Consider the following 136,731-nt stretch of genomic DNA (forward strand, 5'->3'; position numbering starts at 1 on the left):
TGCTTCAGTGCTGCAGGGCAAGAAAGCACCACCACAGCTTTCTTGTATGAAATCCACATTCTACATGAAGACTACAGCAGAAATCTCCAAATTTTATGCTTGTGATAGGAATAAGCCTGTTAAACAGTTTAATTTTCTTTAAGTTAAGGACTAACTTCCAACCCCAGCTGCTTTGGATGTATACCCAGCACAACCTGGCTTCAGGTTAACACTTCAACCTGATGCTTCTCACACCGAATTTGAGTTGTGGGAAAGAGGCTATCATGTCAGTACTCTTGTTTAACATTTTGACTCACATACTATGTTAGTTCCGAGACACAGTAATTGTGTTTCCATGCCTTTCCCCTCATTGAGATTAATAATTCCTTAGAGAGGCAGGTTTTCCTAGGTACTTTTGGTTGGAAACAAATAGGTCACTGTCCAAACAGGCTCCCAAGAACACCAGAAGTGTCCAGAAAACTTCACTCACATTCTTAACTCAAAGTTATCAAATAATCCTGCAGAGAAAAAGAAAACTTACATGTTGGTATTTACTTGCAAAGGGAATGCAGTCAGTCTCACTGCCAGGGGCTGTGATCCCAGTCTGCAGAGCATCAATGTACAAACTTCTGGGTACAGCTGATGGGCCAGAAATTCCCCCCACTAAAAATAGCTCTCTTTCTGTTAAGGCCCCTTTAGTCCATACCAGGTCCCTCTGCTTGCTCCCCTGCTCATGCAGGAGCTATCTTTCTTGCTCCAGTTGTTTGGTTTATTTAATAAAAGCAACTGAGGACCTTCTCATGTGCAGTCTCCACACTAAAATAACCTCCACGTTTTGGATTATAGCAATGAAAAGACATGGAGCAGCCAGGCCTTGCCTCTGTCCTCAGCTCACTCTGATGCAGTTTGGTGCCAGAGGTATCAGGGAAGTGGTTCTGCACTCCAAGCCTGTTGTCGCTCTTCCCTTCCACTCCTATGACATTAGACCATCAAAAAAAACAAACCACCAACCAACCACAGGGGGAAATTGTTCAATTTACACAGAATGCCCCAAGCGGCCACAAGCGGGACAGGCACGAGTGTACTCCTGGTACATCCCTTGCCTTTCAAATAAGTTTTCCAACTTTACAGCTTGGTGGTATAACAATATCAGCTGTGCAGCATTGTTGTGTCCCTTCTCAACCATATTCCTCCCCATCCTTGGCCCTTTCTCCAGTCCACAGAGCACCAGCTGCTGGCTGGCAGGCAGGGACAATCTCACAAATAAACAGAAATGTTTTGAGAACTTTCCTTTTTCCATAGGTTGGGGTGTGTGGGTGTGTGTGTGTGAGAGAGAGTAATATATCACATTCATACTGGTCCTATCAGGTGTTGGAGAGTCCACCCTGCACATTGGTGCCTCTATCCAAAACCCCCCAGTTCCTCTGCTGCCCTTTTTAGCGAGGGTTTCCCTCGTTATTTTTTTCTGCATAGGCTGAAAGCAGGAGGCAGAGGCAGCAGCACCCATTGACCAGAGGGAGAAAGTGCACCAACACTCCAGAAGGCACCAGAATGTTTTGGGGCTCTGCACTGCACTGTCAGTAGGGCTGCGGTACTGGGCACAAATTTACCATTATTTCCTGGATTTTTTGAGGTATTAAAAAAACTTCTGAGGAAAAACAGGCCTTTCCCTGCGCCCCAAGCACCTTCACTCCAAACTACAGGCACAAGCCTGACACCAACAAAAAGCACTGGGGAGGGAGTGAGCTATGGCTGCCCTCTCTGCAGACTGCCCGCCAAAACAAGACCTGTGCTACCGGGTAAACCCCTCCAACGTGAGGAAAGCAGGGCTGCGTAAACTGTTGGGGGATCAAAGGTGTCTTGCCGACTCCGCACCCTCCCTGAGGAGAGGCACGCACCTTCCCCTCCCGCAACTGCTTTCGGCGTCCTCACGGCCGCCTTCTCTTGCTGCTGTGAGGAAAGATTTCTCCCCAAGACCTCTCTGCATCAGAAACTGCTTGTTCGGAAGGAACAAAGAGTGGGACGTTCGTCCTCGGAGGCGGGAGATGGAGCTGCACCGTCTGGTTGACGGTTTAAAGGGAGGGCGGGAAGCGGCTTTCCTCAGGGTGTTGTGGGGGGTCAGAAGCAGCCCCTGGTACATCTGTCGCAAGCGGGAAGCGGCTTGCCTCAGGAGTTGTGGGGTAGGGGGCTGGGGGAGTGTCAGAAGCAGCCCCTGGTACATCTGTCCCAAGTTTTCCCCGTATAGTGAAATGAATACTTGATGTATTGCAGCACCATCTGCTGGTTTCTGCAAATCGGGCGCAGAGGCATCTCCCCGCAGGGCGGGAAGGAGCGGAAGGGTTTTGGAGCGGCTTCGTGGGGTGCAAGGCCCTTGTGGTTGCCCGCACACAGGCATTTCCTGAAGGGTTTCCTCTTTGTAAAAGAGTTAAGGTAACTCTAAATAAGCAGCCTAAGAAAAGCCTCCTCTTTGAGGAACAATAGACAGACATGTGCTGAGTTTTGGGATTTCACTGTGTAAGTATGATAGGCAAAAGCTAGACTTTCCCCTGTTTCTATAAAGCAGAAGCAAATTCTGCAGAGCCCTTGAGGAATGATTTTCTGAAGTGACAACTCATTCTGGCCACTTCTATTTACCTAACTCAGGCTGCCTGCCTTTAAAGGTGCTTGCATTTCAGAGCTCCTCAGCTGCTGCTTTCTGACACTGTGGTCATCTGAAGGGCTTCCATCCTGGCCACCCCCAGCCAACCATGACTTTAGTAAGACCTAGCTGACTTTCAGCAGTTCCTTATTTCAGCCAGTTTCCTTCCTAGGCTTGATTCAACCCAACAGTGAAGTCGTGTTAGTGAACTTCATTGGAACTTGCTCATTGCTGGTAATTTACAGCCTGGTGAAGGGAAAAGGAAGAGATTTGGAATTTCTTTCCCCCTCTCAATGAGTGATTTCAGATAACATAAATATTAAGAAATACCTTACTTTGAAATTATATAGAGAAAGGACACTCACCTCTCTTGCTTCCTTACAATTCAAGAGCAATACTAGCTAAACCAGTAACACTGGATGGAGACTGCCGATACACACAGGAATTACTGGGAACTGTCTTGCAATAAACATCATAACTTTCCTTTTAGCCAACCATTTATTGCCTGCAGCAGTTAAACGCAACACAACATTTATGCTGAGGATTTGTATAAAGAGAAAAGTGTAGCTAGCTTTTAGTCTCTTCTAGTTCTTTGCCCAAATAATTTAATTTACATTTCCCCTCATCTCTGTTTTTCAATAGCTGTGCAGCAGCTTTCAGGACAGAGGTCCCATTTCAAGTGCGTTTCTGGCACAGGATGAGCCTACAGACACCAACATAGCTGAGCACAATCAAGCACCACAGGTCTGTTCAATAATTAACCCTTTCCATATCTGCTATCTTAGCCTGCCTTGCAGCAGCACCTCCTCATTACCCATGCCATCCTGTAGCACTACACTGTTTGTTTCTCTCTTTTCCTAATGATGAGACTGTGTTTTTACTGTTAGTGTCATCACAGCAATGACTGAACAAAAGAAAACTGGCTAGCATTATAGTGTGTTTGATTTGAAGAAAAAAGTTTCCATTTACAGGGCCCAGCAAACATCCAAGGTTCAAACAAAGTATGAAGTGCTAACAAATAGTCTTGACAAACTTTGTTTTCCTGCACAGGGCCTCAGTGCATGATTTAATTCAGCAGCTACTGTTCAAGCATGGAAAATGTTGGTAAAGAAATCCCAGAGTTCAGACAAGCATTTTCCTAACTTAAGCTTCCCCCTCCTCTCCTCACCCCCGACATCTTTGCCTTTCGGGTGTCTGTCAGTCATAACATAAATATTATCAGCTGATATTTGCAGTAGCTGTGAAGTTATGGATGAGGCCAAATGCCTTTCCCTCCTGCCCCATGTGCAAAATGGCAGCTTCTGGTCTTAGCTCATGGACAAATGACACTTTCCCAAAGTGCACGTGCAGGCTTTTCAAATGCAGTCAGGTTTTTAATGTGCAAAGCAGAAATGCTGTCTACCTAATATTTACCATGCGATTACTGGGGAAAAAAAATACTTTGTTAGCTTTAAAATTTGAGATGCCTTGACATAACAGACAGAAGTGTTGGCAGCTCAAAATGTTGGTTGGTTTATTTCAGGGGGCATGACTGCTGCAGGTGTCCTTTCTGAATCAAATACCAGACACTTGAACCATTTGTTGGGCAGAAAAAAGAAACAGCTTTTATTCTTAATGTTTGTTTCTTAACCACCTGGGTGCTGTCAGAAGGAGCCATATGCACTGGAAAACACTTTTCATATGACTTCTTTAAGCCTATCTTAAACCCTGGATCCTGAAAAATGGAATCCCCATTGCCTGTCATACGTGCTTTTCCACTGCAGATTAGCAAGGGGTTGCTGCTTTACAAATGTTCCACTCCCACAAAGCCTGGAATTATACTCTCAAACCTACCACAGGATAGCAAGACATCTGACATAATCACACCAGCAAAGTGAAAAGCAGAGATGTCAGAGGAACAAAATGACAGTGCAGTGTCATAATGAATCTAATTCAGCTATGTGCTATTCCAGCCAAAAGAGCTGTCCTCAGACTGGGACCTTAAGCCAAAGCATTGCTATATCTTAAAGTCTTAAAAAATCCTAAATGACCAGAGTGAGTGGGAAGTTCTGATAAAGAGGCTTAGCATCATTCAGTATGAGGGAATCTCTTTGGAGTCTGAGCTGAACAAATCAATCATCCTATCCTGCCTGATTCACATAGCCTCAAGCACAAATAAGAAAACCCCCCCAAAAAAACCAGAAAGCATCAAAAGCAAAGTTATAGTCTCAATGAGTTTGAGAAATGTTGCAAACATCTAATTTGATTTTCACTATGAAAAATCCAGAACATTTCCCCCAATCTCCAATATTTTGTGGCCAGAATAGAGTACATCTTCTCAAAACCCATCTAGTTTTCATTGAAGGACTACAAAGGACAATTTACCACATCCCTTGGGAACATTCCAACACTAATAACCCTTGCTGCAAAAAACCTGAACAACCCACATTTTGTTTTTAATATCTTCTGCTTTTAGCCACCGTATCCTGCATGTCTTTGTTTTGAGATGAAAGAGCCCCAAAATCATGTTGCCAGTACCTCCAAGTTACTCTCTCCACATTCTTAATAATCAGCCATGTACATACACTTCCTGGTATGTTTAAATGCACTGTCACAAAAGGCTGTTAAAGGTGTTAGGTCGTGCATGGCTTCTATCTACAGACATAAAGCAGGTTTCATCTCTGTAAAAAAAGACCCAAGTTCACCAGCAGGTTCAGTGATTATCTCAGACAGCTTTTAGCTAACGTGTCTCAAAAACAGTAAAACCAGCAAGCCCAGAGAGATGCACATTGGCTAGAGCTTCATTGTTTAGAGCCACCCAGCTATGGACATCGATGAATTCCAAACAGTCATGATCAGGGCAGGAAAAAAATGGCAAGGCAGGTGGTGGAAGTCACCTTAGTGTGGCTTCTTTGCTTCTGAATGCAAGTAACCACATCGTGAATGCACGTCTGGGATGTATTTATACACCTAAGATCAAAAGACAGACCCTTAGCCAGACACATTTGCAAAGTTTTGTTTTGAAGACCTAAATTACCCACTGGAATTGACTTAGGATCACTTGATTTGGAAGATTTTAATTCACAAAGCAAAAATAATGTATTAGGAACTGCTACTTTTGACATTGAAGTTACATACCGAGTATTTTCTTGCAGCAAATTAGATGCAAAAATCCAATGTTCTTATTAGGTTGACAAGCCCATTTTTATCAGCTGTTTACATACTATCATGCTGCTTAAAAGTGTCTTGCTGTGGCAAAGGAATTGTCTTTGCACAGTATAAGTGAACAGTGATTAATTGACACACTTCACTGACAGCACCAGAAAATGTCAGCACTTTGCTAATGATCAAAAGCAACAAAGTTTGTGATATTCCTTCCCAGATTCCCATGTACTAATATACGTAGTAATATACATGTTACCTTTCCTGTATTAATAACAAAAAAAGATTTTGATAGAGGAAATAAAAATCCTTCAAGTTAAATTCATCCAGTCTATTAAAGGGAAGATAAATTCAGAATGGAAACTTTGTCGGTGTATGCGCTGCAGTAGCAGCTCTAGAGATCTGGCAGCAGCCCATGGTGTTGGCTTAGAGATGCTTTGCATTGCAGCCAACATCTTTGCTCATTGTATACTACTGAAGATTTCCAAACACATCAGTCATCAGTAAACAGCAACACAAATTAATAAATGAGCTGATGTACTCTACAGTTCCATGTTCTTTGAAGGCAATGTACATCCTTAGTAAAAACTGAAAATACAACTCCCACCCATTGCAGAGCAATAATGGAAAAAGGATTGAGAATCAAAATAAATACTTCTTTATCTTTTTATCTTTATGGTAAAAGAACCTTTCTGTGGCAGATCAAAAGTATGTTTTTATGCTTTCCAGGGGAGCACATACAGCCAAACCCAACACACTTGAAACTGATAAAAAGCAGAGCATGCAGATAGCTGAACTGCCTGGGTTTACTGTTTGTTAGCATGCCAGCAAATTATTTCGGTCACATGTGTTTTTATAGTGCTATGCAGCAGTTGCACACCTGTCCCTAGCTGCTTGCAAGTGATTATCCATAGACTAACATGAGAAGACACTGTTAATGAGTTTCTGTGGCACCACTGAATAACCAAAAACTAAGCTGAAATTAGATCTACCAATTATGTCTTCTAGGCCTGCTGTACAACTGAGGCACATTCCAGGTAAAGCAAGCAAAAAGCAAAGGCTGGGAGACTTAAATCTGGTTAAGGTATGGTTTATAAAGAGTAAAGTACTGAAGTCATAAGGTGCTTGCTTACTTGTACATTAAAGTGTGCATGTTATGCAACAGGGCTGTCCATTTTTCCATTCGCTTAAGATGGTCTGATACTCAGTATCAACTCTGTAACAGGGCAACTTTGGCTGGAAAATTGCAGCAGCATTAAGAAGGTAGCTGTCCAAGCCTTGCCAAACTGAGAGCACTCATCATAACCTTACTGTGGAACTTGCTGCTTTCCTACAGCTGTTGTCTTGAAATTCCTGACAAAAGTGACAATCACACCTCTCATGACAGGAAATCCCACAGATTCAATATATGGACCTGATGGGATGCACACAACTTCCAGTGAAACCAATGAAAAATTTGGTATCTCTTGGGAGGGTAGTTAGAAATGAGCCTGTAGGTTCAGATTTCCAGCCGATACAGATTGGTACAACATCACAGATTGCAACAGAGCTGTGCTAGCCCATGATTTGGCCCTAAACATTTTGGACAAAGATTGTATGAGCATCTAAACAGATGAAGTGGAAAGAATGTTGTAATGGTGGTGGGCTTCTTTATTTGCTCAGAGCAGAAGTTCTGTAACAGCAAGCCCTAACCTCTCTAGTTCCAGGACTACTTGCCCAGCAGTGTTATGTAATGCAGGGAAGAGCACTTCGAGGTCTTTGCTAGCCTCCTTTTCTTCTTTTTAACTTTTTTTTTTTTAGCATGGCTATAGGTGGTGTGTCACCTGGGAAGCAAGAACTGGGTTCCCCTGCATTAAGGAGGCACTCAGTGCTTTCTCTGTTGATGTAAAGTGCTGCTGAAGCACTGTAGGCCACCTATAGCTTACACTGAAATCTCACTTTACAAAAGTTCCCTTGTCCCATCTGGCAAACCACTTCAATTAAAGTTCAAATTTAATGCTGGGTAGGAGGCTTTTGAAAAATTAAAAAGAGATCTCACCTTTCAGTCCTTCAGCATACCCACGCCTGCCCACACTATTTCAGTTTCCAAAGGGCAAAGACTCTGCCCAGAGGTCTCAAGCATCTCTCTTATTCCAGCTTCCCTATGAGACCAAAACTAAGAACTTGGGAGCAAAGGCTGGTACAGACACAGTGGCAATGTACAGGATGAGATGTAATGCCACAACGAAGCAGAGATGGATGCTGGCACCCTCAGAACTGCAGCCATGGCTGAGACGCTCTGGAACAAATGCACCAGAAGGCAGTAAGGAACTCTTCTTCTTTATTTGCAGATATATTCTATTGTTGTGCTTTCTTAAGTCTGTGACCAAGGTTTCTTTTCTTACTATGATTTCTCTGTTTGTAGTTTTTTCAAAGAGCTTGCCAGTAGAGTTTCTTGGATGAAGAGCACTTTTTAAATTTTGCTGGGTTTATAGATAGAGATGCAAGCTTGTCAAAGGGAATTTGTTTATACCTAATTCAATAATTTTCACTGCTCTTAAATACCTGATGGGAAGACAGCAGATGTGTAGGTCTGGAGTCAGTGACAGTTTGTATTAAAATCACAACAGAGACCTCACCTACACTCCTCAATACGCTATGCTAACTTTTCTTTGCTAGCAGACCATGCATACAGACCCAAGCTTAGGTATGCAGGATGATCTTGCTGTTCAAATTCCTGTCTGTGAACATCATTCAGATCTCTTTGTTACAAAGACTGCTTATCTCACATCTATGCTAGATTTTTGGGTCTAGCAGTGGTATCTGCTGAACTTATTTGCTAACCATACTACATAGAACTGTATACCATACACATCCTAAATTTGTGTAAGAGGTAAATTTATGCCACATTGCCTTATTATAGGGTTCTTGCGCCTTCCTCTGGAGACTTCATGGCCATTCTTGAAAATTGGACAAATCTCATGTGAAATGAATCTCACTATGAGTACATGGTCTGCAGGATTTTTTAATGACAACTAAGTTTTAAATCCATTACTTTCAGTCTTCCTAACAGGAAAATCTAATTAACACAGTGTACAGAATTAAAGGGGCTAGTATACAGAGTAGGTTGGAGGAAGAAACAAGTAAAATCGTGTTATGGTGCTGAATTATAGACAACCATCAAGAAACAGGAGGTCCTCCATTTCCATACTGCAAAGCCACCACAATCAGATTTTGATTGGCAAGCTGGCAGTCCCAGTTGTATAAGGAGCTCCACCTTAGCAAGGAAAAATACAGAGGTTAAAGGCTGTGCTGTGGATCAGCTCTCCCTCTGCTCCGCAGTTCATGTGGGGACCTTCCTCATGGCTGTTGAGTATTAGTGATATGTGATGCCTGTCCCAGAGTTATCTGCCTAAGGCAGAATAACATGATTTATAATTAAAGCAGTGGAATGGACATTTAAAGGACTTAACTGGGGAGATTAGTTTGTTTCTCCCCCATTTTATATAGCGAGACTTTTTTTTCCTGTGCCTGTCAATTTACACTTCTGGCTCTGTTAGATAAAGACTACTACTTGCAGGAAAGCATCTTTGCACAATGCCATCTTGACCTTGACTGAAACCTACAGCTGCTGTTGTCATAAAATAATATTAATCATTGTCAGTCTAGTTATATGAATGTCTTTCTGGCTGAACAAAGCATTTCCACGTATCTACCAGCCTTCCATACCATAATGGTGCCACCATGCAGTAGACTATGCAGCATGGGGAGCTATACAAGCACCTCGCAACATTGTAATAAAGGAGATGCATTGATGGTCCCAAGGCATTTTTATCAGCATGTTTCTGGACGTGATCCATCCTAAATGATGACTTAAGAGGTGGAATTCCCTAAGAGGAAATCAGATCTTTGAAGTTCAGTTGGGAGAGTCTCTGGATGCCCCTTAGAGAGCTCCAGGCCCTGAAGAAATGTAAGACTGGCCCTCAAGAGCATTCTTATATTGGTGCATATCTAGCTTCAGCTTCTTTCTCTGCAAAGGAAGAAGCTGAATTACAACACACAAGCATTTTGCATCTGGAGGACATGTTCTCAAAGCAGCAAAACATCTTTGTTATGAATGTAACATATGTGGTACTCTCCCTCTGTTTGGCAGGAGATAAGAAAAACAGAAGCAAGGCAAAAATGAAAACAAAATGGAGCATATACGCATCGTGAAACAATTACAGTGCTGTGACTCGTTAGTATCTAAATCTGGGATTGCCAATCTTGTTTTAAAAACAGTTTTGTTCAACACAGTGACAGAATTTAAAAGCTGACATATTTTGCAGTATTGTGGGCCACAGTCACAGCTGGTGTAAATCAGTATAAACTAATGAAGTCAGTGGAGCTTCTCTGATTTACACTAGCTGAGGTTATGGCTCAATAATGTTAGACTTACTTTCTAGGAGTGTTCAAGGAAGCCAACTTCTGTGTGTCCTGTGATGAAGTGGTTATTTATAATGACCTTCAGTGTGGTTTGGAGCCAAATTTCCACATCAAAAGTAGCTTTATAAGAGATATCCTTACAGTGAGGTTCAGTGCAAAATCATGACTTTAGAAGCCAGCTTTGCCTGTGCTCTCAAGTATTTATTTCAGCCTGAAAACCAGTTGAGAAGCCAAAAAAAGCAGAGCCATTCCTGCCTACTTCCCCAGATCTGCTTCATCTTTAAGTCGCCTGCATATCCAACAGGCCCCAACCTACACTGCCCATTTATCAAAGTGAGTTACTCTAAGTGTTTGTTTATTTATATTCAGAAATTCACAGTAAGACAGACAAGTTTCATGTTTAACCTGAAAAATTTGGGATGGAGGAGGAGTTCTTACCAGTTCCAGAGTTATTTGTTTGACTTGGCCACTAGTAAAAATAAAACACAATAATGTGTCCCAGAGTCACAGCAAGAGGTGGAGGTCACAAGAAAACAGATCATGTCTTTCACAGCTCTTCAGCTTCAGTGCACTGAATTATGACTCCTATTATTTACCTACTGGATTCTCCACCCTGTGCACAGGCTCCAAGCATTCAAAAAGCAGCAGGTCTCTGCTTCAAAGAGCAAACAGTCTAAAGTCTGTCCCAAAGCTACACTTACCTCCTTCTCCACTTTTTATCTGAAAGGTCAGATGATCTCACAATGCTCATCTGACTTCTGCCATCTTTAGCTCACCATACTGACATGCTAGCGGTCTTGCACCCCTGTGGTATTAAACTGCCAGGCTCTTACGGCAAATAAGTTCTCAGTGCAGCCAAACCTGTCCTCCAGGCACAAACCACCCATGTGTTGTGGTTTAAGATTATCTTTCAGAGAAGCTTGTTGTTTTTACTCAGAAGAGTCCTACTCTCTGAATGTCCAGTCTCAATGTGCACTATCAGATGTCCAGTCAGTGTCACAGACGTTCACTGACCTTATCACTCCAAAACAGACTGTCTTCTTCAGAACTTCTTGCTAGAAATGGGTCTCTCAAGTCCAGTTGGTGACATCCCAAAAGAGGGCTGAAGCCTCTCCAAATCTGAGCAGTTTCAACACATCCTCTATAGAGTGCAACACTCTTCCATATTCTTCTGGATTCTGGAATCCTCTATTGGCTCACTGCAGCCAAGGAGACATCTTTGTGGGTATGATTCCAAAAAGGGAACATTCTAAACTGACATCATCAGACAAAGCCACAGGTGCGCTGAATACGAAGCATCAGTATTAGAAGCCTGTCTCACACTTAGCCTCATGGGAGGTACCACTTTCTTGTAAGAAGCAGAGGATCCTCCTCCTCTTCCATAGTCTCAGGTTTTGCTTTTCGTCTCCTCTCTCCACAAAAGATCTGATAAATATTCTCTCTCATTAAGACCTGCAATCTCCTTTCCCAGAGAATGTTTTTGAACTACTTTAGACATGGCTAGGGAGCCCTGTTCAGATACTCCTTAGTCACCAGCCTCCCACTGGGGTGGTTGGGGTTTTTTTCTAAGCACACAGCACACCAGTTGAGTACTGTCTTTCTGGGTACATAAATATTGCTCACTGTTACTCCCTTATTTGTTTTGGTTGTTGTTTTGTTTGGGGATTTTTGGTTGGTGGTTTGTTTTTTTGTTTTCTTTTTACTATTTAGACATTTTCATGGTGTCTCTGGCTTAATGTGGAGCCAAGGTAGAGTCAGAAAGTAATGACACAATTAAAACCATCAAGACACTGTGTTTGTTATTTAATAAACAGATAGCCAGATATACTAAGCATCATAAATGAAAAATACATCTTCTGTTCCACTCTGCTTCTATGCCTTGACCTGAGGACTGTGACAAATGGCTCCCAAGAGTTTGCCAGGTTCACTTGTTACATTAGAGGCAAATACTGTATTTTTCTAAATATCTCACAAAAATCTATGATTTTTTTCTGCTGTATTGCTAGATTCTCCTCAGACACACCTTCACAAACTCCAGAAAGATCTACAACCACAACCTGTTATGTGTGCTATCTTCTCAACTTCCTCAGGTGACACAGCTGTGAGGTAGATTTTTTTCCTTAGCCTGGACATTGTTCAACCTTTAAAATAGTCAAGGGCACTCAGTCTTTCTGCTTTCTAAATAAAAATCAAAACCAACCAGAGTTCCTGCCTTTTAAGAATAATTTCCAGAAGCAGTTAAGTTTGTCTCAAAATCAAGGGAAATCTTCTTCACTGTGGACTATTTCAAAAACAGAAGCCTACCAGGCTAATTAATTTAATTTCTGTTAACATCTCCTCTCAGCCTTTCAGGATTTGGTTCTAATTTTGGTTTATAATACATGTCTGTTCTTATTAAGGTTGAACTGGAAGGCAGTCAGACAGTTCTCAGATAGCAAGTAGGAAAAACCAACATAAACCCATTATCCAAGAAAAACTAGAAATAGTTAATTGCAAGTAACAGAACTGGTTTCCTCACCATCAGAACTTATCCTAGACCACATTGTTATAGAACTTTCCTTGAATCTGGCTGGGGCAAAGACAGGAAACTGCATCTTCTAAACTTTAGAAATAGATCTTAAGCATGTAAACATGAGATATGATGCCTCTGTCTTGTAAGTAACATTTATATTATCTAAAATAAACAGTCTTTCTGAAGTTAGTCCGTAATTGACATCTGACACAGTCCACATTGCAACAGATATGATAAGTGCAGTAAACAGCAGAAATTATGCTTCTCGGTGCTCTGAGAAACAGTCATATTTCCTTACACAGATAAACTTTGTTTTGTTGCTACGCAACCCTCACCAACACACTAGATTCTCCAGCAAATAAAGTACAGATTTTACAACTGAAGGGCAAGCATGTGGCCTTTTGGGTTTTCTCCCCATTTTGAGTTCCAGCCCCAGCTTCAGTTCACATTGTAATATTCCATCATTTTATTGCAAAGCTGCCTCAACAGCTCAGTAAGGGATATTTCAAACAAAGCGAAAAGGGAGGGTCTAACTGCATGAGTCCTTCTGACACTGATGGGAAACAAATGGAGCCAGTGATGTCAGTGACTGAACAATGAAATCAAGGCACTTTTTATTTTATTTTTCCTTAATCCTCCTTAAAAATGAACACCAAATTTCCACAAGATTTTCAAAACATCTCCCTGCTCCCAGTTACATTGTTATACCTGTAATAGAAGTGAGACAGATGAAGAGCCACCCTTAGTTTTCTCAAGATGAGATTAGCAGAGTCTTCCCTCCTCTGCCTGCTCTTTGGAAAATAGTCATTTTGCAGTAGGAAGTTATTCCTTTGTTCTTTACAGTCATAAAATTCCTCCTGAATTCAATTTGTATTTGGATTGTTCAGAGAACAGAGGAGCAGATGCGATAATATCTGTTTATCTTCATAAGCAGAATGAATAGCACTATAATTTACCGGTCTGAAAGGTGTTTGTGGAAAGTGAAGAGAGCCACTAGAATCTTGCCAAGTCACTAGTTAATACCTTAGCCAAATTTCTCCTTCGCACATGGCTGCAAATCCTACAAACTGCCCTAGGTAGCATCAGCCTTCAGTTGTCACTGTCCGCAAATGAAACCAAGTGAAAAGTGTGTGAGCTCTAGCAGGATACCCTCAGCACAGTGCAGCAGAGGCAACAGGGCTACAAAGATTTGTGCAGCCAAGGATCTGACCTGTACCTGATGCACTACATAATGATTACCTGGCTGCTAAGGGAGTTGTGTCACTTAAATGACAACTTCCCCAGTTTTGCTTTGCTGTTCATTTCTTTACACTAAGAGTCCTCTCAGCTATAGGCTACAAGCCCACATGCTTGTATAAAGGAGTAGCCCACATGCTTATAAAGGAGTAGCACATAGTCACTAGGAAAATTACACGATTCATAAGAGAGCATGATTTAATCTCTATGACCTACAATATAGTTCCTCTAAACAGTGAGCAAGAAGTATTTTTTAATTTTGCATTTCTGCATTTTGGTTGCTGTTTGCCATCAAAAGGAAACTATAAACAGAAACGTTTTGATAGCTGTTTGCTGTCAAAACATTTCTGTTTCTAGTTTCATTTTAACAGCTAAGTTACATCCTGGCACGTAAGCTCATACTAGCATTTGTCATGAAACACTTTGAAGTTTCTATGTTGTTCTTCTTTAAAGGCCCATCTTGAATCACAACTACCAGCAGAGCCTAGGAGAATACAGAAAATACACCTGTAAAATTTGCTTCATGTATTTTCTCCAATGAGTGATCTCCTACACCCCTTCTCAGTCAGGATTGCAGGATGAGGCCCAAAGGGTGAAGGCTTTTTGTTTGGTAGTACATTTTCTGTATGACAGACAACATGCAAGGCAATAGTCTTCAGATCTAAATCTTGGAAATCCATACTTGATCTCTTCGTATCAGTGTCCTGCCAATTTCTTCTACTTTCTTGCATCCTGGAGGAGAAGTTACATATCAGAAGAAGGTTTTGCATTTCTATCCCAGTTACAGGTTTAGGCCTGCATCCTAACCATAGAGATGATTCTTCCACAGTACCAGAAGGCATAAGGAGCTGAACAGTCCAGCCCAGTGGGTGGACACAGGAAATTATGTTATTCCATTCCCAGAATGCCTGCATCTCCCCCTTTGTAAGGGAAAAGGACGAGCTGTCCAGACCCCTTCCCTTTTCCCTGCTCCCTTCTGACTCAGGCTCCCTTGTCATTGGTGACCTGGGGGAGTAGGGCCTTGAGCATCCTTGAGCTGGCAAGCTGAATTTTAAGCTGCATCCCATGGGTTTGGTATGGGATGGGAGGTGGGTGAGGAGAGGCATTTATTTGAGGCCTGGGGTTTTGGCCTGCTTTGGAGGGAGGTTGTGGATGAAGCTTTGGCCTAAGGAGGCTCTTGGAGAACCATGGCTGAGGTGGACTGTGGATTTTGTGTATTTTACATGCTTTTGTACTGTTGTATGTAGCTATGAATTCCATTTAAACTTCCAATTCTTTCCAATCCAGTGTGGAGCGGTTTTCCTTAACTTATTTGAGACTCCTTAAACCAAGACAATCCCACTCTAAGCCTTTTCTTTTTCTATCTCGTAGAAGTCTACATTCTGTCAGATGAAAGTCACCCCTTGGTGACCAAGGATTTACCAGTACTTTTCTACAGATTTCTTGCTCTCCTTGCAAAGAATCTTTTTGCTTTCTTTCATTTAATCTCCTCTGTTCCCCATCTTTAAGACAGGGATAACAAGAAGTCCTTTTTTTCATCTCTCCATAGCCTAACCTGCTCACATTGCAAAAATTTCCATCTTCCTTCTGTAAGTTACTACAGCCTATTGCCCAGGGCAAATGAAAACTATAAGGAAATGTGAGACAGAGGTGACTGTTAATAAGAGGAAACATCGATGTCTTACCTGTCAATGCCATTGCCAGTCGAAACTCTTCCTTCAGCATCTGGAGAACCTCTTTTGCTCCTTCTTCACCCTAGGAGGTTCGAGGACAGTATGAACTGTTAGGTGTACATATAGCTCATGAATGTAAATACAGACATGTATACATGGTGCCAACAAAGTTTTGTGCATAACTCGAGTACTTGTCATAGCAAATTTTAGATTAGACAGGCTGAATCCATACAGATACCATCGCACACACACCCCTGCGTGCGCACAGATATACATGCATATGCTAAACCCAAATAGCAAGCCTAAATATCTACAAACATAAATTTGAACTTTTTCTAACTTACTTGATAAGCCAAGCCCCAGATGAGAGGTCTTCCAATGAATACAGCTTTGGCACCAAGAGCAAGCGCTTTAAGAATGTCTGTACCTTTTCTTACCCCACCGTCTAGGAACACCTCCACCTTCCCCTCCACAGCCTCAACAATTTCAGGCAAGACATCAATCTAAAAAAGTAAAATAGGAATGTAACTTGTCCACTTGTGTACCCCTATTTAAGTGAACTCTTATGTACAGGATCCGGGATTTAAAGAAGTTAAATGAGCAATTGCATGCCTAACTATGCACAAACGATAGTTTTGTATTGAAAAACAGTAGTCACTTAGCATGTCAGCAGATATATACAAAGGTCAAATTTACTTAGAAAGTCACATAAATAGAGTAAGAGTCAGCAGGGTCACATAAAATGTCCATCTGATCCCATGACATGTATCCAACATAAGTCAGTACCAGATGTTTCAGAAGAGTATAAGGAACAGCTCCCCAGACTTCCAGGGTTCAGTAGTTTGGGGATGAAAATGAGTCACAGTCACTTTTCAAGGGGGCGGGGGGAGGCAGAATTTTTTAATGCTTCTAAGTTACAAGTAACCAACCAGGGAGTTAAGTAACATGTCCACACCATGTTCATGCCTCAAGGAGATAAGCCTCCTGAATTCAAGCCTCATGCATTAATTACAGGGCAACTGCTCCTATACCAGATAAATAGCTCCTATTCATAAAAATTAGGAAAGACAAAACTGTAAGTCAAGTACTAAGGAGACTGTGGTAGTGTGAGAAAAGGCACAAAAATCCATGTCTTTCAAATATGGATCTAATTAATTTCCTTTCTAATGGATAAAAAATTACTAGGAGATGGGGGTGAAGGAAATTTTAAAGTGCAGTTTGTTTTTAGATTTGGATTAAAATTTTCTTGAAGTTTGGCACTTGCTTTGGTTTTATTCTCTTGCCAAACATATTTTCGATTTGTTTCCATATACAGAGACCACTTTCTATATCCTGACAAATCATATCAACATTAAAGTACTATAACTACTGAAGCATGAGGCAAACCATAATTAAAACATAGATTTCCTCAATGTGTAACAACACATTAGAAATATTAACCATCTTGGGTTCAGCTCACATTCTGAAAACCTGTGAAATTAAACAGATATTTAAACTAGAAACATTTAGCATGATCTGACACAGGTATTTACATTATGAAAACTGCATTGTGAAATGTATTTCTTTGCATGCTGAAATCCAGTGAACATACCAGCTTTTATAGTGCCTTTTCCTCTGTAATGTGATATTGCAAAAGAATAACTCATAACAAGTTGTTTGCAGGTTTAATTTCTGTGCTACTGCAGTTGGCAAAAAAAAAAAATCCTATTACTTTACCATTTCTCAAAATGATGTTTTTAATATCCTTGTACATTCTTCCTGTTGGATTACCTCACACACAGAGGTAAGCCCAAGATTTTCAAATACTCTTGGTGAAACTGAGGAAAGCATTCTCAAAAGGTGACAAGAAGATAAAGAAGAAAGAATATTTATTTCGGAAGTACCAAGCACCCAGACTCTGAAAATTGAGTTGCCCTTGAGGTGTCTAAAACTGAATAGCTGCACACTCTCCAACAGCACAAAATCATGTTTCATAGAATCATAGAATGGTTTGGGTTGGGAGGGACCTTTAAGGGTCATCTAATCTAAACCTCCTGCAGGGAGTATAGAAATCTTCAACTAGATCAGGTTGCACAGAGCCCTGTCCAACCTGACCTGGAATGTTTCCAGGGATGGACCTTGTACCACCTCTCTGGTCAACCTATGTTAGTATTTCACCAACCTCATTGTAAATTTCTTCCTTCTACCTAGTCTAAATCTCCCCTTTTTTAGTTTAAAACCATCACCCTTGTCCTGTCAACTACAGGCCCTGCTAAAAGGACTGTCCCCATCTCTCATACAGGTCTCCAGGCAGCACTTAAAAGAAAAATCTCAATCTCAAAAACATCAGGAGGCCTTTGTCATACCAGTCCACTGGAATACCTAAAGACAGCCAGACAAAAGCATCTCAGAGGACAGTACCTCAGCTTAATTAACCATTTAGAAAAACATTTGTGCTGGCAGTTGTCTCTCCAATGTAGGGCTTGGCTGGTGAAGAACCAGCCAACACAACCAGGCAGTCACTGAGTGCATGTGAAGACCTAAAAAAATGAATGGATGAAGGAACAGGGCTGGGAGAATCCTCAGCTGTCTCTGAGAAGGAAAGAGCAGAACTGCTCCATGGAAGGGAGGGACGTGCCAGTGGGACAGAAGAGCTGAGCAGGTAAGACTTCATGTGCAAAACAGTCTGCAGTGAAAAAGGGCTTACCTGTCCTACTCTCCCTTCAGAAAATGATCATGGAAAACATGAGGCTGTCCATCACGGACACATTAGGAATAGTGGGCTTCAATTCTCCTTTTCATTCTCTTTTTACTTGCACAGCTTTCCCATACCAAATGAAGACGGATGAATGATGACTGGAATTTGGGGGTTTTTCCTTTGGCCAGAACACAGACTTTTTCATTTTCCTTCTATTTTTTTCCAGTTCAGAACTTCTCAAATCCCTTTTCACCTTCGGAAAAAAACACAGGGTAGCATGACAAGGAAAAGGAAAGAGGAAAAAACCATGTAATTTAACCACCCTGTACCTTTTCCAAAGGTGAAAATGTTTGAAAGGATAAAAATGGAGAGTTAATTCTGCCTTAAACTATTCTGTAACTGTAATTTTTCAGAAGTCTCCGAAGAATATTAAAAGGGAAAAACAACTGTAGAGCAACTTTCAGTGAACTGCAAGCCACAACATTGGGGTTTTTAAAAAAAAAAAAAAAGGGGGTGAGAAAGGAGAAATAAGAGAAAAATAGAAAAAAAAAAATTAAAGACTTTCCAATTTCTAGACATTTAACTAACAGTGATACGCTGTCTGAAACTGCTCTTCTAGGCTTCCATGGAGGTTGTTGCAACCAAGGACAGGATGCTCAGGTAGCTTGAAGAAACAGCCACATGTAAGTCCTCCTGTGTTTTTTTGGTTTGATCTCACCAAGGGGAAGCTTCCCCTAACTTAAAGTGCGACAGGGTAAGGCATATCTGTAGTCTTTTTCTCCAGCTACCATGTGTTCAGAACAACCAAACAAGTAGTAAAAAAAGTAGAGAAACCCAGAGACTGCTGATCCCTATTGGCACCAGTACTTACAGTTGCAGGGACCCCATCAAGCTGCCGTGCTCCATGATTTGACACCAGGATACCATTTACCCCAACTTTTACAGCTTCTTTAGCATCATCAGCTACAAAAAAAAAAAAAGACCAAAACCAACCAAACAAATAAACAAGACATGCCCTTCCATAACTGGGAACTTATTGCCACAGTGATGAAGGAAACTTTGCCATGAAAAACACCATTGCCACCTAATACAAAGCCACCTTAGGGCTTCATCATGCCAAAGTCCCATCTCAAAACAGGAAGCAGTTTTATCTTTAACCAATAAAAACATAAAAGTAGTTTGAAATGTTGGAACAGAGCATTTTACCACTTAGGATTAGGTACCACTTTGGTTGCTAGCTTTTATTTTTTCTGCTATGTCCCACAACTCATCACTTAGAAATTATTTTATTAAATAATTTTCTCCAGCCCAAAATCATTGGCATCATTACAGTAATAATCCACACCTAATAAAACCACTTCACTTCACTCAGTGCTCTTGAAGGAATGAAAATCCAGCTTCCCTTTAAGTAACATCCAACTCAAATCACAGTTAGGAGCTTACAGACAATGAACAGAGAAAGTTCAGTCTTCCTGGCCACAGGATTTCAAGTAGAATTATGTGATGACAGCCAAACAACTAGGTTAGTGACCAGTGGCTCCAGTTACTACCTAATGAAGATCAAGGTAAACATACTGTATAGCCATTAAAACATTCTGACAACTCCAGGTAGTTATTTAAGCAGCTGCTTCTGTGTGTGTCTTTGTTGCTGGGTCCCTAACCTAGCATGAGGAAAAGAAGCTTTCTCCTTTCAGTCATTTTCTGTTTTGCACAGAAACATGAACATGCACACCCCACCATAGTCTACATCAGCAAAGGAAATGCTTGCCAATTCTATGCAATGCTACAGAAATTTCCTCAGCATGAATACTTCTTCCCTGGTGCCTCTGCAAGAACATGTGCCACACCTGCCCCATGGGAAGCAGCAGAGCTACACACCCCTGAGGATCCCTTTGGCAACGATGGGCAGCGAGGTCAGCCTTCTAAGCCATTTGATGTCTTCCCAACTGATGCTTGCATCAATTGCCTCAGCTACATACACAGCCAATCCACTGTTTTCTCCAAAGTCTTTCCCTGAGGAGAATGCCAGGTCACTGCTTGAGAAGTTTTTTAATCTAAAAAAAAACAAAAAACAAACAAACACCAAACCACAAACACCAAAACAGACAAGAGAGAAAAATAGTCTAAGAAAGATTCACTGTAGCTATAAATCAGTTCCTAATGCCAATAGTCAGTATAGTGTTAAACCCCTTTGCTATAATGCCAAGCAGGAGCAAAAAATGCCTATCCTGGCATGTCAGATCCCAGTCTTTAGTCAGCTGAAACCTTTGGCTGGCAAAGCATTTGATAACAGTGGTTCAAATTTCTCTGTCCCAAGGCAAAAATCCTAGTTCATTCAGAAGAAACAGGATAAAGTCTGAATTCTAAACGTTCAGCATGACCAGCAAGTCAAAGTAGGTGATTCTCCCTCTCTATTCTGCTCTCACCTGGAGTACTCTGTCCAGCACTGGAGCCCCCAGCACAAGAAGGACATAAAAGTGTTAAAATGGGTCCAGAGGAGGGCCATGAAGATGATCAGAGGGCTGGAAAATCTCTCATAAAGACAGGCTGGGAGAGCTGAAGTTGTTCAGCTTAGAGGAAAGAAGCCTCTGGGGAGACCTTATTGAAGCTTTCCAGTATGCGAAAGATAGCTAGAAAGTGACTTTTTATAAAGCATGTAGTGATAAGATGAGGGTTAATGGCTTCAGAATGGAAGAAGCTATATTTAGGTTAGACATTAGGAGGAAATTCTTTACCATGAGGGTAGTGAGGCACTGGAACAGTCTGTCCACAGACACTGTGGCACTTGAACCCTAGAAGTGTCCAAAGCCAGGTTGGATCACAGAATCACAGAATGTTAGGGGCTGGAAGGAACCTTGAAAGATCATCTACTCCAACCCCCCTGCCAGAGCAGGATCACCTATGCAAGATCACACAGGAACACATCCAGGTGGGTTTTGACTATTTCTAGAGAAGGAGACTCCGCAATCCCCCATGACAGCCTGCTCCAGTGTTCTGTTACCCTCACAGTGAACAAATTTTATCTCCTGTTTACATGGAACTTCCTATGCCTCAACTTCCACCCACTGCCCCTTGTCCTGTCATTGAGCTTCACCGAGAAGAGCCTGACTCCATCCTCTTGGCACTTACCCTTTACCTATTTATAAACATTAATGAGGTCACCCCTTAGTCCCTTCCTCCTCACCAAGCTAAAGAGCCCCAGCTCCTTCAGTCTCTCCTCATAAGGAAGATGTTCCACTCCCTTAATCATTTTTGTGGCTCTGCATTGGAGTCTTTCAAGCAATTCCCTGTCCTTGAACTAAGGGGCCTTCAGCAACCTGTTCTAGTAGGGGGTGTGCCTTCCCATGGTAGGGGGGTTGGAACTAGATGATCTTCAAGACCCTTTCCAACTCAAATCCATTCTATGGGTCTATGATTCTACAAAATCCACAGCCCAGAGGAAAACCCAGCAGTGAGAGCACTAATTTGGGCTTAAGACTCTGTCCTCCTGTGTGACTTTGAACACAACAGTCAGCCACTCTTCTTGCCCCAATTTCTCACCATAAAATAGGAAAACAGTATCTGCCAGGAGCATCATGAGGATAAATGCACCATAGGATGTGGGACATTCAGGTTCTAGAGCAGTACAGGCTGGAACTTTAATCTTGTTTTACATAATACAGGATCTACTTACCAGCAAAAATCCCCTTAACCTTCATGCAGCAAATTTGGGGTTGTTTTTCCTTTTCCCAAATCTAAGGGGTTCATTTACTGGAGGAACAGGGGATCAGATAGGTGTGAGAGGAGGAGGAGGAAGGGAAACTTTGTTAAGCCTGTGAATTTGATGGATCTACGTGAAGCCTTGCAAAGAATTCAGAATTTTCATCTGTCCAACAAGACCAACACTCTGCTGGTTTACGTTGTGTCTTTTTTGTATGTTTCCTTGTAAAATGCAAGGGGGAGAAATGAAGTTTGTATGAAAACATTTGACATCATTTACTCTTTAGCACCATACCAATCTCACAGGTTCTAGGAACTGGATGGTAAGTGACAACCCCTGTGTCAAAGAGTCCTTACTAGACAAAGCAGAAGAAGGGGGAAAGAGGGAAAGTGGAGAAATTCAGGCTGTGCTGGTACGAGAAAGCTGAAGCAGACCCATGAGCTCACAAGCATTAGACTGCCATCAGCAACATCAGTACCAACAAAGACAACCATGTCCTACACAAGGCTTACTGCTCTGTCCTGTGGAAACTGTCTCATTCCACATTGCACTATTTTATACTCATATTCCACATTTTGGGAAACTCATGAGGTTTTTTTCTTGCATGGAAACTGGCTAGTTTCACTGCTGATTTCATGCCTGCAACAAGCAGCACTTCACGTGGCTTTTGTGTTCAGATCCAGGTCCAGAAGAATATGAGAAAATAGCAGGCTCTCAGCAAGATGCAGCTTTTTAGCTGCCGGTTTGTGGAGGGTGGGGTACTCAGAGGAAAACAGAACCATGGATAAGATTATATAAATAACTGTTTTTCTTGGCCAGTGAAACACAAATCAACACTTGAATGAATGTTGCCTTACATACATTTCCAAGCACAATGGCACCTTGTTGTCGCTTTGAAACTTTGTTGAAAATCTGAAGCCAAGAAAAAGTTATCACATAACTGAGCAGAGCCCAATCTAAGAGAGCTTCACCACCCACTCTGCAACAAAACACTGTCCAAGTGTCATTGTGAATCTGAAGTGATTCACAGAATTAACAAGGTTGGAAAAGACCTCAGAACTTTCTCCTCAAGCCTAAACTTTCCCCAGTACAGCTTGAGACTGTGTCCTCTTGTTCTGTTGATGGTTGCATGGGAGAAGAGACCAACCTCCACCTGGCTACAACCTCCCTTCAGGTAGTTGTAGATGGCAATAAGGGCTCCCCTGAGCCTCCTCTTCTCCAGTCTAAAAAACTCCAGCTCCCTCAGCCTCTCCTCATAGGGCTTGTGCTCCAGACCTCTCACCAGCCTTGTTCCCCTTCTTTGGACATGTTCCAGCAACTCAACATCTTTCTTAAACTGAGGGGCCCAGAACTGGACACAGGACTCAAGGTGTGGCCTAACCAGTGCTGAGTACAGGGGCACAATGACTTCCCTGCTCCTGCTGGCCACACTATTTCTCCTGCAGGCCAGGATGCCACTGGCCTTCTTGGCCACCTGGGCACACTGCTGGCTCATGTTCAGCCAGCTCTCAACCAGCACCCCCAGGTCCTGCATGGAGTTGCTGTGACCGAAGTGAAGCATCCATCACTTGGACTTGTTGAATGCCATCATGTTGGACTCTGCCCATCTGTCCAGCCTGTCAAGGTCCCTCTGCAGAACCCTCCCACCCTCTAACAGATCAACACCTGCTGCCAACTTGGTGTCATCTGCAAACTTACTAACGGTGGACTCAATCCCCTTGTCCAGATCATCCGTAAAGATACTGAATAGGACTGGGCCCAACACTGATCCCTGGGGGACACCACTAGTGACTGGCTGCCAGCTGGATGTGGCACCATTCACCACCACTCTCTGGGCTCGGCCCTCTAGCCAGTTCCTAACCCAGCACAGAGTGCTGCTGTCCAAGCCACGGGCTGACAGCTTGGCCAGGAGTTTGCTGTGGGGGACAGTGTCAAAGGTCTTGCTGAAGTCCAGGTAGACTACATCCACAGCCTTCCCCACATCCACCAGGTGGGTCACCTGATCATAAAAGGAGATCAGGTTGGTAAGGCAGGACCTGCCCTTCCTAAATCCATGTTGGCTGGGCCTGATCCCTTGGCCACCCTGCAGGTGCACTGTGGTTGCCCCCAAGATGATCTGCTCCATAATCTTTCCTGACACTGAGGCGAGGCTGACAGGCTGTAATTTGCAGGTTCCTCCGTCTGACCCTTCTTGTGGATGGGCATCACATTGGCCAGCCTCCAGTCATGTGGGACCTCTCCAGTGAGCCAGGACTGGTGGTAAATGGTGGAGATCGTCTTGGCCAGCTCATCTGCCAGCTCTCTCAGCACCCTAGGATGGATCCCATCTGGTCCCATGGACTTGCGAGTATCCAAGTGGCTCACCAAGTCCCTAACTACTTCCTCATGAATTTCATCAGGATTATACTGCTCCCTGACCCTATCTACCAGTTCAGGAGGCAGGCTATCCTGAAGTCCTCCTGCCTTACTGTTCAAAATTCAGTCAAGGAAGGTATTTAGTACCTCAGCCTTTTCCTCATCTTTAGTTACAATGTTTCCCTCCAGGTCCAATAAAGAGTGGAGGTTCTTCTTGCCTCTCTTTTTAGCATTAATATATTTATAACAATGCTTTTCATTGTTTTCCACAGCAGTGGCCAGCTTAAGTTCTAACTGGGCTTTTGCCTCTCTATTTTTTCTCCTACATGATCTAACAATGTCCTTAAACATATCACAAGTTGCTTCCCCCCATTTCCAAAGGCAATACACCCTCTTTTTTCCCCCTAATTCCTTCAAGAGCTGCTTGCTCCTCCAGGCCGGTTGCCTTCCCTACTGGCTCATCTTTCAGCTCATGGGCACAGCCTGTTCCTGTGCCTTCAAGAGCTCCGGTTTGAAGTAGGTCCAACCATCCCGGACCCTTTTGTTCTTCAGGGCTGCTACCCAGGGTACTCTCCAAATCAGTTGTTTAAATAAGCTGAAGTCTGCCCTCTGGAAGTCCAGAGTGAGGATTCTGTTATTGCTCCTCCTTATTTCCCTGCATATTGAAAACTCCACTATCTCATGGTTGCTGCACCCTAGACAGCCTCCTACCATCATATCTCTCACCAGCCCTTCTCTATTTGAGATCAGCAGGTCAAGCAGGGCCTGACCCCTGGGAGGCTCACTTAACAGCTGCATCAGGAAGCTGTCGTCCATACACTCTAAGAATCTTCCGGACTGCCTCCTCTATGCTGAGTTAAGTTCCCAGCAGATGTCTGGCAGGTTAAAGTCACCCACGAAGAGAAGGTCTGATAACCTTGAGACATCCTCCAGTTGCTTGTAGAATATTTCATCAGCCTCTTCATCCTGGTTGGATGGTCTATAACAGACTCCAATCAGGATGCCAGTTTTGTTAGCCCTTCCTCTGATTTTAACCCACAGGCACTCAATCCTTTCATCCTCTACCTCAAGTTCTGTGGCATCAAGAGATTCCCTAATATACAGAGCCACCCTTCCTCCTCTTCTCCCTCACCTGTAAAGAGCTTGTAACCATCCAGTGCAGTACTCCAATTGTGTGAATCATCCCACCACGTTTCTGTAATGGCAACTACGTTGTAATTTTCCTGGTGAGCCAAGACTTCCAGTTCCTCTTGTTTGTTACCCATACTGCATGCATTGGTGTACATGCACTTCAGTTGGGCTGCTGATTTCTCATCTAACTCTAGTTTATGTCCCTCTCTCCTCTCCAGAGAGACTGGTTTCATCACCCACCCTCTTTAAACCTAGTTTAAAGCCCTCCCAATGAGCCCTGCCAGCTCAAGTGCTAGTACCCTCTTGCCCTTTCTACATAGATTCACTCCATCTAGGTTCAGCAGGTCAGGTACAGTAAAAGTTGCCCCTTGATCAAAGAACCCAAAATTCTGCTGCTGGCACCCTCCCTTGAGCCATTTATTGATGGCGTGGGTTCTTCTGTTCCTTTCAGTGAGGGAACTGAGGGAACTGAGCAGAACACCCTGTGAGCTCCTGCCCCACCAATCAATTATCTGAGAGCCTTGAACTCCTTTTTGATTGTCCTGGTGCCCTTCTTATCAATCTCATCGCTTCCAGCTTGGATTACCAGCAATGGGTAATAGTCAGAGGGCTGTGTTAGCTTTGGTAGTCTCCTGGTGATATCCCTTACCCGGGCCCGAGGTAGGCTGCAGACTTCCCTGTGAGATGGGTCAGGACAACATATAAGACCCTCTGTGCCCCTCAGGAGCAAGTCACCAACAACAATTGCACTTTTCTTTTTCTTTATGGCACTAGTCCTGATGGTTGGTGGGGACCGATTCGCTTTAAGCATCCCCTTAGATGGTTCCTCTTCTCTCTTCTCATCCACACTGCCCTCAACCTGCAGGGCCTCATACTTATTGTGCAAGGGCAATGGGGAGGTGAAGAGGCTGGGATGGATTCCCCAATGTGTCTCCTAAGAGGGACCTGTTTCCATGCCTCTCTTTTTCTGGGGATGCTTCCATCAACAGGGGAGGTCTGCAAAGCCTCATATGTAACTCCCTTTCACATTCCCTTATAGTCCTGAGTCTTAATACATCATCCTTTAGCTCAGCCACCAGATTGAGAAGATAATTCACTTCATCACACCTCACACAGGTGTTGCCTCCTTCACCCTCCATTCCAAGTGCCAGGCTCCAGCACTCTCTGCAGCTAGCAGCCTGGACACCTGCATGCTTGTGTGCCAGCTCTCTCTGGGGACCTACCATTTTTCTAGTAGCCTTTGGCCGAGTCATTACCATGGCTGGATCTCTTCGGGTAGGCGAAATTAAGTTTGGGGGTTTTTGTTGTTAAATATGTATATTCCACCTGACTACTATATTTTGCCCAAGCTACCACAGAGGCTTCTGCACTCTGTCGGCTGACCCAGCACACGCCGCTAGCTGCGATCCAGCCAGAAGGTTCTCTTGCCAAATGGGAGTCGTGTGGCTCTGCTCTGCCTCGTTTAAATTTCCCATGGCTGATGTCACCCTCTCGAGCAGGCATGCTTGATTACTCCAACTTCACATTATTTTATATCATTCACTCAAATCACAGCTCTGTCAGGTGGGGTTAAAGTGTTTCAGAAATACTCTATCACCTTCCTCAAATGTTTTGGGACTATTGACTTCTTTTTTTTCTTTTTTTTTTTACAGAAAATGAGTGTGCCTCAATAATGCTTTGGCAATCACAGATCTAGAGCAGGATTACTATACAAGACATGCATATCACTGTACTACATTTTAGTGTTAGATGTGTCAAGGAATCTTTTCTAGTGTTTTCCTCAAAAGTTTATACTTTAACACTGAAATCATAGTTAAGGTTGTTCTGTCATCTTTCATCATACTATTCATTAGCTTCAAGTACAAGCACAGGGGGGAGATCCAACACGTCATGTTCTGAAGGGTTTTTTGCCTGCAAAGTGAAGAATCAGATTTATTGCACAGTCCCATGTCTTGCCTGTAGTTTGAATTGTATGAAAAAGAGGAGACCTCAGGGTGTGATATTATGTTTCTTGCTAAGTACATATTACATACAGGATATACATAATGTAATTTAACAGTCTTAGGAGACACAGGAGGAGCATTTCAGACCCACTGATAATTTTCAAAGCTTGCTTTCAATGAGAATGCAAATCAAAGTTAATCTGCTTCAAGACATGGTCAGCTCTCCTTTTTATTTTTAGTGTCTTTCCATTTTTGTGTTCATTTGCAGGTTCTGAAAGCAGCAGACATTAGTCTTAATATATGTCATGGCAGACTGCAGTCACTACTAACCCCTACTTGCAAGACTCTCACAAGTTTTTTAGCTCCATTTTGCAAACCCGTACATTTCCGTATCTGAATAAAAGAAGAGTTGAAGTTGCTTGGAAAGGGGCTCTGTGGTCACTAGCGACACAGCCCTAGACCCCTTGCAGCATCACAGGGTAACATAGATTAGAAGGGCCTATAACATCACTTGGAAGGGACCTTTGCTGCGTTTAGTCCAGACCCCCATTCAGAGCATAGCCAACTCTGCAGCTGAATCTATGTTCAAAGTGAGAGCAGATTACACAGGGTTGTGTCCAGCTGAGTTTTGAAGATGTCCAAGAATATTGTTGACAGACATACAAGGAAATGCCCCATGCCTCTAACTTTGCCAGTTTGCAGCCCCATGTTGCCTAGCACATGGTCTCTTTTAAAGTCTACAGACAACTGTGAAAGTGTAGCTTTGACCCAATGCTGTTCATAGCACGAGCACAGTAAGAGATGATACGAGCACAGTAAGAGATGATACGAGCACAGTAAGAGATGATACGAGCACAGTAAGAGATGATACGAGCACAGTTCCTTGGTGTTCATGCCCAGTGCAGCGTGTGGCACCTTGAAGAAATTCCTTGTTCCAAAGACAAATTTCTCCCACCGCACCTCATGGTGACCATGGCACTGCACATACCTGTTCTACATCCCACCAGCAGACACCTACCTGAGGTGAGGAGGAAGCTGAAACTTGTTGCGCACGTCATCGATGCGCCTGCCAAGGAACGGTGCGTCCACTGTCACAAAGATACCTTTGTAGCCTGCTCTCTCTGCACGCTTCACAAGGGATTTGGTAACCTCCCGGTCTTTGTACACATAAAGCTGCAGCCAGTGAAGGCCAGCTGGAGCTGCTTCAGCCACTTCTTCAATGGAAGAAGTGGCCCAGGAGCTCAGCATCATCCCTGTCCCCATTGCATGGCAGGCTGAGGAAACACAAAGTTATATTCAAGATTAGAGAAGCTTCTGTGTTTATCCAAAACAGGATCACTTGGCTTGGGAGAGTATCAGTGCGTAGAATGTCACCCTGCCACTCCCCAGAGTTTTCACACTTTCAGCCTTTCAGGGAATGCTGCACTAATAGCAGCTACTAACAGTGTGGGGCTGCTGCAAAAGTTCTCCAGCTTGTAGGCACACTGCTGGTGACACTTGTCTGTATGCTGTTGGAATGATCCCCGCTCCAATACTGGAAATAAAAGATATTTCCTGTGCAACCTGATCTAGGCAATTCTGCTTTAGCAGGGGTTAAACCAGATGATCTCCAGACATCCCTTCCAATCACCACTATTCTGTGATTACTGTATCTGTGATCATGATGATATAATCCAACTAAGCCTAACCCATATTAATAATTCTCTATCCTATGAGGAGTCTGTTTTTAAGCCCCCAGCATCTGGCCTACTTGTCAAAAATTTTGGCACACATATTTAAGGGCATAGGAGTTTTAAATTATATTTAAGGCTTCCAGCTTCTTGAACACTGCCACAATGCTGCAGGTAAGTGTTTAAGACCTGTGATTCTCAATATTGCTCTTCATCTCTCCTCAAAACTATCACAGAGGCTCCCTTTAACATTTTTATCATGGTATTTTGGCTGCTTTCTCCCACCCTCAAAATGGTCACTGGCATTAAACCTATGCTCTTTAAGTAAATGCCAGTTGTCAACCCTACTGGGTGTTTCATGGTATAATGAATGCAGCCCAGCAAACAACATTATCTAAAGACTTAAAAGGGAAGTTCTTTGCTTTAGCATTTTCACCTCCTGTCTCTTGATTGGAAGGAGAGGGACCCCACACTCATTTTGTCTCCACCAGGATGCCAAAAACAAATACAAAAGGTGAGCAGACACAACAGACAAGTGCCCAAAGTCTCTGCTGAGGCCAAAAGGGATGGATGCTTATACTGAACATATTTTGGCCTCTCCTCCTTTACTTTCAAAAATCTGTGGAGCAAAATCATGCCCAAGGTGTAGCCCCAAGGTTAAATGTGATCTAACAGTCCCAGATGTGGTCAGACAGAGGCTCTGTGCCCACTGCCTTGCCAGGGAGATTCCCAACCCTGGCTGTGCTACAAACCAGCTGACCTCCTATGATGAGATTATAAATCTACCACTTAGTCTTTTTGAGTATCTGTCACTTACTGTAAAATAAAGGAAAACACACTGTAAAACTCAAAAATATTATACAAAGCTTTATTCTCTTAGTCTACCATAGTATGCATATTCATAATGTAAATGGGGCTCTGTTTCAAAACATCATCTCTGGCCCATCAAGGAATTAAAAGGTGGTCTTTATGAGAAGATTTTATTAAATAAGGATTACAAGTCTCTGAGAGTGGAAACTTATGAACAGCTCATTCAAACAAATTGGTTACACCCTCCCAGGGCCACCAGGCAGCTTTCAACCATTTGGAATAGAGTAGAAACAATCCTAAACTCTACATTGCAGTCATTTCACTTAAAATTCTAGAAAAAAGTGTGCTCTCACAGATTAAGTACCTAGAAATTAGTTTCTTCTGCAGAACTCATGATGAATGGCTAATGTCCTGTTAAAAATCAGTTGTGGTGGGTTACCACAACCCACCGCATTAAGTGATTTGTCAAATCAAGAGTATTAAGTGATACTAAGAAACAAGGGCTCTGCATTCCTGTTGCTCTGTCAAATATGAGTTCATGAATGCGAGGGAGGGTTGCTAACCCAATAATTGCAAAACCCTCAGATCAGATAAGGGAAAAATGCAAATGTTATGGCTCAATTTGCCTTTAGGTATCCATTTATTTCCATTCTTCCTTTTATTCTCCAGTCTACCTCTACAGCCCTGTGGACACAAAAAGAGTGGCAAAAGGCAAAATTAAAATGGAAGTGGCACCAAGAAATATGTTAGGTAAGTAGAAGATCTAAAATACAAAATGCCACCATGTCTTTTCCATTTAGCTGTATACAGATAGGGAAAACGATGTTTTAATCTGATTTAAGATTAGATTTAAGAGGTTTGGTTCAATCAGAGTTCAACTGTCTCAGACTGGGTTATGGCATTTCCATGAAAGCCATGCTTACAAAATTCCCTTTGCCTGCCCTGCAAAGTTCAGGACTCTTGGGTGGAGAACCAGCTCAACACTCACATTTTAGATCTGCATGGTCAAATCCAGAGTTCACACACAAGAAAAAAAATTCAGTTTTAGAGATTCCAGGTTCCAGTTTTGGTTGATTTGTGCTTTACGTTGATCATTCCAAAGCTTATTTTCACAATTTTCTAGACTTTCAAAAGCAAACATACGTAGTCCTGAAGTATTTCCATTTTCCTACCTTAAATCAGGTTTTGCTAAAAATACACTCCCATTTGTGCACTTATAGCTGCAGTTGAAGGAAACAGAAGCAACTAAATTCCTACACAGCTGTATTTTACACTTACATTCTGAGGGTGCTGCAAATACCTCTGTTTATTAAAAATCAGTATAAATCAGATCCCAAGCACCGCCCAAACCATGTCTCCCTTTGTACTGCAGGTTCCCACTGAGGTCAATGACAGTGCAGAGACCATGGCATTAGCCACATACAAGAGGCTGGGGAAGTTTTTGACATCAGGAAAGTAAAGCTTTGAGCTCTTTGTACCCTACCTTGTTTCAGTCTCAAATGCAACTAGAACTGGGTGGGGTGCCTGGGAAAGGGGACATTCACAGCTTTTGTTCCATGGCTCCTTGAGCAGGTGCAGATTTCACTACCCTACTGCTACCTGCTCACACTTAGTCTCACAAGCAAGGACATACTTTCTCACCAAGGAACATAAGCCTCAGCAAAATGGGGCTTTTCACACTCTTGGGGAACTCAGCTGAAGTATTTTACATAGCAACAAATAAAAGCTGACCATGGGACAGGACCCACTCGTTAAGTCCACAGGAGAACAGAGCAGTAATGGTTATTAGCCCATTTTTTTTTTCATCCTGAAACCTCAATCTCCTTCCCTCCTCTGATTAGACATAATTTTTTAAAGTGGTTCAGGAAGGGTATGGAATTTGTCCCTGTGGGCAGCTCAGAGGCAATGTACTTCAGGGGGTAGCACTGGAGAAGAGCCCAGTTTAAGCTTACATATTTTGTCAGGATTACTTTGTACAGGAATGGGAACCTTTTCCTCTGGCTGTGTAAACTCCCATAATTTCCCTTTTAGGGGCATCTCCAAGGCACGTCAACCAAACGGCCCCACTATGGTTGTTCTTCCTTGAATCCATTGGTGGATCCATGGTCTCCAAGTTAGGGGACAGACAACATAGCTTGGGATCAACACAATATCCTTTTGACATGGTGGTATTTCACAACAGAAACAGCTATACTCTTGAAGCTGCATCTTCTAAAAACCAGAGATGTTTGAAGTACTTAACATGACTCTCTTGAAGAAACACAATTGGCTGAGAAATACCCTGCCCAGCTTCACCTCGCTTACCCCTTACAAAACACTGCGTGCAAGCTGTGCCTACAATCATTTTGTTGACACAATGCATTTTGTCAGTCAGGCCAAAGGCTGCAGGCAGCAGGAAAAGATGAGTCGCCAAAATGGATCTGGCTGGGCTAGGAGGGCTGTCATGACAGGCTGCCTGTGTACACTCAAACTGAAAAAGCCTCTGGCCATGCCAGTTTCTGGGGACAGTCAGGGTCAGGTCAGTACAGGCCATGTTTTCTCATGTGAGTATTGTCCTCCTAATGACCCCAAAATAGCCATACCTCAAAATTAACATATCGGGGCGGGGAGAACATCACATAGGTAACAGGTGAAAGATTGGTACAAAGTCCTGCTACTTCCACTATGACTGAGCACAAAAAATTAGCAGATCACAAACTTCCTCCTTCACACTCAAGAATGTGTCCAATGAGCACAAGCAACCTGAATTCAGATGCTCAGCAGTACTAAAGCAAAAAATATGGCAGAATTCTATTATGAGCCAGAGGAACAAAGGCATTGTTGCCTCTCTAATGGAAACGCTAAAGCTGCCAGCAGATCAACAGAGGAGGAAGAAAGGGCTTTTCAGTCAATATTCCTATCCTCTCTTTGGCAAAGCAAATGGTGTAGCCACATCACAGATGATGCCAAAACTTCTTGTGTCAGCAGTGACTCAGAAAGTTCTTTGAGAGCAATTGCAAAGGGTAAACATAAAACCAGCTACTATTCCATTTTCAAAAGATCTGGTCAAAAACACTCAGGCTGTTCAGCCTTGTTTTCTGCAAGCCAGAGAGAAGACAGGTAGATATAAGGCAATGCATCAGTAAGGCAGCATTTTGTAATTAGCAGCAATACAAACGGAACAGCACTCTCAAAATAATATCACAGTATCACAGTATAACTAAGGTTGGAAGAGACCCCAAGGATCATCAAGTCCAACCTGTCCCAACAGACCTCACAACTAGACCATGGCACCAAGTGCCATGTCCAATCTCCCCTTGAACACCTCCAGGGACGGTGACTCCACCACCTCCCTGGGCAGCCCATTCCAATGACGAATGACTCGCTCAGTGAAGAACTTTTTCCTCACCTCGAGTCTAAACCTCCCCTGGCACAGCTTGAGACTGTGTCCCCTTGTTCTGGTGCTGGTTGCCTGGGAGAAGAGACCAACCCCGTCCTGTCTACAACCTTTCAGGTAGTTGTAGAGGGCAATGAGGTCACCCCTGATCCTTCTCTCCTCCAGGCTAAACAATCCCAGCTCCCTCAGCCTCTCCTCACAGGGCTGTGCTCAAGGCCTCTCCCCAGCCTTGTTGCCCTTCTCTGGACACGTTCAAGTGTCTCGATGTCCTTCTTAAACTGAGGGGCTACATATACGTTTATCACCAATTAAGGCTTAAGAAAAGCTACTTCTTACTCGGCACAAGGTTTTGTTTATTTGAAGGTAGGCTCTATTTACAGAGCCACGAGTTCTATTGCACTTGCACAGAGACAACACAGGTATCACACTGGTTGCAAGCACAGCGTGAAGTCAGAATGACAGTGAATGTCCTTGCATGGAGGAATAGTGAACTTCCTGATGGACAAGCAGGAGAAAAAAAAAAAATCAATCACGTAGAATCTGAGTTCTGTTGAAAAGTGTTCAGAGACCAGCCCTTTGCTCTTTAGCAGCGGCTAAGATTATTCATCAAATTTGGCAAATATTTTTAGTTAAAGAAGCTGAAATTGGAATGGGTAAGATGAGAAAAACTCACCTAATTCAAAATGTCATGTGTTGATATTTTCAAAGTGGAATGTTTTCTTCTGAGCTAACACTTTTGTTTCAAAACAGGAGTGTAGTTAAAAGAATTAGCTAGTAGGAAAATGAAATAAAACATTGTGTTTTGGATGAAACCAAACATTTCAGTTAATCCAAAACAATTTTTCTCCCAATTTTTCAGTTTCTTCTGAACAGAAAATCCATTATTTGGAAAACTGCCACGTACACTGATGAACTACAACTGAAATGTTAGGGAATATACTTGAAGAAAGACCTGGAAAAACTGGGACAACTGCCAAAGTCCATGAAGTTGTTTCAAGGACAAGAGAGCTTTCTCTGTAAGTAAGGACTCCAGGTTCATAGGCATGTCAAATAAAAGTAAGTAGCAACCTTAATACTGCCTATATAGACAAGTATTTTTGTGTGTGTATTTTTTGGTTGGTTTGTTTTGTTGTTTTTGTTGGTTTTGGTTTTAAAGTCTAGCTAACAGGAATATAAATTAAACAAGGTTTGAAGCTGTACAAGTTTTGACCATGCTTATGGCTTTACTCTGCTCAGGGTGGACTTGCTCAACCTTTGCAACAACTTCAGTTGTGGTGGATAGCCTGTCATTGGCTACTTCAAAATTGCAATTGAACATTTTCCCCGCAAAAGATCCCTTACTATTGAAATAGATTTGCCAGTGAAGGTGTGTTTAAGGCAAGTCACCAAGCTTTGCCCTTTTGGGTAAGATGCACACTCCTCTCCATGAGCTTGGTTGCTGCAGGAGAACATCCCTTTAGAACCAGCACCAACAAGCCCTCAAGTGAAGGATTATGAAGACAGGAATTTTTACCTAACAAGACAACCCATGACATGCCCTTGTCACTGAGAAGACACTTACACTGTTCTCGGGGGGCAAACCTACTGGAAGAGCAGAGTTGAAATTAAAACACTATCACTCATTGGGATCAGGCATCATCCCCAAAATACGAAACAGCAGGGGAAGGAATTGTTACTGCTGCCTGCACCACACTGCTCTGCAGGTACAATGGTGTCAACCCAAGATTATCTCTTGCAGTATAACACCAACTAACCACATGTATGGCTTGTGGCACCTGCTGAGTCATGTCCAGGTACACACAAGGGCACACTGTGGCAGCTGCTACATTCCCTGACACAAGCCAGGGCACAACAATGTCTGTTTTTCCCTGGCTAGGAAGTGGCACGATTCAGACCATGCCATGCTTTTCAAGGATCATCACAACAGCAGAGGTACCACCTCATATGCCACTACCTGCACCCCTCAGCAAAAAGTCAAGCTTAGGTTTGCAAAAGCTTCAAGACTGAGATTCAAACTTTCTTGGCTTGTGCAGCTAAAGCAAAAGCTTATATAAAGCAGCCAACAAACTGCTCACTAATATTTCAGAAGTATCAGAGAGTTTAAGACAAGCTGAAGGCAGCAAACTCCCTGATCCCAAATGTCCCAAGTTTAAAGAAACCTTTAAGCCACGCATGTACTTTACAGCTAACCCTTATCATCTTATAAGGTCAAACCAAAACCTTGGCACTGAAGCCACCTCTAACAGACAACAAAACCAAAGCTGTATTTTTTACCACCAGAAACACTTAATGCAATACAGAGGGTGTGATTTCAACTGCACTTGCCTTTGAAAGCAATGAAAAATGTATCAACTCCAGCAGATCTATTTATCTGGCCACACATTCAAACCATTGCCAGTACACCAAACCCTCCTAGACTGAAAATCCAAGAACATTAAATAAAACAATCATTCTGAAGTCCAAAAATCAAAGTGCACAAAAGTCAGGAAATTCCCAAATTAAGTTATCTAGCACAACTATAACTCAGTCTTATTGTACCACTTGACTTATAAATTGTTATAGATTTATGTTGTAAAACGCAGCCAGGCATTAGTGGGAATTTTTGCTAAGAAACATCCTGGATTGTGTGTTTCAAACCTCGCTTTTAACTTTGCATTAATTTGTTTGCACTTGGTGGTATAATGGTTCAGAGTTTCCTCCCACCATAACCAGGGCCAGAAATAATCCACAAAAGCTGCCAAAGGAGAGGATAGCACCAAGGTGTGCCACAAGACATGGCTTCACAAACCAATTCAAGGTATTCGAGCTCCATCGTGTGGAACATGCCTGCACATGCAACAGACATAAAATTAGATTCCCCATGAATCTTTTGGAAAAGAGAAAAATGTATCCATCCCCAAGCACACTGTAAAACTGGAGAAATCTGCTGTCACAGAGACTGCTGCCGGAGTTGTGCTGCAGCCCATCACAGTGCACACGACAGCAATGCAGCTTTTTAATGAGGTCTGAGACCAGCTCCCATGGCCAGGCAGAAATTAGATTTGCTTCACACTAGCATTTGTTACATTGGTTATGGATATGCTGAGAGCTGAATACCTCAGCCATACACAGGATAATGATACTTTTTAAAGTACTATTTAGGGTTTTTTAGGTTTACACACTAATGAGATCCCCTCTCGGTCTTCTCTTCTCAAAACTAAATAGCCCCAGAGATCTCAGTCTCTCTTCATAAGGGAGATGTTCAAGTCCCCTAATAATCCAACTCATTTATGGCCCATTTTTTGAAGCTTTTTAGACTGCATCTACACTGGCAATGTCTTTGTGCAACATGTAGCCCAGAGGGGCCCTTATCTCACTGGTTCCCTGGGACGCTCTCAAAGACATATCTTCAAAGCAAGTATTTTTCCCAGACAAGCAAAAGCCCCTGAATTTCTAGAAGCACTTCTGTAACAGGAAAAATGTTGTCATGGCAATATATATAGTTATAGTCACAGAATATATAGAGACATATATAGATAGATGGAGCTTTCAAGTTTGTATTTGTTACTCCTCTTACATACTGTTTCACAGAGAGAGAAAACCTGCACACCAAAATAGGCAAACAGTGAAAAATCAAACTAAAAATAAACCTGATTACTCTGAGCAGCAACTCAAATCCATCCTGACCGCAGCACCAGGAAGAAGAAACCAATCCTGGCTTCACAACCAATAGGCACAGTATCACTTTGTTAATCTCAGACCCCCTGCCGGGGGGGCTTGCACGGTGTACCTCTAGCAGTAGCTGTCTCTCCATCAGTGTGAGCCATGCACTGCATAGCAGTCGCTCCAACGCAGACTGGCATGCTGATTCTCTGCCCCAAGACTGAGGTCGACAGGTCCATTACCGATACATCCCTGAGCACCCAAGGGTACAGCTTCCATCTGACACAAAGAAAAGTAAAGAGAATAAAAAGCCTGCATTGTCAGGGTTATTTACAGTTCTTCATGGCCAAGAGCAGAATTTTTTTTTCTGCTGTCAGGAGAAAGCTGGAGGAGAAGCAGCTCCATAAGTCACTGGGGAAGCTGGAGTAGAACTTCACTATACAACCAAAAACTGCAGCAAGACTCACAAAAAGCACAAGCTCACAAGGGAGCAGGCAATGAGGGATTGAAATATGTGTACAGTGAAAGCAGCAAATAGTCTTTGAATGTTATTGGCTGGTCCTATTTGAAAGCAGTATAAGACTTCCAAAAGAGTTAGGTCCATGCCAACCCTCAGTCTCCCTGAAAGCCTTGGGGCAGAACTGGATGAGAGAGGGCATGCAGGAACATAATTCATCAGCCCCCTTGGTTATTCCTTCTATAGATTAGGCAGCAAAAAATCATGGGATTTTTGTATAAAACCAGGCTGGCCAGTATGCTTAGTTCTCTCTGTCCCTGTGCTAAGGGTTTATGCAGCAAAACTACACAGAAATGAGTTGCCGTATGGGATGAGGGTGAGCAGACCTGCTGCCCTGCCTCTCTTCAGCATCGGGTGGGTGACAGAGACTGAATAATCACTTTACTCAGAGAGGTCTCATCCCCAGCAGTCACTGGCTGCCGTGTAACTGTCCCTGGGACTACAGCTGCCAGGTAAAGACTAAATACAGCCACAGTAATTTGGTGCAGAAAAGACCAAGTAGCACAACTGCTTTCTCAATAGGGCAAGTTATGGTCTAGCCCTTGAATGACATGGCCCCGAATTTGCTCAAATGCTTCCTATCTTGCTCTACCCTTGACATGTAAGCCAGAAACCACATGAGCCCAGAACTAGGCTTATTCCTCTGCTGGGGTCTTCAGTTTAAGTGCAAGTGGAACCTGATTCCAAAACAGAGCAAACCAAAACATACTTCATCTAAAATGACAATGTATTGCAGTGCAGATGGACAGCACATGCTTGCACACGGGAACTGATCTTTTCCACCCCATAATAGAACAGGATCACTAGCCCTCTTATGATGGGGTCTTCTAGATGACACTACAGTATCCAAACCTTTATTAGGGTGTCATTTCTGGGGACATCTGTGAAATGGGACAGGTTTTGATCATTCAGGTGATGTTGCAGAGCAGCCACTCTTGCTGTAAGCCACAAGAAGGGGTACAATGTTAGGGGCTGCCTCAGTGTGCCCTGAGCAGGGCCAAAGGCTCTGCAAGAATAGGGCTTGTATTAACCTCTCACTAAGGCATTCTTCCCTCTGGAAGGACTCTGATGGCTAGTGAATTGTAATGACAGAAAGTAATAAAAACTTAAGCTCTAGTACTGCTGGTCCTGCTCAGCACTAGAATGCCAGAGACTGGTCATGTTATTATCAGCATGCAGACAGCAACCAGAGCCTATGACTATGCTCCAACAGCAGGTAGTGTTCAGTCTGAGCTTGCATATCAAGCTGACTGGTTAGAAGAAAACAAAAACCAAAACCAACCAACCACCAAAAAAACACAACAACAAAGCAACGAGACATAATGCACAATGTCTTCACTTTAGAAAGATCAAGATACATTTCTGTAAGAAGCCTGGGACAAAGCCAGGACAACACAAGAATTTCTGAAGCCCTAGAGCAGAGGGCAGTGCCAGCTCTCCAGGAAGCGCTCCCCAGGGAGCAGAATGATACGATGTTTGGAAGGAGACACATAGCTGTGGGAATCAGCTGTACTATTCAATGCCAAAATACACACTGCAAGTATGACTCCTCAGAGTTGTTTCCATGTTATTGTATCAGTTTGTTATTTTTCAGGGGATGGTAGAACAAAGAAAACACTACTTTTTCCTCAGTCTTTCTTCCTCATCCTCATTTTGAAGGCTCTCCCAGATAAGAGCCTCCTTTTCCCAGCAAATAAAACCAAGTATCCTTTATATAGTCACTGGGTTCCTTTATGCATTCTTTTTACTGTGCAGGGAGCAGAAATGGAACAAAATATTATTTTCTATTTTGCTAGACTTCAAAGGTGTAATGGGTTGGGGCAGGTCCCCTCCCCACCACAGGCAGAAATAACGACTCAGACAAACGGATTGCAAAAGTGATGAAAGTTTAAATAGAAAGCAGTGAATGTTACAGAAAACCCAAAGCGCAGTGACAAAGAAAGATCCCATCCCCACCTGAGGGTGCATCCAAAACCCCCAGGGCTCCTTCTGCCCCCTCCCTCTGCTGGGCTAGTCTCAGCTGGCCAGGCCTGAGACTGCCCATCCCCCTGTGGCCTTGGGCCCAATCAGGCCCATGGCCGGGAGATCTCTCCCCCAGTTACCAAGTCTCGGAGAGGGAAGGAAAGAGGAAGTGCCAGACTCCGCACTGGATCTTATAGTGGTGCAAAGAATTATGGTAGGAAATACACAATTTCCTGTGTCCATCCCTCTGGGCTGGACTTCTGGACACAGGAAGTGAACCCACCAGGGGGGCACCCAGCTCAAACTGCAACAAAAGGCAATGTGTCCCTAAAAATATGGAAAAAAAATATATTCTCAAATGGAAGAAAATGGGCAAGCACAAGTTATCATGAAGGAATGTCAATAGAAAGCAGCTTAGCATGGGCCATAATACCTGTACTCTGTCTCTAAAACCTAAGAAAGCACCAAATTCCATGCTTTCAATAGTCTAAACTAAATCTCAAGAGGAAAGGGGTTTATTTGTTTTGTTCTGGTTCTTTTCTTTGTGTCATTCTTCTGTACAAAACCACAGCTGATCACAGAATTCCACTAAGTTCAGGAAAAGCTGTACTTTTTACAGACTGTTCTTCCCAGCCAGCCTGCATTCACATCTGGTTTCAGTTTCATCCTTGTAACCTTGGTTCGGGGCACCTGTAAAGCTCAGTCTAGCACCTCAGAAGTATTTTAAGCATTCAGCCTTTAATTCTAAATTGTAAAGCAGTCATGGCAGCATCAGCTGGACAATATTGCTGGTGCCTGAAATTACCCCCACCTAGACACTGTGCATAGACATTCAAGGATGTAGGCAGAGCTCCATTACCTACTGGTACATCAATGCCTCTTTCTCTATCTTCTCATTCACTCTGTTCTATTTGTGTTATACAGTGCAGTTTCTTCTTTGTGATATGGATCCAGCCTGACTTTCCAGTTAATGATGTATTCTGTGGAATTCTGATTGCTCTTCATCACAACATATGAAAGACACTGTCACTCATTTGAGACTAAATTTCACTCTAGATTTAAAATTTAACCCACCTTTTTATTCTCAAAGTCCTTCATCCTCCCCAGCCTTACAGTAGCTACACTGCAAGTTAACAACATATCCTGGCCTTGTAAGTAAAAGCATTAATTAACAAGTGAAACTTAATTACTTAAGAAGTTGTCCTTAGCTGCAGCAAGCAAAACCCAGAAGCACTATTTCCCACCAACCAGAGGTGTGCGTTAGGCTGCCACATACTCCATGCTTCCTCCAAGTCTGAGTAAAAAGTTTTCCTGGATCTTTTGTAAAAACCTTGCACAGTTTTTTCAGTCACCTTCTGCTTATCACCCACATTTTTTCCAGCCCAGTCTACACCTCACATGCTGCAATCTGCAATTGCAAGCAAGTGCATCTTTTCTCCTATCTGGAAGCAAGGAGAAGCTGCAGCAGGACAGGCAGCAAGTACTTCTGATTTAGGCAAGTTCAGCTAAATGGGGTTTTGAAAGAAGGATGGAAAGGACTGAGAGGGAGATGAGTGTGTGTGTATAAATATATATATTTTTTTTTTCTCTCCATGATCAAAAATTCAGAGCATAAATTATCTTGCAGTTGGAAAGCTCATTTTCAACTGTGAAAAAGGCTGACGTTTTTAAACTGCAACATATTCTGAAGCAGCTCTTCTTGCTTCCCTTCTAAGTCCATGCTAAATAATCTCTTCATGCTGCATAGCAAGCAGAGTTCTTGGTCAAGGACACACTCTTCAAAGTCCCTATTCCAGTTCCAAACCACTGTGCTGCCTTAATCTTTCCTACAGCTCCACTTCCCATCACAAGGGGTAGGCGCTACTGCTGTGGAAGGCCAAGCAACAGCTGCAATCACTTGAGAAAGACTGACTGTTTTCTCCAGAGGTGTCTTGTCATCCACAGAGACCCTTTTTGCAGCACTCTGCAAACCTGAGGTAAAAGGCATGACAAAAAGTTTTCTATTCCAAGCATTCCCTTCCTTTACTTCCCCCTTGCAACTTTGCATGCTCACTTGACCCTCCCATCCCCCATCACATTCTCAGCCTTGCTTTTTCAACCAGTATTTTAATCATGTGCCCAGTCAGTTTAACAGCCTTCACACATGTTTGCAGAAAACAGGCATTGATGCAGTTGCTGATAAGCCAGCAGCTGCTGCTCCTCATGCACACCAACAAAATGCATCTCCCCCAAAGGCCGCTGAGCAGTCAGTTGCAGAAGGTGTCATGGCAGATTAGCAGAAACATGTTCCTGAACACACAGACATCCCCCTTCACTGACATGCCAAGAGGGGAGATTTCAGATTGATTTCTTGAATGCCATTCAAGCTAAAGACATCCTGACCTTGTTATAAAAATCTGCTCACTATTTGGGTGTCTCAGTTTCTTGACAGCTTGAGAGAGAATTTAACTGCCAGACAGCCTGTCACAGGAAGGACACATGGTGTTTCGGGGGACAGAGCAAACGCAAGGTGAATGCAGTCAGGCACCACAGGGAGTAACGTATGCTCTGACATCCTGAAATCATCTTCTCTGGCATTAATGCCTTGCTCATATCAGTACCATCTCCACATCATTTGAAACCATGAATAAAAATTAATTATCTGGCTTTAGCAGGAACTGACTGACTTTGAAATGCAAGCTCTGGTTCTTCCCTCAGGCCCAGAAGAGCTGAAAGCTAAAGGAGAGTTACTGTACCTAGTGTGAACCTCATCTTAAACAATTTATATTCTTGTATCCAAATCCAGGTCTAAAAAAAAAAGCTCCTGTGTTGTCAAAAGGCCAGGACATTCAATTTGCAATCAAATGGATATGGGTTGGGCTGCTCCAAAAATTGCACGGGCCATTCCAAAGGTATTCCAGCATCTATTTGAACTACCATTAATTTGCTAGATCAGTCCTTAATAAAAACCTACTTATTTCTCTGTAAATGCAACCATTTGGTTGCCAAAACTTAAAGAACTCACAGACAAACCCAACAAGGATTTTTCTCTAGATAGAATCAAACCCAGACGTCTCACTCATCCAAGTAATCTTATACCACAAAAGGCTAACAATTCATGCTTGAGAGTTGGTTTTGTACTTTCTATTTTCAATTAAACATTTATACACATATCTATAAATATATAAACTGTAAGCATTTTTAACCAGGCTGAATCCTGCAACTGAGCTTCTGACAGTTGACATCAACAGGAATACTCTGGTCACGAGAAATGAAGCTGAACGTACTTGTTTTTGTCACAAAGTCATTTGACTTTGAGACTTGGGGGTGCAAAGTCTGTCTTACTTGTTTGCCCACATGTTGTGCTCAGGGGCAGCAAGAAAACCCAGCAGCATGCTTGGAGACACACAATGAGCATGTGAGATTACAAGCGAGAAGCAATCCCATGTCCTGAATGGTTAGGCCATGCTTGTTCCAACAGCAAAGACAAAAAGACTTTCCAAATTGCTTGTGTCAAACAGTTGTTACAAAACCAAAACCCTGGGAAGAGTTTATACCAGGTTTCTACCTCTCCTAAATGTGTTATCAGCAAGCCACTGCAAATGTGGTCTCAGGAACTGTTAATGGCAGTATACCCTGTGCTCAGAAAACAGAAACAGAAACACATACGTCCCTCAGCAGCATCAAGTGTGGACCACTGCAGCTATCAAGATAGAGCTCATGGAGTCTTCTGCTCAACATGCTTCCACAACACTTCAGCAGCCCATTAAAGGGGCTCACCTTTGCAGGGCTGGAGGTCCATCTGGCTGCAGGCAGCAAGGGCACACTGCTTGCTGGAAGTATTTCAGCTTGTAAACAGGTACAGGAAGGTACCAGAAATGTTGAGAATGATGTAACTTTCATTTTTAATGCTACATAAGGGCTATTTTTAACTCTGACAACTTTTACTATCATCTCCCTCTTGTAACGGCCAGGTAAAAGAAGCAAATTTCTCCCTGAACTGTGAATCACTGTATCTGTGCTCCAGCCCTCCATCCTTTCCACTTCATACAGGTAAAGCTGGTAAGCCTCAGCAGACAACTTCAGCTGTGACATCTGTTCTTGAAGGAAGAGTTGCTCCAGTGCTGTTATGACCAGACAGGAGGGGACCACATCTTACCAGAAGAGCTGGTTTCAGGCTCTGACCTCAGCTCCCATGCTGATCTACTGGGTGATCATCAGCACTTTTCTGTGCTTTGGTGGACACCAAGAAAGAGGCACACAGTGATAAAAAGGTAACAAGCAAAGCTTTGGCTTCAACATTTTTGTCCCGTGGTCTCTCTCTTTGACTGTCAATAAGTTCTGTTGTTTATTTCATAAGGTCTGTTTTCAAGTCTTTTAGATTTTATTAACTGCCTTTTTGGAAGATGCTTAAGTAGTCAAAAGCTACTGTGGAAATTAGATTCTGTTTTCTTTAAGACAAATATACAAAGAGAGGGGGGAGCAAAGACAGAAACACAGCTTCCATCCCCTTCAGACCTTTGCTGCTGAGTAGTAGGAACCCATCAAAGGTCTTTTTGACACACCCCTATCTGAGAAATTTCATAGACTTTTTGGTGTCTCAGGCTGTTCAAGGCACTGCTGATTAATATCTTCTTCAGTTCCAGGCTGCCTGTAACCTCTGCAGTTCTGAACACCTAAAACTGGAAACTCTTATTGAAAATATCATGGAAAACACCAGGAAAGAGGAGATGATCCTGAACCCCACAGGTGACCAGCCCAAGGGAAGGAAGTAAGCTTATCAGAGGAATCTGTCCCTGAGGTAGGAAACAGCTTCACAGCAGAGCTGCTCATATCACGACACATACAGTTCTGCTAACATCAAAACAACAAGTAGACATACCCAGCATTCTGCTAGCCTGTCTCTGGGCAGATCAGATCCTATTTGTTTCATCATGATTAGCTGTAGCTGTGGGTAGTAAAAAGTTCACTATTTCCACAGTTTATTGCCTCTGAGTGTCCTTTCCTTAACATCCCATTTTGGTTCTATGCAGGCAAATAACATCATAGCACCTGGAAACTTAAAAAATAGAATTAGGCAAGCACTACTACATCCCCTCCTTCACCTATTTACTCCTTGGAGCCAGAGTAGTCCTTTGGCTTGTGTCTGGGCAGCCCCAAGCACAAGAGGATTTCCAGTCTACAGTGGGGCCTTCTGGTTAGTTTTCTTCTTCTCCTGACATTCTAAAGTTATTCAACATGTCCCTAAAACTACAGGTCCTGAGCTGATTTCTGCCATCTCTACATAAATCCCCCCTGTGTTTCCTATAGCCTTAGGAGTTGTGTGGAATTTCCAGCTGAATTGCTCATATCTTGTGGAAAGGCAGCTGGAGGAGTACCCAGGATTGCTGCTCTAAAGCAGAAAAACAAATTGAGGGGAGAGAAAGACTAAAGATAAATTAGAAAAATCTTGGTTTGGTTTGCTAGAATCAAAGGGATTTAAGACAAAGCCTTTAGAGATTAGCAGACAAGTGCGAGGGGTAGGAGGGGTGGGGAGAAGGGCAGATACATGTCTGCACCAACACAACACCACAACAGCTGTGTAAGCAGTTCAACTGGGCTCGGCAGAGCTGAGGCAATCAGCTTCCAGCTGCCTTTTTCCCTCTGCAGCACTTGGGTTGGTGCTCTGAAGGCAGAGCAGTGGGAATTCAGAGTATGGGAAACTGACTTGATGCTATTTTTGATGCTCTTCCACAAAATATAACAGCAAATGCTGACTGATGTTGGCATTGTGCTTCTGAGACAAAGGGTGACCTGAATCCAGACTCTGACAGCAATTCAAGGGGCCAGTCTATGTCAAAACTGGATTATAACAGCTCCCATCATTTCCTGGTGAAGTGCTGGCCTGCTGAAACCCCACCAAGGCACAGCTTGGCCACCCAGGACTGAGCCCTGACTTCCATGTGTCCTAGTTCTGGAAGGAGCCAATTCCTTTCTGCTAGGCTATGAAGCTACAATCTAGCAATGCTGCATTTACCAGAAAAGGCTGCATAACTCATTCATTTTAGGAGGAACAAGCAAGAGGCTAAACTGACTCAGGACATAAAAAGTATAACCCCATCACAAGGATACCTTGATAGCATAATAGTCCATAATGAAGAAATCACAGTTTCATCATAACATGCTAAGGATCAGAAGGGACCTCCAGAGACTGAGTTCAACTGCTATGCAAAGCAGGACCACTCAGGGCAGGTCACACAGGCACGTGTCCAGGCAGGTTTAGATCTCTAAAGAAGGAGACTCCACAACCTCTCTGGGCAGTCTATTCCAGTGCTCTGTCACCCCCAGAGTAAAAAAGTTTTTTCTTATGCTGAGATGGAATTTCCTGTGACTGGATTTATGTGCATTGCCCTTCACCCTATTACTGAGTACCACTGAAAAGAGACTGACTCTATCCTCCTGACAGCCAACCTTCAGATATTTGTAGACATTGATTAGATACCCTCTCAGCCTTCTCTTTGCCAGACCAAACCACCCCAGGTCTCTGTCTTTCCTTATGAGACATGCTCCAGTCACTTATCCTTGCTCTCTGTTGAACTCTCTCCAGGAGTTCCCCATCCCTCCTGAACCAGGACGCCCAGAACTGTACACAATGTACCAGATGTGGTCTAGGTAGGGCTGAGTAGAGGGGGAGAAGAACTTCCCTCTACCTGCAGGACACATTCCTCTTAATGCAGATGAATATACTACTGGCTTTTTTGGCCACCAGGGCACCTTGCTCTCCCATGGATAACTTCTCAACTAGGATTCCAAGGTCCTTCTCTGTGGAGCTACTCTCCATCAGGTCAGCCCATAACCAGAAATGGTGCATGGTGTTATTCCTCCCCAGGTGCAGGACTCTACACTTATCCTTGTTGAGCTATTTATCAGCTGATGAAATACTGGAGCTGAAGGACTCTACACAGAATTAATGTTAAAAAAAGCAGCAAAATGTGGGTAAAGTTAAAAGCATGCTAATGGATTTTTTGGGACTGCTTTTTGACAGAAAATGTTAGGTGGAGGAGTGCAAAGGGAGAGAGAACTGTTCTGAAAAAGAATTGACAGTCTTTTTGAGAACAGCCAAAAACGTTGCAGAAAAACTAACTTTTGTTCAGAGACCAAAAAAACCCCAAAACTAATATTGCACCACATCTGCCAATAAAGCACAATTTACACCCCCTACCTCCCACTCCAGCCTTAAATCATCCTCCTACCTGGAAAATGCTGCTACATTATCTGCTAAAGTTTTCTGGTCATCTGCTCCGGATCGGTAATAATCATACACTGATTTGGGGAGAAATTTTTTAGCATACTCTTCAAAATCAGCAATGCAAACTGGTTTGCCAGACATGTTTGCAGATCTCACAAAGTTAGTTTATTCCCTCTCCTTTAAATCCTTTTTTTAAGCTCTATAATTTTTGTCTGTAAATCATTAATTTGAAACCTCAGCAGGATTCAACTTAGCTACATAATGAAAAAAACCCACCCCAACCTCTTGTGTCATGCTGGACCTCAGCACTGTGTTTTATTTCATGTGGTAACATAACAGAATAAAACATGACAAAGACCAATGGAAATAAAGCAAGGGAAGAAATATGTAGGTGCAGCACACATGACTTAAACCTGCAACGACAGAAACATACAGTCTTTCATGCATGCCATTATAATCCAAAATACCCAAGAGACTGAAACCAGAGAGATACTGGTTTATTGTGATTTAGGTGACTTACAAAAGTAGGTCCCAGCCTGGACACTTAGGACACCTAACACAAGCAAGTTTCCCATTATTTCATTATAGCTGCCAAACAGAGAGGGACCTGGGGGTGCTGATTGACACCTGCCTAAACATGAGCCAGCAGTGTGCCCAGGTGGCCAAGAGGGCCAATGGCATCCTGGCCTCTATTAGGAATAGTGTGGCCAGCAGGAGCAGGGAGGTCATTGTGCCCCTGGACTCTGCATTGGTTAGGCCACACCTTGAGTACTGTGTCCAGTTCTGGGCCCCTCAGTTTAGGAAGGACATCGAGACGCTTGAACGTGTCCAGAGAAGGGCAACAAGGCTGGGGAGAGGCCTTGAGCACAAGCCCTAAGAGGAGAGGCTGAGGGAGCTGGGATTGTTTAGCCTGGAGAAGAGAAGGATCAGAGGTGACCTCACTGCCCTCTACAACTACCTGAAAGGTGGTTGTAGACAGGAGGGGGTTGGTCTCTTCTCCCAGGCAACCAGCACCAGAACAAGGGGACACAGTCTCAAGCTGTGCCAGGGGAGGTTTAGACTCAAAATGAGGAGAAAGTTCTTCACTGAGCGAGTCATTCGTCATTGGAATGGGCTGCCCAGGGAGGTGGTGGAGTCGCTGTCCCTGGAGGTGTTCAAGGGGAGATTGGACGTGGCACTTGGTGCCATGGTCTAGTTGTGAGGTCTGTTGGAACAGGTTGGACTTGATGATCCTTGGGGTCTCTTCCAACCTTAGTTACTGTGATACTGTGATTTCCAATTACCTGGATACTGAGTCAAGTTGCAGGGACCCATCAAGCACCCAACATCTTCAGGCAAATGGCTCCAGATTTTAAGGTAACTCCACCCTAACACCTAGAGAGCTCTGGTTCTTATTACTTTTGGGGAGAAGGAAGATATCAATACCTTAATCAGACACAAGCCCCCAAAGCACAGCACAAGACATGGCAGGCTTTGCATCATGCTCTGGAGCAGAGCAACATACACTGTGTTCATCACACCTCTCTGGTGCAAGCAAAGCCCAGAGCCCGTGTTTTACTCACCGGTCATTATTTGTGATGCTCCAAGAAGAATACAGCTGTCTCACTCCCTCCAATAATCTAGGGCATCAAGTGACTTGATTTTTTTGTTATTATTATTATTCTTCAGCAAGCCTGAAGAATTCAGATAATATCAACTTATCTCTGAGATACACCTCTGAGAAAACCACAGCCGTTCTCCATGCTGCTGGTTTATAAATAGCAACTAGGAACACATATGCTGCAAAAAGTGAGAAAAATGCTTAAGATTCAGAGAAGATTGTAAAAAATCTTTGGAGAGATATCTCAGAACTGAAGCAGGAAGGACGGTGCCAGCTACAAGCTCAGTCTCAGGAATCATTCAAAGCGAACAATGGCACTCAGATTTGCAGCCAGATGCTTTCTCAGATGAGGGCATCACAGATGAAGTTGTACAGGGTGTGGAGAGGGTCATTTTTCTAGCTGGTCAGAATATTTATGGGAGAAAGCACTGGAAATGAATATCAATACAGACAAAAATTACACCATAAGGCATTTATCACACATCAGTGTCAGACAATTTAAATACAACCTGGCTCAACATTGACATTTCTCTGTGCTCCCAGTACAGAACTGGTGACATGTCTGCTTTCCTTTAGGTGAAGTTCACTAAAACCAGGTGTTCCTCCCAGGGTGTGAGACAATAAGCATTGCACCATAGCTAAACATTTTAGTGCACATAGCTGAATTCAACAGCTTTTAATGTTGGAAAGTTGCACAAAAATTACTCAATGTAATGATACTATTTCACCACTAGTCTCCACTTTTATTGTGTCTATATTCACTTAAAAAAAAAACAACTAAGTTCTTCAAGACACTTACCCACCTTGATAATTCTCTCTCCACTTATATGCTCATTTGCCACATTCACACAATATATTGGTGATTTACTTTACTGATCATTCTTTGCCACAAGCAGAAGTTCCTCTTCCTTCCCCTATCACAAATTTGCTCATGTGCCACCCATTGCAGATGCCCCCAAGATGTGCCAACCAAACACCAAAGCCCAGCTGGCATCACTGAATTCTGGCTGCTGCCCAGTCAACACACGCTGGAATTCTCCACAGACCTCAGGAGTCCACCAGGAGCTGGAGACTCTTCTAGTTCCACGCAGCATGCCTCCTTCCCTACTCTGGCTCATTTACGAGCCAGGGTGCAGTGGAAGGTGCCAGTATCAGCACAAAGCAAGCAAAACAGGAAGTTAAACCTGCTGACAGATTAAAACTTGGCCTCTTACAGTATAATCCCTAGGAGAGCACAGCCACCATCTCTCCACCAACATATAGACTGTCTCTGACACAGCTCCTGTCCAAGTAATTAGCTCATTTTAATGTATCTCTGGATGAGGGGCTGCTGCTGGCCACTGAGACAGCAGCTGTCTGAACTTTAACCTCAAAGACCAGCATACGATCTTACAGCAAAGAGTTTGCCCAAGCAGCCATGGCAAACCTCACTGCTAAGTCAATGTGTGATTCAACTGAAACACCTGACACTCAATTAGGGTAGTGTTAACATCTTCCCCCATATCTACTGCTTCTCATTTGTTCCTTTCACAGGTCACCAGAGAATTACCAGTGGAGAATGCTATCACATAACTGGAGCTCAGTTGTACCAGACTCTGCAAAGGAAGCTTTGCACTGTATTTCACGCATGTAAATGCAGACTGCAGAAGAACACCCCCCATCCCTGCAACGGCTGTTAAACACACAGATACAACTTCTGGCTTCAAAAGTGCTCCAATCAAAACCCAGAAAAGTATTCTGAGAAATATCACAATAGTCTTGTCCTTATGTACGTAATTTGCTAGAGAGAAATCACTACACAGCGGTGTAGTGACCACTACACAGCTACTGTGTCCTACTGGAGAGACAATGTCAGCAGTCTACTGTCAACATGCAAAAAGCTCCAGAGGTGAAGGATGAGTCAGCAGCTGGGATTTTCTCACTTGAGTTAACCGTAGTAAAGATTAACTGAAAAAGTTAACTGCAGTACATAAGTAAAATATTTCAACGTTCCAGCAGTTACCCATTTCTCAACTGATAAAACAGCTTTGCATAACAAACACTTTACATAAGTAAATGGTTACTTGGACTTCAAATTCCCCATGAACACCTGTGAATTCCTCCAAATCAAGTCGGAAAATACCTATTTACAGACTGTGCAGTCTTCTCAGGAAGCATCTCATATCCATCAGAGCTGAACTGACTCACATATGTAAAATAATGGACTAGCAAGCTCTGAGAAAATGTAAGGACCCAAGAAAAACTGCCTTTCCACAAAATAGAAAATTCAGAGGAAATACTTGCTTACTAAATCCTCTTTTGTTGCTTGTCATTTTAAATACTGAGCTTTCCTTTCTCCTCAGTAAAGACAAAGTTAAAATAGAGTATATAATTTTTAAAGCAGCTTTCTACTGGGAAAGGAAGGAAGATGTTTGGTTAACAGCAGCAGTCACCACAATCATCATGAATTGCAAGACTTTTTCCCCCCCCATGTAGGGAAGGGAATGAAAGGAAGGCATCAGCAGATTTGGCTCCCTGGCCAGTAAGCTTACCAGTGAACCATTGGTGTGTCACAGGTTAGAAACAGGATAAGCAGAAAACTGGAGAAAAGGGAAGAGGCTCCAGGGAAGAGCTGCCAAAGCATCACAAGGGACATGCACCATCTCCTCCTGGGCAGAAGCAAAGCAAAAGGCAAAGCAAAGTGAATGGCAAGTCACCCAGCCCATGCAACAACTGTGCTCACAGTGAACAGCAGCTCAGGAAACTTACCTGACAAAAGCAAAACCATGTGCTGGATGTAGTAGTTGTTCACCCATTATATAGCCGGTCATCCAAACATACTGCAGAGGTGGAACCTGGCAGTCACTTTCCCCTGCAGCACATCTGGCCTATTTCTGTAGTAGTGACTGCTTCCTGTGAACTACAATCAGAAGTGTGCACTTGCAGCCCAGAAAGCCAACCGTATCCTGGGCTGCATCAAGAGAAGCGTGGCCAGCATATTGAGGTGATTCTCCTCCTCTACACTGCTCTCTTAAGACTCCACTTGGAGTACTGTATCTAGTTCTGGAACCCCTATTACAAGAAAGATACAGAGATGCTGGAATGTGTCCAGAGAAGGGCCACAAGGATGATCAGAGGGCTGGAGCACCTCTGAGGACAGGCTAAGAGAGCTGGAATTGTTCAGTCTGGAGAAGACTGAGGCGACCTTATTTGTGGCCTTCCAATATCTGAAGGGGGCCTTCAAGAAAGCTGGGGAGGGACTTTTTAGAGTGTTGAGTATTGATAGTAATGGGGATCTTCACCATAAGGGTGGTGAGACACTGGGAAACCTGATCTAGTGCAAGGTGTCCCTGCCCATAGCAGTAGGGTTGGAACTAGATGATCCATGGGGTCCCTTCCAACCCTGACAATTCTGTGACGTGCCATCTAGAGCTTTTTGACTGTTCATACTGCTGTCCTCCAAATCCAAGAGAGAGACAGCACATGATTTGAGTTCGTAGATTTCTCGGGGGGGAAAAAGCCTAATGTGACACAGAAACGTAGAACCCCTCATTGGGTCACAGCTACACTTTTTGCCCAGGAGCCTGCGTTCGATCTCCAGCTGCATTTCATACCTTCAAGAGTGTACTGCTGTAATGGGTTATGCCTATCCTGAAAACAGGTGGGGAGGGCTTGCAAGTGCATTGCCCTCCCTGCAGGGTGTTTTCCCCCTGGGAAACTGAGTCTGTTCCACCTCCCCTCCCTGACCAGCTAGGGTATAAAAGGGAGGACACTGCAGCCATTAGCTCTCTTTTTGTCTCCTGCCTTTCCTGGATGAGAGCTACCACAGCTCCCTCTTCCTGCTCCTCTTCCACGTGGTTGGGCCTGATCCTTCTCCCTGCTGCCTCTGCACCTCTTCAGAGAGACTGGTTTTGTACTCTTGTTATTTTTTCTCTCCCATCCATCCTTGTTCCTTGCCCTTGTGAACCTTACCTGTTATTGTTTTATATATACACACATACACATATATATTAAAGAAAACTCTTTACCTCTCTACTTCCAAGCTAACTCCAAATTATTTCTTGGTGGATTTGCTCCCTCCCTTTCTTTTTTCCCCCTCTCTGTTGGGAGGGAGGAGGGATTCTCAGCCTTGCCCCCCGATCTGAGCTCTTAAGTCCCAGTTAAGGCTCAAACCACTACAACTGCTCAGGCAGTTACTGCAATGAAAGCCTCACTCTGGGTATGCTTTTTGCAAGCATTGTTTCACTCACATAAAAGAGAAGCAATTCATTAATGTACAGGTGTGTCAAGTTTAAGGAATCTTCAAGTCACAACCTCTATTATTAAATGGAACATCAGTATGAAAAATAATTCTTTAAAAAAGGTAAAAAACCCCAAACCCCTCTTGTTAATTACACAGGTAAGCCATCCCCACGCTGAGAAAATGAAAACTAACTAGAAGACCATAAATACAAATTTATATAGAATTTCAATAACAAAACCCACAGTGTAAGTTTGCAACACCTGCATGTAGAAACAATCCTGTACATCATCTCCGGGAAGAAAGCTCACGCAAGCGTTGCCCAGCACACTTGCAGCGTATACAGAGTATTCCAAGACGCATGGACAAGTTTAACACAAATCATAGAAACGGAACATCATTTGGGTTGGAAGAGACCTTTCAGAACGAGTCCAATCATTAACCAAGCACTGCCAGGTCACCATTAAACCATGTCCTGCAGCAGCACATCTACACATATTTTACCTTGAGGACAGGACCTTTGAAAGGCCCTGTGTATTTCCAGCTACTCTGAGAAGCAACCCACTGGATTTTATGGGTTTTTTTGATGACTTGCTTTCAAGCATTCCTGTTCTGATCCAGCAGGGCCTGGCTTTCAGAATGGTATGCATCCCATTTGGAATTGAAATCTCTTCTCCAAAATATATTTTTTTTTCCTTTTTGCTCTGCTTTAGAAGCCTTACAGCCACATCCCTAATCAAAATATTTTGAGCAGTGTTAGCAGCAGCTTCTTCAAGGACTTTTCTTTTCTATGCTAGAGTTGCAAGAACAAGTTCCACTTTAAAAGTTAATCGCAACAAATAGAGTGCTAAGATTGCACAAAAGGTTGATAAGGAGTTTGTGTTTTTTAAACATAGCAATAATAGTAACAGTCTAATTTGTACTATACTTCCATGATTCAATGAATATGTTTTCAGAGGAAAAAACCTAATTCTGATCATTATATTAAGTTTACACTTTTACTGCATACTAGTAGCCTGTTGAACACAAATGTAGCCTTTACAGCATTTACTACCTGTTTGCTAGATAAGTGTTAGTCAAAGTTGAGTGTCTCCAATGTCACACTACAGTATTTCTCCTACAAATGTGAAACTAAGTTGTAGAAATAAACGGGTGCATAGCACCTGCTTTTCTAAAGTCTCCTTGATCTTTGTAATAAGATCCTCCAGTAGATGCCAAATACAGTCAAACTCAAGTTCGCATCAATGTCCCTTACTTTAGTGATGAAAACACAGGAGCAATGGCAGATGTATTATGTTCAAGAACCTCAAGACCCAGCACAGCTCATTTCCAGCTTCACAACACAGATCTACAAAGAGATGAACTGCTGTCACCTGCTGCTGCTTACTTCCTGCTTATCAGGGTGAGTTTAGCAAGGTCTGATAGAAAATGCTTAATTTTAAACAATCAAAACTTAAGAGTAACACATATAAGTGGAGACTTTGGAGTTTTAGGCTGTGGTGGGTTAATGCCCACTCTGAAAACTGGGTGGCCTTTCACTGCAGATTTCGAGCAGAAAATTGGAAAAATATAAATCACTATTGGGTGTAAAAAGGAAAACAAAAGATTGTTCTAAACAAATTCATTGGATTAAAGTCTGGGATAAGAGAAACTGTATCATCACAGTTCAAGTTTCACTTCCATTCCCATTCCTTCTCACTTCTCTGATCTTGGCTGTTCTGCTTTGCCCAGGAGAAGATAACGCTTCTGGCTGATCTTGAGATAAGCTAACACAGCTTTTCTCTCTCTCTCTGGTACAGGGGGTTTGCAAAGTTTGATGGGGGAGGGGCAGTCAAGCAGCTTCCCTGGACCAGGGGGGTTTCCATGGTATTTGCCAATTTTAAATATCTGTTTAATACTGTAAATGCTGTATATTTTGTACATATTCATTGCATTCCATTGTAGAGTGTAGTTTTTGCTTGTAAATACAGCTTCATTTGCTTCTGAGTTAGTCTGGCTGAAGTTAATACTGGGGGAAACTTCAACCCTCCACAGTGGGACAACGCCCAAGTAACGCCGAAGTGTTCTCATTCTAGTGCAATGTATACAAGCGACTGGCTGTTTTCACCTATGTGAAAGTATATTTACACGTGCCCACTGTATGAAATTAGCTCCAGACTGAGAATGTTCCTTCAGGAAAGTCACGTTCAATCTATGCAGTGTAATTCTGTTCTTTACACGCCGTAACAGACAAACGCAGATACCATACAGTTGCAAGGCCCAGTATGTAACAGGACAGAGTCTGGAAAAGTTAAAAGTTAAGCTGAGTAAAGATGCTCTTTATGAGCAACAAAAACCCACAAAACTTTCAACAGAGATTGGCTCTATTCATCTCAGTCTCAAAAGAAACAAGTATTTTGTACTTGCAACTTGTCTCTTCTAATGAGAGATGATTTCATCTCTGATGGTTCTTTAATCTTGTTCTTCAATTCATGCATGGTAACAAGGGTTATGCAATATACATATAAAAATAATATCCAGATTAAGACACATTCTATGCATGTGATCACACACACCAACGAAACAGGAACATACAGCATCTCACTGCAGGTACCAAAAATAAGCCTATATTATATATTAACCAAGCCAAAGAAGAGAAATATTGGTATCTTTAATCATAGAATGGTTTTGGTTGGAAAGACCTATAAGATCATCAAGTCCAACCATCAACACAACACCACCATGATCCCAAAGTGACAGTGAGACACAGTACAAGGGGTTTTGGGCTTGAACTTGGACTGCTAACTTCACTGGAATAATGGTGATAGAAATCTGGATGTCATCTCAAGAAGGTATCATTACAGAATCACAGAACTGTTTCAACTGGAAAAGTCTTCCAAGATCAAGGTCAACCATCAACCCAGCACCACCATGGCCATTACAGCGTCCTGAAGTGTTATGTCCACATACTTCTTGAACACCTCCAAGGATGGTGACTCCATCACCACCCAAGGCCACCTATTCCAATGACAGACCACTCTTTCAGTAAAGAAATTTTTCCTAATATCTAACTTAAACCACCCCTTGGCATAGTTTCATGCCGTTTCTTCTCATCATGATAGTCTCTTCTCCCTAGTATAACACCCATCTCACTAGAACACTTTACAGGAAGTTGTAGAGAACAATGAAGTTTCCTTCAGCCTCCTCTTCCCCAGACTAAACAACTCAGTTCCCTCAGCTGCTCCTCGTAAGACTTGGTCTCCAAACTCTTCATCAGCCTTGTAGCCCTTCTCTAGGCAAAATCCAACACCTCAATGTCTTTCTTGTAGTGAGAGGCCCAAAACTGAACCCAGAATTTGAGGCGTGGTCTCACCAATACCAAGTACAGAAACACAGAGTCACAGAATGTTAAGGACTGGAAGGGACTTCCAGAGACCATGAAGCCCAACCTGCTTTGGCCAGAGCAGGATTATCTTGGGCAACATCTGCACGGGAACAGATTCAGGCCAGCTTTGAAAGTCTCCAAAAGGAGGAGACTCCACAACCTCTCTGGGCAGTCAGTGCTCTGTCACCCTCACCATAAAAAAAGTGCCCCCTCATATTGACAGGGTACAAGCTAGAACACAGGAGGTTCCCATTGTTCTGTGTCCTAGCACTGGGCACCACCAAGAAGAGAGGAACCTGCATCCTGACACCCACCTCTCAGATATTTGTAGACATTCACAAGATCCTCTCTCAGCCCTCTCTTTTCCAGACTAAACAGCCTCTCATAGCTCTCTTGGTCTCTCTCCAGTAGTTCTTTCCCTCTTGAACTGGAAAGTCCCACCTGACACAGCGTTCCAAGGTGTGGTCTCACCAAGGCATGAGTACAGGGGGAGAAGAGCCTCTCCAGACACACACAGGGCTCGATCACTTCCCTACTCCTACTGCCCACACTATTCCTGGTACAAGCCAGAATGCTGTTGCCTTCTTGGCCACCTGAGCACCCTGCTGGCTCATATTTAGATAGCTGTCAACCAGCACCCCAGGTCCTTTTCTGCTGGACAACCTTCCAGCCACTGCCTCAAACCTGTAGCATGGGGTTGTTGTGACCCAGGTCTAGGACCTGGCACTTGGCTTTGTTATAAACCTCATACAACTGACCTTGGCCCACTGATCCATCCTGACCAGATCCCACTCTGCAGAGCTTTACTACCTTCAAGCAGATCAACACTGCCCTCAGGTTTATTTCCAGCCAGTCCGGTTTTGTACTCTTCCCCCTTCAAAACAAGTTTAAAGCTCTGTTAGAGAGCCCTACTAGCTCCTGGACTAGGATCTTTTCCCTCCCTCAAGACAGGTGTATCATGTCTATCGCCAGCAGACAATGTGTGGTGTCCTGTAAATCAACCCTTGATTAAAGAAACCAAAGTCCTGCCAGAGACATCAGTTTATCAGCCAGGCATTTATCTCCTGGCTCTTCCTGTTTATTCCTTCATCACACCCTGCAACTAGGGGGATAGTGGAGAACACTACTTGCACTCCCAATCCCTTAACCAGTTGTCTTAAGGCCCTGAAGTCTCTCTTCATTGCCCTTGGATTTCTTGTCCTTACTTCATCACAGCCTACCTGAAAAATCAGCAGTACAAGGGAAGGAAGCTTTCTCCCTCACTAACCTGGGCCCCTGGGAGGTAGCAGACTTCCCAAAGACATGGGTCCAGCCTTCATATCAGTCTTACACTCTCTTTAGAAGCGAGTCACCTAGCACAATGACTAGTCTTTTATTCTTAACTGAAGAGGTTTTGGTGCAGGGTCTAGACTGACTAAACCTCAGCAACTCCTCCAATCTGGGTGATCCATCACCCTTGTAAATTCCTGCTTCCCTTTGCAGAGCAGTGTACCTGTTTTGCAAAGGTGGCTGGGAAGGTAGGATAGTTACTGGGGAGACAGGCCTGCAGCGCCTGTTTTGTTGGGCAGGAACTTGCTGCCATTGCCCACAATCATCTGAGCATTTAGCCAGGAGATGAGCAGACCAGGAGCTCTCCATAACATCATGTGTTTGCTTTTTGGGGCTCTTTCACAGGCTGCAATTCCAAGACACTCTCTTCCTCATGTTCCCTGATATTCCTCAACCCGCTTGCCTCCTCTTGGAACTCCATCACAAGACAAGAAAGTCCTCTACCTGAGCTCACCTTTGACAGATGAACTCACTGCTCCCATCCAACATTGATGTAAGAGTGGGGCACACCCTGCAGCCCAACACCTGGATGGCAGCATGTTCCCACTGGAGTTCTACCTGTGAAGCTGCACCAGACCTGGCAGGTGCAGAGCTCAGGGATGTCATGGCCTTCTGTTGGGTGGACACCATGACTCCCTGGGCAAGCTCTAGCACCTTCCTTGCACATCCTTTTGTATGAATTGCTGGACTGTGCCCCAGATGACATCACACATCCTGAAGGCTTGCTCACTGGTTCCTGTGCTCTTTCAGAGCTTTCCATAAGGCTGTGGGGACTGTGCCCTTGGACAGGGAACACCCATATCTCCTCAGCCTGTCCTGTGAGAGCTGCTGGCTCCTGCCAAATCCTTGTTTCCACAGCCCTTCCGTACTAACAGAAAACGGTAGGAAACCTCCTGTACACCAAGATCTCTCTCTGCTCCTGACCTGACCAGTTCCAAAGCAACTTCTCTTGGCAACTTAAGTCTCTAACCACACCTAATGCTATCCGTCAAGCCATTTTCACTTTACACAGTTCAACAGAAACACATTCATCTTGACAGAAGTAGTGAAAAGCTTCTCCCACTACCCACCCATGCCCCTCCTATTTCCTAACATGCTGATTTTAGTGACAAAAAGTAAAATAATGATCTAAAGTAAAACCTTAAGTGCCTCATCAGTTCGTATTACTAAAGCAGTTTGACTTCTGCCAGATGCATTTCAAGTTGGAAATGGCAAAACTGTGCTGCAGGACAAGCTTGTATTGGCAAGAAAAATACAAGTTACTAACTGCAAAATGAATAATTCTTGCTATGATCGCTTGAAAGGGAGGGTAAAAAAAAGAGACAAGGCTTTGGCAAAAATACCCCCAACCAAAATAATTTCCTTTAAACTTTTTAAAAGTTCAAAACTACTTTAAACATCCAGCTGCTGCTCTCTCTTGACCTTAGGTTTTCAATTACTCAAACTCATTTGGTCAAAAACCAGAGCTGTCAAGCTTGGACTGTACAGCATGGCTCCAAATTACCCAAATCTGGTGGTGTACTGCATGATAATCTTCCAAAGCAAAGTTTAATGACAATGAAAGGTGCTTAAATTGAAAGTGATGAAAACCAAATCGACCAAACACTACATCTTTCACAGCAGACTAGTAAGGTGCCTTCTTTCACTACTGTATCACTTACCTAGTGCTTCTGTGGCGTTTGGAAACAATAAATATTCAGACAGAAAAGTCACAGCCCTGCCAAGCTACTCAAAAGACTGAAAAGTCCTGATCTTGCTTAGATCAGTACTTAGAGGAACACAAGCAGAGATGACCATTTTACAGCTGGTGAACTGAGACCACTACCCTTCTTCTCTTAGAAGACTTCAAACGGGTAAGATACACTCATTTTGATTGTCATGGCTAAGGCTATACAACACACAGCGTATGTGCTTATGTAACAAAGTAAGCAAGTATCAGCTTAAAAAATGAGCTGCCTGCTGACAGCACAGAGGGCTTTTTGTAAACACAAATGACAAATCAAGTGTAAGCTTCAGCCTCAGACCCAGGTCTGACACTTCTTTGGTCCAAGTGTACAAAACACATCAGCGAAAAAACTATAGTCCATTATCAGCTACGTGACTTTTACGCTGTCTTACTGAGCTTTCAGTCTCTGAATCAGCTAAAGGTTGTTCACTTAAGCCTTCCATTTCTTCTTCCCCTGATTCTTTTCCAAGTGCTAAATCCTCCTCTGACTCATCAGCACTTGAATTTGCCGCATCTTCTCCACCCAAGAGATCTTTTACATCTGCAGTCTCTTCTGCATCATCTCCGGAAAGCTCTGCAGGCTCCCCCGGTTCTTCCAGTGCTGCATTCTCCATGTTATCCTTTGCAATTTCTTCTTCTAAACAAAAGAATTTCAAATACCGAAGTTAGAACGAATCTCAGAACAAAATATTTTAAAGTTACATCCCCACATATGTATTTCAAATAATAATCACAAATGTTGGAATTGAAATCTTGCACAGGACTCTGTTTTCCTTATTTTACACTTATTTTGATTAAATCTTCAGTACTATTTATCCTCCATTTCAATTTGGTCTTCTTGCGTTATCTGGCACAGATAGCTTCCATTTCGTTCCACTAAGTTACGCACTAAAGACAGATCAATTCTCCTTGACTCCTTGAAGAACTATAATTATCAACCGAATCAGCAGGTAAGTGATAAGCTCCTGACACGCTGCTGTTGAGTCAACCAGCCAGCTGGATGAGCATAATGCACAGGTAGGTGTAGCTGCATTTCTCTTTTGATAGCAGTAAGCATCTAAGAATCTGAAGATGGTGATTTTGCACACTCAGGAATTCTAGATTTGGCTAAAATCTTATTGGCAAGTGTCACAGACATCTTCAACAGCGATACGCACAACTGAAAATAGGCACGGAAGTTTTGACTCCACTTCATAGTACAAACATACCAAAAGGTCTTCTGCAGTGTAATATATATCTAGTGCTGACAAAAGACTTTATTTCCTTTGCAAGTTTTCACCTCCCACATTCACCAGTTGCAGAACACTGTTCAGAAGCCTCCTCACTAAGGAAAAGGAAGATGTATTCTTTCTTCTTTTATTTGAAGGAGGTATAACATTTGCCCCTGTCCCCCACACCTGCAGTCTCTAGATTCATTCGATTCCTTCTTTTCCAGTCACAAATTATGCAGACAATTTTACAGGATCCAAATGCTGCCGTTCCTAATGCGATATACAGAGTGCAGATCAGGATGTGGAAGCGTCCTGCCAAAGCAAATTCCTTTCTATATTTAAGCAACAGGTCTTGTGAATATGCACCCACACAGAATATACAACCCCAGTATCTTTCTTTGAGACTTTCTCGTGTTCAATGCATTTAGCCTCTTCACAGCTCTGGAATCTACAACAAATTATTGTTGGTTTGGGGGCTTTGGGCTGCTTTACTATCCCCAAGGAGGATGCTCTGACATCAATATTTTAGAACCCAACATCAAGCCTTGTCAGTGTAGCTACTTCGATTAATGCTTCACATCCAAGTTCTTGATAGTGCCTTGCCCTCCCTTCTACAAGCCTACATTTAAACCTACAGTATCCCACCCACTTAAGAGTTCTTACCAGATGTTTCACATTTGTATGTTGACTTGGGTGGGCAAAGGCAGTCTGAAATCAATACCAGTATCTGTGTAAAAGAAAGACATTATCAGCAAATCATCCCAGCAATTCCTGCACTATTATTTTCTTACTGATCCTTTTTAGATTAAAAAAAAAAATATAAGATTTATGGAAATTGTATTATCTTGCTTAGAGCTAAGAGCTAAATAAACCCAATAGTCTATACTTTCTACTACAAATGTTTTGCCTCCTACTTCCCTAAATTTTGTCAATATTGAAAGTGCTTGCATCTTAAGAGAGGCCCATAACACAGCTGAGGATTTATTTCTTTAAAACTTCTGAAATTATCTTGGTCAAGAGTTTCTGTATTATGAGAAGTTATTCCATTCCCACCCCAGGCTCTCCAGTACAGGATGTGTACTTCCACCTTTTGTGCTTATTTAAGGCAGCCTACTACATACCCAATTAAAATGCAAGGAAGGTATTTGTGTCTCATTGTCACATGCTAGTAATAAGGCAAAATTAAGAGCAGGGCAGATGATGCCATGCTAAGTACATTTCAATCACTGAAAACCTTTTTAGAAAAAGCCAAGAGATTAACTTTTTACAGCTTTTTCATTTAGGAGTTGTTTTGAAGTGAAAGAAGGAGGAAAGGTTTTAAATCACCATATTCATTTGTTTCTAGTTATGCTAACTTGATTTGCACTCATTTGGAGGTAAAAGTCTACCATCCAGAAAAATGCATCTGCTTAAATTGTATAATGAAAGACATTCACTCATGGACAACCAACTGTATACATTAACACATAAAAGCACAGTTTTGCCTGAATACACTTGCATGAGAAACATGCAACTTTTATTTCACTAACGTTAATGTTTGGGCTGAAGAACAGAGACCAAACTACTTTTACACTTCCAACACGGAACAGAATTCAGCATAATGGTTTTAAACGGTCTCTGCAGTTGCAGAACATGCTAACAGACCAAGCAACTCAGATCAGGTTGAGTGTCTGTGGGTCAGAATCAGAAGGAAGGCCAAGAAAAGTGACATCCTGGTTGGAATCTGTTATAGACCACCCAACCAGGATTAAGAAGTTGACATATTATTCTCTAAGCAGCTGGAGGCTGTTTCAAGATCACCAGCCCTTGTCCTAATGTGTGACTTGAACCTGCCAGATATCTGCTGGGAACATAGCAGAGGAGGCAGTCTAGAAGGCTCTTAAGTGTGTATGGAGGATAGCTTCTTATCACAGCTGCTGTGTGAGCCTACCAGGGGAGGGGCTCTGCTCAACCTACTCTTTGCAAGTAGAGAAAGGCTGGTGGGAGATGTGGTGGTTGGAGGCTGTCTGGGAACCAGTGACCATAAGATAATTGAGTTTTCAATATGCAGTCAAACTAAGACAACAAAACCTCCACTCTGGACTGTAGCTAATTTAAGGAACTAGCTTGGAAAGTACCTTGGGAAACACCCCTTAAAAACAAAGGGGTCCAGGAAGGCTAGACCTATGTCAAGAAAGAAATCTTCAAGGCGCAAGAACAGGCTATCCCAATGTGCCAGAAGATGAGCTGCCAGGGTAGACGTCCGGTCTGGATGGGCAATGAACTTCTAAATGAATTAAGGGGAAAAAAGGTGGTGTACCACCTTTGGAAAAAAAGGGAGGTTGCCCATGAAATGTTTAAGGATGTTGCTAAGTCATGTAGGAAAAAAATTAGAGGCAAAAGCCCATTTGGAGCTTAGACTGGCCACTGCTGTGAAGAAAAAAATTCTTTTACAAATATATTAATGGCAAAAGGAGGGGCAAGGACAACCTCTACTCCTTAGTGGACATGAAGAGGAATATAACACAAGATGAAGAAAAGCAGAGGTACTTAACACTACCTTTGTCTCAATTTTTAAAAGCAGCATAGGTTGTCTTCGAGACAACTGGCCTCCTGAGCTGGCAGATGGAGTCAGGGAGTAGTATAGTACCCCTAAAATTGAGGGTGAAGCAGTTAAGATCTGCTCCGCCACCTGGATCCCCAGAAGTCTATGAGAGCAGATGGAATCCATCCTAGGGCAATGAGAGAGCTGGCAGATGAGCTGGACAACTGCTCTCCATCAATTTTCAGCAGTCCTGGCTCACCAGAGAGATCCCAGATGACTGGAAGCTGTCCAACATGATACCTATCCACAACAAGGGCCAGGGAATTACAGGCCTGTCAGCCTGACCACAGTGCCAGGCAAGATTATGGAACAGATGTGGTGGTTTTAGGCTATGCCTTTAAAATTTAGTTACAAATTTTGAGCAGAAAAGTAGAAAAACATAAATAAATCACTATTGGGTTGGAGAGCAGCCAGCAGAAAGGGACCTGGGGGTACTGGTTGACAGCCGGTTGAACATGAGCCAGCAGCATGCCCAGGTGGCCAAGAAGGCCAATGACATCCTGGCCCACATCAGAAATTAGTGTGGCCAGCAGGAGTAGGGAAGTCATTCTGACCCTGCACTTAGCACTGGTTAGGCCACACCTGGAGCACTGTGTCCAGTTCTGGGCCCCTCAGTTTCACAAAGATGTTGAGTTGCTTGAACATGTCCAGAGAAGCTGGTGAGGGGTCTGGAGACAAGCCCTATGAGAAGCAGCTGAGGGATCTGGGGTTGTTTAGCCTGGGGAAGAGCAGGCTCAGCAGAGACCTTATTGCCAACTGCAACTACCTGAAGGGTTGTTGTAGCCAGGTGGGGATTGGTCTCTTCTCCCAGGCAATCAGCAACAGAACAAGAGGACAGGATCAAACTGTGCAAGGGGAAGTTTAGGCTTGATCTTAGAAAGAAGTTCCTCACAGAAAGAGTGACTGCCCATTGGAATGGGCTGCCCAGGAAGGTGGTGGGGACAACATCCCTGGAGGTGTTTAAGAAAAGAGCTGAAGAGGTACTTGGTGCCATGGTTTAGTTGATTAGATAGAGTTGCGTGATAGGGTGGACTTGATGATCTTGGAGGCCTCTTCCAACCTGGTTGACTCTGTAATTCTGTAACTCATCCAAGAAGAAATTCTATTTCCACCTGTATCTCTTTTTCCAGCTCAGTTTCTCATTTAAGACTGGTATCTTAAAGGCCACAGAGCCACATTCATTCCTATATTATACAAGGAAATAATCCCAGTACCATACGTAAAGAAACTTTGAACTGTTTCATAGAATAAACCAGGTTGGAAGAGACCTTCAGGATCATCGTGTCCAACCCATAACCCATATTGATGAAACAGAGGGCCCAGGTTATGGTCCTCAGTATTCACACATTTAGCCAAAAGGGTGTCTGAGTAGCCTTCCTGTGTTTTGGAGATAGATACACAGATGCACTAGATCAGGTTACTAACAAGAAGGGTCAGATTTTTCAAATACTAATGAGAACTCAAAGACAAGATCAGGAGGAAGAAGTGAAGTCAGATTTTATTAAAGCCAAGCTATGCCATGGGATAGAATAAATTGATTAAACCCCCTATCTTCAAAGCCTTTAAAAAAGGTATTTTAGTCCTTTCATTTTGAGTAACAGTGCAGCAGCATACTTATAGTGCTAACTCCCACAAATACAATCCTACTGCAGCTAATAAAACTCTCTCCCATGAAGCCTGCATTTTTCAAAAGTTGAAGTTTTTACATAATTCTGATCACATACATTCAATCCTTAAATAGAGAGGCCTGATAAAAAGGCTAATATAAAACCCACTTGTTTAGGGGGTGGACTAAACAAATCTAAAGTGAATGATGAATTTCACAAAAAGGTTAACAAGAGTGAACCAGTCTCAACCTTTACCAGAAATAGGTAACAACACTACAGAGTCAACCTGCAGTACTGAATACTTAGGACTTTTAATAGGAGAGAATAGAATATTCTATTGGGAGGGACCTGTAACAATCATCCAGTCCAACTGCCTGACCAGTTCAGGCTGACCAAGTTAAAGCACGTTATGGGAATCATCCACATGTCTCTTAAACACCAACAAGCTTGGAGCATTGACCACCACTCTATGAGGCCTGTTGCTATGCTTGACCACTGTCTTGATACAGAAATGCTGCCCAATGTCCAGTCAAAACCTCCCCTTGTACTACCTTGAACCATTCCCACACATCTTACCACCAAACACCAAGGAGACAAGATACATCATTCACATAAAATACTTCAGTAAATCTTATCAGTAAAAATTATTCTTTTTTCCACAAGTGAATGCAAAGTTCTAGGTAACTGAGAAAAATAAAGTATATGCTTTCTTACCAAAGCCAGGAACAGGCTAATCAATAAGGTAGCTAAGATGAAGACTGCGTAAGAAATCCAAACATGAATTCCAAGAGTGCCAGTGAGGTAACTGTGAATTTGCTGGAAAGGAGAAGACAACACTTAACTTCACACCTAACACTAGTTATGATTTATACTGCCATCACCATTACATAAGCTAATATCTAATTTAAAGTATTTGCACTGAAGTCTTCCCTTTCAAGCCACAGTCTCCTTTAAATGTCATACTGTAATTCTTTTGCTATCATTAAATCTTGGTTTTCTTTACCAAGTTGTTCATGTTAAAAGTTTTTTTTAAGCAAAGAATGCACACTTTCTGCTAAGGTACTCAGCACTGGAGATGCCATATATAATATTGCTGCAGATAAATCCAAGAGGAAGCCTTACAGCATATAGGAAAGTATCACAACATTCTTGAGCCTCATATTCTGTTAGAAAGTCACAACTATTGTGTGAGATGAAGCCATGGCATGAACCTGTGCATTTGCTCTTGTGGCCTCTGTTGTTGGAAGGAGACCACACAAATAGGTCATCCCAATAAAGACAGTCACAGCATCAACAAAATAAAAAAAGGTAACCTCACACAAACATTTCAGGCCCAAAAAAGTAACCCAGTCAGGTTAATAGCAAGCATCCTTTTACACCCATTTCACAGGCACACCATCAAGTGAAAAATATGTAACCTTAGGCAGAGTTTTATCCCCAGAACTACATCTGGGAACCAGAGTGGTGGATGTTTAAAAAGTTGCACAGTACCACAATAGGGACTTAAACCTGGGAACTCATTCTTGAACTGTAATTAAGCCATTTAGCTCTTGCCCAAGCTCTTTTAAAAACCAAAGTCACCCACTCTAAGCAGAAACTGAATAACTGATTTCACTTAGAAATTTAAGGAGAATAATCCAAAACAAATATTAAGACTTCTTTGAAACCGAAGTACAAACTCAATTGACTGAACCAAGCATCACATGGAATCAGATATTCTGGTAGGAAGTAAACTGTGATTATTAGATCTCTTCCAAGAGTATTTCCACTAGAAAACAAACCACAATCAACATTCACAAGAATTGTTTTGGGGTTTTTTGGTGTTGTGATATTTTTTCAATTTCAAAATTGAAAAAAAAAAAAAACAAACCCACAAACCACCACAAACAAAAAACCCTGCAATGTCAGAACAGCTTCCAACAGTTTTACAAGCACATGCAAGGTCAGCACAGCAAGAAAAATGAGGAAATGTACACTTGAAACATTTGAAGCCAAAAGCAAATTAAAGAAGGTTCCTTCCCAGATTATTTAGAATAGAAAAACAGAATAGAACAAAACCAGGTTGGAAGAGACCTTCGAGATCATCGTGTCCAACCTATCATCCAACACCACCTAATCAACTAAACCATGGAACCAAGCATCCTGTCAAGCCTCGCCCTGAACACCCCCAGCGACGGCGACCCCACCACCTCCTCAGGCAGCCCATTCCAGTGGGCAATCACTCTCTCTGTGTAAAACTTCCTCCTAACCTCCAGCCTAAACCTCCCCTGGCGCAGCCTGAGACTGTGCCCTCTTGTTCTGGTACTGGTTGCCTGGGAGAAGAGACCAACCTCTGCCTCACTACGACCTCCCTTCAGGTAGTTGTAGAGAGCAATAAGGTCACCCCTGAGTCTCCTCTTCTCCAGGCTAAACAACCCCAGCTCCCTCAGTCTCTCCTCATAGGGCTTGTGCTCCAAGCCCCTCACCAACTTTGTTGCCCTTCTCTGGACTCACTCCAGCAAGTCAACCTCCTTCCTAAACTGAGGGGCCCAGAACTGGACACAGGACTCAAGGTGCGGCCTAACCAGTGCAGTGTACAGGGGCAGAATGACCTCCCTGCTCCTGCTGGCCACACTGTTCCTGATGCAGGCCAGGATGCCATTGGCCCTCCTGGCTGCCTGGGCACACTGCAGGCTCATGTTCAGCCTACCATCAACCAGCACCCCCAGGTCCCTTTCCACCTGACTGCTCTCCAGCCACTCTGACCCCAGCCTGTAGCTCTGCATGGGGTTGTTGTGGCCAATGTGCAGAACCCGGCACTTGGATGTGTTCAATCTCATGCTGTTGGACTCTGCCCATCTGCCCAGCCTGTCGAGGTCCCTCTGCAGAGCCTCTCTACCCTCCAGCAGATCAACTCCTGCCCCCAGCTTGGTGTCGTCAGCAAATTTACTGATGATGGACTCAATACCCTCATCCAGATCATCAATAAAGATGTTGAAGAGCATGGGGCCCAGCACTGATCCTTGGGGCACACCACTAGTGACTGGCTGCCAGCTTTCAGGGAGGAAACTAAACAGACATCATCATACAGCAACCATGGAAGAGCCATGCCAAAAGGCCATAAAAAGTTAATATTACCCGGGGTGGGGTGTGGTGGTTTTAGACTATGCCTTTAAGTTTTTGTTACAGGTTTTGACCAGGAAAGTAGGAAAATATAAATAAATCACTATTGGGTGTGAAAAGGAAAACTAAAGATTCCATTTGCTTCATACTGAGCTGGTCTGGCAAAGTTAATGCTGGGGAGGAAACTTCAGCCCAACACATGGAGGGGGGAATAAATGGGGCAAAACAATAAAAAAGAATAAAATCAAAGATAGCTCGCACAGGAAACCTAACAATGGCAAGTTTTGTTTGATTCTGCGTTAATTATATGATTATAGGAAGCCATGTAAACTCTGTTCAAATTCTCTGCTACATTTCTTTTTTTGTAGCATGCTACAAATCTTAAGACCTTGTGCTACAATCAAATACAGTCTCTCAATTTTGGCTTGAAGATCTCAATAGAGAGTTGATTTCCTGAACAAAATTGGAAAGGTCTGAAAGTTCTCAGTATTTACATACTACAGAAAACTACAAAAAAGGATAGGTCCCAAAGGAAAGTGTTGTGAAATATTTTTAAGTTCAAAGCACACTTCAGTGGACACCAAGCATGTCTCCTTTATTTTTGGTAATAGCTGCCCAAATTTGTGTTCCTATATAAAAAGTATGGACAATTTGGAGTCCAGATACAGACAGTGTTATTGAAAAATAAAAGCACTACCCTCTCTTCTGATATGCAATGCATACAATAGACAGAAACTGCAGGAGAGCATTATTTACAACTCTGAAAACAAAACTTGGGATGTAATCTTTAGGAACAGTATTAAGTGAGAACCTGATAGATACTAAACACATTCCTGATGTTTATAAGCATTTTTGCAGCAGCTCTCAAAAAACAACTTTATCCTGTTAGCACACTTTGATATATTTAAAATGCTCTCTCAAGAAAGAATAGTAAGTATGCTCAGTATTGATGCTAACCTCTACCAGTTCTGACAATCTGATAGTGCTACAAAAATGTGTAGTGCAAAGGTACTATACACCCAATTGTAGTGGTTCGAAAGGAAAGGCTCTGCTTTCCCTCCCCCACTGAGAAAGGAGACCACGGCTAAACCCAGTCGGAGAAATGAGATTATATTTTACAAGGGAACAGATTCTATGTAACACAACAAATACAGGTATTTTACAGTATATACAGGAATATACAGCAAATGAACTCAACCAGAAACCAGACCCCCCACAGAGGGGGCTTCCCCCTGTGCCCCCTTCACCCCCCTACCTCCCTTCTCCCCCAAAAGAGGTAGAAGAAGAGACGAAAAGGGAGTTAGTACAGCAAGCGGAGGCCTATGCACAGGGAGTTAGTTCTTATCTTTTGGCAAGAAGCCCAGAAGCAGATCCAGCCGAAAGGGACAGCGAAAGAAGGAAGACTGAGAGTAAGTTCCCAACTCCCCTGGGTCCAATCTCTCCTCCCACAATCCTACCAATGAAATTCGTTTAGAATACCAAAATATTTTACAAACATTTAGCCAGTGTGCCCCTTTCTTAAAGGCACAGCGTCAAACGGTCACACCAATGTAAAGTACATGAAAGGAAAAATTAAGTCTCCTATGAGAATAATAAAAACACTCGGTTAGGCTTTGACTTCTAAACAGATTATACTTCTGAGCATAAAAAGGGACTACGGAACACACTACCACACAGTTACTTACCCTGATCCATTTAGAGAAGTGAAATAGCCCTGCCATGCCATGCATCCTACAAAACATAAAAATGGAAGAAACAGGTTCTAAGATGGAGAGGAGCTGAGATACGCAGCAAACTGTGCACAAACCAGAAAAAGACTCTACAGACATTCAGTTTGCAATTGTCAAAGGAAGCTATTTCAATTAAAACTTTAATCTGTATTTGTTTAAATCAGCTCAATGCAAAGCATTGAAACAGTGACTTGGTATTAATATAATATTTGAACACAATGAAGAAATAGAAGTTCCACAGTTTTACTCTGGCACAGTCAAAATCACTTTCCCAACTCACAGCAGCATGCAGCCCTGTAGCTTCATTACTGAGTATCCTGCAGCTCTTTGTCACTCACAAACGCTCACTGGATCTTTGATTTGAATTTACATGTAGCAGCTTTAGCCATAATGAAACATGGGTCATTCACATCTTTGGTTCATCCTTTACATGATGCAAGCATTCTACACTATTTCAAAGCAAATCCAATGCTCTGAAAACAGATTGTAATGTACTGTGCAAGTACTACACTGTTTCCAAAGGAGGAGACACTTGTTCCTTGAAAACAAATATAGAACTCCTTAAAGCTGAAGGATGCCCATCGAAAGTATCATGAAGTAATAATCTAGGTAAACATGCATTTGATTCCAATACTCAGCAGATAGTGAAGCTGACACTGTTTTGTGGCTGTACTTTCTTTCCTCTACATCATTTCAAGGATCATGTAAATAGGCTTTAGCAGACACAAAAGCAAATGCAGAAAAACTGCTTCACACGCTGAGACATAGGAAAGCAGGCTGTCAATACAGATTGCTTCTGCAAAGCCCACACGTCTAGGAAACAAAGGCTTTTTGTATTTAAGCTGTCAACATAGCACCCTTAATGAATAAAAACACATTTCTTTTTATTAAAAACAAAATATTACATTATAGAGGATGGAGACTTCCATCCTGCTATAGGCTCCACAGCTTCCCACTTTCTCTCTAAGACATAACTTTCAAGATCTTCCAGTGTCCAGGAGCCTCGGTATCTGCGAAATACTCCATCATGTGCACTAAAACAGAGAGCAATTTTATATTAAAAAAAAAATTCCATCAACATAGATATGCCTTAAACTCTACCTATGGTAAAAAAAACAAAACAAAAAAAGAAACAAACCAACCAAGCAAAACCCCCACAACCTCCCCCAGGCACATAGATTTGACTTGCTTAGGGAATGGAACACCTAAGCAATTTAAGCATTTTGAAACTTTAGTCCATGATGGAAGGTCTCAGTTTTCAAACAGCATGAGCTTTTGTTACTGATTAAAATTGCTGGTTGTCTTAAACATAAACCCATGTTACAGCAAAGTATACGAGGTTAACAACCAAACCATTTCTTAGAAATAGCTCAGAATTAAAACCATGACTGCATGTGTGTGTATATATATATCTGCATGACTCACAACACCATGACTTAATGAAGCATTCAATATTTCAAGTATGGTATCTTTTTATGGGAGAAGAGGTACAGCAAATGCCTTTTCTGATCCACTTTTAACAGTATTGATAACAGGTGAACTTAAAGTAACTCCAAAAGCAAAGACTCAGATAAGCACCTTATCATCTAATCAAAGTTCCAACAATAACCTGAACTGCAAACAAAAATCAGTATGCCTTTATTTTCCCTTATCTTTCAGTTACTGTTTAGAACAAGTGACAAGTAGGAGTCAACATTGATACTGAGTGAGTAGATGAACTCTAAGCAGTAAAAGAAGCAGTTCAAGTATTGGAAAATTTCTGTACTGTTTTGCATGTGACCTATGCAGTCAGTTACTCAAATGAGATATTTTAGTGACAACTTCTGTAAGGTCAAGGGAGTATTCACATATGGCCAGTTTCCACACATGCTATTAAACATCGTTTCCACACAAAAAAAGCACATCAATTTTATCCAGATACAAAGCCATTTGTAGGAGATATTTCCACCATAAATTAAAAACACATACTTACATTCATTAAGTACACTGAGTTCCTGATAAATACCTTAGAGACTGACAATTAAATAAGCCAATTGTTCATTACATCTTCCATGCCACTGTTCAAACAGGACAAGAAAAAGAAGTTCTGAAACACACACCTGTTTCTAGTATGACACACTTACTGGTAAATTGTAGGAAGTATTGTGACAAAGAAACGACCACTCAAACCTGGAAAAGGAAGAAAAAACCCAAACAAATCAACTGGTTAAGTAAACCTGAAATTTCTCAACATTCTGATCTATGCATAAATACCTAGAGCTGTATTTGTAGACTGGAGAACAGCAGACTGCACAGCTTTTAACATGGTTTTGCAAATACAGGTTAACAGTTTGTCTTCCTAAATGCTACAAAAATTAACAGGCACAAATACTGCTGACAAATTGAGGAAAGAAGATGAGCCTGAAAGAATGCCTACTCATTTTTCACGTGTATTCCCCATATCAATATTTGCACACAGATAAAGTTTTTGACTGGACCAAGCAATGTAGCCCTTCAACTACAACAAAAAGTCAAACAAATGATCCCTATTCCAGGATGTTGTGTGCTTTTGTCTGTGCACACTCATCCAGCTGACCTCTGTTTCATCTAGGAAGTTGGACCACTTACAATAATAGCAATGCTAACAACAGCTTACAAATTCGGCCCCTGATGTGAATTCATCCCTGGTTGATTTGAAACAATTTTGGAGTTGCCCATTTCAGACCTCAGATACCTGAAGTCATTACGTAAGTCTTCGTAGGTGCTTCTCTCCTTCTTCAATATAACCGACATACACTGCACAACCAGTCTGTTCTTACATCCCCTGGGAAGGCTGAATCTCTCTCAAACATGACTGTAGCAAGACAACGTTTTGGATGTTTTGGGCTCTTATCCTTTCTTTCCATGCAACATTCCCCTCTAGGTAAATATAAATGGTATGGCAACAGATTGGTAAGGCATTCTATTTATCAGTATCCTGTTCTGTACAACACTGCAAATAAGCCATGAGAATAAGTTTTTACACCATCCAGAAAGGTGGGTCATGTCAGAATTTTGAGTGTCAAACATAAAACAGCAGAAAGAACAAACACCACTTAAAAACAAGGCTTCAAGAGGCTGACTGGAATTAATCTCCATACTGAAGGTTAGTGTCTTACTGACTGGCAAATAATTTTTTTACAAGTATCACCCTAGACAGTGGCAACAAATTACAACTCATAGGACAGAAAAATATTTCAAATCATCAAAAAGCAGCTTGTGGAACAGAAGGTGTCTGAAGTTCTCTGGCCTTCGCCTTAGTACTGCTGTAAAGTAACAGGTTCACATGCTTCCAGCTTCACCACAAAAAAGGGTCAGCTGTGAAGCAAAAAGCTCCCCAACATCTCATCAGCAGGCTGTCTGTAGAACTCAATTACACTGTCAGGTGAAGGCATCACTATCCCCTTCAGCTTCCAAATAAGAGAGACCTCAGGGGGCACATGCCTCCCAACAAATCCTGCAAGCGAGAGGAAGAACTCACTTCAGTGCTTCATTACATTATTTACTATTCAATCAAACTTGAAGACTGCAGAAATCAGAAGTGTGCTACTAATGTTTGGTAAAAAAAAATAATAAATAATTACATTACAGCAGACTTCAGAAATTATCAGTTCCTAGACAGTCTAACTCTATTAGTTTGGCCTAAACTCCTCTAGCCAACATTTATCGTTCACAATGAAAACAGTAGAAAATGGTTACTTAACTTCTGCTTTTATAAAGTTATTTGACAAGCTTTTGGGGAAGCTAAGTTGTTATTCGGCTCTTAAATCAAAGATCTTTTGGCACCAGGAAGTTAGCTATGGAAAAGCAATGTAGCAATAGTTTCTGCCTTTAAAGACAAAGATCAGCAGTACTGAATAAAAGCAGGTGTATTTAAAAGTGTCAGTAATAATGCTTTTTCTGCCTTGAATCCCCCTATGGAATAGGCCAAAAAAGGGCTGTGGGCTTTTCAGATTTGCTTTTTCTGAAAATGTTTGAATTAAACCAAGCAAAAGTTACCACTTTTTCCATCAATACCCTTAGTTGCAGGGAGGAATACTGAAAGGAATGGGAAAGCAGCTGTAATTAACAAGTGGCTCAGGGACTGGTGCTACCGAAAGAATTTTGGGGTTTTTGATCTTGGGGAACTTTCTATGGCACCATGTCAGCTAGCACCAGATGGAGTACATCCACCCCAGAAGGGGAGAAAGATCTAGGAAGGGAGTTGGCAGGTCTCACTGACAGGGCTTTAAAATAGATTTGAAGGGGGAAAAGGGCTGAAACCAGTCCCCCCAGCCAGGAGTCTGAGGGTGGTAAGCTGGAGTCAGGGGTGAAACCAGAAGCCCAGCTAAAGTGTATGTGCAGCATGGGTAACAAGAGGAACTGGAAGCCTTGTTACAGCAGGAGAGTTATGATGGAGGTGCCATCACAGAAACGTGGTGGGACAACTCACATGACTGGAGCACTGTAATTGATGGCTACAGGCTCTTCAGGAGAGACAGGCAAGGGAGAAGGGGTGGAAAGGTGGCCCTGTACATCAGGGAGGCTCTAGATGCCATGGAACTAGAGATCAAGGACAATCAGGTTGAGTGCCTGTGGGTGAGAATTAGAGAGAAGACCAACAAGGCTGACATCCTGGTTGGAGTCTGTTATAGACCACCCAAGCAGGATGAAGAAGTTGATGAATTATTCTATATACAGCTAGAGGCTGTCTCAAGATGGCCAGACATTGTCCTTATGGGCGACTTTAACCTGCCTGATATCTGCTGAGAACTTAACACACAAAGATGAGGCAGACTAGAAGGGTTTTAGAGTGTATGGAAGATAGCTTCTTACCCCAGCTGCTGCATGAGCCTACCAGGGGCAAGGCTTTGCTGGACCTTCTTTTTACAAACAGAGAAGGGCTGGTGGAAGATGTGGTGGTTGGAGGCTGTCTGGGGTCCAGCGACTGTGAAATAATTGAGTTCTCAGTACGCAGACAAGAGGGGCAGCAACAAAACCTCTACTCTGCACGGTGGACTTCAGGTTACTTAAGGAACTAACTCAGAAGGTACTTTGGGAAACAGCCCTTAAAAACAAAGGGGTCCTGGAGGGCTGGAAATACTTCAAGAAAGATTTCTTGAAGGTGCAGGAACAGGCTGTGCCAATGTGCCATTAGATGAACCGCCAGGGCAGACGGCCAGCCTGGATGGGCAGTGAATTTCTAGGTGAATTAAGGGGGAAAAAAGAGGGTGTATCATCTTTGGATGAAAGGTGAGGCAACCCTTGAAATGTTTAGGGATGTTGCTAGGACATGCAGGAAAAAAATGAGAGAGGCAAAAGCCCATTTACAGCTTAGACTGGCCACTGCTGTGAAGGACAACAATAAAAAATCCTTCTTCAAATATATTAACAGCAAGAGGAGGGGCAAGGACAAACCGCCACTCCTTGGTGGACACAGCGGGGAACATAGTAACAAAAGATGAGGAAAAGGCAGAGGCACTTAACACTTACTTTGCCTCAATTTTTAATAGCAGGATAGGTGATCTTCTGGACAACTGGCCTCCTGAGCTGGCAGATGGAATCAGGGAACAGTATAACCCCCCTGTGATCCAGGAGGAAGTAGTTAAGAGACCTCCTTAGCCACTTGGATCCCCACACGTCCATCGGACTGGACAGGATCCATCCTAGGGTGCTGAGAGAGCTGGCAGATGAGCTGGCCAAGCCACTCTCCATCATTTTTCCATAGTCCTGGCTCACTGGAGAGGTCCCAGGTGACTGGAAGCTGGCCAACGTGATGCCCATCTACAAGAAGGGCCAGTTGGATGAGCCAGGGAATTACAGACCTGTCAGCCTGACCTCAGTGCCAGGCAAGACTATGGAACAGGTGATCTTGAGTGCAATCACACAGCACTTAAAAAGATGACCAAGGGATCAGGCCCAGCCAGCATGGATTTAGGAAGGGCAGGTCCTGCCTCACCAACCTGATCTCCTTCTATGATCAGGTAACCCTCCTGGTGGATGTGGGGCAGGCTGTGGATGTAGTCTACCTGGACTTCAGCAGACCTTTGACACCATACCCCACAGCAAACACCAGGCCAAGCGGTCACCCCATGGCTTGGACAGCAGCACTCCATGCTGGGTTAGGAGCTGGCTGGAGGGCCGAGCCCAGAGAGTGGTGGTGAATGGTGCCACATCCAGCTGGCAGCCAGTCACTAGTGGTGTCCCCCAGGGATCAGTACTGGGCCCCATGCTCTTTAATATCTTTACTGATGATCTGGATGAGGGGATTGAGTCCATCATCATTAAATTTGCAGATGACACCAAGCTGGGGGCAGGTGTTGATCTCTTAGAGGGTAAGCTGGTGAAGTTTAGGCTCGAGGTGAGGAGAAAGTTCTTCACAGACAGAGTTGTTAGCCATTGGAATGGGCTGCCCAGGGAGGTGGTGGAGTCACCATCCCTGGAGGTGTTCAAGTGCCATGGTTTAGTAGTCATGAGGTCTTGGGTGACAGGTTGGACTTGATGATCCTTGAGGTCTCTTCCAACCTTACTGATTCTATGTTTCTAGGAGAGCTCTGCAGAGGCAACAAAGCTGGTGAGAGGTCTGGAGCACAGCCCTATGAGGAGAGGCTTTGGGAGCTGGGGTTGCTTAGCCTGGAGAAGAGCAGGCTCAGGGGAGACCTTATTGCTATCTACAACTACCTGAAGGGAGGCTGTAGCCAGGTGGGGGTTGGTTTCTTTTCCCAGGCAACCAGCACCAGAACAAGAGGACACAGTCTCAAGCTGCAGCAGGGGAGGTTAGGCTGGATGTGAGGAAGAAGTTCTTCACAGAAAAAGTTATTGGCCATTGGAATGGGCTGCCCAGGGAGGTGGTGGAGTCACCATCACTGGAGGTGTTTAGGAAGAGACTGGATGGGGTGCTTGGTGCCATGGTTTAGTTGATTAGGTAGTGTTAGATGATAGTTTGGACTCAATCTCAAAGGTCTTTTCCTACCTGGTAAATTCTGTTCTAAAAAGGAAGTTGTCTTCATTTCAACCTTGTAGATTTTTGCTCTGTAATATTGTCATGAGAGGACAGGGAGATATAAAGTAAACAAAGCCACAAGTGTAACACTAGAATTAATCAAGCAGAAAGCACAGCTGCACAAGAAAAACTAGGTGGAGAGCAGTGAAGAACATAATAAACTTCAGAGAAGAGAAAGTCATGGGAAAACTGAAACAGACTCTGAAGTTCTTAGAAATGCTAGTCAGGCAAACTGAAAAAACAGATAGCTTAAATTTCTTTTACAAGTAGCCTATTGTAGAGCAAGCACCATGCTCTTGGAATACAAAATGTAAAATCTGTGTCCTAAATGCATCTAAGCATCCCCCAAACTTTAGTTGGAAGTTTGCTGCTTATCTAAAACGCCTCCATAAATTAGTAAAAACAGATGCAAGCCAGCTACAAGAAGGTAAGAACAGCAAATTGTTTTGGTGCATGCTTCATAGAGATGTGGACTAGCTAGTAGTTTAAACTTGAAATCCATTATGAAGTTAACAGCTAATCCAGAACAAGGGAAAAAAAAAACCCTTCAGTATTCACACCACTACCATCCCTCTCCCCAAAACCAAACCAACCCAAAGGTCTATAAATAAAGCTGCTTTCATCAAACCACAGGTAAATGTTGTGATTGGAAGCTTATGGCACCACAAGTATACAGGTCCTTGAGATCCAGAGGAGCTGCCAGTACTTGCTGCTGTAATTCTGAATCGTTCAATAGAAAAAGATGAGGAAAGGATAAGCACTTTGAGACTAGTACATCAAGTGACTGAGACATACTGTAAATCCATTAAGGCTCTGGCAGATTTGTTCTTTGGGCATCTGCTGCAATTAAACACCATAAACAGTTACTTTCTCCTGCAGGATTTGGGAGCACAGTTTTATGCAGCTCTGCACTCATCTAGTGATTTTCCCCTAATTTAATGCATTTTGACTGCTTTCAATTTGATGAGAACGTTACATAACCAAAGCTAATTAACATACCATTGTGCAAGGAAAAACAGGAGCTACAGAACTTAAGTACACCAATTGAAAGGAAGACTGAAGCATAAGCCTATAATAAAACCACCTCAATAACTTGGAAAGCTTCCCAAACAAGATCAAATACCTTCAAAACTACATCAGCACCAAAGGTTAAATCTGTAATAAATCTTTGTTTCCCAGTTTGAGTATTGATTAGTTTTAGAAGTGGCTACAGTTTTGAGGCTTTGTGCTTCACCGTGTATTGTGGATATATTATGCATGCTTAAGTACAAATTCATCACTTGGACTGCAAGTCCTTTGACTTGCACAAGACAAACATCTTCAGAGGTCAAGACTCTCAGCACATCTAAGGTCTTAAGAACCTGGCATCACAGTATCACAGTATAACCAAGGTTGGAAGAGACCCCAAGGATCATCAAGTCCAACCTGTCCCAACAGACCTCACAACTAGACCATGGCACCAAGTGCCACGTCCAATCCCCCCTTGAACACCTCTGGGGACAGTGACTCCACCACCTCCCTGGGCAGCCCATTCCAATGACGAATGACTCGCTCAGTGAAGAACTTTTTCCTCACCTTGAGTCAGCAGTCAGAAAAAACTTAGACCAAAACATATCAAGCACCTGACCCGTTCAGGTGCCAGTACTTTCATTCAAGTTCTTGACCAGGCAGAATACTTGACATCCTGACCTTTTTATTTTTACAGCCTTACTTCTGAAAGTGCATTTCCCAATTACAGTCACATCCAAATGCCAATTTCAAGATTGAAATCTTTTTATTTGAACACTGCATAATTAAAATAATCTTGTCTAATTAGAAGAGAATAAAATGACAGGATTATAATGGATTCCCATTTGTAGTCTTAACTCCACATTAACCACTGTTTTGTTAATGTGCAGAAACTGACTTGGCACAACAAAATTTAAATATTCAAACTCACCTGTTTAATAAACTACTAATTATTAGTACCGGTGCTAACACTGATACCAGAAAGCTGCTGTTGTGAGGGTCTGTGTTTTTATATACTTAAGCTCTGAACAAGAGACTAGCCTACACAAGGTCTAGAAGAGCAGGACATCATCTTGAGAACTTACATTGCTCTGAGACCAGAGTCTAAGCAATTTAACTACTATTAACCTGATAAAGCTAACTTGTTCTGCATGTTTTTTAATAATAAAATGAATGTTTTCCACAGACTTTATAAAGGGGGAAATTAAAATAAAAGATATCAGTAAAGCTTAGCCTTTTTATTTTAGTAACATCTCTTCCAAACTCTCAGTCTGACACTGCTGATAAAATCTTACCCTCTCAAAGCCAACAGAAGCATGAAGCGTTCTCAAGTGATGCAGAGGGTTAAACAATATTGGTACTGCTTACACAAACACATTCAAAACTTTGAAGGGAGGCACTAAAGGAATGAATAGATGGTATTCATGCTTCTGTGAATATTTAGGAAACTTTCTGTAAACACATTTGCATACATGCAACACCAACAAAGCAACAATGATGCCTATACTTTAAAGCACCACTATAGTTAAACAAGACAATAAAACAGCAACATGATGGAAACAGTTAAGAACTTATTTAAAGCAGGCTCACATAGTGACAATCCTACCATACGCTGAATCTCTTGGTAACTGCAAGCTACAGAACTGGATTCTCCCAAGCAACCAGCACCAGAACAAGAGGACACAGTCTCAAACTGTGCCAAGGGAAGCTTAGGCTCGAGGTGAGGAGAAAGTTCTTCACAGAAAGAGTTGCTTGCCATTGGAATGGGCTGCCCAGGGAGGTGGTGGAGTCACCATCCCTGGAGGTGTTCAAAAAGGGATTGGACATGGCACTTGAAGCCATGGTTTAGTAGTCATGAGGTGTTGGGCAACAGGTTGGACTTGATCTCTGAGATCTTTTCCAACCTTATTGATTCTATGAGTTCTTCTGCAGACAGTTTGAAGGAGAGAGCAGTGAAACAGGAAACAGCTTTCAGTGAAGGGGATTAAAATAGAGAATAAGGCACTTTTAATAATGTATTAAGTAAATTCACTCCCCAAATTCTTTAATCCTTCAAACTGAGTTTATGAACTTAGGGTTACAGATGTGAGCTATACAGAGAAACAGAATGTGGATAATGTTTTTTTATTTAGAAACCTCTTGTCTGACTTGGATGGTATCCCAGGTGCTCCAGTAAAACAACACACATACTCAGATACTAAGTGGTACTTACATTGAATAATTCCTTTAAATAAAAACTTATTTCATACTATACCTGGTTCTTGAGTGACATCCACCTTTCCCACAGTGATATCTAGATGTTCACTTTCCTTTGCAAAACTCTCCCATGTCGATTCAATCTGTTTACAAGCTGGACACCAAGGAGCATAGCTAAAGGAGAAAAGACAGGTTAAATATATTAATATTCTTACACTTGCAGACACATTCAAATTGATTTTCTGTACAGAGAAAATACAAACACATTAATCACACAGGAAAAAACACACTACAGTTTTTCTTAAATCTATTGAATAGAAAAGCCAAGTAGTTTTGTATCAATCTCTACATTCCTCCTCATGTCATTAAAGCAACAACAAATCTCCATAGATTTGAGTTAGTCAAATTTCTCAAAGGTAGTTTCTCACAGAAGAGGTAGAATCAAGTTTACTCTGAGTGTTTTATGGTAGCCTTGAAACCTAAGTATTTTTTAAAAGGATAACATGTCATTTGGAAGTTAAAAGACCACAATATTAAAATATGTGCTGTATTTTACAGGACTAGAAATGTATGGGTTTAAGTAAGAAAACTAATACTGGGGGGGTTTTGAATCAACATAACTCCATGTGAGACTATCTGAAAACAGTACATAAATCCTATCCAGCCAAGAAACAACCTCTAAGTGTCTTTTGTAAAGATTCTGGAAGCAGTCACACATGCAGAGCTACTTCCCATTGTGGTGCTGGCAAATAGAGGGCTTTTAGTAATAGTCTGACACTTCAGAAAGGCTGTATTTTATTACAGTAGCTTGACTGACAAGTAAGAAACTGGACACACCCATCAGATAATGCTGTTGGTGTTGCTCTAAAGACAGAAGTCAAGCATTTCCTAAATCTAGGTTCTCTAGACAAACTCATGTCATGAGATTTTTTTAGCCTAAGGTACTACCTGATTTTGAAACAGAAATCTGCCCCACATCAAGATTTGTGTTTACATTTTACATTCATGAGCCTCTCTTCTAAATGAAATTAAGTGGAATATTCAATAGACATGGTTATCGGTCAAAAGACTATAAACTTTTTCTTAAGCTCAAAAAAGCATTAAAAATCGCTCCTATCAGAGTCTGGCAGTGACAGAACATAACACTAAACTTCAACATAAGCCTTATTTCTTGGCTTCTTAGTTTTGATTACCAGTATTGAATGTGGGATGGCAACAATAATATACGATGCTATAAGATCAAATCATTCCCACTGAACATTGGCACAATCAAGACTGAAATATTTGCTTTACATCCCTCAAATGACATGTTCAGTTTTTTGCCAGCCAGGAAACACCCTGTGCCCACATATACAAGAAAGAACTTGCAATTGGTATCAAATTTTTTCAAGAGTTAGCACTGCTGTTTACTTCATCATTGCCAATTTCTGAGGCACTAAGGAGTGCCTCCTGAAAATAAAAACACTTGATTGTCAAAGCCTCATTGTGCTTCTCTCCAGTCTTAAAACACTTCTCCTTACACTTTGTCTTGTATCTTTTGGTAAGATACAAGAGTAAGATACTTCACACTTGGGTCCCCTTTATCAAAAGTTTCAAAGAACATTTTGCACTCTGAAGATATTAGGTCAAAAGGAGTGACTTTACTTCAATGCAAGCCTCTAACAAATGCATTAGAACTGTGCTGTTTCTACAGCAGTCACACTACAACTACTATCCTTATATTCCTCACCCCCAAAAAGACAATCAGATCATACAATCATTAAGGTTGGGAAAGACATTGACAATCAAAAACCAACCATCAGCCTAACATCACCATGCCTACTAAGCCATGTCCCAAAGTGCCATGTCTATGCTTTTTTATTTTAACACTTCCAGGGTTGATGACTCCACCAATTCCCCAGGTAGCCTGTTCTAATGCTTGACTAGCCCTTCAGTAAAGAAATTTTTCCCAATGTCTAATCTAAACCTTCCCTGGCACAATCTGAGGCCACATCCTCTTGTCGTATCGCTCCTTTGAGGTAATTGTAGAAAGCAATGAGGTCTCCTCTAAGCCTCCTCTTCTCCAGATTAAACAATCCCAGTTCCTTCAACTGCTCCTCATACAGCTTGTTCTCCAGACCCTTCACCAGCCTCGATGTCCTTCTCTGGAAACACTCCAGCACCTCCGGAGTCCTTCTTGTAGTGAGGGACCCAAAACTGAACATAGTATTCAAGACCAAGTACAGGGGCACCATCACTTCCTTACTCCTCCTGGCCACACTATTTCTGGTACAGATCAAGGTGCTGTTGGCCTTCTTGGCCACCTGAGCACATTACTGGCAGAGTTCAGCTGGCTGTCAACCAGCACCCCCAGGCCCTTTTCTGATGGGCAACTTTCCAGCCACTCTGCCCCAAGCCTGCAGCATTGCATGGGACTGTTGTGACCCAACTGCTGAGAAGTGTGCTGTGAAACCAGTCTTTGTTGCTTCCATCATGTCACAAGATCCAAGACCAGGTCACTTAAAGCAGATGTAACATCATTTTTGTCTCCACAGACAGACTGAGAAATAATTAGCACTTCATCAACACCACCAGATTTAGTGCTTTTACTCCTCTATTTTCTCCCTTTGCACTAGGGGGTACCTTTAGCTGTTAACTTGTTTCCACTGTGCCCTGTGCCTTAAAGTGTGCAAAGAAATAGCAATTGGGTCTTTCCAATTTAAAAATCTAAGTCCACTAGAATCTAAATCAAGACCTGGGCAGTTGGTTAAGGAAAATAAGCTCAGTAGTCTGTTGCACACTCAAAAGCAATTTATTGATCTCCATTATCTAAAAATTAGATTGAAAAAACCATGCAACTACAAATTACACGTTGCCAAGTTATTCACCACAAGCAGGTAACACACATCTCTTAACACACACAGTAAAGTATCACCAAACCTCTTGACTGGAGCAAAGTCTTACCAATTAAATATCTGCATTCCATCAACAATGCAACTAAGATCTACTGGTGAGATCCAGTGCAAGAACAATTTCGACATGCCAGAACTGTTTCAAAATAGCCATGTGTTTTCTAGTTCCTACTCCAATCCATTACGATAACCGAAGCTTTTTCAGAGGGCATAAAGGAGGTTATCCAAAAGCAAAATTTCAAGCTCTTAAGTCAAAAGCAAAGTCGCTGATCTACAGAATAAAGTATTTCAACTTTTAAATACCAGCAGCTTCACTGATAGCCACAGTACCATAAATAAATAAATACTGAAGGTAAAACCAGTTTGAGCAAACATGCCATTCAGTCATGTCTCTACAGAGTTGATCAGTAAACACAGAATGACTTCACAAGGATTTACTGATACAACTTCCAACTCCAAGTCACTAACTTCTCTCCTTAGTAACTGCATGGCTAGGGAATTCACCATTTTGAAGTGAATGTAACTGACTCCTTTTAGCTGCTTTTTCTCTATCATTATGGGTAACTGTCATCATTGAACATCTGTAACCTTGAATACCATTCTACGCTTTGCTCTGATGGCAATTTCACAAAGTTACAAGAATCCAGGAAAAATGGGGAAACTGCCTATGGATATGGGCATGGGAGGACTTGCTGAAGAGAAAACACTAGAACAGGCAAGACAGGAGTTTCCCCATTTAGTTAGTTATTTCTCAGTTCAAGACATTCAATTTTTATAAAAGGTACTGCTTAAACCAAGTTATTTGCTGGATTTCAGATTGAGAGAACTATTAGAGATGCAAATGTTGAGACTGTCCCTAACAGAATAGTAAAAATAGTATCAGGATGAAGTATTTATTACTTTTTTTTTGTTTATATATTTCTGCCTTATTGCTACAGATGTCATAAACATACAAAAAAAAGATGACTCTGTCCAGTGTCTTTAGGTGATACCTTAAAACTACCACTTGATTCATTCATGTTTCTAAATTCATACATGTTTCTAAATAAGTCTTGAGTCAGCTTTCTAATTTCATGGCTAAGCTTCAGAAGGTCAATGACAAATTTTGCCAGCTTTTCAAGTGAGCAGGTGGTAGCCAAAGATACAAAAGGTAGCCCCTGTAATCTACAAAAACATATCACAATAGTACACTCTGGAAGCTGACAAGAAGTTTCCTATAGTGTGCCAACACCCTTCCTAAACAGACAAGCAAGAGCTCTGCAAAGGTTTAACAAGTTGTGTGCTTTTTTTGTTGTTTGGGTGGGTTTTGTACATACTGCCAAAGCCCCATCTACCCCCAAAGAGCAAACAGGTTTCTTCCCAGGGTTCTCCTGCCAAGTTTCACTGCAATACTTGACATCCCAAATGGGCTTCTTGAAATGACAATACAACCAGGCATCATTCTGGGGAATTTGTTACAGGGTGCAAGCTCAACCTTATAAATGCCCATTCTCCTGTATTTACCTCAGTAACCTGACATGCATCTCATTTCCAACAATACCTGAGTGAAAGGGAAAAATGTAACTGCATAAGATGGTGGTGTGGCACACCAGAAGCCAAACAAATTGTATTCTCCAAGGTAACACTTCAAATGCACTACTTCTACAGCTCAACAATGAAATGCCTTTTAAATTTCCAAGAGCAAGATGAGAAGCAAAGTAGGGTATATTGTCATTATTCCACTTTCTAGTTTCAGAACTAAGAAAAGGATAAAAATACAATCTGCAATTAAAACAAACCATCCAAACCTTTCAAAGGATAAATAGTTTTTTAAATAGAAAGCAGATCAATCTCTGAGAAATTATGTGAAATCTTCTAGAACTTCAGCAGATTAGGTTCCATCATTCTACATAGAAAGGGACAAAGTAATAAGAGTAAAGCATCTGCTGCCAATTATATTTCAGTTTCACAAGAACATGACAAACAAAAGCCTGGATACAAACAAATCAAGCACTCTCAAAACTGACAGAGAATTCCCAGTTTTCTTGAACTCTCAGTCTAACTTACAGTAATTGTTGTATTATTCATTAAATTCTTCACAAGTTTATTTACACAAAGTGTTTCAAGCCAGCTGCTTAGAAACATAAAACCATGTACCAAAACATTCAGCTACATTTTTAGCACGCTCCCTTGAAACTACAGACAAAAGCACTGATGAGAGGACCAAATCCATCTGACAACCTGGCCCACTAAAAAGCAGGGCAATGTTTAACAACAAATGACAATGAGAAAATAAAGTATGACCCTACACTACACGTAAGCTATCATAAGCTAGCCTTGAAAACATGACTACTATTAGCACTATTCTCCTGATTTTCACTTGGCTAGAATTAAAATAGAAAATTAAGACGTTCATTTTCAGTACACACAGCACAGCTGAAACAAACAGGAACAAAAATTTCTAACACCCTGTGTCAGAACTAAATTAGGGATTTTCCCAATGAGCAAGTACATAAAGTACTGCAGGCATGACAGTAGCATATAGTTTCATTTGTAACCAGAGGCACAAAGACAAGTTTTGTTGGGACATTTTGTTTTAATCTACTTCAAAAAGAAGGGGACGTTAAATTAAGATCAGCCAAGCTTGCAACAAGCCACATTTACAAAAGCAAAATGCACTTCCAAATAAACAGACCACGAACTAGTTTTCTATATTCCTAGCAGACACAATATTAAAGACAAAAAGGAAACACACATTAATTAATCATTATTTTACAGCTACAGAATGGAAATAAGTCAATAGGGAAACCTTTTAAAAAAATTAATTCCAGCATCACACTCACAGCACTTCAGAGAGGATTCGTGTGTTGAGATAGTAACAATAAGCAAGAAGTGTTGCAATTTCTGTTAAAGTTATCCAGAACATTTTCATCAATGAAATGCAACAGTGCTTCCACTGTCTGCAATTTTGCCAGCTATGAATAATCAAATACTTACAAACAGGCAGCCAAGTACACACACATTAGCTAGGAAGGATGAAGGGGGGGAAAAAAACAAACCTATTTCCACTACAAATCCCACCCACAGGTAATTACTAGATTTACATTTCCCCATTTGTGCACCTGAGAACAAAACCAAAGTGGTACCACTCGCAGCAAAGCCGTTTTCAAAGCATCAGTGTCAACCCAGACTGAGGTCAAACATAAGCAGGTAGGTGCCCAGGCAACTGGCTGCAGAGAGTGCGCGAGCCTGGTACTTGAAATGGAGGGTAGTGGAGATAACACCTGCATTAGGTGTGAGCAGATTGACTATCTCCTTAACCTAGTGGCTGAATTGAAGGAGGAAGTTACTAGACTTAGGACTGTAAGGGAATGTAAAAGGGAGTTGAACTTGAATAATCAGGCTCTGCAGGCTCCCCTAGCAGAGGCAGGTGACCCAAAAAGCAGCACGGAATGGATACAGGTCCCTCTTAGGAGACGTAAAGTAAAATCCCCACACCTCCCCTCATTCCCCACTGCTCTTGCAAAACAAATATGGGGCACTGGAAGTTGAGGGTAAGGCGATTCTGATGGCAGAAGACACACCATCTGAGGTGTTGCCTAAGGCAAAACAGCCTGCCCCCAGCATCAGGACTTGTTCCCTCAGAAAAAAAAAAAAAAAAGAGGGTAATTGTTATTGATGATTCCCTCCTGAGGGGAACAGAGGGCCCCATATGTTGGCCAGATCCTTCCCACAGGGAAGCCCGCTGCCTCCCTGGGGCCCAGGTCAGGGATGTTACCAGAAGGCTTCCTAGCCTGGTACAGTCCTCCGATTACTATCCCTTAATAGTTATGCAGTTAGGGAACGCTGATGTTGCAACCAGAGGTCCCAAGGCAATCAAAAAGCGCTTCAAGACTCTGGGAAAACTGGTTGAGGGGTCAGGGGTACAGGTAATTTTTTCATCAATATCCTTAGTTGGAAGGACTAATGAAAGGAACAGGAAAGCAGGTGTAATTAACAAGTGGCTCAGAGGCTGGTGCTACCAAAAGAATTTTGGGTTTCTTTGATCATGGGGAAATTTCTATGGCACCAGGTCCGTTAGCAACAAATGGAGTACATCCATCTCAGAGGGGGAGAAAGATCTTAATGCATGAGAATGGCCTATCCCCCAAAAGGGAAAAAGGTTCTAGGAAGGGAGTTGGCAGGTCTCATTGACAGGGCTTTAAACTAGATTTGAAGGGGGAAGGGGCTGAAACCAGTCCCCCCAGACAGGAGTCTGGGGGTGGTAAGCTGGAGTGCACTCTGCACTGGGTCAGGAACTGGCTGCAGGGCCAAGCCCAGGGTGTGGTGGTGAATGGTGCCACATCCAGCTGGCAGCCAGTCACTAATGGTGTTCCCCAGGGATCAGTGCTGGGCCCCATGCTCTTTAACGTCTTTTTCGATGAGGGGATTGAGTCCATCAAGAGTAAATTCGCAGGTGACACCAAGCTGGGGGCAGGTGTGGATCTGTTAGAGGGTAGGAGAGCTCTGCAGAGGGACCTTGATGCACTGGACAGATGGGCAGAGTCCAAGGGCATGAAATTTAACACATCTAAGTGCCGGGTTCTACACATTGGCCACGACAATAACCCCATGCAGTGCTCCAGGCTGGGGTCAGAGTGGCTGGAGATCAGCCAGGCAGAGGGGGACCTGGGGGTACTTGTTGATGGTAGGCTGAACATGAATCAGCAGTGTGCCCAGGCAGCCAGGAGGGCCAATGGCATCCTGGCCTGGATCAGGAACAGTGTGGCCAGCAGGAGCAGGGAAGTCATTCTGCCCCTGTACTCAGCACTGGTTAGGCCACACCTGGAGTACTGTGTCCAGTTCTGGACTCCTCAGTTTAGGAAAGATCTTGAGTTCCTGGAACGTGTCCAGAGAAGGGCAACAAAGCTGGTGAAGGGTTTGGAGCACAAGCCCTATGAGGAGAGATTGAGGGAGCTGGGGTTGCTTAGCCTGGAGAAGAGCAGACTCAGGGGAGACCTTATTGCTCTCTACATCTACCTGAAGGGAGGTTGTAGCCAGGTGGGGGTTGGTCTCTTCTCCTGGGCAGCCAGCACCAGAACAAGAGGACACAGTCTCAAGCTGCACCAGGGGAGGTTTAGTCTGGATGTTAGGAAGTAGTTTTTCACAGAAAGAGTGATTTGCCATTGGAATGGGCTGCCCAGGGAGGTGGTGGAGTCACCATCACTAGAGGTGTTTAGGAAGAGCCTGGATGGGGCACTTGGTGCCATGGTTTAGTTGATTAGATAAAAATATAAGTATGACTTAGAAAACAAAGTTGTTCTTAACAAACAGGAGCTTCTTTGAGCAAATGAGGTTTGGTTGAACAATGTTGTAGTTTTGCCGCACAGAACGGGAGGAATCAATGAACTGACATACTGAACTCCTGTCCAGATCACCATCTCTAAACCACATAAAAATCAGAAGCCGAAAATCCATCAGCATGAAAACAGCTGATATAATCATAAGAAATCAATGCTAGACCTCAAACTCCTGTTTCCACAGGACTGGCAATCTCAATCTATAATTCAGGACCAGCAGCACCATCAGCATCTTCAACAAAGACAAAGCTTCCTTCTCAGAAAAGCGGAAAGCCATAGAAATGTACTAGGATGTGGCACAAAGAACCAAGGTCTTTCACACATCAAAAGAGTGCACATAAAAGTAGCTCTACCTTAATCAACACAGACGCATGTACCACATACAGCAAGGACTAAAGCTAACTTGGCCACCTTTGCTATTGTCTGCTACCTGTCACTACAAACCAAAGAGTAAAGTTTCCAGTGGAGTAAAGACTCCAATGATTTTAACTATTCACTATCCAAACCACTTCTGATTTCAGCCAGTTTCTCTCCCCTTTACTCCTCAAGGGCATGCACAAATAATCAATTTTTTTCTCTTAAAAGTAGAAACTTTCAGTCACTATAAATTACCTTTTTCTCCTTAAGATTCACAACTTGTGTATAAATCAGTAACTTTCATAGAACAACTTCCACATAGGCAGACTAAAATGTCAGAATTTGAGAATTTAAAGCAAATTTACTTTCTGCCACTCCAAAAATCACCTCTTCCCACAACTTTTAGAACACAAGAAATGAAAAGGGGAAAAAAACTCAAAATGCAACTCAAATCCTTAGGCACAACAGTGGGTATCCCTGGCTCTTTCAGTCAGCTATTTCGAATTGTTCCCATCCATTCACTAAGAACAGGTGTCAAGCAGGATCCTGAGCAGAAAAGGCTACAAGGAAGTGATAGTCCCTCCCCTGGGACCAAAGATAACTCAAACTTAGCACTAAAACAAAATGTAAAGCTGCTGGCTAAATATTTATGAGGAAACATGAATTCTGATATTCATTTCATCTGGTTCATCTCACAGGCTACCCAGTGTATTTCAAACTGCTCAAACTGAAGCATTTCCACAGAAGAGTAGCATACGTGCCACAATAAAATACAATTTCAAAGCTGCACAGCACACATATCACATGAGCATAAAGCTGGCAAACTATATTTTTAACTGCTATCAAAACCAACACAAAACCAACCAAACAAAAAAATCCCAACCCACACACCTCAAGTTCCTTTCCTGCCTTTCAAATACAAGCAGGTGAGCTAGCCTCCAAGAATATTATGTGCACTTCAAGAGCTGTGTCATGTCACAAATGAAGCCACGACACCACTGTACTACAGTTAATTAAAAGCATTTAAAAGCCCAGCCCAAAACAGGCAAACCAGGATAAAGCAACCACAGCACTTTAAAAGTTAAAGAAATCTGATGCATCTCCCTTCAACAAGAACTCTGGAGCAAGGTGGCTGGAAGTGAGGGCGTTCCAGGATATTATGTAACTCCACACTAGGAACCTACTCTTGCTAAATATTACCTACCAAACTCAGCCTTCCTAGCTTGTACAGAAACCAGCGACAGTTCCAAGCGGGTAAGGAGTGCACGGTACAGTGCCTGACGCTGTATTCCCTAGGTGATAGTTGTCTTGAATAACATCGCTCAAACGCCCACTTGAAATGTGCCCAACTTAACCGTAGGGCACTCGGGCGCATTCTGCCTGCACACGGCTAAAACCCTAAGTAAAACGACTTTTATCACCTCAAGTAAGATGACCGTGTATCTACAGGCTCTGGACAGAGAACGCTTGGTAGAAGAGAGGATCATAAGCATTTCGTGGATCTTCCTGGACGCCGCTTGGCCACCTTCTCCCGTTCCCTCCCTCCCTCTTCCTTCCCGCCCACCCAACAGCAGGCCAGCCATTGCAGGGGCGGGGAAGGTGCACGGCGCCTGGGAAGGTCGGCACCGCTCAACCTTTCTGCCCCGGCTGGGGCAGGCGTTACCAGCCATGCCCGCTTGCCTGGACAAGCTCCGAGCTGGGGCTGGGAGATGGGAATACTACCACCACCACCCCCCACCCCCCCATCCCGGCACGTAGCCTCTGAGGCGGGTGGGAAAGTGGCCGTTACTCACAACTCCAACATCCACTGGCCCTGCAACACCAGGCTCCAGTTAGAGCCGCCCAGTACTTGCACACGGCTCCGCGACTCGCCGGGGCTGCATGCCTGGGAGAAGAAGAAAGAGGCGGCGTCAGGACGCAGTACCAGGAGCAGAGCGGACGCACTGCCGAGAAAGAGCCACCAGCCACCCCAGCAGCCCGCCGCCATGTTCAACCCGCCCGCCCCAGGAAGTGAGGGGGCGAGCGGCCGCCGCGGGGGCGGGGCCTGCGCCCGAAGGCGCGCGCGGCGAGGTGACTGGGCAGGAGGCGTTGGGCGCGAGTTGGCGGGGGCGGGCTGCCGCGAGCCCTTGTCCCGGGCCCAGAGCGAGTTGGAAACCCTCGCACTGCTCCGAGTGTGGCCGTAGAGTAAGTGCTCCGGCCCCGCCACGGTAATGGCTTCAGTGAACTCGATCGTATTTAGGAGTCTTCCACGTGCTGGGACCCCTATAATGGGCTGCTGTATTTAAGGTGCTACGTTACGAGCGCTGAGTCAAAAACGATAATAATTTCATTGCGCTGTTGCTAGCTACCACCCCTGTTGGGCTGCCCTGCGGCAGCATGTTTAATGAAGTGTCTACTGTGGCCCCGAAGGACTGCCTACCCTAGGCAGACAGCCTGTCTATCCCAGTACGTTGTTTAGGCCATCCCAAACACAGGACATGCTACTTCCTTAGTTACCCAGGTAAATTGACGAGAAAAATTAAAAGATCACTGTGCAGATCTGAGCTGCCTCCCTGGATGATAAGGAAATTAGTTCTTGCATGGCTGGAAATTATCTTGACTTGCAACAACTTGTCTTAAAAGGCTTTTCTAACCATTACTGCAATGGTTGATAAGGCCTATTGTTAAGACAGTCACACTTTCCCTTCAAGAACAGGGAACAGTAGGATTTGCCAGGTCTGGATTTTGTCAGATTTTTGTCAGATTTTGACAGTTTGTTTTATGAGGCTCCTTTACATTACTCCAATATTTCTCCATAGGAATCTGGGTTTTAATCAAACTGTTCCTTAAAGTCTGAGTATATTTCTAGCCTTTATTGACTCTATGAACTCAGCATTAGCACCTGGGGGCAGAAGTAAAAGATTGCTCCAAATCAGGAGGAGTTTATTAGCAGCTGTGGTCTTCCACTCTCCCTCCTTCCTTCTGAGCAGAGAGATAGGCCTGCCATGGCACCGTTCACACTATGAAGAAATGAAACAGGGAGCCATTTCCCTCATTTGCTACTTCTCAAGAGTAAGTCACTTCTCCCAATGACTCAATTATATTATCTCTTTGCTAGGTATTCAAATAGTACCCATCATTATCAAAGAAGATTTTTGTTGACAACTTCCCAGTATTGTGGAGATCCCTGCCTTTCTGAGCTGTAAGCTTCTTGGCAGCTGAGGGTCAAGTAGGTAAGAGCCTTACAGAACAGATGTGTTTGCTAATATCTTCCAAGTAATACACATAGACTGAACCAAAAATCTCTATATTACAATTTTTTTAGAGCTTTAGCTACTCTTGCAGTTTTAAAAATAAATATATAAGTAAACATTTATCTAATTTCTCAGTACCTTTCCTGAAGGGAGGGAGAGTTTGAAAACTGGATATGGTATTTTAGCAATGGTTCTGAGATATGTAGTGAAAACTGAAAAATACAGCAGTAGAAATTATTTGAGAAGACACACACTTGGCTGAAGTACCTCTGTGAGGAAATAGTATAGAGAGAACATTTTTTTCTACTGCTCAGTAAGAACTGGGGCAACACACTAGTTTTTCTGTAGATTGATTGAAGGAGAGAGGAAGTGGTTGGCCAAAACCCAGAAAGGTTTGATATCTGGTGGTCCCAAGTGAGTAGAGTTTATGTGACAAAGAGCAATGTGCAAAATGGAAGGCTGAGGAAAATTTTGTTGTGTGGTAGAAGTTGTTATATTTGTGTCCTCAAAACCATGCAAATTAAGGGGGTGGCAAAACAAATCTCCATGAAGTGACTGAGAAGGAACATGTAAAATGATGGCTCCTGGTATGTAGGAGTGTTCCTGTGAATTCAAAAGGACTGGGAAAAAAAAGTCTTGAGGATGAAAAGAGCAAAAGACTTGCTTTATAAGTAATTTCTGTTCATATTCAATGTAGAAGGGTTTGCAGTTCAGGCAAAGTCCACTTAGGAACAAAGGAGAGTTGCCTTCAGTCCTGAAACAGAACACAATGTTCCTAAAACGGGAGACATGTCACACTGCTGCTAATCCCTCTGAAGTAGGACAGGCTGGCAAAGATGGAGAGGATACACCTCATTTGAACCTGGTTAAGAGCATGAGATGGGAAACTGATAAAAAGAGAAAACAGAGGGCCACTGAGAGAAGACAACTCTCTGGGATAGACTATTTATTGCTTTTGTGATTGTTTCAGTTGTTCAGACCTATACAAAATTTACTCTTCTTTACCTTCACTGGGCTTCTTTTTTGTGTACATCTTCAACTTTTACCCTATTTATGTGTCTTGTTCTGCTGGCTTTGCATAGAGTTCAAGGGTTATCGTTTTTCACCTGCCATGCTCCCACTGATGTCACAGACAATGTTTAGAAATCAAACCATCAGTTTAGGTTTCAGCAGCTGTTGATGGAAGCATATCCTTAACCACAGTTAAGTTTTGGGCAGAATTTGGAAAAACAGATTTATAAGTTCACTTCTGAAGCTGTTTGTTTTAATGTTGATTATGAAATGGAACGTTCAGCTGCAGTATGGAAGGAACAAGTAAGTGGGGTGGGCCTGAATGGAGTGATGCCAACAACATACTCTTCTGTTCTGTGATACCGCCAGGATTCAAGTCACAACTATTTATGTACCTTGGTAACCAGTCCTTGCTGTGTGCAGAGGGCAGCACCAAAATACATGGTTTCCTAGACTTCCCTAGCTGTAATTTCAGTATTTCTCTTAAAGGACGTGAGCAAGACTATGCGTTGTCATCCATAAATGTTTTCTGTGTCATTATATTCATTGAACTAAAATTTAGCCTCCTGTCACTTTGGCTTTCCACTGGAAAAAGAAGGGAATTAAAAACTGGTTGACTTTAGGTGTGTGTTATAAAGTATATAGTTAGAAAACTTTTTTTTTTCCTGTAAGTTTGTTTTTCATAGGTTTATTTTCTACTTCATTAAAGGTAGCCCAATTTTAGTTTGTATGGGTCTCTTGTTAAAAAGAATGGTATTCTAGCATTCTTGATGTGTTTTCTTTCACTGTGTGCCATGATGGATCCACGAGACTGCCTACAGTAGAATAAATTATTGTAACACTCATTTACCTAGAACATGCCTAATATCACAGTATCACAGTATCACAGTAACTAAGGTTGGAAGAGACCCCAAGGATCATCAAGTCCAACCTGTTCCAACAGACCTCACAACTAGATCATAGCACCAAGTGCCACGTCCAATCTCCCCTTGAACACCTCCAGGGACGGCGACTCCACCACCTCCCTGGGCAGCCCATTCCAATGACGAATGACTCGCTCGGTGAAGAACTTTCTCCTCACCTCGAGTCTAAACCTCCCCTGACACAACTTGAGACTGTGTCCCCTTGTTCTGGTGCTGGTTGCCTGGGAGAAGAGACCAACCCCCTCCTGTCTACAACCACCCTTCAGGTAGTTGTAGAGGGCAATATCGCTATCAGTGCAATCTTTTCAGTTCTGTACTGGATTTCCAGAACTGTCCTCCCAAACTTTTGAAGTTTGTTTTTGATGCATTGTTTATAAAACTAGAAAATAAGGTGTGGTTATCACACAGAGAGTAGCAATTTTGATATTTCCAGTTTTATATGTACATGTACCTAATAGTATTTGCCATGAGTTTTTCACTATTTGAATTGCTAAAAGGGTTCGAAACTTGGTTTATCAGTTAGGACAAATAATGTAGTAGGGAATGAAGGGTGTGTGGCCAGAACGAAGTACTGCACACACATTCTAAGATGGATTTATTAGCCTTAAAGTTTTCTGTATTTAAGAAGAATGGTGTTCTTTAAAATAGATCAGTAAATATACAGCACTGTAACTAACTGCTTAAAACTCACCGCTCCTCTACCTTTGATACCTATTTAAAATGAACAGAAATATTTACACGAGAATTTGACTTGTGAACATTCATGCTTGTCCTTCATAAATAAGACTACAAAATTCATTGGAATATCAAAAGAAATATATGGCTTTCTTGTTCCTATGAATTCATATGAATCTAATGACTACCCACCAAAAGGTAGGTATATAATAACAACAGGAAATCATATTTCATGAAGAAAGCCTGTGAGGGTACTCTACCCATAGTACTTCTAGTTAAACGTGGTTTTCAAGAACCTATCTGGCTGTCAAGTTTCACTGCCCTGCATAAGCATTAAGAACTAGAGTGGTCCTGTCACACCATTTTGAAGATAAGTTATCATAGGTGTTCATTGTTGAAAAAATGCATCTTATTTCTAAAAAAACCTAAAATTAAAAATCACTGTTCATTTGCTGTTTATGCTTCTTATACAAGATAATGTACATCACAGTCTCAAGCTGTGCCAGGGGAGGTTTAGACTCGAAGTGAGGAAAAAGTTCTTCACTGAGCGAGTCGTTCATCATTGGAATGGGCTGCCCAGGGAGGTGGTGGAGTCGCCGTCCCTGGAGGTGTTCAGGGGGAGATTGGACGTGGCACTTGGTGCCATGGTCTAGTTGTGAGGTCTGTTGGGACAGGTTGGACTTGATGATCCTTGGGGTCTCTTGCAACCTTAGTTATACTGTGATACTGTGATACTATAGGCACATTTGTGTGTGCTAACAGTTCTGCCTTGCCTTCCTGCATGGCTGCTCTTGATCCTGTGCTATTAAATAATATAATATAAAAAAATAAGCTTTTTTTATCTTGCCTGCATGTCTGGCTATAGAAGACACTCAGCTGCTGAGGTGTAGTTTATCATACAGAGACTGGAACAATAGTGCACTAGCATACAGCAGTGATCAGTATACTTCCCACAGCAAGAGGCATCCATAACCTCCAGGGAGAAGAGATGCCAGAGAAAACCTGGTTCAGGAAGCAGACAATGCCTATACGGAAGCTAGTGGAACAGCTTGCCTGTTGGCATTGAAAAGACAACTGCTTAGCAGCAAAGCTGAGACAAAAAGTATGAGATCTGTAACCAGAAAGGCAGCCTTTTTATGGTGAACTGCATCTGTCTTAGTACCTTCACTTTTAAGGTACAAAATGGAGGGACAGGAAGTCATTTGCAAGCCTTATGTAATATCCAGTCCTGTAAAGAGGTGCATGCTAGGGGATTCTTCTACTTAACACAAACTCTATCATGCAGGCATGCCTCCGCATCTATATCTTTGTATTACTCAAGCATAGACCTCCTACAACATCATCTCCCACCTCTAATGTGCATCTGTTAATTTTCTGTCCATCAAGCCTCTTCAGAAATCAAAAGAAAGGTTGCAAGAGGTAGGAGAAGCTTCAAGTTTTGGTGCTTCAGATCAGGGCAGATCTGATAAGAATCTAATTTTTGTTCCTTGACTTATTTTGAGGGTTTATTTTTCCAAAGTAGAATTCTCCTGCTGTGGAAGGAACTGTTTCTTGCAATATATTTTTCCTCAGCAATAAAAATATCTCTGAGGCAGAAGTGCAATTCTCTTTTTCAGACTTGACACCTCCAGTACCTGATGCATGTGGCTGAGCAAGTTAGATGAAAAGTATTATTAGGCTTTTATTAGATTATGATGCAAGCTCAAGCTGGCTAGGCTTGTCAGCCAGTAAATCTAGTGCAAGCAGCTGTGGCCAAATTCTGCTCTCTTACATGTTGCTGTTTGTGGTCAGTATTCCTCTCTACTGTGATACTGGTTCCCTTTTATCAATTGTCAGAAGAGCACAGGTGTACCAAGGGCATGATTTACAGCATAAACCATCACTGACATAGAATAATGCTGACTGTGCTACCAAATTAAATCAGAAATAATGCTATTAAAGGCAGAGGAGTTATTCCTCTTTACACAACACACAAATCCAAAATTCAGGCCTTTATTACAAAATTGTAAGATACATTAGATATGGCATAGATATTTATTTATACAAGGTTTTTTACTCTCACTGGCTTCTTCTTTCAAAAATATGTTATTTTCAGCTCCTTTCTGGCAGCTTCATTTTGTGTTAAAGAAGTGAATTAAACTAGGTTAAAGTCTGGTAGACAAGGAGCTCTGCTATGGACTTCAGCAGGAACTGCACAAGAACTGGGAGTTTGGTAACTGCACTGGGTATTAGGAACACCACAAGTAATTTTTTTCCTCCCAGGCAGTGAGATAGTCTCACTAACAGTAGGCAGTGATCCTCACACCATCATACTCTTTTTAAACCTGCTTCAAATGCTGCAGGAGCTCAGCAGCAACGCAGGCTACCTAAAGGCAAAGATACAAACCCAGGCCAAGCTCACAGATACCCCATGGCAGAGTATCTGCTGTGTGCTCTGTACCCCACAAATGAGATGCTGTGCACTTTTTTAAAGGTGGCAGTACTTCACGACTTCCTGTGAAATGAATACATAGAATACACAGAATAAACCAGGTTGGAAGAGACCTTCAAGATCATCACGTCCAACCCATCAACCAATCAAACACCACCCAAACAACTAACCCACGGCACCAAGCACCCCATCAAGTCTCCTCCTGAAAACCTCCAGTGATGGCGACTCCACCACCTCCCCAGGCAGCCCATTCCAATGGGCAATCACTCTTTCTGTATAGAACTTTTTCCTAACATCCAGCCTGAACCTCCCCTGGCGCAGCCTGAGACTGTGTCCTCTTGTTCTGGTACTGGCTGCCTGGGAGAAGAGACCAACATCTGTCTGTCTACAACCTCCCTTCAGGTAGTTGTAGAGAGTAATAAGGTCACCCCTGAGTCTCCTCTTCTCCAGGCTAAGCAACCCCAGCTCCCTCAGCCTCTCCTCGTAGGGCTTGTGTTCCAAACCCCTCACCAACTTTGTTGCTCTTCTCTGGACTCGTTCCAGCAAGTCAGCATCCTTCCTAAACTGAGGGGCCCAGAAGAAAAGCTCACCTGAAAAGACGGCACATTTGAGAAAATGAAGGCTGTTCTAGTGTAAACCAAGTTCTTACTTGCAGTCAATTTCTGCAGAAGTGTCTCAAAGCCATATTGCAGCAGAGCTATAAATCCAGATGCTATTGTGTGTAATTCTCAAGCCAAGCGTCTGCAAATTCTAACCTTTATGAATAACTTTCTATATTAGTCTCAATTTGGTGCTGAGGTAAGACCTTCTGATAAAAGCAGCAAGATATAGATGAAACAATAAAATATTGTCTGATTTATTGCTGTATCTGCACTACCTTTTCAGAGCTTGTAGTCATGTGCTCGCACAGTAAGAAAAGAAATCTTAATTGAAGCGCACTGAAAAATAATATTTCTGGCCCCCATCTGTAGAGTTGCTAGGTGTTTTGGCTTGCTATGTATGCCAGTATTTCTGAAACTTGAGTGAATGGTGTTCTTTCATAATGTTCAAGCTTTACTAAAGTCAAGTCTCTGCTTCAGTATTTCAAAACAAGTATAAAATCCTCCTACAACTCTGAGCATGTTTCTCGTGTTTCTTTCCCACTGACCTGTGCATCATATAGATCATGGAAAATGGACAAGTAATGTTAGGCTGGAGTTTTTTTGTCTTTCCCTTTTTTTCTGAGAACCATTTTAAGAAGGGAAACAACTGCAGGAGACACTGCAAGGCACTGGGAGTATTTAGTTACACAGGGAAGCTTCCTGAAATGCACTGTAAGAAATATAATTATGTAACTGTATTCTGCCACAGCTTTGCCACTGTAGTTCTTCCTTCTCTCCCTTTCTCAGGGACAGTTTAAAATAAGTTACTTGAAAGAAAAATTACATGTAACATGATCTGAGTTTATCTCATCACTCATCTTGTGTCACTAGTGTACAATAGGCATTTAAGGCCATTTATCCTTTGGACAATGATCTCAAATTGTTCCTGGAATATTAGGAATAAGATCACTTTCAGTTAGTCTAAAATCACCTTGCTGATTTTAGAGAGGTTAATCACTCAAATGAAAATAGTATTCACTTCAAAAGGTTTGCGGTATTGAAATGTAAAGCAGGCTGAGTTCAAAATTCTTGGTCCTAACAATGTCTTTTTCATAACCAAAAATCCATGAATGAAGAGCCAGATGAACAAAGGTGATTTTATTACCACCACCAGTCTGGACTGTCTCTGCAGCATTGCTAAGAAGTAGAATGAGAAGACTGCTTGCAGTTCGCAGTGACTTATATGGCCATAGAAATATTTCTCTCTGCTCCAAAAAAGAAGAGGTGCCATGCAGATGAATAAGCCTCTGCAATGATGTTTTTATGAATGGGCCTCTGCTGGCAGTGACTAAACGCTCTCACAGGTGCCAAAGGAAATGGGCCACCCAGATAACTCTCCTTCCAGCCTAGTCTCCATCTGGTACAGAGCATCCCCGCAGCTCACAGTGCAGCTGCTTGCATGTGACAGTTGCCAGAGGCATGTGTGCTGCTGCTGTCAAAAGACCCTTCCATGCAGTTTGTCATCTAGGGTTTGGTACTGCCTTTTAGGTAGTGGGACAGTGATTGTGGGCCTGCTGTGGTAGTCCCTGTTCAGGCAAAACTGTTAGATTTGGCAGAAGTTTTGCTTGAAGGGTTACTGCTGGATTAGGCTGCAGATTATTAGGCTGAGAATTTGTATTTTGTTGCTGGGACATACAAAAGAAGAAGTCTTTTTGAATGCAAATTGTCTGAGAAAGACTACTCAAGGTTATGGGAAACTGAAATTCTAGTCTTTTATTTATAAAGGCCACAAAAATCCATAAATGTTTAAGTCTATTACAACTTTTAGACATGTGGTTTGATAATTAAAGTGATCAATGAAAGGAAATACTTGACTTTTTCAGAGGGATGCAGGGGGCTAGGGGCAGAGCACTTTAAGGGATCCATTCCCAGGATATAAGTCATGATAACATTTTCCTTTTGAAAGAAAGAGACAATTCTGTAGGTCATGCACATTTGTCCAAAGCATGGACTGGTGGTGGGGCTTATTTAAAACTTTCTTTCAGAGCTACACTTTTGCCAAAGAATGCATTAGCAGATCTCTAAAAATACCACGTTTTGTATGTAAGATGAATGTTGAGGTGGTAAGTGCTCAGAGCCTCATTTGCCAGCCTTTTCCTGTTCAGTAGTGTTCAGCTACACAAGTGGACAGTGTAAAAGAGGTATAATCAATAAGTGGATTATGCATGGTAACAATCTAAAGGATGTTTTAATGATATAAGTCTGTAGTCTTGAGTTACTTATTCCAGAAGAGCCCTGTACCAAAGGTTCATTTTTATTGCTGAAAGTTTCCTAGCCATGATGCAGCTCTCTGTGTGGCAGCCATTTCATTAAATGTTCATGGTCTTTTGGCTTCAGCCATAACCTCTTAAACCTGACCTTTTTGGCTGCCTTTTCCTCTTGAGGGAAACCAGAAACATATTGTGCACTTACAAAGTTTTATATATCCTGGAATACCTGTATCAGCTGGTTAACAAACAAATTATCTTGCTTTGCCAATGGCATGTAGTTTATTACATCAAAATTACTGAAGAGTAATTTTCAGGGACACAGACCTGACTCCCTAGCAAACTGCTGTTGGCATACACTTAAGCACAGAGAAATAAGGCAGCTTGCAAAGCAAGGATCTCCTAAGTGGTAACTGCCAAAGAAGCAAGTCCTCTTTGATTTTAGACCCCCTGGTCTCTGGAAAGAGAATTGCAGTCTTGCATTCTAGTTCTGTGACTCTCTAGTCACTCCCACAGAGCCCTGTCCCTGAAGCAAACATACCATTTGGCATACACTTGACCCTAATTATAGCTCATGTCTCAGCTTTCTTGCCCAGTGGGAATGAAATTGTCCCACTGCTCAAAACACTAAGGGTGGAATTTTTATTTCTATGCCCCACACAGCAGAACAGCTTTCAATCCAAGTGCTTCTGTAGCACAATTAAGGCATGTTATTTAAGCTGATATTTTATGTTTTGTTCTCCCACTTCTGTGAATTTTGCAATGATAAAAGAATAGGTAAAAATAGGAAAGCATAAGACAATGATGACCATCTAAGATGGCTTCTAAGTTCATAATTAAAACCTCACTGGCAGATGTTTTTCTTCTGTCTCAGGAATGCAATAATGTAAGGAACCAACCATGACTGTAAACCTAAACACAAGTGAAGCCAAAGGTATCATGAAACAACTATGTTAAATGACTGTACTTGTAATACCAACAGAACCTTGGCCACAGTAATAAGATTACTTTCTGATTTGGCTTTACAGAGAGTTGTACTTTTGGCAAACTGTAAGAATATAGCTGCAATCACCTATTTAATTTTCAGCTAAATACTGGTCCATGTGTATGTAATATGTCCTGACACATCTCAGCTTTTGACACAAGAGCATTCTTGTTCTTCCTTTCACAGCATCACAGGATGTTAGGGGTTGGAAGGGAGACCTTTGAGTCTAACCCCCCTGCCAGAGCAGGACCATACAATCTAGTGCAGGTCACACAGGAATGCAAGAATCTGGGCACCCAGCAATGCAAGAGAGATTGTCCAGAGAAAGAGATTCCCAACCTCTTTGGGGAGCCTGTTCTGGTGCTTTGTGACCCTTACAGTAAAGAAGTTTTTTCTCATATTGAGGTGGAACTTCCTGTGCTTTAGTTTACATCCATTGCCCCTTATCATAGGGCACAAGTGAGCAGAAGCGGTCCTGTCCTTCCTGACACCCAGCCTTCAGGTATTTATATACATGTGCTATATACATTCCCCTCTCAGTCTTCTCCTCTCCAGATGAAAAAGCCCCAAGTCTCTCAGCCTTTCTTCATAAGGCACATGCTCCAGTCCCTTAATCGTCCTTGTAGCCCTCCATTAGACTCTCTTAAGTAGATCCCTGTCCCTCTTGAATTGGGGAGCCCAGAACTGGATGTAATATTCCAGGTGGAGCCTCGCTAGGACAGACTAGAGGGACAAGAGAATCTCCCTTAATACACTGGACACATTCCTGACTTAATGCACCCCAAGATACCATTGGCCTTGGCCACAAGGGCGCATTACTGCTCCATGGATAACTTCTTGTCCACCAGGACTCCCAGGTCCTTTTCCATGGGGCTGCTCTCAAACTGACTTATATGCCTCCTAGATGTGACAGAAAAAATACTGTGTCGCAGTTTAGAAAACAGTAAAACCTATTTTACATTATGGCACCCTCTAAGGACTTTCTCAGATTATGCTACAATTTCTGTTGCAGAAAGCAGGAAACAAAAAGCCGTAAGAATGTGCAGGGAGTCACCCAAGTCCCACCACACCCTAAGACAGCTCTGCTGTCATTTTCTAAAGCAGAGGGCTGACATTTGGAAATGCAACAGACATTTTTGTAAGTCATCTTAACTGTCTGCCTACCATTTGCTGCTACTTGTGGTTCAGTTATTTTCCGCTCAGTAAAATCTGTTCTATGAAGAAAGGGCCAGACAATTACAACAACTTTTTTGGTGGTAACAGGTGCTGGTTGCTTTGTCTGCCCAACAAGGATTCTGTATTTTGTGTCCAGTTTTTTTTTTTTTCTGGGGTTCAGTGCTATCCATTAACATAAATATTAAAGAAAATATCTCAGTAATAATTGGGGACTGCAGAGAAGGGGTAGCCCCTTACTTGAGGTTACTGCAGAACAAATCTTCTGCTGGTTTTGCATTCTATTCTTATTTTTCAAGGGTCTCTGACAGAAGTACAGATGGCTTTTAAATGGCCAGTTGTCCTCTTCTGGGCTGTATTTGCTTATCAGCAAAGCAATCACCAGAACCTTCTATAGACAGAAGGAAAAAAAAGAGAAAGAAAAAAGATATGTTACAGAAGGGCTTAAGAACAAACAAATCCAACCGTTACTTCCTGAGGCCTATTTGACTAAGTAGAAAATCTTGGAATTACAGGCTCCAAATACACAGAGCATTATCTGCTAATCCAGGGTCTTTGGAAAGTCAGAAACTACTGTAGTAGTTGGACAAGCTAAAAACCCACCCCTGATGTTAAAAGCCATTGCAAGAGTTACAGTGAAGAACTACGGCAGTTAGAAAATATCATTTTCCTACCCAGAGCTATAAAATTAATCATGTGTTTGTACAACTGACAGAATCTAAGATTACCCTCAAGAGTTGATAGCTGCTGACTTTGGTAAAAGTTTGCTGAATGCACTAGTGAACACAGTTACGAAAAATCAAGTCACAATTACATTTAAAGAAAATTTTAAGAAAACACCAATATTCTTACAAACTACAGCCCACCATACACTGATTTGTCCCTTTCATGCCTGAACCCTGTCTTCGTAGATAAAAAGGACCTTTGAAATCTATGTACTTACAAGCTGATTACTGATTGCTCCAAAGAGTCCCCCTAACACTAGGAGTGTCATTTTGAAAAGGTAAACTTAGCTTTTTTTCAAGCATTTAGTAACATGCTCAAAGGAAACATCTAGTCTCACTTTGAAAAACCTCTAGAAATGGGCAATCTACTATTTTCCTGACTTTTTAAATTATTATTTAATTGGCTTAAGCAAAGGAAGAATTTTTCTCAAATAAAAAATGCTGTCTCATGTTTTGTCACAATAGGATGTATTCTTGTCACAGGCTCCTGTCAGTGAAACCAACAGGATTACAGAGAGTGAGATTTGCTCCTCTCGTTCAGAATAGGCTGTTCAAAGAAACAGATTACTGCATGCTAAACTAATCTTCTGAAAGAACCTATCTGCTTTCAGCCTAGAGAGAAATGGAGATTACTGACAGTTGCTTAATAGAGAGCTGAAAAGAGATATATTTAGTATTTGCTAAAGCCAGAGCTTTTTGTATATCCTGTGTGATAGGCCAGAAAGAATGACCACAAGTATCACATTCAGATCAAACACTCATTTGAGTAATATCTAGTTTCCATGGATAGCCAGTGGCAGGTTCCTGATAAGGAAGTTATCTGTTCTGCTGTACCTAGGCCAAGTGCAGTTAGAGCGTTTAAAAGTACTGTTTCAGTACTCTTTGAGTTGGATTCACCCAACAACTTACGGTAGGATTCTAATTAGCATCACTATTTTTCTTCAGGGAAGCATAACAAACCTGGCATATATAATAAGATTACTATGCTGCTTTCACAGCTTAAACTGTCAACCTGCTTTTGTTCTGAAGAAATGGAAAGGCTGTTTGTTAAAATATGAGCTGGAGGGAGGAGGAAAGTTAGAGGGGAAGTTTGGACTTTTGAGCTCTCCTGAGGCATGAGAGAACAATGGGAGTAAGTCTCCTCTACTTTCTAAGGATGACTACCCAGGGGAAAAGAAAAAGTCTCTTCAGATAAATACTTCATTTTTTTCTGAATTGAAACAAGTATCTTTCCTTCAGCCAGCATGTTCTACAGTACATCTTGCTGTTTTGTAGCAGTTTACAGTACATCTTGCTATCTTAGAGCTGCTACGTGGTCTCTTCAGTTGTTTGTTTTTCAAGGCATCCAGGTGAGAGTAGCACTAAGAGGTTTTATGTTTATGTCTCCTTTGTAGCTTCTGGTTTTAAGAGGCTTGGAAAGGTCAGTGTAAGCCCTCTTACACATAATACTATGTACACGCTCTAAATAAAGTTTTATCCTAAACATCTCAGTAAGGTTAATAAAAGTGACACAGAGGGACAGACTGATGTAGCCTAAGGGCACAAAGCTCACCTGAGTAGAACAGAGTTAAATGTATTTCCTTTGTTTTATTGTTCTGTCAACTCAGTTGTATTTTCTGTGTGTCTTCTCAGGACTTTATTTATTTGGACAAAACAAATACTTGCTGCTCCTCAATTTCCATATTGCCATTCTTCATTTAAGGACAAATGTGGTATTGTGTTTCCTAATAGCATTTTTGCAGCTTATTTTTATTTCATTCTCAGGAAAGATTTCCCTGACAGATGTAGGAGTTTGGTTGGAAACACGATGGGTTTTTTGAGAGCCATTCTACCTCTGTTCAGACACACTTTGACAAGCTGTGTGGTATTAAAAGTGAGCTAAAGGTTTTTCCCTGATACCTCCTCCCATAATTTCTACTGATCACTAACTCTTTACATATTACTAACACTTTGTACAAATGATTGCCTTTAAAAACACCTTTGTATCAGAATACCCTAGGGAGGGATGTTAAATATTATTGCTGTACTTGCTTACAAGCTGGAAAGTGTAGTAAATGTGACAACTCATCCTGAATCTATGGAGTTGAAGAGGGAAAAAAAAAAATGAGTGTTGCTAAAATTAAGTTGTTATGGTTTGAGCCTTAACTGAAATTTAAGAGCTCAGATGGTGAGAAGACTGAGAACTACTCCCCTGCTCCCCATTCCTCTTTCCCGATAGAAAAAAAAAGAAAAGAAAGGGGAAGAATAAGGAAAATAAGGGAAGAAAAAGGGAAAGAAAGGGGGGTAGAGAAAAAGGGGAGGAGGTAAATCTACTGAGAAATAATTTGGAGTTGGTTTGGAAGTAGAGAAGTAAATTTTTTCTTTAAAAAAAAAATATATATATATAACAAACAGTAACAGGAATGGTTCACAAGGGTAAGGAACAAGGATGAATAGGAAAATATACAAAACCAAATTCAGATAGTCTTGTATTTCCCCCAATGTATATGAATTTCAGTCCTTTGGAGAAACGTGGATGTGGCAGGGAGAAGACCAGGCCTGACCATGTGGCAGAACCAGGAGGCCAGCAGCAGCTCTTGGTCCTTTCGCACAGGCGAGGCAGGAGCAAAAGAGGGAAAAGGGTTGTCATGCCCTCCCCTTTATAGTCTTGCTGGACAGGAAGGGGGAGTGGAACAGACTAACTTAGTTTCCTGGGAGGGAACCCGCTCCTGGGCGGGGGAAGGAAGGAACCAAGTCCACCTGGATCAGGTTTCCTTAATCCCCAGGGAGAGCAGGGCTTTTGCAAGTCTGCCTCCCAGGATGGGTACAACCCAGCACATAAGTGAATTTGTGGAATTCCCCTGTTTCTTGAGATGGAGGCTGGGCTCCTCTTTCTTTACCTGAAGACAAGAATTGCAGGGCTGGATCAGACAAATTTCTGTCAAAAGAGTTCTATCTCAACACTGGCTAACAACAAATTCCTAAGGAAAGAGTACAAATTCAGACTGTGCATAACATCTTTTCATCTTGGAAACACCTGGCATCTCTGAAGGTTTCTGGAGCATTTAATTAATTTTTAATTGTCAACAGTGGACATTGAATTTACTTATTCCCACTTTGAACTCATTTATAGTTTTTGGATGCTTTAGCAGTAGGTTCCACAACTTAATTATGCTTTGTGTTGCAAAACCAATTCTGGTATTTGCTTAAGATCTGTGGCCTCAAAACCAGTGGGTTCTCCCTTAGATCTAAGGCTGTAAGAAGTAGATAACACATTTTTATTCTCCTCCTTCTTAACATTCTGTAGACTGATTGCTGCTCCACTGACTCTAGCAGGATCTGGTTATGATGTGAAAGCAAATGCCTGCTCTAGATGCAAATGCAACTTGCATTTTTTACGTCTCCCCAGTTACTTGGCATTGTAGTATGTTAATGACAGCTTGGAGCAGGTGTGATTGCCATTTCTGTATGGTGAACCAGTTGTGTACTTATCTGTTGAAAATGTGGTGACAGATTGGGAATGCATCCAGTTAGACAACCCATGTCCCCCTCAACACTTGCTCGTGTTGGTGGATGCTGTGCTCAGTCAGTTAACAGTTTGTCAACAGCTGATTACAGGATAACAAAATTAAGATAGCACCTCCTGCTAAGTAGATTTTTCTTCTGTTAGGATATTGGCACCTTGACATGCTGTTTTCAGGCTGAGCTTTTGTCTTGCTGCTATTACTATCCTCTCTTACTGTGCAGAGCCTCAGTGTGAACAGTGACTCTGGGGCAGTTTCTGAGACTCTGGAGGTTTTCTCAGTTTTCTTTCACAGTGACAAGGAAGTAACATTTGGTCCTGAAATGTCTCAAGAGCAGATCAAGTCCTAAATCACTATAAAACTGTAGAAAACCTCTCTGCTTCACAGAATGTGAAGAGGCTATTTTAATCATGGAATCATAGAACAACCTAAGTTGGAAAGGACCTCAAAAGATCATGGAAAAGGGAGCAGAAACTAGATTATCCAGTACCCTGTACAGCTGCATCTTGAAAACTTCCAATGTCAGTGACTCCACCATATTCCTTGGGGAAGTTTGTTCTTAAATGAGCTTTCTTGTGTGCTGTAAGCTTATACAGGAATGGCATATGTGCTCTCTCTAGCAGAAATGTAGGGCTTTGAGTACTTTTACTTGTCCTTGTCTTCACAAGCCTTTATTCCCAAGTGTTCAGCTGTTGCTTGCACCTGAAGCATGTCTATAGCAGCAAGTGAAATGACTGGCTCTGTTTCATTTCATTGGGAATGCATGCTTACAAGTCTTTGTCACCCTTTGAATTTTCCTTTAGCTGTTTTCTGATGTTAAGTTGATGCTCATTTTTTTCCAGTCTTTGCTTCAATGCAGCCAAACTGTGTTCTAGCATCTTCTATTTCTTTGTATTGTTTTAGAGTGTATACTTAATGGGTTCATTTGTCTGCAAGGTATGGGCACCAAGCAATCAATTATGCATTTCCTTGGCTTGTATTAAGAGACAAATAGAAGCATGGAGTGCTTTAAGGACAGGTAGTAATAAACTCTTTTGCAATTTCTTTTTCTGCAATTAGTGAAAGGCTGAGAGCTGTATGGGCTGATGCTGTGGCCAGTAGAGCGGGGAAGAAAACACTACCAAAATGGCAAGGCAGTGTTTAATGCTCACTTTTTCTTGGCATTCATAAGTGCCCAGGCCTCCAAGAAGGATAATTGGTTCCTCTAAGAACATCATTATTTGGTTGTGTGTACACTGTAAAAATGGCTTTCTCAAGTTCTTCTGCCTAGAAATTGTAGGTCATTGCCATAAATTGTGTGCATCGGCTCAAGATGAGACCTTTGTCTTTCTGCTCTGTCTTTTCATGTTGCCAGTGCAGATGTGGGAGGAGGCAGACTTTCTCAAACCTGGAAATGGGATGGCAGCTGGAAGACTACACATTTACATTAATGTAACTTTTTCATTTGAGGGAGAATTGCAATAGGACAGGTGTAAATTTGCATGATCTTAGTGTCATGCTGAGAGCTTGATGAGCTACAGAGACAATTTATTTTGAGTAATTACAGTGGACTGCCTTCTAATGTTCTCAGTTTTAATGGCATCAAAGCAATATGGTCAGCCTCATTATATACATTAGACCTGACTTATCATATGGACTAGAAGCTTTTTCTTGGTGCTTTTCCAGTTGTTTACCTACTTTTGTGTTCTGGAGGGTAGAAACCGCAGGGACAGAGTTCCACATAGGTCTTACATTGCAGTTAAACTTTATTGACTTAAATAATAATAATAAAAAAAAGGTGAAAGAATCTTGTTAAAACTAAATAATGTGTTAATAACCTGCTGTTTTCTTCTTGGAATAGATATGAGCTCATTACTGGAGTCTTAATGGGTATTGCTCCAATGAATATTTAGAAAATTCTTTTGCTGCCTCTACAGAAGTAATGAACTTGTTTCACCCTGTGCCCTTGGGCAGGTTATAAATGACAATCCCAGCTAAAAGTAAAACTAGTAAAATGACACAAACTAAGTTATCTGCCTGCACCTTCAGCAACATTTTTCCTTATTTTATAAAAGCAAGGGGGATAAATTGAATGTATCAGAAAATGCTGTGTTTGGATTCTGCAGCTCCAGCTTTTGACAGCCAGTCTACTTCTCTGCCTTGTAGAAGATTCAGCTGCACATAAAAATAGGAAATACAGTTACTTCTTGGAGGCCTTGGCATTAAAACAGTCTATGTTGTCTGAAACCTGGCAGAATGCTCACACACACTCTCAAATTCTTTATAGAAAACAAGATCTGTCATCATATTATATAAAACATGGGTCCTCTTTCTGGAGTCATTTCCATTATTCACCACGTTGAAGCTCAGAAATCCTTGTTAATATTAATTTAGTCTTTGATAATTACTTTAAAAGGAATGGTTTCACAGCCTTGTCTTGATATTCTTGTCAAAGCGTTGCTTCTTAATACATCACTTCTATTACAATAAATTGAAGGAAAAGAAAGAAAAGGTTAAAAAAAGTGGCAATTATAACGGTACAAGGCATAGTGGCAGACTGAGACTTGACTTCTTTGTTCTTGGAAGGAGTCAAAATGTCCCCTTCACTCTCTGCTACCAGGCTCTTCCATTATGTGCAAGGATGGTAAGAAGTACATTTGCCTGTTTCTTTTCCTTTGAGGCAACCAGCCTACAGCATGGAGATGATAGTAATAGGCATCTCTCATCCTCTGCTCCAAGAGTGGCTGAGCAGCCAGGAAGCTCTATGGATATAATCTTCATTTTTAAAAAGCTCAGTGAATATTGAGTACTTTGTATCCTGCATCTTACTGAAACCCAAGGGAATTAGGCTCTGTACCATCTTTAAAAAGGTACTCAGTCCAACCCTTAGAAGTGAAGCATTTTCCTGCGTGGATTTTGAGTCTTCATTTTGATTACTTTTTCTAAAATCAAGCACAGTTGATTTTGAGAATGTTACACAAGGTGTGACCGTTTTAGGCTGTGCCTTTAAGAAAGGGACAGTGTTGGAACACTGGGCCTCCTCTCACCACCACACAAGGAGATAAGTAGCAAAAATGTATTTGGGACCAAGGGAAGGTCTAAGCTGAAAAGCTTCTGCAGGCTACTGGTGAAGTACATTCCAGCTGGTAAATAACTTTTACTAAAAATATCTTATGATCACTGTATAATTTAGTCAGCTTTGAACATCAGATGGAATGGAATGGAATGGAATGGAATGGAATGGAATGGAATGGAATGGAATGGAATGGAATGGAACGGAATGGAACAGAATAGGATAGGATAGGATAGGATAGGATAGAATAGAATAGAATAGAATAGAATAGAATAGAATAGAATTAACCAGGTTGGAAAAGACCTCCGAGATCATCAAGTCCAACCTATAACCCAACACCATCTAATCAACTAAACCATGGCACCAAGTGCCCCATCCAGTCTCCTCTTAAACACCTCCAGTGATGGTGACTCCACCACCTCCCTGGGCAGCCCATTCCAATGGCCAATCACTCTTTCTGTGAAGAACTACTTCCCAACATCCAGCCTAAACCTCCCCTGGTGCAGCTTGAGACTGTGTCCTCTTGTTCTGGTGCTGGCTGCCCAGGAGAAGAGACCAACCCCCACCTTCTTTTCTAGCTTTTTTTCACCATAGCTTTTATCAGCAAAGGAAATTACCTTGAACTCAGCCAGATAAACTACTTAATTCTCTTAATGTGCAGTCCTAGAAAGGGAATGAGATCTGGGCTCATAGCTGGGTCTTTAATTTCCAAATTGTGGTAACTGGGAAGCTCTTTCATGTACTTTGCCAGAAGCTCAGAGTGCAAGTGACTACAGTAGAATCAGACTAACACAGCATTACTGCTTTCTGCATGCATTTTTATTATTCTCTGCTGTTGACAATGCCTGGGATCCAGTTTAAATTCAATTGAAACCAGTGGAATTTATTTAATTGAATTTTCTGAGCTTTGGATGAATATCGTGGATGTGATAACCTTTGAAAAGTTCAGAATTGTATTTTTTTTAGAACTGAAATATGCTCTGGCTGCTTATATTCCTGCCCCCTTTGGTTCTGTATCCACAAACACCAGTTTAAATCCTTAGCAATTCCTATATCAGGATAAGAGTTGTAAAATATTATAATATGTTGGATATCGCTGGCAGAAATGGCAGGCAACAACTACAGCCCAGTTAAAGTGACCATTGCCCTGCCAATTAGATTTCAGTTCTAAATTGTCAGTCTCTGAAAGGATTAAAAACTACTGTTTAAGACTGCTGTGCTCCAAAGCTTTGAAATTCTAATCAATTAGGACTTAAAAAAATATTCTAGCAATTAATACAAAGTTGTGAAGGGCTTGAGGGAGTGAGTTTTATTGGTTTTTTTCGTTTGTGTAGAGTCATGATGAATACTTTAAAGTTTAAAAGTTGCTTGATGGAAAATGGACAGGCCAAAAATATAATTATTTAAATTGGTGCTTTGAAGGTCAGTAAACTGGGCCTATCTTTACAAAGGAAATTGAGATTCAGTAAAGATATCTCATTCCTAAATGATGTATTTCAGCTGTGAATTCTCATCTAAGTGCCTTGAAGTCACTTCTGTCTGGTTTTTTTTTGTATAATTGAAGCTGTGTAGGGGAACTTTCTCTTGTATTTTTATTTTGGGCTAATATTTACTATGTTTCAGGCATCCAGTGTTTATTCTGAAATTGACATTTCTGCCAAAAGAAGTCTTCCTGAAACATTGTATTTAAAGATCTGTCTTTCCCTTAAAAAAAAATACCTTCTTATAAATTTCTGCCAGCTCATGAGTCATAGTGGATTTATTCCTTCTGAACAGTGCAACTATTCAATGTTGTATGTTTTTCTGGTGCACTATGGATTTTTAACTCCTTAGTCGTAGTTCTGATTGGAGGACTGTCTTACTTAGAAATAGGAGAAATTTGTTTTCATATGTATGGTTAACAATTAGAAAATGTTCTTCCAGAGCCTTACACTCCTCATTTAAGTTACCTTTTCATCACTACACAGAGAGAAATTCAGTACACAATTAGATCTAAATGCCTAGAATAGCTCAGACTGAAAGTACTGGAGGGTAGAGAGGCTCTGCAGAGGGACCTCGACAGGCTGGACAGATGGGCAGAGTCCAACGGCATGAGATTGAACACATCCAAGTGCCGGGTTCTGCACATTGGCCACAGCAACCCCATGCAGAGCTACAGGCTGGGGTCAGAGTGGCTGGAGAGCAGTCAGGTGGAAAGGGACCTGGGGGTGCTGGTTGATGGTAGGCTGAACATGAGCCTGCAGTGTGCCCAGGCAGCCAGGAGGGCCAATGGCATCCTGGCCTGCATCAGGAACAGTGTGGCCAGCAGCAGCAGGGAGGTCATTCTGCCCCTGTACACTGCACTGGTTAGGCTGCACCTCGAGTACTGTGTCCAGTTCTGGGCCCCTCAGTTTAGGAAAGATGTTGACTTGCTGGAACGAGTCCAGAGAAGGGCAACAAGGTTGGTGAGGGGCTTGGAGCACAAGCCCTATGAGGAGAGATTGAGGGAGCTGGGGTTGCTTAGTCTGGAGAGGAGGAGACTCAGAGGTGACCTTATTGCTCTCTACAACTACCTGAAGGGGGGTTGTAGTGAGGCGGAGTTTGATCTCTTCTCCCAGGCAACCAGTACCAGAACCAGAGGACACAGTCTCAGGCTATGTCAGGGGAGGTTTAGGCTGGGGGTTAGGAGGAAGTTTTACACAGAGAGAGTGATTGCCCACTGGAATGGGCTGCCTGAGGAGGTGGTGGGGTCGCTGTCGCTGGGGGTGTTCAGGGCGAGGCTTGACAGGATGCTTGGTTGCATGGTTTAGTTGATTGGGTAGTGTTGGATGATAGGTTGGACACGATGATCTCGAAGGTCTCTTCCAACCTGGTTTATTCTATTCTATTCTATTCTATTCTACTAGGGACAAGGCAGCTATGTGTGCATTAGGTGTAGATGAGGAGCCACTGAAAAATGTCTTTTAAAGGGGGTGGGGAGGGTATTCTCCAAAAGAAAAACCTGTTGTTATTGGTGTGTATGTAGCAACTCCAAAGGACAGTGAGTTAGTTTGGTCAGGCCAAGAAAGACAAAAAGAATTAGAACTGGAAGCAGGCCATCAGAATGATAGATAGCCAGTGGATTAATCAGAACATGGAAACTTTGTTTGGCATTCATGTAGTTTTCAGTCTCAAACAGCCACAATGTTCCCTTGGGAGATTATTTTAAGATCCCAAAGAATGTATGTGCTGTTCTTTAGTGTCAAGCAATTGCATCATGTGAAGTCTGTGTTTTTAAATTCAGAAGGAAAAGTGCAGAGCATCCCCTGGACGCATAATTATTGCTGTTCTATGGGGAACAAAGGATGGGGAAAAAAAGGGGGGAAAAGTATTCTGGTTTCTAGCTCCACAGTAAATTATTAGCTTCCCTCAGGATCCATTTTGCAGCACACTAAAGCCTTGGATTCTCTCATTTGTTTTATATTAATGAGTTCCCTGACACTGGAAAGGCAGTGGAGACAGTATTTCGCATAATGCCATTTACAGGAAATTATTTTAGCTGCTAAACAGAAAGCTAATTCAAATAAATTGTAAAACTGTGAGGGTCAACTTTCAATCAGACTTCTTGAGTATTATTCTTAAAAAGCAGGCATTTTGCTGGTTTGTTGTGTTGGGATTAAATCATTTGAGTAATGGAACTGAAATGAGTTTGAAGTGCACCTGTACATAATATTGGCATTTGGACTTGAATATTCAAGAGTCACTTTCTGGTAAAATAAATTTCACCAACAACACTACAGTTAACTTACAGTGATATAAACAATATTAATTTGCTATTAGAATATCAAATCTATAGGTTATTGTAGAAATGACACACAAACAAAATGAGAAGCTTCACTAGGGTACATCAATCCTAAGAAAGAGAGACTTGATAATAACCTACATACATCTGCTTTGTCTTGTTACCCAGCCTATATAATCAGGTTACCTATATAATCAGGTCTCATTCACCAGGGCAAAGGTGAGTGTACTGTCACATAACGTTCCTGTTCACTTGTCCTTATAAACATTGAGTAAAGCTGAATAGATACATGACTATGAAAAACAATTTGGAACCTGTTATAAAGAACTCTGGCAAGTATTGATTTGTCAAAATAAGATCTTATCTCAAAGTCCTACTAAAATGAACATTCCAGGCCACCCTCTAGTCAGTTTTGACTACTGCCAGTGGCTGAGGGGCAGGGACAAGCAAGAGTAACTTTCATTTTGCTAGAGAATCTTAATTAAGAACCAAAATACAATTTCATTAAAAATAACTGTCTAATATTGGATAGTGGATGCAACTTTGATGCTAGTAATGTCACAAGAGAGCATCCTTTCTTGTCCTTTCCTCTAACCTCATTGTGTACATATGCATCATAGCCAAGGCCTGAAAGGAACAGAACTGCTTGGGACCTGGATCTGGCCTTCTCTTGCAGTGATCTGGGGAGATTAAAGCTGTGTTCAGGGCAGACCTAAAAACCAAAGGTTACTGCAGTTTTGTCAACGGTGTACTGCAGAATGTGAGAGCACAGTTGAGAGCAGCTAGATGATAGAATAGCGTATCTGTTGATATGCTAGCAGCCTGTCGAAAAAAGACAGGAGTTCTGTGCAGGCTACATGGAATCTTGTGCAATAAGGATGTGCAGGCTAGGGATGGTCAAGGTGTGGCACCTTTCTGTCATTGCAATAATGTATAAAGCCCACTGAGCTTGCCCTGTGGCAGAAGATGATGAAAGGGCACAACGCTCCTTTCTCTCTCATAAATTCACACCTCTAATAGATTTCCAGAAGAGCAAAGTATGTGTCAGAAACTTGGCAATAGTGTACAGTGTGTTTCTCTGTTGCCTGATGTAAGGTGGGAATGATGTCACTGGAGGACATGGTGTGGAAAGCAGTGTAAAGGGACTAAGCAACTTCTTCCAGAATTCATGGAAGACCAGTGGAACTGGTTAAGACTGGAGTAAACAAACCCTGCTAGATCTAAGTGGGGCCCCAACTGGCACTTGGCTTCAAAGCCCAATTGGAAGCAAAGTACTCAGTTAGCACAACCCTGCACCCATACTAAAGGATGGTGCTCAATCTGGCTAGCCCTACCCAGAGACAAATCCCATGTCTGCATCAGAACCTATGTGCAATAGGTGGCACTGTTAGTTTGTAATTTGGGCAAGCCACCTACAGATGAGTGGGGGTGGATGGTAGCTGCAGTCCAAAAATAAACTTCTATGTGCTGGGCTGAACAGCTAGTGAAAACTGGCATTTCAGGGCAGGAGATTGATTGACAAAGGTGTTCAGTTTCTTGCAAAAATTAGGTGAGACATGTACAAGCAAGCTTCAAGTGATCCTCTGAGCCATGGATGTTATAAACCTAGCTCTCCCTTCAAATACGCCTATGGGATTCTTAAAAAAATAAATAAAAATTCAATGCCTGGCATAATGCTGAAATTTAGGTTTGGGTTTTTGCTTTTAGCTTCAAATATGGCAAGCATTCATTCTGTTCCTTCTCCTTCTTCCACTATTTTCTTCTGCAGTTAAATAACTTGTATATCCTCTATTCATCTCTCCAGAATGGGAGGGTTTTGAAGTGTGCTGTGATGGTTTTTTAAGTCATCATTTGTCCCCCACAGCAAACTCCTGGCCAAGCTGTCAGCCTGTGGCTTGGACAGCAGCACTCTGCACTGAGTTAAGAACTGGCTGGAAGGCCAAGCCCAGAGGGTGGTGGTGAATGGTGCCACATCCAGCTGGCAGCCAGTCACTAGTGGTGTCCCCCAGGGATCAGTGCTGGGCCCCATCCTGTTCAATATCTTTACTGATGATCTGGACAAGGGGATTGAGTCAATCATCAGTAAATTTGCAGGTGACACCAAGCTGGGGGCAGGTGTGGATCTGTTAGAGGGTAGGAGAGCTCTGCAAAGGGACCTTGACGCACTGGACAGATGGGCAGAGTCCAAGGGCATGAGATTTAACACATCTAAGTGCCAGGTGCTACACATTGGCCACGATAATAACACCGTGCAGTGCTCCAGGCTGGGGTCAGAGTGGCTGGAGAGCAGCCAGGCAGAAAGGGACCTGGGGATGCTGGTTGATGGTAGGCTGAACATGAGCCAGCAGTGTGCCCAGGCAGCCAGGAGGGCCAATGACATCCTGGCCTGTATCAGGAACAGTGTGGCCAGTAGGAGCAGGGAAGTCATTCTGCCCCTGTACTCAGCCCTGGTTAGGCCACACCTTGAGTCCTGTGTCCAGTTCTGGGCCCTTGAGTTTAGGAAAGATGTTGACTTGCTGGAACGTGTCCAGAGAAGGGCAACAAAGCTGGTGAGGGGTTTGGTGAGGGAGGTTGTAGCCAGGTGGGGGTTGGTCTCTTCTCCCACTCAACCAGCACCAGAACAAGAGGACAGAGTCTCAAGCTGCACCAGGGGGGTATAGGCTGGATGTTAGGAAGTAGTTCTTCACAGAAAGAGTGATTTGCCATTGGAATGGGCTGCCCAGGGAGGTGGTGGAGTCACCATCACTGGAGGTGTTTAAGAGGAGACTGGATGGGGCACTTGGTGCCATGGTTTAGTTGATTAGATAGTGTTGGATGATAGGTTGGACTTGATGATCTTGGAGGTCTTTTCCAACCTGGTTAATTCTATTCCTATTCCTATTCCTATTCCTATTCCTATTCCTATTCCTATTCCTATTCCTATTCCTATTCCTATTCCTATTCCTATTCCTATTCCTTCTATTCTAGTCTAGTCTAGTCTAGTCTAGTCTAGTCTAATCATAACTACCTGAAGGGAGGTTGTAGACAGGTGGGGGTTTGTGTCTTCTTCCAGGCAACCACCAACAGAACAAGAGGACACAGCTGTGCCAGGGGAAGTTTAGGCTCAAGGTGAGGAGAAAGTTCTTCACAGAAAGAGTGATTGGCCCTTGGAATGTGCTGCCCAGGGAGGTGGTGGATTCACCGTCCCTGGAAGTGTTCAAAAAGGGATTGGATGTGACACTTGAAGTTTAGTTAGTCATGAGGTGTTGGCTGATAGGTTGGACTTGATGATCTCTGAGGTCTTCTCCAACCTTATTGATTCTATGATTCTAGATTTTAAATTTTGTGGTGCAGTGAATGACATAAATTACTTGAGCAGAGGAATTATGTTGCTCTAGGTTGCCAGTATACTCATTGAATGCTATGTGTGATTGAAATACATAGATAGTGTGATTTCAGGACAACTGTGCAAAGTTCTAGGTGCTGAATAAATTTCACACTCTACATTCAGTAGGTGAAAGCTCTCTGTACAGGATGGATACCCAGTGGAGACAGACTGCTCTAATTTTTGAAATCATGAAAAGATTTCAAAACTTGCTGTATTAATTGTCCAGTAAGGACAGTGAAACCTTAAAATAACTGTTTAGCTAACCTCTGTATGGAAGGGCTCTGCTTGATACTACTAAACCAGGAAGTATTCATTGTACTAATGGATTTTGGCTCTTCTCTGCTGCTTTACTTTTAAGTCTAGATGTTATTATTTAAACATTGGTTTGCTGACTAAAAAGATCAACTGTGCATTTAAAATAAATCCTCCTTATCTTCTTTGCTGTTTTCTCCCCTTAGAATTTCCTTCCTGAAGCTCCAAACTGCTGAACAGCACAAAACCAGTGCTAGACCAGCACCACGGAGGCTTTGCCTAGCTCTTCTAGCATACCTCTTCCTAGGCACTGGCATTTTTTTATCTTAGCTTCTGTAAGTGTTCACACTCAGGACATGACTTTACCAACCTAGTTAATAAAGCTTGAGTTCTATATTGTGATCTATGGATTGTAGCGTTGACTCAAAGCTTCGTGCTGTCAGTATATTATCAATCGCTTCTATGAATTAACTATTTCATTCTATTTTGATTCTCCATTCCATAAGTTTAAAAGCTCAGTGTGAAGGCTTAGGGCTGTTTTGATGGACAAAGTTAATCACTTTGGTGATTCAAGCCCCCTGCCTGATATATCAACCCTCAAACATGTATTCTCTCACTAACCTAAAATATGCACTGAAATATTAGCAGCAGGCTTCAAAGTAATTTCCTGACTACCTCAAAGGGGACAAAAAACAGCTGCAGCTGTATACAAGGGGGCTGAGCTGAATCTTGGAGTTGTCTCATACATTTGCATGCAATTAATTTTCAGCTGAAACAAGATCTCAAATGCTTTGAAAAGAAGAAAGATTGCTCTTCAGAAACTTGCTATAAAATTGCTTATCCTCCTTATGTCTTTTTGGGAGGGGAGAAAGTTTGTTCCAGAACAACTTGCAGTATGTTCTGTGAAAATCATTTATGTAGCCATCTTAACAAGTTTGTTCTTTGACTGCATTCAAGAGAAATTAGACAAAAATAAAGAACATGTATCTGCAGAATTTGAATTTTATACAAACAACAGAGAATCATAGAATTGTTTCAGTTTCAAAAGACCTCTAAGATCACTGAGTCCAGCTGTTGACCTAACACCACCATGGCCATTAAACCATGTCCTGAAATACCATGTCTGCATGCTTTTTGAACACTACTGGGAATGGTGACTCCACCACCTCCATGGTGCATGGCAACAGCCTATTCCTGTGTCTTGAAAAGTTCAGCCTTTAAGTGTCCAGCCTTCCTGTACTCCTTGGCCCATCAGGGTTGTTTTCCAGGAGACTCTGTTGACTGGTCTCTGAAACAGGCCAAAATGTGCTCGCTGGAATTCCAAGGTGGCAGTTCTAATGAGACCCCCCTTCTTTACTTCTGCAGCATGGTGGCTATGCCAGAGACAGCACCCAACCATGACATCACCCACAAGTCCTTCTCTGTTCACAAACAGCAGGTCCAGCAGGGTGCCTTCCCTAGCTGTCTCCGTCACCAGCTGTGTCAGGAAGTTCTTTGCATACTCTCGGAATCTCCAGGACTGCTCCTTCTCTGTTGTACTGTATATCCAGCAGACATCAGGGAAGCTGAAGTCCCCCATGAGAACAAGGGCCAGTGATTGTGAGACTTCTGCCAGATGCCTGAGGAATATTGCTAGCTTTGCTTGTGTTGAGAGTCCGTTTTTTTTTCCTTCATTTCTGTCATGTCACTATTGAATTGTTCTGATGTTTTCTACACATAAAGTCAGAAACTTTTCACTACTTACACAATCAAGCAGTAATTTCTTCCTGATGTATTTCAAAGTGTTATTAATTTCTTGGGGTCTTCTTGGCCTGTTTCTAGCAGCACTAGTTGGCCCTTACCTAGTACTTAGGCACTGCACTCAGAATATCCCCAGGCTTGTGTGTGGATAGTGAAGGCCCAGTAACTGAGGAATTCACATTCCTTTTCTGGCCATCCATGGTGACTCACAGCACAGCTCTCACACCTGTGGTTTTTTTTTTTTCAGATCTGTCTCTAATGGACTGAGGTGGAGGTGACAGAAGAGTAGATATAGTACTTGTTGAAAGTTATGAAGACCTTTCCATGAGCTTCAGTGCATGTTACATTAGAATCAAAGTTCATCATCCTTTTCACTGAAATTCAGGCTACATGTTCAGATTCCTGTGTATGATTTAGTGATATATCCTCTGTGATTGAAAGTGGATCAGCGCTATAAAATACATCTTGCTAATCTGAGTTTGACAGGATTGCTACTCATAAAAATGTCCAATATACTACTCAACAATTGCTGTAGCAACTGGCCCTTGTTACCTCTCTAAATGGAGAGGCAACTCCCTTAAGTTTCACAGCCATCACCTTGTAGGTGGATGGCTGCAGATGTTTCACTTTGACATGTGTGGCTGTCAGTGATCAAATTCTGCCACTGGGTAGGTACTAACCAGAGCCACAGCCACAAAGTGAGTGTCTGGCAAGGACTCACACCTGTGTTCAGGTGCAAGCATTGACTCAAACAATGCCTGCATGGAGGCAGCAAAGAAATTCCTGATATTCCACTGTGCTTCTAACTTGCCACACAGCACCACTGCTATTTGTACATTGTGCCGAGCAGCCATCTATCCAGTAGTGTATGCACTAAGTCTGCAGAATTTTGCTTTGCCAGTATTTAATGTATACAAATAATTGTTTTAGTTGCACTAATGAGCATCTAATTAGCATGGTTGAGGAATGGTATTGAATTGAATGTTCTATATCTCACAATACTAAATAAACCATTCATTACAAGGAAAAACATTAGAAGGGGAAAAGGAAGTATCACACTGCTTCTGTAGTGTGAATAGAATTCTCCTGCTAATTGCTAATTTCTTTTGGTGGTTGTTAGTATGTCTTTTAGACCATGCACATGACACTAAAAAAAAAAAAGCCAAAAAAAGCAAAAAAACCGCCAAACCCCAAAACCTTAGCTGCCGAATTTTAACTGAAATGTTTTCACTGCTGAGAGATCTCAGCAGGTCCCAGCCAGTGATGGCAGCTCACATGGCCTGCACAGCACATGGGCTTCCAAAGTAACAATCCTGTTTCCTTTAGTGTCACATTTGGAGAAGTTGGAGTGGAACTAAGAATGGCAGTGACAGATACCAGTAGGTGTGACCAGGGTGAATGGATTAAGATATCTTATGCTGCCATATCAGAATTAGCACCCTTGATGAGCAGATGGTGATGCAGTTACTGAGTAAGCTGAATAGGTAATTTCACTGGAATTGTGGTGGAGTGAGGTTCTTGGAGCCAGCAAGGGTAGTAGTCTCTGAATGTATTTTATCTGCACTTCCCACTGTATTAAGAGTGTTGTGTGTTTGGAGACCACAGTTCGTTGACGAGTGTGTTCTCATGAAGTACACATGAAAATGCACTACTTTGTAAATAAACCTGCTGTATTGTTAGTTAGGTAGGTCTTTGATGCCTTTCACACTTGCATAGTCAGAAGTGTATTCCAAACAACCCTGCACGCATGACAGAAGCAGCATCTGTTTATGGCATGAAGACAAGCTGTGCCAGGGGAGGTTTAGACTCGAAGTGAGGAAAAAGTTCTTCACTGAGCAAGTCATTCATCATTGGAATGTGCTGCCCAGGGAGGTGGTGGAGTCGCCGTCCCTGGAGGTGTTCAAGGGGTGATTGGACGTGGCACTTGGTGCCATGGTCTAGTCGTGAGGTCTGTTGGGACAGGTTGGACTTGATGATCCTTGGGGTCTCTTCCAACCTTAGTTATACTGTGATACTGTGATACTGTGATACATGCAATACCCATCAATCCTACTTGTGTATTGGAGCTGCACTCTGCTAGGCACTTCACAAACAGAACAAAGGTAATGTGCATGGCAATATAGGAGCTTAACGTTGGGAGGAGGATTCCTATGTCCTGTTCCTCTTTTTCAGAGACTCAGAATTATTTGCTCCCTGAAATTCATGAGATGTTGAGTTGCAATAGCAAAGATGACAAAAACTTTGTGCTCTTCATTATAACTAGTGTGAATGAGAGTCCTAAAGAGCTATCATTCATTGAAGCAAGCCAAGAACTGAATCTGTCAGGATCTGGAGAACAGCCAGGCAGAGAGGGACCTGGGGGTGCTGGTCAACGGTAGACTGAACATGAGCCTGCAGTGTGCCCAGGCAGCTAAGAGGGCCAATGGCATCCTGGCCTGCATCAGGAACAGTGTGGCCAGCAGGAGCAGGGAGGTCATTCTGCCCCTGTACACTGCACTGGTTAGGCCGCACCTCGAGTACTGTGTCCAGTTCCGGGCCCCTCAGTTTAGGAAGGATGCTGACTTGCTGGAACGAGTCCAGAGAAGAGCAACAAAGTTGGTGAGGGGTTTGGAACACAAGCCCTGGGAGGAGAGGCTGAGGGAGCTGGGGTTGCTTAGCCTGGAGAAGAGGAGGCCAGGAGAGACCTCATTGCCCTCTACAACTACCTGAAAGGTGGTTGTAGCCAGGAAGTTCTATGCAGAAAGAGTGATTGCCCATTGGAATGGGCTGCCTGGGGAGGTGGTGGAGTTGCCATCATTGGAGGTTTTCAGGAGAAGACTTGATGGGGTGCTTGGTGCCGTGGGTTAGTTGTTTAGGTGGTGTTGGATTGGTTGATGGGTTGGATGCGATGATCTTGAAGGTCTCTTCCAACCTGGTTTATTCTATGTATGTATGAAAACCTGCCCCCAAAATTCAGTAGCAGAGCTAAATGCTCAAGAAGATAAATTCAAGTTGGCTGAGGAAATATACCTGCTGTGTGGCTCCACAAATGTCCTGGGTCTTATTTTAGAAACTAAGAGCTCCTCCCAGAAGCCAAAATCCTTATTGTCTTCAATTATAAACACAAAAGTTACTGTGAATAACTGAGACACCAGATTTTCTTGTGTTATTATACAAGGAAGTAAATTCAGCTTACAAGATTATGCTTGCTCTCTTCTAGGACTGTTTTTTACAAATTGGCTTCAACAATCAAGGGAGTTCATCCCGCAAACATTAACATTTCTGTTGCAAATTCGGCCTGGTGTGTGTTGTCTTCTTTACCTCTTTCCCACTATGTTATCTGTTTGTTTAGTACTAATAGCTACTTCTTTCAAAGTGAAGTATCTCCATGTGACCATTCTGGAGATTTTCATTCTTGACAAGTAATAAGATAAAACAATAGCTTTCTGTCAGAAAGGAAATCCTTTGATAAGGCAGAGATGAAGGTATGACTGCTAACCAACAACTCAGGAAAGTGACGAAGTTTACTAGGGCACTTATATCACCTTGGCCAATTAATTTAATTCACTCCATACTTTTAGAATAGAATAGAATAGAATAGAATAAACCAGGTTGGAAGAGACCTTCGAGATCATCGTGTCCAACCTATCATCCAACACTACCCAATCAACTAAACCATGCAACCAAGCATCCTGTCAAGCCTCGCCCTGAACACCCCCAGCGACGGCGACCCCACCACCTCCTCAGGCAGCCCATTCCAGTGGGCAATCACTCTCTCTGTGTAAAACTTCCTCCTAACCTCCAGCCTAAACCTCCCCTGACACAGCCTGAGACTGTGCCCTCTTGTTCTGGTACTGGATGCCTGGGAGAAGAGACCAACCTCCGCCTCACTACAACCCCCCTTCAGGTAGTTGTAGAGAGCAATAAGGTCACCCCTGAGTCTCCTCCTCTCCAGACTAAGCAACCCCAGCTCCCTCAATCTCTCCTCATGGGGCTTGTGCTCCAAGCCCCTCACCAACCTTGTTGCCCTTTTCTGGACACGCTCCAGCAAGTCAACCTCCTTCCTAAACTGAGGGGCCCAGAACTGGACACAGTACTCGAGGTGTGGCCTAACCAGTGCAGTGTACAGGGGCAGAATGACCTCCCTGCTGCTGCTGGCCACACTGTTCCTGATGCAGGCCAGGATGCCACTGGCCCTCCTGGCTGCCTGGGCACACTGCAGGCTTATGTTCAGCCTACCATCAACCAGCACCCCCAGGTCCCTTTCCACCTGACTGCTCTTTTGCTCTTCATAAATTTGGGGACGATACCCCTTTATAAGGGTGTTGTAATCCATTAACTCCTGTAAGGCTCTCGAGCTGCGTTGCCATAAAATGTTGAAGCACAACTTACATAATCATAATAGCATTATTACTCCTGAACTCTTTCTGCATTTTGTCTAAATTGAATGAGTGCCAATTTAATTTTCTTGCATGAGAACCTTTTATAATTCATACTGCAGTGAAGAAACGCCTTTTATTACCATACTAACTGCATGTAGAGATAGGGGAAAGAGAGATACATATTTTACACTCTATTAATTCTGGGCCATTTTAGAAAGAGCAAGATATTTAGTGTATTACTTAAGCTAATATCCTTTCTCTAGGCTGCTCAAGGTCATATATTATGGATGATGTACCTTTTTGTGTACATATGCATTATGCATGGGGTTTGGATAAGTGGTAATCAGGTCTAGGAATGATGCCAGTTTAGTATTGGAAAGAATGATGGTACTTGAGACTTATGTAGCACTTCACATTTTTTCAAAGGGAATTGTAACCAATTAAATCTTGCACATCTGCAGAGCACAATTGTTATCACAGATGTAAAATGCAGTTACAAGAAGTGATTTTTCTATGCTAATAACAAAGACAAAATTAAACTTCAAATTTGTCTTGTGATCAGTTTAATAGGCCTTCATTTCACTCCAATAAAGGGCTGCTAAAACAAAGACTAGAATACAAAAGTTTTCTGGATTATTTGAAGACTTGATTCCACAGATATTACAATTTGTTGACAGAGGTAAATATCAGATGGAAGCATCCTGTCATCAGATCTTACACTGAGAACATCCTGCTGTTGCTTAGCAAGAACCTGTGGTTGCCAGAGTGGGGTTTTGCTTGTTCTTTATAAATTAACCTCACTCAGTTGACTTTTGTATTCCCTAAACACACATGAGACAAGCAACTGCAGGTGACCAAGTGAAAAGTTGCAAGCCATTCTGAATGTAATAGAAGGGAGGAACTGTAGAGGTACAGAAAAAGTTTCTTGGCTAAAAAATTACCAAGTCATTACTGCCCAGGCTTACCAAAGCCTTCTGACAGTTTTCTGTTTCTTAATTACCTATGTCTGTAGGAATGCACCTCTTAGAGAGTGTGCCCATTTGAGGCTGTGCCTTTAAGAGAGAGACAGTGTTGGGAACACTCTGGCTGAATGTTTTGGTACCAGAATGAAAACACTCTGATATTCTAAACGAATTTCATTGGTGGATGGGCAGAATGCAACTTTAAGTTTTGGGGCAGTTGGAATTTTTCGGAGTTCCAGCCTGTTCTGCTTCTCTGCCTGCCTGCTTCTCAGCAAACTAGATGGAGCTGACCTTGAGATAAGCAAAACTAATTCCTGCATGTGCTTCTGAAGCCTAATAACATCTCCTTTCCTTAATAACTGCCTTTCTTTCTCCCTCTAACCCCTTTTTGGGAAAAAAGGGAGGTAGGGGAGGAGAGAGGGGGTTACAGGGAGGAAAACCCTCACTGAGGAGGGAATTTTGTTGTGTTATTTTTCTTTGCTATATATTTCTGTATATATATTTTGTAAATACTGTATAAATTGTGTTATATATAACCTGCATTCTAGATATGCTTGTAAATATAGCTTTGCTTCTCTGACTGAGTTTAGCTGTGGTTTCTCACTCTGAGGGGGAGGGAGAGCTAGGCCCTCTCTCAACCTACCACAGAGAGCCATCTTTTCTTATCTTTCCTGGGGAAAAAAAAAAAAGATTGTGGTTTTAACAAACAAACTTGTGGCACTGTGCTGCAGAACAAGAACACACAGTCTTGAGCTACGCCAGGGGAGGTTTAGGCTCGAGGTGAGGGAAAGTTCTTCACCAAGAGAGTCGTTCATCATTGGAATGTGCTGCCCAGGGAGGTGGTGGAGTCACCATCCATGGAGGTGTTCAAGAGGGGATTGGACGTGGTACTTGGTGCCATGGTTTAGTCATGAGGTCTGTGATGACAGGTTGGACTTGATGATCTTTGAGGTCTCTTCCAATCTTGGTGATTCTGTGATTCATCAAAGTGAGAAAGGACAGCTTTAAGGAAAGATCCTGGACAGCAGACCTGCCTTTGTCAGGGAGTGGGTTAGAGTTTCCTTTTTGAAAATCCTCTAAAGCTCTTAACCCTTTCTCAAAACTGTTGTGCTGCAGGTTCTGAACTGGCATGGGTATAAAGATCTCCAACTTCTTTTTTCTTCTTTCCGTGTGATTCCACTGATTGCACCTGCAACTGGTATTCTTACCAAAACTAAATTAATATTAGACTTGATACAGCAGTATCTTTCTACCTTCAGGAAGCAGAAAGTTTGTTTTCCCTAAAGGGTTTAGTTTGGTTTGATTTTTAGTTTAAAAATATCTGTCTACAAGATCTTGATTCAAGTGAATTCTTCTGCTCTTATTACTGCTTTTTAAGAGACCATAACCATTGTCATATTAGTCTCATGGTTTCTCATTATTTGTAAACATTTTAAGTGTTGTGATCACATTTGTGCCTACTCCTCTGACCTTTCCTCCTCTTTTTCATCTATGACATTGTGTGAGAAAAGATCTTCTCAGGAATTCTCTCTTAGAGTCTGTATTTCCTTTTATATCAATGTATCTTTGGAAAATTAGGATAACCTTAACTTCTTCACTGTACTAAGCAACAGTCCGATACCCCAAAGCAAGATGCTCAAACCCCAAACAACCACAACCTAAAATAAACCCAAACCAGAACAAATCTAAAACCAAAACAACAAACAAACAAGCAAATAAATAGATTGCTAAAGGCAGACATTGATACTAGCCCAAGTGGATAAACTGTGGTTTGTTTAGCTTGCCAGGTTCAGTCTGGCCTGATACAGTCCTAGGTAAATTGCAGTAGTACCCCTGTATAGCTGTTTCTTAGCCCTTGCTCAGAGTCAGTTGAAAGTCCTTGCAGGCCCCAGCATGGCCTTGCAGGGGTGCAGTTTATACCTGTTGTCCTTGTGTTTACATTTGTGCTGCATTGTGCATTTTAAGAATCCTGCAAAAGGGCAGTTGTTCTCTTCTTAAAACATGGGACAGCAAAAATCAGCTATATTGAGATGAATCTCAACATTTTATTGAGGCAGTCTCTTCTTTGCACTGGGAGAACTGGCTGTTCTAAAGGCTGAATTTCTTTTCTTCATAAATGCTGTTATCCTAGTCAACATTGCTGTAGCTATTCATATTCCCATTAATGTCCAGTTCCTGTTTCCTTACAGATAAGGTTTTTTAACAAGTTGTGTCTGCAGAATAAACCAAGTCATAATAAAAGCTAAAAGGATCTCAAAATGGCCACTCTAACCCTGAGTACTGTTTTAAAGTTGTAACAATGAGACAATGAGGATAAAATATTACTGTGAAAGCATAATTCATCTGGATGTCTTTTAGGCCCACACTATTAGGCCTGTTAAGAATCTGAAACACTTTGAAGAGACATTAAAAATTGTTGATGAGAGACGTTCCCATCAAAGTCCATTAGCATAAATGAGTGGTCAGAGTAGCTGCAGCTGACGTATTTCATATTCTTTTCCTATAAGAGCAAGTCTAAACTTCTGAAGAGCTTTCAAGCTTCATCTTATTCAAAAAATGATCTCACATGCCACTTAGCATTCCCATAGTTTTTCACACTTGTGTGAGGAACAAGCATTCTGAGAACAAGCCGTATATTCACTTCAGGAGATCAAAGAAAAGTGGGAGGAAGGGAAAGAACTGAAACCTGGCTGCACAGGAAGACAGTTTCCTGGATTCTCATCTTTGCATACCTGTGGTACAAAAGGATTCTCAAACCTCAAAGTGGTCACTACATAATCTATTCAATATCTCCTTGGATACTGAAACACTATGTGGATGCATGAGGCATCATAACTTTGTGGTGTAATAAACCTCATACTAAATACAGTGATACTTAGCAGTTTAGAATAGGTTGAACTACACAGAAAGGTCACTGAGAAAAATCTGTAGCTTTTGATCAAAAACATTACTCAATCATGATTTCCCCCATTCTTACCAATAGTACAGGTCACCTCAGCAAGTTCAGGTTTGTTTGTAAATGTGTATCCACATGTGTATCCACAGATTGGAAGAACATGGTGTGCTGGCTCAGCCTAACCAAGGCAAATAGCCTGGATAACACCAGGGACCAAGGTAGGAGCAGCGGCATAAATGAGGTGTGTAACTGGGCTTCATAAAAGGGCTGTGAGCATGTTTGTCCAAAAATTGCCCATTGGAATGGGCTGCCTGAGGAGGTGGTGGGGTCGCCGTCATTGGGGGTGTTCAGGGCGAGGCTTGACAGGATGCTTGGTTCCATGGTTTAGTTGATTGGGTAGTGTTGGATGATAGGTTGGACACGATGATCTCGAAGGTCTCTTCCAACCTGGTTTATTCTATTCTATTCTATTCTATTCTATTCTATTCTATTCTATTCTATTCTATTCTATTCTATTCTATTCTATTCTAACTGCCCATGTGAAAGTGGAAGACAATCAGTCAGAACTATCAAGAGACTTCTGAAATAAAGCATCACCTTGAAAAGCAGCATTTAAAAAAACAATACCAAAACCAAACCAACAAAATGAAACAACAACAAAAAAAACCAAACAAACAAAACCCCAAAACCTAAAAAAAAACACACATCAAAATTTGCAACAATGGCAAAGAAAGCTTGAGGCAGAAACAACATCTGCCAGAACTGGGTTTGACACTGCCAGAAGTTTTCCTGTGACATGAAGACCTCCCAGCCTGGGCCTTGTCCTCTGTGGTGGACACCACGAGCCGTCCGCATCAAGGTAAGGGCACTGTCAGTACAGAGTGGCAGTAAGCAGAGGGGTGTGTGTGTGCGGGCGTGTGTGTGAGTACTGTGGCTTTCTGTTGTATTACTAATGAAAGCAGCCACTGGAATGTGAATGTCATGGAAAAGTATTCCACAACACAGAGAGCTTTAAAGCAAATTAGAGTTGAATTATAGCTGCTCCTCAAGGCTGGTATGACATTAGATTAGAGATGTTGAATAGTTTATTGAGCTCCATTTTCAAACAACAGCTCAGCATCCAAATCAGTGCCAAATTCCTCCATACAGCCTAAGCAGTTAAGTATCTGGATGTGTTTTCTGAAGGACATTTGTGTTCAGAACAGGAGTGTTCATGAAGATGCAGACCTCTTAGAAAATCTCTAACCTGGATATCAGAGGTCTTGTGAAAGTCTTGATTCAAACACAAGCACAGAGCATGTGCAGATCTGGTTGACTGCTGAATCCCACTTAGCTACACACGCAGTTTAATATTTTTAGCTGTCTTACAATAGTTACAACAGGTTTTGTGTTTATTTAAATCATGCCACGTGGACACATTATGGAGGAATTTTTTTTCATCTCCTTAACAATGAAATGCATTAAGAAATTGATTTTTGTTTTACTTTTTGTGATAAGATCAGAGATCTCTAATAAGAAAGATTAAACGTTTTAATTATGTATTTATACCTTTAAACTCTCTTCATACTCCAAGCAAAATTTATTTGTAATTGTGCCTTAGAATTATTTGCTTGAGGAGAAAGGTTAGGTCTCTGATTAGTGATATGTAGAATTAAATTAGAATACATTGGTTATTCATGTCAGCATAAATATGTAAAATAGGGAATAAAATTAGTATCCTCAATAGCTGACAGAAGAACAGGCATATCTGCAATCATGCTCATATTCCTTTGCCAGTTGGCCATATTGTTCTGATAAATGGCATTAAATAGAAAGAGCATTTTAAAGGATTAGCCACTGACTAATGTCTTGATATTCCATCCAACCGTGGAATCTTGAAAGGCACATCCGGCATTTATTTGTCATCTTTATTGCATCTATCTGAAATAGCAGACCAAGTCTTGTTCCAAATAAGACTGTTGATCAATATAGACATCTTCCTTTCTCTCTGTTCTCATAAGTTTACAGCTTTAGGATATCATACACATTATCCCGTAAATAATTACATAACTCTCAGTTATTGTTCTTCCAAATGTAATAAATGAGTAAAAGAGAGGTGAGAACTTGTCATAATAGTATTGTGGTCCTTCTGCTGCCCATCTCTGAATATCAGATGGTGTTTCTATTTACACAATTCCTGTACTGATCCATTGTTTGTTTGTTTTTTTTTTTACTAATCATTGCCATAAATATTAAGTCTCAGGTTCTGCCTTAATTTGGTGGACCTGTTTTGTCTCAGAAGTTGTTTTTATGTAATCATTTGGACTAGTCTGTGAGAGTGGTGGTGAATGGTGCCACATCCAGCTGGCAGCCAGTCACTAGTGGTGTGCCCCAAGGATCAGAGCTGGGCCCCATGCTCTTTAACATCTTTATTGATGATCTGGACAAGGACATTGAGTCCATCATCAGTAAATTTGCTGACGACACCAAGCTGGGGGCAGGAGTTGATCTGCTGGAGGGTAGAGAGGCTCTGCAGAGGGACCTCGACAGGCTGGGCAGATGGGCAGAGTCCAACGGCATGAGATTGAACACATCCAAGTGCCGGGTTCTGCACATTGGCCACAGCAACCCCATGCAGAGCTACAGGCTGGGGTCAGAGTGGCTGGAGAGCAGTCAGGCTGAGAGGGACCTGGGGGTGCTGGTTGACGGTAGACTGAACATGAGCCTGCAGTGTGCCCAGGCAGCTAAGAGGGCCAATGGCATCCTGGCCTGCATCAGGAACAGTGTGGCCAGCAGGAGCAGGGAGGTCATTGTGCCCCTGTACACTGCACTGGTTAGGCTGCACCTCGAGTACTGTGTCCAGTTCTGGGGCCCTCAGTTTAGGAAGGAGGTTGACTTGCTGGAGCGTGTCCAGAGAAGAGCAACAAAGTTGGTGAGGGGTTTGGAACACAAGCCCTGGGAGGAGAGGCTGAGGGAGCTGGGGTTGCTTAGCCTGGAGAGGAGGAGACTCAGGGGTGACCTTATTACTCTCTACAACTACCTGAAGGGGGGTTGTAGACAGACGGATGTTGGTCTCTTCTCCCAGGCGGCCAGTACCAGAACAAGAGGACACAGTCTCAGGCTACGCCAGGGGAGGTTCAGGCTGGATGTTAGGAAAAAGTTCTATACAGAAAGAGTGATTGCCCATTGGAATGGGCTACCTGGGGAGGTGGTGGAGTCGCCATCACTGGAGGTTTTCAGGAGAAGACTTGACGGGGTACTTGGTGCTGTGGGTTAGTTGTTTAGGTGGTGTTGGATTGGTTGATGGGTTGGACGCGATGATCTTGAAGGTCTCTTCCAACCTGGTTTATTCTATGTAATATTAGCTTTTATTGACTCAAATGAGCTGGATTTTTTCTGGGTGCTATGAATTAATGTTGCTCTGTTGCTTTGTAACATTTTTTATCACTTGAGGATCTTGGTTTACTTCTGAGTGGCAAATCAATTTTAATGAAGAAAGATCTAAAGTATTAACAGGAGAAGACTTGTGATAAGTGCTTATAGTCTCACTCTGAGCATTCCTCTCTGTATAGAGATTGCAAAGGCTGCATGTGCTTTACATGTATCATTAGGCCTTCTCTATGCAGGCTTTTACTGTACATTTTTGTAGACAGTTCGTTCAGTATCGCTTTGTGGTTTTGCTCTTGCCATCTTTTCATGATCTTACAAACTGTGGAAGTTACTGTTCTGAAGGTTTTCCATTTGCAAAAGTTCTGCCTCTGCAAACACCACTTTTGCACTTTCCCCATGCTCCTGAAAATGATACATTTGTCAGGAGTTTCAGGCATGTGAAGTCACAGAACTTCAACAAATTAAACAGCTGGGAAACTTTGGCTGTTAATGGAAATAATATCAGGTTATCCATCTTTTCTTTCACACTTCACACTTCTCTAATGTAAAAGACTTCTGTAAAAGCTTGTTGACTGGCAAGTTATCCACAGCAAACATACATTAGCCCCTGATTTTCCTGTCATTAAGGAAGTTTTCATCTGAAAGACTAACTAACTGGTTTATGAAAAGCATCGATACTGAACCTGGAGTGAAGCAAACGTGTATTATAACTGCAACATAAAAATAATATATGCCAGAATGGCACTACAAAGACACTGATTATTTGAGAATAGGTTTGATTTAAATCCAAGTGCCAGTGCTAGGAGAATTATTTCTGAAATATAAAAGGAATTATGATTGCTGTATTTTAGAAGGTATACTGTAATATGTAAGGATCTTTCTCTTTAAATCTGACATATCATATTCCACCAGTTACTTTTGATAATACAATACTTCTTGAATATTCATATGTAACTCCTCAGAAAGTCTTCCTAAAATTGATAATAATAGGCAGCTAGAATTATTTGAGATGTGGCAATTACTAACTGCAGGAATATTCTTCTCTGCCGAACACTCACAACAAGCACATCGCTGCCAAAATACTGCTGTTAGAAAGCGTGTTAAATAGTGTGTGTAAATCAGAAAACTGTTATGGTGGTTTATATGAAATGGTTCACTAACAGATCACAAACCATGGCAGTTATGTTTATAACATACAGATTCTTGAATTTAAAGAAATAGTAGGGTGCTTTGTTGCACTAGGATTTGATAATCACTACATTCCCTGATTGCTAGGTTGTTTAACTGTTTACTAGTAAAACTAGTAAACTGTTTACTAGTAAACCATTCATTGGGCAATGACCCCATGCTTCTGTGTGTATGTCTGGCTGTGTTGCTCCATCAGGCATATCTTGAACACTTGGCTCTCCAGGTTTTATGGCAACAGTGTCAGCTGGGTGTATAGCAGGAGTGCTCCAGTGCTGAGTGTTTCAGCACAACCAGTCAGGATGGTTCAGAGGGCCTTTGGGGCAGTCTAAACTTAGCTTGTAAGAGGGTGATTAAAAATGCATTCCCCTTGATCTGTACCTGTGTCAGTTTCTTTGTACTGTTGCAGGTTACGCTGTTTGCCAGAGAACATAAAGTTTTCTCTTGCTTACTGATGTGGGGACAGGCATATGGAGGTGTAGAGATATGATGCAACTTCCTTTAGCAGTTCTGGCATCTCTCCACAAGCACTTTGCTTGGTAGTCTTTTTTGTTCTGTGTGGGCTATAACTGTGCCAGTAGCTGGCTCTTAAATTACGAATGGAGGGGGGAATGTGAGTATATTTTACAGACAACTCACTAACATTTATCTACCCACAAAGCTCTTACCTGAAATGTGAAATGAATTTTTGACTCAGAAGTATGATGCAGGTAAAGCAAGCAGAACTAATTAAGAATGAGTGGTAATGCCATGGGAAATGATCATGAATGCAATGTATCAATTTCTTAGTGTACTTGGAGAAACTAATTTCTATGCCATGACACAGGCAAAGCACCACTGTTTGCCACTGTGTCAAACCTGGAGAGTCTTCACAGATTAAATAATGCAGTATAACAAATCAACTGGAGAGCAAAACAGTCTTTCTGCATGTAGCACACCCATTTCTGAAAGTCTTCAGGAAAGGCAGAGAAACATCATGCCCAAAGGTGTTTATTGGAGACTGCTGAACACCCAAGACTGGGAAGTTAGAATGAAAATATCCCCAAGTACTTAAGTACAGCAACTCTATTAGTTGCATACTATCTTCAGTAGATACAGTTTACTTTGATAATGTCATTTTTCATGCACAGCTGCATCATTTGGTATTAAGGGACACGCACAATATCCCTTTAAATATTTAACAGTATTTTCATATACTGAAATCTGTCAGTGATTTCATATATTACATATAAATAATGTTTCCTTTTTTATTTTTTACCAACAAAGATGTGCTCCCCATGTTTTCTCTCTCAAATTTACAACATGGATGACAGGTTTCTTTCTGAGTAGCTGTAGATATAAAATACCTAGCAGCAAAGTGGCTCTCACTCATTTTTATAGCACCGTAAAGCAGTATCTTCCTAATAGCCTTTTCTCAGACCACAGAAATGCTACCATTAGAGGTGGGCTGTGGCTGGCTGTATCCATAAAATGGAGGAATACTTCCACAGTAGCACAGGGGTTAAGACTCCTCATTAGAGTACACAACTTTGTATATTCAACCGAAAAAGTAACTTATATTTTTTAAGCTTTGAGATGTTTTAAAAAATTACTCAGAAAAGCTTCTTGAAGCTAAACTCCAATAGCTAGTGCATGTTCTACCCAAGTATGAATCTTCTGCTAAAATGTATCTCCAAATACAAACCCAGTTACTCTAACAGCCATCTTCTCACTTTAACTTGATTTGTGAAGCAAGAAAACTTTTTTTGTTGTTGTGGGGGGGGAATGCAGCAAACCCCTTAAAATACAACACTACCTCCTGGTGACTTTGAGAGTAGCCTTATCTTCCACTGCTCAGCTTGGAGTACCAAAAAGCAAGACCAATTCATTTTTGCTGTCACTAAACCTCACTTGTATTTTGGAGCCAAACCCAAATTTTCACAGCAGCATACAGAATCCTGAACAAGATGCATCTGGCATCTGTTGTAGATTTGCCATACGTTTCAACCAGACTTGGCTTTTGATCATCAGTCTAATATTTGATGTATGTGAATAATCCTAGCCTTCTGCACGCATGGTTTCAGGTCAATAAGGTAATTTTTTTAAGCCACAAGCTCACAGGTGAAGTGGAGCAGAACTGAGCTGAATGCAGAAGACTATTGCTTTGTCAGAAGGAAGTTAATCCCAGCATGTCCCCACTCTGCCTACAGCGTGGCCACATCAATTATGGTTTTTTCACTATGTCCAGAGAGGTGGTAGGTGCAGGCTACAGGTAAGAGGTGGCTGTGGCAAAGATTAGTTGCTCCCTCCTAAAGATGCGAGGGAAACGAAGAACTGATGGATTTTTGTTTAGTTTGAGAAGTGGTGGATAGTGGTTTCCTAAACTAACAGCCTTGCAACTGCTCTCAGCTGTGATTTATTTATTAGTCCATGCTGCAGTCTAGGAGGCTGGTTCATTAAGGGCGGAAATGAGTTACAAGAGGCTGGCAAAAGTATCTGTAATTGGCCTTGAGGATTTAAGTAGCGCAGAGAGACAAGTGTTTCTTCTGTTGAAGATTAATGTTTCACATAATTTGATTTAAAAAATGAAGAAAAAACATTGAGCAAGATGTCTCGTCCTCCATGCAGGCATACCTGTATGCCATGGTCCAAGCATAACATTTTTGTGGTTTAATCTAAGTAGAAATGTGTGCATGCATAGACAATATCCCCATATCACTTCTTTTATCCACATGAAGGAAAAAAGCTTATCAATTCCCTTTCTCATACCTCAGAAAATACCTAAAAATCTGGTTATAGCCCACAGTCTTATTAAAAACCCCAACCCAGTACACTGAGAAAATACTATTCCTTTTGTAAAGGATGTGTGCATGAGAAAGAGAGTTGGGGAAAAAAATTGTTTGGCAATTTAAAGAGTTCACAGTCTAGTCTTATTGGAAATTATATTTTGCTGTGGGGTGAACTACATTTCTTAAAAAATTACACTTTTAGCTTCAGTGGAGCCATTTAGGAACATACAAAGGTATTTGAGAGTACACAACACAGTCTTGCCAGAAGCAAGCAAGAGATTCCACTGGCAATTTGCTGCCCAGTCCTCCCTGGCCATTGTACATCATAAATAAACGCATCCAAGCACCGGGTTCTGCACATTGGCCACAGCAACCCCATGCAGAGCTACAGGCTGGGGTCAGAGTGGCTGGAGAGCAGTCAGGTGGAAAGGGACCTGGGGGTGCTGGTTGATGGTAGGCTGAACATGAGCCTGCAGTGTGCCCAGGCAGCCAGGAGGGCCAATGGCATCCTGGCCTGCATCAGGAACAGTGTGGCCAGCAGGAGCAGGGAGGTCATTCTGCCCCTGTACACTGCACTGGTTAGGCCGCACCTCGAGTCCTGTGTCCAGTTCTGGGCCCCTCAGTTTAGGAAGGAGGTTGACTTGCTGGAGCGTGTCCAGAAAAGGGCAACAAGGTTGGTGAGGGGCTTGGAGCACAAGCCCTATGAGGAGAGACTGAGGGAGCTGGGGTTGCTTAGCCTGGAGAGGAGGAGACTCAGGGGTGACCTTATTGCTCTCTACAACTACCTGAAGGGGGGTTGTAGTGAGGCGGAGGTTGGTCTCTTCTCCCAGGCAACCAGTACCAGAACAAGAGGGCACAGTCTCAGGCTGTGTCAGGGGAGGTTTAGGCTGGAGGTTAGGAGGAAGTTTTACACAGAGAGAGTGATTGCCCACTGGAATGGGCTGCCTGAGGAGGTGGTGGGGTCGCCGTCACTGGGGGTGTTCAGGGCGAGGCTTGACAGGATGCTTGGTTGCATGGTTTAGTTGATTGGGTAGTGTTGGATGATAGGTTGGACACGATGATCTCAAAGGTCTCTTCCAACCTGGTTCATTCTATTCTATTCTATATTCTATATTTATAATAGTGAATAATTCAAACACCCATCATCAATTTGCCTGTAAAATGATGGATTTTTAAATAGAAGCTGTCTCCATGCTAGGGACCTCTGGAGTTCCTGTGTCTCACTTCTGTCTATGAAAATCAGTTTTCATGAACTGACTCTAAGAAGAAATCAGTACCCACAACTCTATGGAAATCAGTGAAATGCTGAAGAAGATCACTGCTGTGGGTGATCAGACACTTAGATTTGAAGTTTTCTTGAAGTAGGACTGACACTGCTTTGACTTTGTAGCGATGAGCTCACATTATTTTTGGTGGCTGTTTGCAATGCCAGGCTGAAGGCACATTTCTGTGTTTCTCCTTTGCTCTCTTTTATGCACTTTTCCTGAACTGGGCTGCAAGGTGGCTGTGCTTTAATTCAAATACTTCTTCAAGAATAACCCCTACTATGTTAGCTTTCAAATAGTAGCAATGGTTTGGATTGCATTGATAAACTTGGCACCAAATAATATTAAATGCTAACCATTGATTGATGTTTATACAAAGTTAATCATAAGATCCTTTCCCCCACCCTGTAAACTCTTTAAGTCTTGCTATTGCCTTGTATCAAAAACATCTGTGTGTTTTTTGTCAGCGCTATGAGGCTTGTGGAACAGAGAAAACGTGTTTGATTAAGTTTCTTGGTATCTGGACTCAGTTTTCAGCTTGTCTAAGACTTGTTTTAAGATTGTGGTCTCTTAGGACAGTGATAAGACTCACGCTCAACACACTTCCTCTCTTTGTTGCTGAATTAGATAGTAATAAACAGCCCTTGTCCAAACAGCTAACAACATGTATGTGCAAAATGAGGCTATACTCATCGTTGAATTCTTGGTGTTTTACAAGATTTTAAGTAACTTAGCATATTCTTGGCACTGTAAAAGCAAATAATGTCTCCTGTTCTTGGGCTTTCTGTTGAATAAATAAAAAAATAGATTTTCTTTAATTGTCATTTACCTGCAAGTTAATTTTGTAAGCAGATAATATGCTTGCAAGATGATCTGTGAAACATTGGCAATGCTGATGGTGGAAATAGGAATTCAAATCAGCGCATGTGCCATATATTCCCTATGACTATTGCAGAGTGTTTGGAGAAGTCAAGAGGTATTTTTTTTTTATTATAGTCCATTCTGCTAACTTTTAGATTTGTTTTGCTTGCAATTCTGTATCTGTTGGCTGCTTTGATACGTGAGATTTCTTTATAATAACAGTTTTTCCTTATTTGAAATGACATGTCATGACCTTTTATATATTTACAAGACTGCTGGGAAAATGAATGTTGAATCCTAAATTAATCATCAGCCATTTCATCAAAACTGTTGCACAATCTCATAAAAATATAATTGCAGGATAATTTATTTGCTTTCAAAGGACCTGTTTGAACTCCTGTCAAAGCTGATGGAATGACTTCAACCAAAACATGATTGGACCTTTCCAGTTTGACTTATTCCTTCTCTTCATCTCTCTTTTCCTGGAACAAGATGACTTTGTGTATTGTGGAGCTTAATGCCTGATACAAAATGTGAATAGAAAATGGGAGAAAGATGACCAGCACTGTTTGTTGGTGATCATGTATTACTATGGAATAGACAGATATTGGCTATTTCTTCTCCTCCTGCTGGCTGTGTTTTCCTCATAAATACCAAGATGTAGCCTGTGGTCTTCTTTTAAAAAGGATTTCCCCTCCTCTATTTAACCTCCTACCTTGCTCTGACAGTGTCTTTATACTTCTAACAACATCTTCTGTTTGGGAGGTTGGTAAACGTTGTTTCTGATTGCTCAGCAGGCCCCCTGTTAGAGCAGATTGCCTCACAGATATCCAAGTGCTTTACCTGTTAGTGCTTTTCCTTGCCTTACAATGCCAGTGCCACCAATGAATGCTTCATGTGACCTGTATTTCTAGCTTTGTAGCTTTTATCCAAATCCTAGGCTACTGCAGCATCTACTGTTGGCTCATGGTGAAGGCTGCTCTTTTTTTATTTATTTTTTTCCCAAAAGAATGCACTAAGTCTTTAAAAATGCTACTAAAATTATTAATAGAATAGAATAGAATAGACCAGACCAGGTTGGAAGAGACCTTCAAGATCATCACGTCCAACCCATCAACCAATCCAACCCACCTAAACATCTAACCCATGGCACCAAGCACCCCATCAAGTCTCTTCCTGAACACCTCCAATGATGGTGACCCCACCACCTCCCTGGGCAGCCCATTCCAATGGGCAATCACTCTCTCTGTGTAAAACTTCCTCCTAACATCCAGCCTAAACCTCTCCTGGAGCAGCCTGAGACTGTGTCCTCTTGTTCTGGTACTGGCTGCCTGGGAGAAGAGACAGCATAAGAGTTTGGATAGGTCATAGTAGTTTTTGCTTATTTGGTCCAGCTTAGTTTGACTGAGTTTGGAAGTTGTGCTTAGACTGCTAGTTGATTGTAGACTAACTTGTCCTTTCTTCCATCAGATATGTTATTAGTGATCAAAGCTTTTTTTGACTAGTAACGTTACAGTCTGACTTTGATTTAAATCAGATTCTCTGAAATGGAAGTGGGAGTTGGTTATTTG

General features: G+C 42.2%; 2 protein-coding genes across 2 annotated transcripts; both read right to left on the reverse strand.

The window, feature by feature from the left end:
• Positions 1-13,819: 13,819 nt before the first annotated feature.
• On the reverse strand, positions 13,820-46,714 carry HAO1 (hydroxyacid oxidase 1). The gene is made up of 8 exons (XM_009906882.2): positions 46,578-46,714; positions 37,015-37,166; positions 28,408-28,663; positions 20,139-20,314; positions 19,132-19,223; positions 15,928-16,086; positions 15,596-15,665; positions 13,820-14,642 (listed from the first exon to the last, which is right to left on the reverse strand). The coding sequence occupies exons 1-8, from the start codon at positions 46,712-46,714 to the stop codon at positions 14,572-14,574; spliced, it is 1,113 nt and encodes a 370-aa protein (XP_009905184.1). The 3' UTR covers positions 13,820-14,571.
• Positions 46,715-58,404: 11,690 nt separating this feature from the next.
• TMX4 (thioredoxin related transmembrane protein 4) lies at positions 58,405-118,347 on the reverse strand. Its single transcript, XM_054180179.1, has 10 exons — positions 118,217-118,347; positions 117,150-117,291; positions 89,609-90,090; positions 79,308-79,423; positions 71,169-71,214; positions 69,951-70,079; positions 69,001-69,046; positions 64,928-65,029; positions 60,686-60,749; positions 58,405-59,448 (listed from the first exon to the last, which is right to left on the reverse strand). The coding sequence occupies exons 1-10, from the start codon at positions 118,345-118,347 to the stop codon at positions 59,162-59,164; spliced, it is 1,545 nt and encodes a 514-aa protein (XP_054036154.1). The 3' UTR covers positions 58,405-59,161.
• Positions 118,348-136,731: the final 18,384 nt, after the last annotated feature.

The sequence above is a fragment of the Dryobates pubescens genome, chromosome 3 (genome assembly GCF_014839835.1).
Source record: "Dryobates pubescens isolate bDryPub1 chromosome 3, bDryPub1.pri, whole genome shotgun sequence".
NCBI lineage: Eukaryota > Metazoa > Chordata > Aves > Piciformes > Picidae > Dryobates > Dryobates pubescens.

What these genes read in the sequence shown, in the direction of transcription:
- HAO1 (XM_009906882.2), bottom strand. Translation starts at nt 46,714, where the DNA reads ATGTCTGGCAAACCAGTTTGCATTGCTGATTTTGAAGAGTATGCTAAA. An exon ending in TGCCAAAGGGATCCTCAGGG is followed by an intron (nt 19,224 to 20,138) that starts GTGTGTAGCTCT and finishes TTTTTTTTGTAG; the next exon opens with CTGATGATGCTAAAGAAGCT. An exon ending in ACTGGCAATGGCATTGACAG is followed by an intron (nt 14,643 to 15,595) that starts GTAAGACATCGA and finishes CTTCTCCTCCAG; the next exon opens with GATGCAAGAAAGTAGAAGAA.
- TMX4 (XM_054180179.1), bottom strand. Translation starts at nt 118,347, where the DNA reads ATGGCTGCTCGGCACAATGTACAAATAGCAGTGGTGCTGTGTGGCAAG. An exon ending in ATGCTTGCACCTGAACACAG is followed by an intron (nt 117,292 to 118,216) that starts GTGTGAGTCCTT and finishes CTGGATATACAG; the next exon opens with TACAACAGAGAAGGAGCAGT. An exon ending in ACTTCTCTAAATGGATCAGG is followed by an intron (nt 65,030 to 69,000) that starts GTAAGTAACTGT and finishes TCTCCTTTCCAG; the next exon opens with CAAATTCACAGTTACCTCAC.